The 110,128-nt window shown below is 40.6% G+C and overlaps 7 protein-coding genes, 1 non-coding gene and 1 pseudogene across 11 annotated transcripts in view; 3 read left to right on the top strand and 6 right to left on the bottom strand.

Annotated features, from left to right (window-relative positions):
* Nucleotides 1-3,080, top strand: part of LOC120575093 (cold shock domain-containing protein C2-like) — an 8,663-nt gene extending 5,583 nt beyond the window's left edge. For both annotated transcript variants that reach the window (XM_039825701.1, XM_039825700.1), the window contains exons 3-4: nucleotides 110-232; nucleotides 1,294-3,080. In XM_039825701.1, coding sequence (XP_039681635.1) covers nucleotides 110-232; nucleotides 1,294-1,456 — 286 coding nt within the window. In that variant the 3' untranslated portion in view covers nucleotides 1,457-3,080. The remainder of the gene's footprint in view (nucleotides 1-109; nucleotides 233-1,293) is intronic.
* Nucleotides 3,081-5,622: 2,542 nt separating this feature from the next.
* On the bottom strand, nucleotides 5,623-19,800 carry LOC120575092 (phosphomannomutase 1). Its single transcript, XM_039825699.1, has 8 exons — nucleotides 19,415-19,800; nucleotides 18,380-18,497; nucleotides 16,603-16,679; nucleotides 16,056-16,147; nucleotides 15,637-15,736; nucleotides 14,348-14,423; nucleotides 8,228-8,343; nucleotides 5,623-7,167 (listed from the first exon to the last, which is right to left on the bottom strand). The coding sequence occupies exons 1-8, from the start codon at nucleotides 19,496-19,498 to the stop codon at nucleotides 7,045-7,047; spliced, it is 786 nt and encodes a 261-aa protein (XP_039681633.1). The 5' UTR covers nucleotides 19,499-19,800; the 3' UTR covers nucleotides 5,623-7,044.
* A 6,778-nt stretch (nucleotides 19,801-26,578) lies between these two features.
* Nucleotides 26,579-43,649, top strand: gucy2ca (guanylate cyclase 2Ca). Its single transcript, XM_039825696.1, is given in 28 exon segments — nucleotides 26,579-27,162; nucleotides 29,742-29,854; nucleotides 30,472-30,539; nucleotides 30,624-30,845; nucleotides 30,942-31,063; nucleotides 31,736-31,835; nucleotides 32,065-32,176; nucleotides 32,263-32,407; nucleotides 33,767-33,852; nucleotides 33,936-34,050; nucleotides 34,180-34,261; nucleotides 34,505-34,598; nucleotides 35,106-35,168; nucleotides 35,284-35,355; nucleotides 35,523-35,627; nucleotides 36,684-36,770; nucleotides 37,100-37,232; nucleotides 37,392-37,529; nucleotides 37,721-37,786; nucleotides 37,789-37,808; nucleotides 37,942-38,033; nucleotides 38,430-38,588; nucleotides 39,981-40,173; nucleotides 41,260-41,434; nucleotides 41,693-41,791; nucleotides 42,027-42,121; nucleotides 42,242-42,318; nucleotides 42,402-43,649. Coding segments are annotated over 28 exon segments (3,246 nt in total). The 5' UTR covers nucleotides 26,579-26,957; the 3' UTR covers nucleotides 42,610-43,649.
* Nucleotides 43,650-43,656: 7 nt separating this feature from the next.
* On the bottom strand, nucleotides 43,657-49,389 carry LOC120575090. 2 transcript variants are annotated; one of them, XM_039825698.1, is made up of 4 exons: nucleotides 49,237-49,389; nucleotides 46,735-46,920; nucleotides 46,086-46,250; nucleotides 43,657-44,337 (listed from the first exon to the last, which is right to left on the bottom strand). In XM_039825698.1, the coding sequence occupies exons 2-4, from the start codon at nucleotides 46,853-46,855 to the stop codon at nucleotides 44,030-44,032; spliced, it is 594 nt and encodes a 197-aa protein (XP_039681632.1). In that variant the 5' UTR covers nucleotides 46,856-46,920; nucleotides 49,237-49,389; the 3' UTR covers nucleotides 43,657-44,029. The 2 variants fall into 2 exon arrangements, with proteins under 2 accessions (XP_039681632.1, XP_039681631.1); XM_039825697.1 differs by lacking the exon at nucleotides 49,237-49,389 and having other exon boundaries at nucleotides 46,735-47,392.
* Nucleotides 49,390-50,174: 785 nt separating this feature from the next.
* plbd1a (phospholipase B domain containing 1a) lies at nucleotides 50,175-63,131 on the bottom strand. Its single transcript, XM_039825695.1, has 11 exons — nucleotides 62,902-63,131; nucleotides 62,049-62,271; nucleotides 61,727-61,810; nucleotides 60,717-60,858; nucleotides 59,352-59,492; nucleotides 54,871-55,015; nucleotides 54,217-54,417; nucleotides 53,571-53,711; nucleotides 53,294-53,479; nucleotides 51,763-51,869; nucleotides 50,175-51,088 (listed from the first exon to the last, which is right to left on the bottom strand). Exons 1-11 carry the CDS (start codon nucleotides 62,969-62,971, stop codon nucleotides 50,912-50,914), a joined length of 1,617 nt encoding a protein of 538 aa, XP_039681629.1. The 5' UTR covers nucleotides 62,972-63,131; the 3' UTR covers nucleotides 50,175-50,911.
* A 124-nt stretch (nucleotides 63,132-63,255) lies between these two features.
* trnar-ccu lies at nucleotides 63,256-63,328 on the bottom strand. Its single transcript has one exon. It is a non-coding gene; the product is annotated as a tRNA-Arg (tRNA).
* A 169-nt stretch (nucleotides 63,329-63,497) lies between these two features.
* pick1 (protein interacting with prkca 1) lies at nucleotides 63,498-73,602 on the bottom strand. Its single transcript, XM_039825687.1, has 13 exons — nucleotides 73,438-73,602; nucleotides 72,210-72,275; nucleotides 71,808-71,919; nucleotides 71,563-71,691; nucleotides 70,161-70,227; nucleotides 69,422-69,511; nucleotides 69,275-69,328; nucleotides 69,027-69,089; nucleotides 68,793-68,926; nucleotides 67,542-67,634; nucleotides 67,370-67,420; nucleotides 67,088-67,232; nucleotides 63,498-65,394 (listed from the first exon to the last, which is right to left on the bottom strand). The coding sequence occupies exons 2-13, from the start codon at nucleotides 72,248-72,250 to the stop codon at nucleotides 65,126-65,128; spliced, it is 1,248 nt and encodes a 415-aa protein (XP_039681621.1). The 5' UTR covers nucleotides 72,251-72,275; nucleotides 73,438-73,602; the 3' UTR covers nucleotides 63,498-65,125.
* Nucleotides 71,608-77,042, top strand: LOC120575084 (galectin-2-like). 2 transcript variants are annotated; one of them, XM_039825689.1, is made up of 5 exons: nucleotides 71,608-71,721; nucleotides 74,142-74,216; nucleotides 74,379-74,458; nucleotides 75,370-75,541; nucleotides 76,607-77,029. In XM_039825689.1, the coding sequence occupies exons 2-5, from the start codon at nucleotides 74,214-74,216 to the stop codon at nucleotides 76,751-76,753; spliced, it is 402 nt and encodes a 133-aa protein (XP_039681623.1). In that variant the 5' UTR covers nucleotides 71,608-71,721; nucleotides 74,142-74,213; the 3' UTR covers nucleotides 76,754-77,029. The 2 variants fall into 2 exon arrangements, with proteins under 2 accessions (XP_039681623.1, XP_039681625.1); XM_039825691.1 differs by lacking the exon at nucleotides 71,608-71,721 and having other exon boundaries at nucleotides 73,968-74,216; nucleotides 76,607-77,042.
* A 99-nt stretch (nucleotides 77,043-77,141) lies between these two features.
* On the bottom strand, nucleotides 77,142-108,051 carry LOC120575077 (annotated as a pseudogene).
* Nucleotides 108,052-110,128: the final 2,077 nt, after the last annotated feature.

Below are 110,128 nucleotides of genomic sequence, written 5' to 3'. Positions count from 1 at the left end.
ATCGATTCCTTTAAACTGCTCCTTCTCGTCTTACTGAAACAATAACAAGTGGTACTGAGATGAGTCACTTTATTCTTAATGTAACAATGTTTTCTCTCTCTGGCTGCAGTACGGTACGGGCTCACTCAGGTCCGGTGTTTAAGGGCGTGTGTAAGAACTTCTCCAGGTCACAAGGCCACGGCTTCCTCCGACCCTCCCACGGTGGCGAAGACATCTTTGTTCACATCTCCGAGTGAGTGGCAGTAACACTGAACACACTCTTTGACAAAGGCCCAAAATCATACAGATTTCACAGCTGTCGCCTCTGAGGATCACAGGCACACAAACACGTTGTGCATTAGCTGAATTACAAATAGCAACACGAACTCTGCAGCGTCAACTCAGAGGACTGTAAGAACTCAGCAAACAATATTGTGTACACGTGTACTTTTCTTTTCAAAGGGAAAGCTGTTTTTTGGGACACTCCTAGGACTCTGTGACACCTGCAATAAGTGCACATGCACTGAGTAGCGCAATCTGTGCTGGGTTTTATTCTGCCTTTTTATTCAAGACAAGCAGTAGGCTGTGCCAGATGTTACTACATCCTCAGCATGAGCAAATTTGCTAAATTTTCCACAATAGATTCTGCAGGATGTTCCAGTTATCTCACAGCCAAACAGCGGCACCGCGTTTTAGACTGTCCAACGTTTATTTAGCCTCAAATTTCCTCCTTTTCAGAGCTCCAGCAGATGTCTGTATTTGCTTCTATAAAATGTGTACGACCACACTTTAAAAGAATAATTTGACATTTCGGGAAATACACACGTTGAACTTTGCTGGATGTTGAGAAATCCTACGAGTTGCAAAATAACTCTGCAGAGTCATAAGCAGCAGATTTATGGAACAGGATATTTGTTATTGTGCCTTTTTTGTGATTGTTCTCTCATTTCTGCTGTTACTATTGTGAAATAATGAATAGTATACATACTTTACTCCTCTCTTATTTGATTAAGCAACATGAAAAGGAAACCATGTTATTTTAGTTTTAATTCTTTGCCATTTTGCAAAGAGGAAGTTTAAATAGAAGTTGTGGAAGAAAAGGTTGACATCTCATCTCATGATTTCCAGTCACTACCAGTGCATTAACACATTTTTGAAGCATGAAAGTGCCGTTGCTGTTGTAACTCTTACGCAGGCTATTTATTGATTTGTGATGGCTCTTCCTGTGTTTACACTCTGACTGTAACCCGATGTATATCTATAGAACTCCACATTTTACTCCTACTCACCGGCCCTACTTGTCCTCTGTTTCAGCATCGACGGGGAGTACGTCCCAGTAGAGGGGGACGAGGTCACGTACAAAGTGAGCCGGGTCCCGCCCAAGAACCTCAAGGTGCAGGCCGTGGAGGTGAAGATCATTCATCTCAACCCGGGGACGAAACACGAGACCTGGTCCGGCCAGATCATCAGCTCGTAGGCCTGAACTCCCGGGCCTGGTGGGTGGGTCATGCTGGGCAGGGGCTGGGTGGGGGAGGGTGGACCCATTGTGGGACTGATGACTTACATTCTGAGCTCATAAACATGTTTCACCTACACAGCAAAGCGCCCAGAGATGATAATAATTCAGGTGGAGCCGTTGTCCACTCACAGAGCTGATTCGCTTTCTTCACAGCTGTCTACACTGGTGGATTTGCTGTGTATGTAAAACTGACCATTTATTCCCACACATGTTTAATTTATTTATATATTTTCTCATGACAGCAGTAATAAAAGTCAGATTTGAGATGGGAGGGTAAAGTAACAGGGTGGAGTATCAAAGTTGTAAATGGGAAAGAGCTTGTGGGGCCACATATTTCACGGAGATCAGTTGTGTGAATTAAGAAACGCTGGGAAAACATATGTAAACATAACTGTGGTGTAGATCTGCAAACTGAGGCATGACAGCTGAGTTTCACTTCCCTTCTCTCAGGCTGTTGTGCACTTGTTTACTTCGCCAGAGTTTTCAGGATCACATGTTGGATGCAAGTGTGGGTCAGATCACTTGTTTTCACAACCTACACAGTGCAGACGTTGGAAAGATGAGAAGAAACGAAATGGACGTAAAAGCAAGTAGTTTAGGGAATTTAAGTGAAGAGATTGGATAGTTGAGGGAGAGAAAGTAGAAATGGCAGGTTGACCATCCTTGACAGGATGTCTTATGATCTTATTATTTCAGGTCACCAGTTTCATGACCTTTTTACAGGACAAAAAAGTGGAAGATTCATTTTCAAATGGAGATAGGAATGTACTGAAGTGAGAGCAAGTTCAGAGTTAGGAATTCAGTTTGTCTCAGAGAGGAAAAGCATGACGAGAGACCAGGACTTAAGCAGGCAGATGACATTAAACCAAGCATGGATATTTCAAAAAATATTAAAGAATTACACATTTTACTGTTAAAAGGAAAGCGATTGCAAGTATATTGCTGAAAATTGCAGATTCTCAGTTGTATTGTCTTGTTTGTGGTTATTTATTTGAATTATTTATTTCCTGGTGTGTTCAGATGTGTGTGTCCTCAGATTGCAAGCTCTATACTTTGGGTAATACAGTCAAACGTTACACTTAAACAATTTTAACTTCCACTATGAAAACTGCCAGAAAATCGGCTCCAGATATCACTGTCAGCTTTTTCTCAATTTGTTGTTCTGTTTGAAAATGTCTGTTGCGAATGCGTCTGGAGCCACCAATTTCTCATGAACAAAACGATTTGTAAATCTGTTTTTTCAAAACATGTATCTGTGTGTGATTTATTAAGCGTAGTCAGTGTGATGGTGAACTACATGACTTCCTAGTTGGTGCCAAACGACATCACATAAACGTTTGTAGTTATTCAGGTTTTGCGCAGTACTGTACTGGATGTCATTTTCTATTCTATCTGTCCCAGAGAGTCTCTATGCATCTCGTCTATCTGTCAGTGTCACTGCCTGGGTTTGTTCAGCATTACATTTATTTCTGTCATATCAAAGGGCACTTTCTTTTGTGGACGAGCCACAGACTGTGGTGGTGATCCCCATGATTTCTTCTACTGAGCCTTGAAAGAACATTAAAGCATTTTATGAATTACACGTCCGACGGAAGCTGTGTTTCTTTAGTTGCACGTGAGACTCAGACTGTGAGAGGAGGAGGAAGAGGAAGAGAGTGGTTTGATCTAGTCAACGTGGTGATGAGAGAGACTGTCTATCATGAAGAGTTGGCCATAGAGCTGCAACGATTAATCGATTCATTGCCAACTCTTTTTAGTTAATCGCCCGTTTCTGGCGACTCCCTGAAAAAAAACAGAAGCTGTAGAATCTGCAGAATTTTGGATGAGACAGCTCTGAGTTTGAGATTTTGTGAGGGAGTGAATATGTAAAAGGAGCATCAGAGGTCAAAACCCAGTTTGTCCCAACAGGATAAATAACACACTGGAGAGCTGAGGTCAGTGACATGATATCAAAAAGGGTTTATTACAATGAATTGTATCCATATATGACTGAAAAAGAACAAGATGAATCTGACACATAGTTCATGTTTTCAGTATATTTGTCTCTTTCATGGAGTATATTGGACCTCAAAACTTAAGGAAACATCAGATTTGATCACGCAACCTTCTGTCTTACAGTCATTCTCTTAGCACTCTAAGCTATCTAGCCACACAGAAAATTTATGTTTTTGGCACATTTGTCTCTTTCGCTTAGTGTATCAGACCTCAAAACTTACTGAAAGATATTGGATTTGATCACTCAACCTTTTGTCTTCCAATCATACTCATATTAATCTAACATATCTGACCTGACACAGATGTTATGTTTTCAGCATATTTGTCTTTTTCATGTAGTATATTGGACCTCAAAACTTAATAAAACATATCCGATTCGAAGACTCAACCTTTTGTCTTCCAATCATTCTCTTATCACTCTAAGCTACCTGACCTGAAAAAAAAAGTTCATGTTTTTGGCACATTTGTCTCTTTCACTTAGTTTGTTGGATCTAAAAACTTACTGAAACGTAAGATTTGAACACTCAATCTTCTGGCTTTCTATCATACTCTCATCACCCTAAGCTACGTGACCTATACAAAGTTGTTTCCGTAAAACAGTAATAATATCGCATGTTGAAATAAGTCATAGTAAAGCATATCAAAAAAGGTGATAAAAAAGTCATAGTATAGTATGTCCAAAAAAGTGATAAATAGAATTAATGGATTATCTGCATGTTTAAGAGTTTTTAAGGGGCAACAAAAGGAAAAGACAAAGTTGATGAAGGTGAAGTTTCTTCTTTGTCTTCGGATCAAACACACCGCGGAGATGGTCACCGACCGACGACCAGGAGACGCGGGGTTCAAACCCCGCCTCAGGTATGCCACACAGGAGTGTTTGTGAAGAATGGATGCGGGTTCATTCGCATAAGCCGATTTCAACATGCAAATTTTCAACAAAGAGTTCAATTTCCGAATTTCCAACGATTTCAATTTGCAAAATTTAGGAATTTCCAACAATGAAATCAACTAGTATCAATAGTATAGTGATAAAAAAGTGATTGTTAGTATGTCGAAAAAAGTGATAAAAACGTCTTAGCATAGTATGTTGAAAAAAGGGGGAAAAGAGTCATAGTATAGTATGTCGAAAAACAGTCATACTGTAGTATGTCGAAAAAAGTTTAAAAAAGGCATAGTATAGCGTGTCAAAAAAAGTGATAGTCATAGTATAGTATGTCAAAAAAAGTGATAAGAAAGTCTTAGCATAGTATGTTGAAAAAAGGGGGGAAAGAGTCATAGTATAGTATGTCGAAAAACTTTATAAAAAAGTAATACTATAGTATGTTGAAAAAAGTTTATAAAAGTCATAGTATAGTATGTCAAAAAAAGTGATAAAGTCATAGCATACTATGTCGAAAAAAGTCATAGTATGTAAAAAAAGTGATTAAAAAGTCATAGTATAGTATGCCGAAATAAGTCATAGTATAGTATGTCGAAAAAAGTGATAAAAAGTCATAGTATATAGAATGTTGAAAAACTAATGTCATAGTATGTCGAGAAAAGTGATAAGAAAGTGATTGTTAGTATGTCGAAAAAAGTGAGAAAAACGTCTTAGCATAGTATGTTGAAAAAAGGGGGGAAAGAGTCATAGTATAGTATGTCAAAAAACTTTATAAAAAAGTAATACTATAGTATGTTGAAAAAAGTTTAAAAAAGTCATAGTATAGTATGTCAAAAAAAGTGATAAAGTCATAGTATAGTATGTCGAAAAAAGTGATAGTATGTAAAAAAAAAAGTGATTAAAAAGTCATAGTATAGTATGACTTTTTAATAAGTCATATGTCGAAATAAGTCGTATGTCGAGAAAAGTGATAAAATAGTCATTAAAAGCCATTGAAAAAAAGTGTAGTGTCGAAAAAAAACGTAAAGAAAGCGCCTTCGAAGGAAATATTTCAACGTTTCTGGCGACTCCCAGTGGTCAAACTGAAAAAGACACCGAGGCAGAAAACTGAAGCTGTAGAATCTGCAGCCTTTTGGATGAGACAGCTCTGAGTTTGAGATTTTGTGAGGGAGTGAATATGTAAAAGGAGCATCATAGGTCAAAACCCAGTTTGTCCCAACATGATAAAGAACGACACTGGAGAGCTGAGGTCAGTGACATGATATCAAAAAGGGTTTATTACAATGAATTGTATCCATAAATGACTGAAAAAGAACAAGATGAATCTCTTAACCGGTTAGCATCAGTGACACATTAAAAGCAAATTTTCTGCTGTGCATAGAAGTCTCGTCTACATGATCCTTTTAGTCTTTGAGGTTGATGGAGTGTTTACAGTCGGACACAGAACTGCAGCTGATGAATCCGATTCATCAAAAGCCTCATATTTACAATAATGATCCCAGCAGGAGGTATTATTTTTCTGAACCATAACAGGACAGAACATTAACCCGTCATGGGTTAATGGGTGTTATGGGCAAAATCAAAGTGTCAGTGTTTACATTTTAAAATGATATGTAACCCCTTAAGCAGCTGTTGAAAACGGCAAGAATCTAAAGAGAGATAGCAACAAGGAACCAATCAATAAGCTTCAATACATATAGTCACCCAGCGTGCAGGCCATGATCTAGCTCGTAAAAATATTTTACATAAAAAGCTTTCATATTGACTGACAAAACTTTGCAGAGTTGACTTTGTCACAGTAGCTTAATTCCGTGGTTAAGATGAATTCATTGAGTCAGTAATGCTCAGTTTTAAATCGAAACTGATAAATTCTTTTTACTTGAATGCATTTAAAGAACCTAGAGATGCTAAACAAGCAATGCAAGCGAGCGGCTTCCATTTCCACCAGCTTTGTGAGGTTAAAACACACATTTGATATTCAAGGGATCACACAATGACTAAACAACAAACCACATCCAGCTGCAGAGACAATAAAAAAACTGGAATGATTCATATCTCCTCAACTGTAGAGGATGAAAGACCCACATCTTCTTTACTGCTTCATTCATATCTCATTTTCAATATGGACTCACCAAAACAAAAATCAGCTCTTTTAAAACCACTCTCTCTCTCTTTTCTGTTCAACAATAATATACCAACAGTTGGTATGAAATTATGCCAACATTAGTGCAAAACATAATTCTGTACTGTAATAATCTGAAGTGATAACTTCCAACACTGATGTTTCAGAATCTCTCTAAGCTTTTTGGTTAATGTTACATGCTACACATCGCAGCGTTGAGACACTGCAGTCATGCACATTTGGCACAATACTTAGAACTTTCACATACTTCAACGTGTAACACTTCCTCAGTTTCTGTCCCTTTTAAAATAACAAATAAATAAATCCCAGCAGGATTTATTGTACACATTTAGTCAAATCACCCTGCTACTGTACTGTATTCAGGGTAATCATATTAATATTATGGAGAAAATCAGTAGTGGTATCTTTCAGCAGTTCGTAAATAGCCTGGGTTGGAGTTGCTTGTTATCGTACCAGCAGAGAGCCACAGGCGGGACGTCAGAGGCCTTTCTCTGTAAAGGGACCGGGGGGCGGGGGCGTTCCAGGACGTCAGGGCTCGTGTGGCGGAGCGTTGAAGAAAAGCTCCCGACAGAACCTGGCCGTGTCCTCTGGAGAGTAGACCGTGAAACCGATGGTCCGTGGGTCGTTGAAAATTTCATAGTCGTTTCCTCCCTAAGAAAGAGAATTATCAAAATTATAAAAACGCAGACGAATTTTTTCAGCCGAATCTCTCCTAATTTTCACACTCGAAGTTCACACATTTGAACTTTAACCTCTGAGCTTGGACACAGTTCTATCTGAAGTGAACACATTAAAGCTATCATGTGGTTTACTTTACACCACGTAGCACTTGTTGGGTTTTCTGGTGGGAATTGTAATAATCAGAAAACAATGGAATCTCGAAATTGCAAGATCCCTTAGTTAAAATGAAGAGAAATCTGAATGCTGCTGATATTGTAAACAGCAGTGTGCTTCCAACATTGTGGCAACATGTTGGTGTAATGCCTTTGTTTTTTGTGTCAACACGATGATGCCCACGTTTTTTGAGTTTGGTGTGGTAGAACTTGACCGTCCAGCACAGAGCCATGACTTAAAACTAGGATGAACTGGAATGCAGCAGGGCTGCTCCCTCTTAGTCGATTAGTCAACTAATCGGTCGTTTTGGTCTTAGTCAACTTAGATTTCTTTAGTCGATTAGTCATGTTTTATGCTTTTTTCATGCTGAATGACTTATTTCCATGAAACGTACGAGCACATCTCTGGTAAACACAAGAATTAAAGTGGTGCTTTTGCATGACTCTTTGCGGAGAAACTCAGATTTACAGATCTGTCGATTAAATCAACTAATCGATTAGTCGATACAATTGAATGAGTGTTAGTCGACTAAGAATTTCTTCAATCGAGCACAGCCCTAGAACGCAGACTGCGAGCCAGATCTTGTCACCCAACATGAGTGGCTGAGATAATGCTCTTGTGGCTAAGAGGGTGCAAATCCCTGCAGCCAGCAGCCAGCTTCCTAAATCTTTGAGGAAAGCGTTCCCAGAAGAGTGGAGGCTGTTATCGCAGCAGATTAATGGCCATAGGTTTGGAACGAGATATTCAACACTCACATATGCGTGTAATGTTTGGGTTTCCACAAACTTCCGGCCATGTAGTGTATAAAGAACACAACTATCTGTATCCACTTCACTGCATCCAGCCCTCCTGTAAACATTCCCCAAGATGAACTTACATCTGAGGTCTCGTTGCCAAAGAAGTAGATGGCGTCCAGGCCTTCACTGTCCAGCAGCTCTAAACACAGTCTCTTGTCCCAGCCCTCTGGAAAAACGTCAAAGCTGATGAGACCGCCTAAACAAAGATGATAAAAAACAGGACGTTGTTATCATCATGGGCTTAATCAATCATCATCATCAGAATACTTTATAATAATAAAGTAAATAATATGTTATTATACACATTAAACACAGGCCTGAATTACACACACATGCTCAGTACCTGTACATGCACTAATGGAGAGATGTCAGAGTGAGGGGACTGCAGCTGTGGATGGACAGGCGCCCCGAGCAGTTGGGGGTTTGGTGCCTTGCTCAAGAGCACACTGGCAGTGCCCAGGAGGTGAACTGGCACCTCTCCAGCTACCAGTCCACCACCATACTTTGGTCCTTATTGATCCCCTCAGGGAAATTAAATTCAATATATAAATTCAATATGCTAGTGAATACTTTCCTGTTTGTATTCTTCCACCTGTATTTACACTCACCACCTCCAGCTCTGCATACCAAGCGTTGTTTACACTCTGAGCAGAGGCTGTGACTTATGGAGGCTTTTGGAGCCCTTTATTCAGCAGGGACTGACTTGTTTTTTAGAGAACTTGTTGGCAGAGAGACACACTGCATTCAGGAACAAGGATGTTTCACACATGAACATGTCCAGCATTTTCTATACTCAAGGAATCCAGAGACAGCTGGGACGTGTCTTTACGCTGGCGTCTCACAGAAACGATCATGATTGTAATGTGGGTTTTAGAAAATGTTTTTCTCACTGTCCAACTTTAGTTTACTTTTCATCCCAGGCTGTTTTTATTTTTTTATTTTAAAAGGAACAGAAAACGCTTTATTGTTGCTCAGTTGTGTCAAATGATCTAAGTGACCTTCAAACTGTGACATTTAGCCAAAAAGTCTCCTCCAAAGTTCCCTGCAGCACTCTCCCCCATTCAATTCTTTTCACTGCCTTGTCACAGCTGAAGAGGTTAAAGAGTCAATAACAAAGGCAACAGCTAACGAGCATCCGACCAATCAGAGGGCTGTTTCACTCACACACCCTCCACATGCCTCCATCCCAAACACCTTCAACCCCCCCGGCTGTAAACACTTTAATGCTTCAACCAACTCTTTAACAGCCCATCCCCCAGCCTGCTTCTTCCATCCCTGAGCAAAGACAAAGCACGCTGCTAAGTTGCTGACAGTGCATAGATGTGCATGTAATCCTTTTCCACTCTTCTGCTAGACCCTGATCGCTGTAAATCAACCTAAATTAATTACACAAGCTGCCTTGATAAATAAGTTCTGCTCAGCATTTTGGTTAATCCTACACAAAAATGCACAAAAAGCTCCAGAGAATATATAGACAGGACTCTTATACAACTTTAATTACCACTATGTGGGAATGAGTAATTTAGAGAATATTAATATTCAACACTCCTGATACAGATACAGGAAAGGGCATGTAAATAAACACAGACGTCTCAAAGGGTTTGCTTCTCTTTAAATACACCTCCTCCTCTTTGATTGCTAACATACATGTGGCATGTGGACATGTGACAGATCAGATTGACCGATTGAAAGCACAGAGTGTCCTTTCGACTGAGTGTCCCTTCCATTCTGTACTCTCGGTGCAGATGGGATAGGATCAGGTTTATAGAACACCTATTGCAGAGCATCAGGCCAGTTGTGCAGAAGCACTGAGGAAGGCAAACAAATTAATCTCAAACTCTGAACATCCTCCGGACCCATCGGCCTGCTTCCTCAATGTCAGAGTCAACATCTGCAAATGGCACTGATGTCGCAAAAACACCTCAGCAAGCTGAGTGTGTGTGTGTGTGTGTGTGTACAATATCAGAAGTCTGTAAGAAAAATAACAGGTGCTGAAAAAAATATTTGACAACACTGTGGTAATAAACATTGGGTAACATAATAGACAAATGTTGAACTCAGACAGTAGGCACGATATAACATGTAAGGGATCTTAACCGGGAAAAGTACTGGAGGAAAAACAAGCCCGTCTGTCTCCTTTGTTTGTCTGAACTGTGAACAGCCCTCAAGGCGTCATCAGCAGAAGCTCACACGCCTCGCAGAGCACGTAGGCAAACATCAATTACCCAATTCACCTAACTGCTGCAGTGTTGCCTCAGAGAGAGAAGGAACCGTGTACCTGTGTGTAAATAGTTAACTAAGGGTTCCAATGTCCAGAACGAGGTCCTTCATGGTTTTTAAAAAAAAACATGGATAAGAGACAAAAGACAGACAGATATGTTGCAAAACTGGTTTGTCATTAAACTACACTGGTGTAATCAGAAGGATCCTAAAAGAACACGCTGCGAGAATACAAACAGACACGCTGTTGCTTATTCAGGAAGCATGAGTGTTAAAACCATACTAGATTTAATAATGTCCAAACAAAAGCCTGCAAGACCCATGATACTAAACAGATCTGAGCTTTGTTTTAAAATCCTCAGAACTGTATTTTAAGTTCTAGTGGCTGTCACAGTTTTCAAGGCTACTATGAATATATTATGATTGAAATGACTTACAAGACAAGTCAAATGCTCATGAAACACTGTCATCTGGTGTCCCTTTACTCAGGAGACATGTGAGGGTGATTTAAAAGGTTAAATACAATATGAGGTTTGCAGGGGTCTGGGTTTCTTGAGAGGCATTCAGACTTTTATGAGTGAAAGGGAGTGGGGCATACGACTTTTTCGAAATGCAGAGATGGACCTAAACGCCGAGAGAGGAAAAGACGGTACAGACCGTGCATTCTGTCTGTTATTATGGGGAACGTAAGATCTCTCCCCAATAAGATGGAAGAGCTAACGGCGCTAACCAGGCTGCAAAGGGAATACCGGGAGGCTAGCATCATTTGCTTCACTGAGACACGGCTGAATGAACTCAGTACTCGCTGGTTTCAACTTGTGAGAGCGGACAGGAGAGCAAAGGAGTGCGGTAAGAGGAAGGGTGGGGGAATAGCGATGTTTGTGAACAACAGATGGTGTAACCCCCGGCACATCAGTGTTAAGCTGCAGACACACCGACCAGACGGCCGACCCTCGGCAGAAAAGGCAGTCGGACTGATCAGTCTCCCCGAGTTGGTCAAAAAAGTGCCACAGAACACACCAAAGCGACGAGACGTAATACGTCTCCATAACAGCAGGCGGCGCTAATCTGTATTGGCAGCCAAAAATGAAAACCGGCAGCTGATTGGACGAACGCCTCACGTGGGTCTGGTTTCTCCGGAAATTCAAAGCCAGACTGTCATGGCGGCTCGTTCAGAATACGATCTCATATTGGACTAATATAGTTTACATATACATACATACATTTTAAGCGAGAAATAGGCCGTGCAGTTGCTGAATCTGTCTTAATTTCTGATCTAAAAGCTTGGTGTGTCAGCGCCTTTAAGGAGCAGTGCTGCACTAAAGACATTGAGTTGCTAGCGGTTAGCATTCGGCCATATTACAGGGAGCTTTCGCGCATCATTGCGATAACTGTCTACATCCCCCCTTCGGCCGATGCTTCAGCTGCATGTGAGCTCCTTCACACAGTTGTGTCACAGCTGCAGACATCACACCCACAGTCTTTCTTCCTCATCTCCGGAGACTTTAATCATGCTCCCCTGTCCTCAACGCTCCCCACCTTCACCCAGTTTGTTAAATGCCACACAAGGGAAAATAAAACACTGGATCTGCTGTATGAAAACATTAAAAATGCATACATCTCTTCATCCCTCCCCCCGCTGGGCCGCTCAGATCACAACCTGGTCCATCTCCTGCCTGCTTACACACCTCTGGTGAGTCAACAACCCCCCACCACAAGGTATGTGAGGAAATGGTCTGTGGAGGCCAGTGAAGCACTGAGAGATTGTTTTGAGACCACGGACTGGGAAATGCTCTGTAGGTCACATGGGGAGGACACTGACAGTCTCACTCATTGTGTTACGGATTATATTAATTTCTGTGTGGAGAACACCATGTTGTGTTTCTCCAACAACAAACCTTGGGTGACTCCTGAGCTCAAAGCCCTGCTGAATGACAAGAAAAGACTTTTTAAATCTGGGGACAAAGAAGAGCTGAGGAGGATTCAAAAACAGCTCAGATGGGAGATAAGGAAAGGAAAAGACAGCTACAGGAAGAAGTTGGAGCTTTGCCTTCAACAAAACAACACAAGAGAGGTCTGGAGGGGACTGAAAACCATCTCTGGTCAAAACAAAGACAGTGGTAGAGGCTTTGTTTCTGGTGACAAGGCAAATTAATTAAATCTTTTTTTCAATAGATTTGAATCTAATCCTTCTCCTCCCCCCTCCAACCAGACTTCAGACCTGTCAGTGACTCAATCTTTTCCTCTCTGGCCACTGTGGACCACCCCATCCCCCAAGGCTTCTGAGACATCAGCATTCCCCACTTCACACCTGTCCACTGCTTCGGATTCTTCATTCCCCCCCATCCTTCTCTCCAGGGAGCACCTACACCTCCCTCTAGCAGTCTCTCTCTGACAGTCAATCAGGTGAAGAAGGAGCTAAAAAAGATCAAGGCAAGGAAGGCCCCGGGCCCAGATGGAATCTGCTCCAGCCTGCTTAAAGAGTGTGCAGATCAGCTCAGTGAGATCATCCTGCACATCTTCAACCTGAGCCTGAGTCTGGAGCGAGTTCCAGTCCTGTGGAAGACTTTGTGTGGGGTCCCAGGTCCTAAAAATGCGCATCCCAGGGAGCCCAACCACTTCAGACCGGTGGACTTAACTTCTCACCTGATGAAGACCTTGGAGAAGATTGTATTGCAACACTTAGAACCCTGGTGAGCTCAGAACTGGACCCCATAGAGTTCGCTTACCAACCAGGCATAGGGGTGGAGGATGCCATTATCTATCTATCACACAGATCACTGTCACATCTGGAGAACACTGGGAGCACTGGGAGGGTCATGTTTTTTGATTTCTCCAGTGCTTTCAATACAATTCAATCATCACTGCTCTGGGGGAAGCTATTGGGAACTGGAGTTGACCCCCACCTGTCTGCATGGACCATCAGCTACCTCACTGACAGACCACAGTATGTGAGGCTTCAGGACTGTGTGTCTGACTTGGTGCTGAGCAGCACAGGAGCACCACAGGGTACAGTGCTCGCCCCGTTTCTCTTCACAGTGTATACAGCGGACTCCAGGCACAACACAAGCAGCTGTTACGTGCAGAAGTTCTCTGATGATACTGCCATTGTTGGGAGGGTATCAGAGGAGAATGATCAGGAATATCGATGTCAACTGGTGTGAGTCTAACCACCTTCAGATCAACGCCAGCAAGACAAAGGAGATGGTGGTTGACTTTCGCCGGAGGCCGCCGGGTACTACACCGGTGAACATCCAGGGTGTCGACATTGAGATGGTGAAGACATACAAATCTGGGTGTTCACCTCAACAATACACTGGACTGGTCCAAAAACACAGACAGTCCTGTACAAAAAGGGCCAAAGCAGTCTCCACCTGCTGAGGAGGCTGAGGTCCTTTGGTGTGAGCAGGACTCTGTTAAAAACCTGTTACGACTCTGTGGTAAATGAGAGTATATCAGGTTGTTCCCTGTCTCCATATGTTCAGCATTGTTTAATTGTGTGTAGGGGATGAGGACTTTTTTTTACCCGTAAGTTATTGTAAACAAACATTGTGATTGGGTCTATACAACCCTTTATCCCAAATTTTAAATCCATGTACCTCACTTGGGGGAACTCATTGGAGATTTTCCCAGGCTGTGTAACAATCGATTCAGCCCTGAACCAGTGACAGATTTAACTCTACTGAGAGAAAACAGACTCCTTTATTAATCTGCCAATAAAGTGTCACTGTCTATCACTCTCTTTCTAACAAACAAAAACACACTGCCTCTTCCCCCCCGTACATTCATGGCCCTACTGTGTAAATAGTACCTCATGCAGATTAGAAGAAGGCATGTTCAATTTCCTGAATATAATTTACACCTTGAGAGCAGTCAGATTTAACGGCAGTGGGTAAAATATTACACATTCTTTTGTGCACATGCTTGTACGCTTGAGCAAGTTTTTCTCCCAGTGGACTTTCAGCTTTTGACACTCTCACCTTTAGTGAACCTTAGTCCCTTTCCAGCAAACTTCTCCTTCAGGGCAGCAACAAATTTCTCCCTGATCTTCTCTCTCTGTGGAGAAAGTGACAAGGCAGTCAGACTTCGCCAACCTTGTTACTGCACACAAGACGCGTACATTCATTTAACACTCTGGTTACCCTCGGTATCTGTAACTATTATCTTCTCTGCTCCCCATGGAGTTAAATGTGTGCAATTTGTAACGTTCAGATCACGTTGTTTCATATAATCTTAGTATACAGTACAGGCCAAAAGTTTGGACACACCTTCTCATTCAATGCGTTTCCTTTTTATTTTCATGACTATTTACATTGTAGATTCTCACTGTAGGCATCAAAACTATGAATGAACACATACGGAATTATGTACTTAACAAAAAAGTGTGAAATAACTTAAAACATGTCTTATATTTTAGATTCTTCAAAGTAGCCACCCTTTGCTTTTTTATTAATAAGGGAAAAACTTCCACTAATTAACCCTGACAAAGCACACCTGTGAAGTGAAAACCATTTCAGGTGACTACCTCATGAAGCTCATTGAGAGAACACCAAGGGTTTGCAGAGTTATCAAAAAAAGCAAAGGGTGGCTACTCTGAGGAATCTAAAATATAAGACATGTTTTCAGTTATTTCACACTTTTTTGTTAAGTACATAATTCCATATGTGTTTATTCATAGTTTTGATGCCTTCAGTGAGAATCTACAATGTAAATAGTCATGAAAATAAAGAAACACATTGAATGAGAAGGTGTGTCCAAACTTTTGGCCTGTACTGTACATTATTTCATGTATGAATTTAGCAGAGGATCCAGCTGCATGAATATTAGCGGGTAGCTGAGGGGTCAAACCTCTCCTCCTCTGCTGCTATCTGCTTTCTCCATATGGCCCGGCTCTGTGAACCATCAATGGACGGCCTGTTAAGCTGTCCTGACAGCTCAACATTGTTTGGCCTCCCTCTGTCTGCTTAATTGAGCACATTTCATGAATCAGAGAGGCAGGCTGTGACTCTCAGTGTCTGTGTTACTATGTATAGTTTGTTTAGCTTAGTTGCTGAATTTGGCTACGTTGCATTTTAATAACGTTTTAGAAGGTTTTAATTTCATTGCAATTTGGGCCAAAAAAGGGTCAGTGCTACCATACAGACCGACAGGCTACATGTACAACAGCAGAATAAGCTTGAACGTTACATACAGCCAATGGTGAGTGAGTGCAATATTTTACCTATACACTTTGGTCACTTTTAATGTACTAACGACTAAAGTATTTTACCTTGTCGATTTCAGAGAATTCGATTCGCTCCTCCAGCGTGCAGCTCCGACCAACGGGGGAAATGTTGAGCATTCCATTCCTGAACTCAATGAATGTTCCCCTGAAGGCAGAAATGGACGCACCATTAACAGACATGTTACAGCAGTAGTAGTAGTAGTAGTAGTAGTAGTAGTAGTAGTAGTAGTAGTAGAATGTGAAGAAAAAGACAATGTTAACAATTGTGTTTTATCTTAATTCCTACACAGAGATCCCAATGGGATGTGTTTTCTGTTTCAACAGGTCAGTGCTGATGAATAAAGAGATACCAGGTATACCGGGAAGGCATGTCAGAGGTGTGTGTGTGTGTGTGTGTGTGTGTGTGTGTGTGTCCGTCCACTTGGGGGTTTAAATTAACTTGTGGCCTGACTGTCATGTCTCACCTTTTCTTTGGCAGCTTGATGAGCCCCATGTAGCTGAGGCAGAAGTTGATCAGGTCCTGCAGCAGCTCCTCCCCGATCTGGTTCTGAATGGCCTGACGGGATGAAAATGCACTTCATAAAAATAAAAACACATGACGGACTGTGCTTTGTCCCATTGTTGTGACTGAAACAAATTCAATTTATTAAATACATGATCCCCCTGTGCATCATTACAGTTTGTCAAGATAGAAGGAAAGAGGTTGGTATTTAACTACCTTTTCAAGATCTCCTTTAGACCTGATTTGTAGAGAAAGGTTTCCTTAATGTGGTCTAAAATAAAATGCTTTTTTTCACTTTTGACTCTCTCTCTTGGTCTACTAAATATAACCAATTTTGGGCTAATACATTATTTAATTAGTCTTATTTCTTTGGAGGTAAACACACTTTTCATCACATAAAATGTAAACGCATGAAGCATGTATTTAGTAATACTGTGTATTTTTGACAAAACGGATCATATGTTGCATATCATCCGACATGAAAAGTGGGACTCTGAATGTTCACTTACATGCTTTGAGAGGAGTTTCCCATCTTTATATTGCACTGTCCCGTTCTCAGCAAATACGTAGTCAAACTTGTTTATCACTGCAAGAGAGGAGACAGGAGGAATGTGGCTCAATGTGCAAAACCTACACACTCAACCAAATTGCTCTTCCATTACGGTCTGAATACAGAAGAATAGGACAGCCTGCTATATTTACCTTGTAGCAGATTACAGTGTATGTAACACTACCTAGAAAAGCCAAGTTTAATCTGTTTGACCTTTCCACTCACTTTGGCCTTTGGGTGCTCTACAAACAACACCGTGCAGGAACGGTCTGCAACTCTGCCTGATTAAAAACATTCTTTGATCACTTTACCTATAACATAGCAGTCACCTGCAAAATAATGTATGAAGGCTTGTAGAAGCTTATAATATAACTACTGATGGATTGTGTGTGACAAATAACAATACATGTTTTTCTAACTGGGTTAAACATGTAATAAAACATGTTATTGGAATTAACTGTTAAGTGATTAATGAGTTTAAACAGGGTGGAACATGTTTACGATCAATAACTTCAAAAACAACATGAACAGCTTATCATTATGGTTTCAACCCATTTGGAGTGTCATTATAGAGTACAGGTCACCACATTATCCAGCTACAACAACATCCAAATGTGTGCATCATAGAGTATGAAAAGATTCCACTTTAGCACACTTGGCAAGGTTCTGAAACCACATGGCTCGTAATATTTGATAGACAGGTTTTCATGCTGTCCATGCAGCTGTGTGTTAACTCATCTGCGAGGTTGTTGGCGCTGCAGTGTGAGGGCCAGTGTGCCAGTATCTTCAGACCAGATTAATTTATTAAAAGGTGCCCTGCCACACAAAACTGTTTTAACTTGCATTTTTTGAAATCTGTTAGGTCCATATGTGTTTGTGTTATGTGGTGAATGTGAAAATAAACTGCTACTTCCTCTGTCAGCTCTTCTGTTCCACTGAACAGAAATAAGAGGAGAAATCAGGCCAATTACAAAAGCTGGTCAGTCTGACGTGGTATTGCCTGAGCTCATTACTATTCATGAGCTCGCCCAGTTGCGCTGGGTAAAGGATGCTGATAGCCAGGCTCTCATTGGCTAGCTGTTAGCCAATCAGAGTCAAGCAACTTAGCTCGTTGAATATTAATGAGAACTGGCACAAATCGAGCTGAGTCTTCCTGCAGGCTTTCTATACCACGCTAGAATGGCTTGAAACAAGGTAACCAAGGCATTTTTTCCACAAAAAATGTTTTACAGAGTCCATGGTAGAACTTCAGACATTACCACAAAGTAATGAAATACGTGTTGCAGTGCACCTTTAAGTCAACTAAAACGAACCACTGGAGTTGCAGTTGCCTCAGATGTCAGAAATGGTGCAGACAACTAAGTTTAATATGCTAATTCCTTGAACTGTGGCTGCCAACGTGCTGTTGTGAAAACATATTACTGTAAGACAATCATGAGGAGTTGAAATGCAACAGTCCTCATGAAACAATTGTTAGCCTAGCCTCCTGGTTTGTGACACTAATAGTCTTGTCTCATCCTTTTACAGTGGGTCTCTCTATTTAGCTGCATATCGGCCTAAATCCCACATTATTCCCAAGGACCGCCCTCTCTGCTCTACTCTCCGTGGACTGGTTTCCAATTAGCAGAAGTTACAATAAAAAAGTTTAAGGTCATGCAGTGTCATCGAGCTGATGGAATGATACAGCAGACAGTGTATAAACCGTCTGTGGTTAAGACAGAAAGAGGTCTGCTCACCATCATCCCCCTCTCCGAGCTGCTCAGCAATCTTGGAGTAGTCTGACCCACCCACGATGCCGATCTTCACTTTCCTCCGCAGAGTCTGGAAAAACTCGTCCAAATGTGGGTCGATTTTCTGCAGATTACAGGAAAAAGTTACTGCTTTGGGTTTTTCTGATAAAACTCCCTTTCAAACACAAACACAAACACAAACACACATGCCTTAACAGGCACACGTAAATACCGTCGTTAACAGCTAAATATGTGTGTTACACTGTGTTATTAAAGCATAATTACATAGAGAGAACAGAGAACAATGGACATGACTGCATACTTTGCCTTTAATTTGGCACAGACTATTTCAACATATGGAAGAAAAGCTCTGAGCTGCACACAAGGACGCATTATGTAATAGCTCAGCGCTGACACACACACACACACACACACACACACACACACACACACACACACACACACACACACACACTTTACCCTATATGAACCCAAGCATTCAAACCCAATGACAAAAGGAAGAAAAAAGAAGCACACATCATTACAAAATAACTTGGACTGAATAATAAAAGAGATGACTTCTCCCCTAAACCTTACATAAATAACTCCTGTTTAAGAACACCATTTATTTAAATTTTCCTCCAGAGAATTTACATTATATTAATTAAAAAAACACTAATTAAAGGCCATGTGAGGTGACAGTATCAGAGCATTTCCCATGGGTATTTAGGCAGAACCTAAATAGGTCACACAGATATCACCAGACCTATACATTGACCACACAGTCCCTCCATATGTCACAGCAGCACTGTGTGGGGTTAATGGGTAACACTGGTGTTTGTGCAGGGTGAGAAAGGAAAGAGCTTAAAAATGTAAAAACAGTGTATGAAGGGGAAGGATATGGGGACAGAGTGTGCTCTCACATACTGTCTCCCACACTCAACATTATTCAGAGGCAAATTAGGCAGAGGAGAAGGAGAGAAGCGGTTATGAAAGCTTGTAATAACCTATAATATGGATTTTAGAAGAATGTGAGCTCACCTCTCGAGGTGGTGTCAAAGTACCGTCCACGTCAAACAGGCAGAGGATGTTTCGGTCCGGCGAGAAGCCGCTTGATTTCTCCATTTCCTTTTCTCTTAAGAGTTATTATTGTTTACAAATTGGACTTTTGATTGCAAGCGTCACAGGTCCACGCACGTGCAAACACGTAAGCTAAAAATACACATTCACGCCAGGCAGAAATGAATCAGGAGTGTTCAGCAGTCAGTTGAAATATCAAAATAAATAAAATAGACTTAGTTAGTTAGACGCTGACTTCTTCTATTTCTTCACCTTTCAGTCTACAATTCTGCTGTCTCGGCTCGGTTCAGCTCGGGTTCAGTGAAACCGTTCGGCTCGCACCAACAAACACGACGAGTTGTACGTGTGCTTTCGCAACACTGTAACTCACCCGGCAGCCAATCAAAGCCAGGCGGGCGTGACGTCAACAGGTGGGCGGGGCAGTTGTACATGCCAGTCAAGAGCCAGCTGACCTTTTACCTACAAGTACAAGTGATGGATGGAGCACAGAAACTGTTTCTATTAGAGTAGAGTTAGAGTAATACAATATGTATCAATGAGGAGAAACTATATTACAGCAGGGGACTGAATACTAATGAATAAGGTAAGGAAAGCTGGCTCTGTTGTTGGCATTGAGCTGGAGTCACTCACAACAACTGCAGAGAAACGGACCATGAGTAGGATGCTGGCGATCATGGACAATGACCCACTACACAGCACGTTCTTTAAACAGAGGAGCATGTGCAGTGGGAGACTTCTGTCACTGTCATGCTCAACAGACAGGTTGAGGAGGTCCTTTTGTCCCCAGGGACATCCAACTCTTAAATACCACACAAAGGGGGAGGGGAGAAATGGACTTTTCAGCATGAGCCTGTGTCTCTCAGCCCCTACCACCATTATATCTCTGTCTACTGTACACCTGACTGTCTTATAGGCCGTATTAGCCCTCCTACACAATCTGGACTCTGGTCATAACATACATCTTATAACTTATTCCGTTTTATATATTATAACTTAACGTACATTATTTCTTTTCTGTCAAGCAATTCTAATTCTATTAGGTTTAAATTCTTGTCTTTTCATAGTTAATATTTAATAATATGCTATATGCACTGATCAATCCCTACACTGTTCTCTTTTGCACTACCACCATTGCACACAGTCTACCTAAGCACCTTTAACTCTTTAAATTTCTGTGAGTGATTTTTATAACTCTTTAATTTTCCATTTTTATGTATGTGAGATATATGTGTGTATGTGTGTTTGTTGTGTTATGGTTGTCTAAGATACTGGATGCCTAAAATGTCCCTCTATCTATCTATCTATCTATCTATCTATCTATCTATCTATCTATCTATCTATCTATCTATCTATCTGTAATAAACATGCATCAACATCTTAATGGAAATAAAAAGTAAAAAGTACAAACATGAGTTCCAAAAGGGTTAGGGTTATATGACTTTATGAAAGACATTTAGCAAAATATGCTTTGAAATGGCATTTATTTGTAATAATTATTCATTTACAAACCCAATTAATTAAACCGGTCACAATATTTCTTGCGTTGCTCCATCCTTTTGTGTTTAGCCCCGTTCACACATGCAGTCTTTCGCTGAAATGTGCAGGGACATTTCCTGCATGGGGTCATGTGTGAAGTCTTGTAATCAGCTGAGACTTCTCTTCATTCCAGTGTCTATGAGAATTAAGATTAACGTAACAGTCGTTACATCACTTTACCTTGCAATTTTCGTCTCCATATGTTCTTGTATACATTTTTTTTTAAATTCTATTCCAATCTTAGTTTAGCTTTTTTATATACCTCTTATTATTTAATCTATTCTTATCTTATTTATATGTACTATTACTGTCTTTGTGCTGCTGTAACAACCAAAATTTCCCTCTTGGGATCAACAAACGTCTTATCTTACAGAGATTGTGTAATTTGTGAAATGTATTTTATATTGTTCTGTTGCTTCACTAAAGAGATCCTGTGCGGCAGGCAGTCTCACCTATGTTTGGACATTTTTGAAATTATGGGAAACATAAATGTTATCTATGATTTTATGACTGATTGTTCGAATTACTTACTATTACAGCATGTTGTTACTTTTCAAAGAAAATGCTGTGTTATGCAACAAATGGTAGTTACACATCATCAAAGCTCAAATGAGTTTTTATGGTTTTATTTTTCGAAATAGTATTTAACAGTCAAGTTAAGACCTCTTCAGGATCACATCACATGATCCCTCCTCTTGATTTGATTACTGTCTTCTACCCACGCTTACTTTGCTACGGTCACAGGCTTGCAGCTTACAGGCAGAACTCTTAAAGTTGTATTCCTGGTGTATGTAGGATAGCCTTCAACTGAGACAGTGCTTTTAGTGCTTTTCATTGGTTTGGTTTGGTTTGCCATTAATTACTTTAATCTGGAAAACCAAAACCAACCTTGTGATCTTATTCTTATTCATTCATTCATTCAACCGTTATTCATACTTGAGAGATCATCGAGGAGCAGCCCTCATTCACAATGACATCGAGTTACAAAGCCAAAAAAACAACACCACAGAGAGAATCAACACCATCATAAGAACATAGAAAGACACTAAAACTTTTCCGAAAGGAAAAACAATGTGATGAACAGATCAGGACAACCAGGATGCAAAATAAATACAACAATGTAAAGCAATTACAAGTAGAAGTCTGGAGATCCAAAATCAGATTTCTAAAATGTCCAAAAAGGCACAAGTGCGGCATCTCATCTCCACTGAGCCAACACATCCACAAGAGGGCAGAACTGGCGAAAGATAGGTATGGTACAGAAACCAGAACAACCACAACTCCCAGTTAAATACTGACATTTCTCAACAACTGTATACAAATGCACATGAAGTCCAGCGCCAGTTAAACTGTGTTGACCTAAGTGAAGAACTGGTCGTGTTTGCCAGAGGAGGGCAGGGCACTCTACAAGAAATAGACCCTGGGCCCTTTCCTTTATACGTCTATGACACACAAGAAAAAAGATTGTCTGAATGTTGAAGCAAAAAAAAAATAATGGAAAAACGCCTCAGAATAAGTTAGTAGAATTAGGTATAAAATCCTATCCATCCTTATTTTAGATTTATATGAAATGTAAATCAATACAGTATTCTGATTCTGAAATCACCATCGCTTTAAAAAGAATGTCAAATTATGGATTATAGAAAACATGGAACTGTAAGCTTACCATCCTAGGTACAATTTGTATTTAATATTCTTAGAATTTATTATTGGGAAGTTGATACTACTACTACTACTACTACTACTACTACTACTACTACTACTATTAATAATAATAATAATAACAATAATACATTTATATGTAGAGTACTTTTCATTGTTAAACTCAATCCCAAAGTACTACAGAGTAAAGTAAAGAGTTTGATTCGGATTAACAAAAGGTATTTATTATGTGTGTGTTTCCTTAAGTAACCAGTGTACTCTTTTTTTCATCATAATAATGTCTAAAATGATTGTGTTATCCACAACGTTTATGTAGTTGAATGTGATGTCCTCACTGGCATTGTATAAACAAAACTAAATCAATATGGTCAAATTTTATGGCAAAGGAGGAAGCAGAGGACAATTATTCACTAATCATAAACAGACTAATCATTAGCTTTGGAAATAATAAACAAGCCTCCTTATCTCATTTTGACCTAAATCCCCACGTTTCTTCCAATCCCATCAGATTGGGTATGACAGCTTTAACCTTTATTCATGTTGATAAGTCTGGCTGTTTAAAAAAAAAGTCTTAGTGTAAGCAAATCCCATCAAAAGACCAAAACCAACATGTGCTGATCTGTCTCTCAATTCTTTACTTTTCAAACCTGTCCCTTTGCCCCCGGCTCTTTTGTTCCTACTGAATATGTCAATCTCTAAAATACAGTTCATAAACATTTCATTTAATTCTTAGAAAAGGCTCATCAATATCCTGAAACAGCTGGGCACTGTAATAAAGAATAAATAATGTGCTTTCTGGGGACTATTTGTGGACGCAGATTACTGTAATACACATCAGTGTCCATTTTCATCAGTTTGCATCTTTCCCTGGGAATGAGCCTCTACATGTTTAAAATTCAAAATTGAACGACCAGTAAGACATTTTTGGAGAAATGTGTCCGCGTGGAACGTCCCACAGTCAAGATACCACAGTAGTTCAAACAACAAACCTGTTATTTCCTAATGTATTCATTGACTGTAAATGTAATCATCAACATACTGAAAGCCCATAAGTGTAGCAATTGGAAATTTCAGACTTAAAAAGAAAAAGTTAAGTGTATATGGCATGTATATTCTGTATCTGCTTGTTCCAGATGTATCAAATGTGCATTGAGTAATGCACTCAAATTAAAAAAGCCATTATGTCACATGCATCATTTTAGATATCTCTGTAATTCAGCCTGGTGGAATTTGAGTCTGTGGAAACTTGCTGATCTTTGATATAATACACTTATCTGAATTTGTATTGGGGTTGAGGAGGTGAGACACTCAGTAATCAAGTAATAAAAAAAAAACATCAGACCAGATGTCCTTTAATGGATAATTTAAGTGTTATTTCTTACCTCAATCCTCTTCTTTCTTATATGTTTAAGTGTGTACGTGTGTTTGTGTGTGTGGACTACATGCTTACCCGCCTGTTTAGTTGCTCTCTAGTTCAGTTAAGTTAAAGGCCTCCATTAAAACACCTCTCTTATCTACCTTCATGCAGAGAGGAAAGTGCTCAGTTGGATGCATTTCACAATAACAGACACTATTAACACCATTCAGTTGCTATTAAACAGCCACAATGAGACAATAAAACAAGGAGTCTTGTTCCTCTTTAACATGTTACCATTTTCTCTGCCTGATAAAATTCCAGGGTGTGTTTGGACAGAAAACCTCTTCACATGAAACCGTAATGGGACTTAATGGTTGTGTGCCCCAACTGTGCTATTATGACGTCATATATGTGTGTTTGTTTAGGACGTTTACGACCCTGTAAGGTAGTAGCCAGACAAGAAGCTTAGTAATGATGCACTGAACTGGAAAAACTGAAGTTTTGATTGGAAATGTTAAGCATGAGTCCAAATGTATATAAATGTTGTTTGTTTTGTGTGGTAGAATCACACTGCGTGATAATGTAGCAAGTTTGTGATCTTCCACGCGTGACATCCTCTAGAAAACTTGAATGAATTTAAATTCACTTTCACAAATATAGCTTTTATCTGAATGATAATTCTTGAAACTCTTCTTATCAGCAGAGAAGCAAAGAGCATAAACCAGTGTGAGAAAGACAATTCAATCATGTAATGATTAAAGAGGACACCAGCAAGATTTAGGACTGGCAATAGCACTACTGTGTGTTTGTAGAAGATTTGTTCAATTCATGGCAATCCATCCAATAGACATGTCGAGACACTTAAAACCACAAATGTCAACCTCTTGGTGTTGCCAGAGGAAAGGTCACGGGATCACCAAAGTTAGTAGGCTTCATCGCCTGACAACCATGAATGTCTGTACAAACTTGTGTGCCAACCCATTTTGTGGATGTTAAGATACTTCTTAGGATAAGTGAAAACTTGGACCTGCTAGTGGCAGCAGAGGTGACCAGTAGGATTCATCTTCTGGGAACCATAAATATTGGGAACCATAAATATTGTGCCAATCCATCAAGTAGGTTATGAGATATTTCTCAGGATAAGTGAAAACTGTGACGTGCTGGTAGTGCTACAGTTTAGGGCTTAGGGTCTTACCCTCTGGGGACCATTATGTCTGTGCATAATTTCATGGCAATCTATAGAGTAGTTGTTGAGATAACTCAGTCTGGACCAAAGTGGTGGACCGACTGACTGTATGTCCAACCGTTGTCATACCTTAACAACAGAATAGGTTGAGTGTCAAAACTCTAAATATGAAATATATGACCGTTATGCAAGCAGCTCATAACTACCCATAATTGCGTTTCTTGTTAGGTGGCGACCTCTCTCCCATCACTTTGTAAGGAACATCTCACCCAGAGCAATGGTGTGACTCACTTATTCGTTTTTAATAGTTCTTGGATGACAATAAGCTCTACGGCGCAGTGGAATACTCTATTTCAGGATACATTCATTATTGGTTTCGGTCTTTTCTGAAACCAATGTTGAATAAGAAAAACATAGAAGATCACCTTATCATTTAAGTCATCTGGTAATCAGAATCTTATCACTTTAGTTATGGCCTTAATGCTGCTATGATAAACTGGGTGTGATGATTGTGAAAATCGGAATGCCGACTTTATCAGGTTGTAATGACATTACTAGCATGTGTAGATACAGTAAACACAAGTGATGTGTTTAAGTCTTGGTTTTGGAGTACAGACTGTTTTAACTTTATTTATGTATTTTCACCAGCAGGTGAAATTGTGAAGATATCAGAAATATTTCGATGCATTTAACTGCAGCTTTAGTGTCTCTCTTGTATACAAACGAATGTAAATGAACAGTCTTGTTTTTACACTTAGCCTTTTATTTTTGGTTCAGTGTTGTATTGTAAGGATTAAAGTTGCTTTTTCAAAATGAGGTGACACTGGTTTATGAGCACTTTTATAGGCTTAATACACTCTGCTTTTATAGCAGACAATATTTATCAGCTCCACACAAGCCTTCACTTTTATGGCCTTCTGTGACCTTTGCCCCTCTCACTATGCAAGCTTTCCGCCGCCTCTGCTTTGAACAAAGAGTCTTCACAACGCACCAGATTGTGTCAAAATAGTAGTTGAACTGTTTCCACTCTCTAAATACATGTTTTTTTTGTTGCCAAGTTATGACTACAACCAAATGGCTCTTGTCAAATGAACAGCGGGCAAATATACTGGTGATTTGGTCCTATACTTACTTGAGGTTGTTAAGGACAGACTGATCACTGTTGAAATCGAGATTTATGAATAATCTTTGATGTTACAGTGACAGGAGATGTAATGTGGAGGCAAGCTTAAACTGTATGTTTACAAACAGGATGAATTATGATCTCAATAAGTTTCCAACTGAGTCTGTCTAAATGGAGTGTGAAAGTCTCACCTGCCCCACCCTCCTTCTGGCTGGTGCACCAACTGTCACTTGACTGTTGTTCATTAACGTATGGAGGATAGGTAGACCAGTCCGTATCAAGGTGGAGGATTATTGATCTCAGGCTTTAAACTGTGTTTCATCTCTTCAATCCACATTTTCTTTTTGTATTTACTGAAAGTGGTTGGGTGCCAGATTTCTAGATTATTTTCTTCTCTTATCTGGATGCTGGACAGCGTATCAAGAGACAGAGAGACTTCTGCTTAGTCACTGTAGCGCCCTGCTCACTTCTGTTTTTGGACTTATGCCGTCACGGAGAGGATCTGTTCAGGTGGAAGAATGTAAAAACCTGCCTTCAGGCCTTCTGTTTATCTGAACAGGGTTATATATTCTTTTGACATGTAGAAACGGTGGAAAAGACACAGAATTCTGAGGCAAACAGGAAAATCTCAAGGAACAAGATGTACAGCTCACACAGTTTACCTTACCTGGGAGTGTTGATAATGGCGGTGGTCGCCAACCAGATGCTGGAAGACTGTTTGAAACGTAACTACACCATGAATGTTGTGGTGCTGGAGGACAACAATTATGCGTGGAGTCGACCGTTTGTGCAGGCGGCTGTGGAAGAAGCCATAGAAGTGGACTGGCGGGAGAACATTAAGCATGGTATGAACTAAATAAGGCTGAATGGACATTACAGATAATAATAATAATAATAATAATAATAATAATAATAATGAAATACAATCTGCAAACAAACTGATTTAGAGTAGCCAATAAAAAAAACAAATGGTTTAACTTAAAAATAAGATAATTTAAAAGTAAAAACTAACAAACTAGAACTTAAGAATCAATCCTGGCTTTCAGAAGGAGGCGTTGTAAATTTTATGAGGCAAGTGATGGCAGGATATCAGTTTTAAATAGCTGGCAGTCAAGTAGTAGCGCCTAGGAAACCATAAAACAGAGAACTACAAAGTCAAGATGGCCGGGTATGACTGTCTGAACTAGTTTCTCTGCTGATGAGTAAGAAGAGGTTTTACCTCACCACTGTTGTGTATAAAATAAAAGAATGCACAGGGTGATAATTAATACTTAATTTAAAATTAAAATCAAGATTATTTATTATTTTACTTGTTCATATTGAGGATGCGATCTCTTTTGGATTCAGGGGATATTTTAGACTGCTGGATAAAGCTTTTTACTGATAAATAACTGATAAAGCTTTAATATTCAATTTCACAATTCATTTATTTTCATTTAATCAACACTTTAACGACATGCAGCCAGTGTACTGGGGAGTTTCTACAATATTTTGAATATGGGGGCTAGGCAGAGACATTGGGGTTGCAGGGTTCAACATACTTTTTTTGCACTGGTGTATTTAACTTTTAAATAACATTCACCAAAGGTTTTGTACCTGCACCAACATTTTTGTGTACTGCACTATCCTTTCTCGGCACCTCCAACATGGCTGCGGCTGGATTGGCAACTTTTCAGTTACTTTAAGTTTAGAGTGGGATGGTAAAATTACTTTACATTTGACACAGACAGAGTCAATGTCATTCTGAAGAGGACCCCATTGAAGAGTCCATAAAAGTTTTTTTTTTGACAGTTCAAATATGAGTGTTACTTATAATGTAAATTGAGCTAACTTTCCCTTTAATTTTCTCCAAAACAAAAAAATAACTTCAAATTGAACATGGTCATAGTCAGGATTACCCTGAAGAGGATTACATTGGAAATTTCAGCAAACCTCTAAAGGAAAACATTTATTTATTTAATTTGTGAGAGTTTAAAGGTAGGCTACTGTGTGGAATTTTCAGACAACGGTGACGTTAAAGTTTAAAACTTTTTCATATTAATGAACGTCTGTTACATTCAAGCCATTGCCAAATAAGTTGCTACAAAGCTAATTAAGACTATCAGCTCCACACAACTCTCTCTGTATTTCTCAGTATGGCTATGTTCAGAAGATTGTGGCTTGTATCATGTGGACACACCTACAGTTTTGTTGTCATTATTTAGAATTCCTCATGGGGGTGGCAGAAACTACGCACTATAGCTCTAAGTGAACTGCATTATTTTGGCCAATTAGCCAACTGTTAATGTAGCTAGCTATCTACTCAGATTGTATGTTGCTAGCGATATCGTTAGCGAAAAAAGAAGCTAAGGTTAGCGAGCCAGCTAGCTTATAAACAAAGATTCTCTATACCGTCTCAGCCATAACTTAGCTACGCTTCATAAATCTGGCGTTGTTTGCTTCACAGTGTTAGCTAGCAAGCTAGCCAATTTGCCAGCCAGAACAGCCCTATGTGAAGTTAAAATGTGAGATGTTATTGCTGAAACTTCCTTTTTGGCTGCTTAAAGTAACGTTACTGGTACCGCTACAGCACGAATAGATGTAAATCAAACACCAAGCGGCAGGAAATTTTTAACAGAGAAGTAATAAAGAATTTAAAAAAGACCTGACATTGAATGCCAGTCAGTACTTGACAGTTTTCAATACTATTTTGGGTTTAATACCCAATCCTACAGGTGCATAGAGGAGACAAAAACATGTTATATGATACACTTAAAAGAAGTCAATGCAGCCTCCCTGTTACATGTGCAGCTATAGAAATAAAACATATAGATGTAACAAAGTCCTTAACTGACCATTAACAGCTGGACATCCCAGAAGTCCTGTTCTACACACTCAAAAAGATAGAACATGGAAATATATTGTTGGCCTTTTCAACCTACATTCAGTGTTTGTGCTAAGCTAGGCTACAAACTATTGGCAGTACCAATGCTGCTTAAATGAGACCAAGGTATTGATCGGTTCAAATGTGGACTATTCATAAGTAACTGAAAGATAAACACAGCTAAATACAGCACTAAGCAGTGGTTCCAAAGCTCCTTATACCTACTCTATAAATCTCGAGAGGGCTTGAGGGATCCTGACCTTCAGTTGGGAAACACTAGCATGAACTCCTTTTCTCTCAAATGCATTTAATCCATTTTTGGAAATGAAAGTGTAACTTGTCAACCAAACATGCATTTGACGGGAATAAACAGCTAATATGAGTTATTATTTACGGTCATAACTCACGATGAGCTCTACTCTTACTGCCATCCTTTTGACAGAAGCTAGTTGTCTTACTACCAAATGAAACTCTGTAATATTCTGCATTTTTGTAATTCTTTAAATCAAATGCCAAAAATTAACACCAGTAATAACTCTTATTTTCTTTCCATGACCCAAGGTTTAGACTTTAAGTTGACGGCTAACTACAGCGGGTTTGACACCACCATATACAACCGACAGGGCTGTGGGAGCAGCACCTGTGAGGGAGTGGCAATACTCAAGATGCTGCACGTGAGTGTGGTCAAAAGATGTGAAGCCTAAAGAGTGTTCACATTTAAGTGTTTCTCTCTTATCTTTGCCGTCCTTTGTCATTTCTCAACAAACAAAACTGAGCTACTGCAAGATTCAAGGGATTGCACTTTTCTGTGTTGTGCCGATGTTTTATGCAGTAACAAACAACTTCCCATTTTGAGGTTTGTCATCCCTAGATCTTACGGCTCACTTAAATGTAAAATTATAAATGAGTAATTTTGTCAAGCTGTTCCAGGACAGTTACAAAGGCTTTCAGGTAGGAAAATGTCAATTATCAAAAACTTCAGCTGTAAAATTCAATTGTTTGCTGTCAGCGCCTCACAGTCAACGATCAACCGCTTCTCTGCAGACTCACCAGTTTGCATCCACAACCTCCCCATTACAGGGTTTGCCATTTTAGTAGTAGAGAGAAGAGATGCAAATATCTCCATCAATAGCACCCTAAATAGGGTCAGCCACAGGATGCTATGTTGAGCTTCTAGTTTTTTCTTTAGTTTCCTCTTTAAGTATAGTGTCTGACCCTTGGCAGTGGTGGTGACACACCTACAACACTTCTTTGATGACAGAATAACTGCATGTACTGTATCTTTCTGCAGGATAAAGGTGATGTTGGATGCGTTATGCTGGGGCCTTCCTGCACTTATGCCACCTTCCAGTTAATGGAGTGAGTATGACTCTGTTTCTCTTTAATTATACACGAGCAAACAGCTGACTGACTGTAAACTTTTCACCCCGTTATCTGCCTCAGTGAGGAAATTGGCCTAACCCTGAGCATTCCCATCATCTCTGCTGGGAGCTTCGGCCTCTCATGTGACTATAAGCCCAAACTGACCCGAATTCTGCCTCCGGCACGCAAGATCTCAGACTTATTAATCAACTTTATGAAGGAAATCTTGCCATTTAAGGAAGCTCTTTGGGAGCATGTCTATGTCTACAAGAAGACCATTAATGCAACTGAAGACTGTTTCTGGTGAGCCAACACAGGCTGCAATTCAGCTGATTGAGCTTCATTCAGCGCTACAGCATGTGTCACTTTGTTTGTTGTATCGCCTTGCTTTTGCCACAGGTACATTAACGCATTGGAAGCACCCTCTGCCAAGTTTGCCAAAGAGACGGAGAGAGAGATGCTGCGTGGGGAAGCTGAGCTAAAGAAGGAACTTACCTCTAAAAAAGAAAGAAGCAGCAACAGTGCGTATTTTGTTTGTTTGACTTACATAATGTCTTTATAAAGCACATTTAATAACAACCCACATTGACCAAAGTCCTGTACAGACAGAGGTAGCTAAAATCACAATAAAGAAAAAACTAAATAAACTACAATGCATGCAGCTTATAGGCACAAATAAACAGCTCATAGGCAAATGCATACCAAAACAGAAATCAGACACATCAGGAGGACAGAAACACTCGTGATTAAAAGTGTGTTTTCAGCTTGAACTTAAAAGAGTCAATAGAGGGGGCAGATCTGATTGGGACTGTTTCACAGTCTATGGGCCGCAACAGTAAAGGCATGGTCACCCCTTAATGCATTTCAATCCATTAACCAGTTCTTCCTGAGCTGTCATTCCTTCATCAAAGCTTAAAAACCAAATAACTATGTTGACTTATAAAAACATAATCTAATATATCTAATCAGAACAGTCACAACATTAGCATGCATGGAGTGGAAAGGGACCAATACCGGGTTGAAACCTAATGTACTGTGGCCAAATTGTTACAGGGATAGTCAGCTGTGTATTTCTAAGCCTAGATAGTAATATTGAAACACTGTAACCAGTGCTTAATAAGAGTTATGTTAAATATACATACAGCTCAAACATTTCCATTCCTGTTTAAGTGAAACTGATTTATTTATTTCAGTTTTCATTTTATGTGGGGGAATTGACGACATTGTTACAATAAAGAAGAAGGTGGGCCCGATTGATGAGGACATCATGTTCGTTCTCCTCGATCTTTACAAGTAAGTCTATGATTTCACCATTTTTCCCATACATTGTTTCGTGTTACACAGTTTCATTCCAACTTTTGACCTACTCGTCCCTCTCTTACGCACTTGTCTCATGTAATAGATGTGCTAAGTATTTTTCTGTTCAGAATCAGAATATTATACTCTAAAACCTCTAAATATGTTACATTTTGAATGTATAGAAGTAACACTGTTCACAGCAACACCCTTCACCTTCCTCTAGCCCTGAGTATTATGTCAACAAAACATCCAGTAAGGGTATGGAAGATGTACTGGTGATCACTCTGCCAAAGAGGAACTACAGCTTTGGAGCACAATCATCATTCAACAACACGGTGAGCAGCAACTTTAACAAGACTGTGAAGGGAAACAGGTTCTTGCATAAATCTTTGACTTTTCTTTGTCTATCTTTCTATTTAAGATAAATGACTACGTGGCTGGGTATCATGATGGGGCTCTGCTGTTGGGCAAAGTGCTCAGAGAGAAAATGCTCAGTCAACGAAATAACAAGGGATCCCCTAATGTGCCTCTGAGTGACAGCCCTTTTGGAAACGCCTCCTTTGACGGTGCGTATGATGAGTGACGACTCAAGGTTAGCAACACAATGGGAGGCAGAATTACAACACAAAATAAATTTAATAAACTGCTTTGTTTTATGGTTAGTTTTATTGTCACTAGTGCTGTCAGTTAAACGCGTTATTAACGGCAAACTTTGTAGTTTTTTTCACATGCTGTTGCAACAACTAGTAACGTTAGAAAAACTACAACACCACACCGGATCTAGCTAGACCGGAAACACAACAACAGGCACGCCGCACACACTGGTTTGGGCTCGCGAGCCGGCTGAAGAGTAGTAGGCTAACGGTACGTTTTGAGTGGCTGGCGAGCACGAGACGCCGAAATGGATGCCAATAAGAGTCTGAATGGAAAGTTAACTTTTAAAAAGTTGCCAAATGGTTCCATTGACAAGACCAAAGTGATCTGTGTGTTTTGTCGTTGTGAACGGAGCTATCATCGCAGCACGTCCAGTCTGAAATACCACTTGATGGCCAAACACACAGCTGATGGCCGAGCACACAGCTGATGGCCAAGCACACAGCTGATGGCCGAGCACACAGCTGATGGCCGAGCACACAGCTGATGGCCAAGCACACAGCTGATGACCAAGCACACAGCTGATGCGAATTCCCCGCCCCCTCGTCAAAGCCAGGCGACAAAAGCACAAAGCAAGCTGATCCACTTTTCCATGTTGATAAGAGCATTAAAATGAGAAAAAATAATGGGACAAAAAGAAATCAAGGGACATTTAGAATAGATAAAAATGTGCGATTAATTGCGAGTTAACTATGACATTAATGCGATTAATCACGATTAAATATTTTAATCCTTTTGACAGCACTAATTGTTAACTATTGCAGTCATGAGATTATTTGAAAAGTCTTCTTTAGCTAAGTACGAGGATGCCTCAACTCCTGACATTTGCCTTCATGAGAGTAACGGGACGCAGGTTTGGCAATGTGAGATTAGATGAAAAGCAAACTTAATAATGCTTTTCACAGTATCCTGAATCGCATATTGTTTGTTCTCCAGGGTTTGCTTTTTTTTGCAATACTATGAAACTTTTGTGATGCTTGTAGTTAAATGAGTTTGATGATTGATTGGATTGGCAACTGATAATTGAGTATGCAAAATTTGCCGGTCTATTTGTAATTTTGTGTTAAATTTTTCTGATTAAATAATGTTTATAAATTTGAGCTTTTTAATAATTTTCAAATCCAAAGCAAAGACATAAAAACTACTCATTATTTTTGCAGATTTTTGGATGCATTCTGCAATAAAACAAATTGTAGCTGAGAAATTAACAATGCTATCTATGTTGTTGTTGTATGTGTGCGTGTGTGTGTGTGTGTGTTTTCTTCAAGTAGGTATGGGGGGACACTATGTGATTGATGAGTATGGTGACAGAGATGTTAACTTCTCTTTTATTTACACATCAACTGTCACTGGCGAGGTGAGACAACTGTCAATTCAGCAGTTCACACAGTCAATGCATATGTTGTTGTTTTTTTACGTTGTCTCCTTTTCTCTCTCCAGTACAAAACCCTGTTAGTGTTTGACACATCACAAAATCAAACCATAATGACAGACACAAACCCTGCCCTGCGCTGGAATGGTCGTCTGCCTCCTGATGTGCCAAAAAATCCAGATGGTAATATTACGAATTATAGAAATATAATGTGATTTCATTGTCTTTATTCTCGCTACGGATGTAAAACCTTTTTTGTTAATGCCGCTGTTAATGCTTTGTGTGTGTGGGTGTGTGTTTATGTGCTTCCAGACTTAAATTTGCAGAATGTGATTGTGATCGTTCTGAGTGTCAGTGTTGTCGTGGTGACAGCCATTGCTCTCATCTTCTACAGGTAAACAGCATACACGTATCACAGATGTATCACACGTGCTACACGCAGAATTTCAGCATCAGCTACATTCGGAGAACAGGAAGTTACAACAGTTCTGACAAGAGTGTCCATGTTTAAATTAGGTCATAATGCTGTTGTATAAATGTATGGGATGCACTCTGAAAGCAAAAGAGTTACCCCACAAATATCTCGTGTTCTCATTATGCGTGTATTTACTCTGTGTGTGTGTGTGATTAATGTTAGGCAGAACAGGAAACAGCGTCATTTGCAGAAAAGGTGGTCTCACATCAACCCTCATCTGATTGGTCCGCTGGATGAGAAGGAGGTCTCTCTGAAGGTAAACAGCCTCATCAATCAGCTGTTTCCTGCATTTTAGATAGAGGGGTCGGCAACCTTTTCTATGATGAGCGATGATAATGTTTGATCCTGTTCATAATAATTATCCATATATATATAATTATATAATTCCAACGTTTAGGAATACACTAAGCTGCCGTCTGTAGTCTGATTTTTTGGAGGTACACAAACCAAGTGTTATGCTCCCCTGAAGGCAAATGAAATCTTGTAAAAACTACACACCATCTCGGGATGGGAACAAACCAGCCGCGATGCCAAATCGGGGCCAGGGGTGTAAAGTTGGGGGGGTCAATGCCCCCTTCCCTACTTACTATCCCCTACTTACAGCGCCATTGCTCGGACCACATCCATCTTTGATTTTGGCCTTCATTTTTATCTCAACTACACACCTGTGAAGTTTTGTGACTCCGTTTTCAGCAAGTAAGAATTAAGCATCATATTCAGTCAGACTAGTGTGTGTATAAATGTATGTGTGTGTATGTAACAGATTGATGAAGATAAGAGGAAGGACAGCACCTTCTTCAATCACCGAGGCCGCTATGACAAGAAGGTACCAATAGTCCAACTTCTAATTATCAATTTTGCAATATAGGTATGAAAAAAAGGAAAAACATGATCTTGTATTTTCACTCAGCAAGTGTGTCTTATTTCTTTGTATTCTTCAGCCTGTAATCTTGAAAGAGCTGAAGCACACGGACGGAGACTTCACCGAGGACCAGAGGATTGAGCTTAACACTGTAAGACACCACTTTCTTATGCCAATTCTTTGGCCCTACCTCTGCCTTTCTCTCCTCTCTCAGCTCCACATTAATGTCTGTATGAGGTTTGACCCTTTCTGTCCATCCTCCCTATCCCTCCCGACCCCTTCCTGTTGCTCCATCCTCGCCTCCTCTTCATGTTTCAGCTGCTGCGCATAGATTACTACAACCTGACCAAGTTCTACGGCACGGTGAAGTTTGAGTACGGAGTGTTTGGGGTGTTTGAGCTCTGTCAGAGGGGCTCCCTCAGGGTAAGAGCAGACCATCACTCACACTCTGTTTTGCATATCCCTGCATCCATAAGTCAGATCCTGCTGGAATAATGTGATTTCCTGCGGATCCACAAAATTGATCAACATCGTGAGATAGGACCTTTTAGAACTTTTGCTGTTTCATCAGAACTGCTAGGTTACTTGAATGAAATACTTGGAAAATGTATCTCAAGTCTTTTGCAATTTATTAATTTTATTTAAATAACAATGTTTAGTTAAGATATAAGGACTAAGTTAGTTATATATTTGTTTTGGTCTTGTATTTTACAACCTGGCTGACTGAAATGCATCTATAGAGACCTTGCTTTTTGTCATAGTAACGGTTATTTTGTCATTAGTCTTAATTTTTTCAATCTTCTTGCTCTTATCTTCATCTGTATTTTCTTTAACATATGCTTTTATTACCTTTTAAATTCATTTTCAAGCTCAGTGGCCTCCTTTTATAATATCCAATGATGTTTACTGCTCACATGTATATTTGTGCACGTAATCACACACACACACACACACACACACACACACACACACACACACACACACACACACACACACACACACACACACACACACACACACACACACACACACACACACACACATAGTGCGTCTCACTATCTTTGTGGGGACCCGTCATTGACATAATGCATTCCCTAGCCCCTTACCCTCACCTTAACCATCACAACTAAATGCCTAACCTTAACCCTTACCCTCACCCTAACCATAACCTAATTCTAACCCTAATCCTAAAACCAAGTCTTAACCCTCAAACAGCCCTTTAATGTTGTGGGGTCCAGCATTTTGGCCCCACAAAGCTGTCCGGACCCCACAAATACCTGCATGGTTTTTGGACCCCACGAATGTAGTTAAACGAGAACACACACACACACACACACACACACACACACACACACACACACACACACACACACACACACGCCCTTGCTTGTGAATTAATTAAGTGCTGCACAGTTGCATTATAACTGTACAGAGCAGAGTAGTGAAAGTGATAAATATGAACTTTTATTTTTCACCCAGTACATTCTGAACGACAGGATCTCCTACCCAGATGAAACCTTCATGGACATGGAGTTTAAGATATCAGTCATGTATGACATAGCAAAGGTATTGTTTGCTTTTGTTACCAAAGTTTTTGTGGGCATGTCACATATTACTATACTTAAACAAATAGGAAAGCAATACGAATTCCACAGAAGAAAAATAAATCATTGAGTGACAAAAAAGAAATTGTCATTCACTGATTTATTTTCCATATGCAAAATTAATTTAAATTTAGTCCTTATGGACATGGTCTTGATTTGTTTTAAAGGTAATAATCAGTTTTTTTGTTCAATGTATTTTTACCTCACTTGCACTGCATTTCAAGGAGAGTAGGGTGATACAACCAAAAACAACCAGGTCACTGCTGTCCTGCTGCTGTATATCTTCTACAGGGCATGTCATACCTCCACTCCAGTAACATCGAGGTCCACGGTCGCCTCAAGTCGACCAACTGTGTGGTCGACAACCGCATGGTGGTCAAGATAACTGACTTTGGCTGTCACACCATCCTGAACCCAGGCAGAGGTGAGAAGGAGTTTTTCACTGAGGTCCATTAAAAAAAAAATCTAAAATCTGAAAATAGACTCAGCTCCTCTCCTCTCCTCTCCTCTCCTCTCCTCTCCTCTCCTCCTCCTCCTCCTCTCCTCTCCTCTCCTCTCCTCTCCTCTCCTCTCCTCTCCTCAGACTTGTGGACGGCCCCAGAGCATCTTCGTGAAGGTGGGGTGTCTCAAAAAGGCGATGTCTACAGCTATGCCATCATTGCTCATGAGATCGTTATGAGGTGGACCCCATTCCACACACAGTGCTGCTCTGATCCTGCAGGTAGGCCTGGATAATTTGGTACACTATCACATAAATTGTGCCAGTTACTGTAAACAAGACAGGCTTGTTGAGATTGTTGGGATGTTGATGCAGAACATATTTGACCACACATCGACCACAGACTCAGTGATCGTCCTCAGCTCTAAGTCCTACTCGCATTGATTATATTATAATGTCATTTAATCCTTCAGAGAAGCTCTACAGAGTGCAGTATCCCAGTGGGATGAATTTTTTCAGACCTGACCTTAACTTTGACGGGCGTCAGAGAGGGAGGTCGAGGTAAGAGAGCTGTTAAACATTGTAGAGAATGACGGTTTACAAAGTAAAGTTAAAATCAAGTTAACACACATCAAGTTAAAAAAAGAAAATCTTTCTCTTTGCCCATGTGTATATATGTTTTTTGTGTATACAGCTGTTCATGCTGATAAAAAACTGCTGGGATGAAGACCCAGAGCGAAGGCCAGATTTTAAGAGAATAGAGTTATCTCTGGGTAAGATTTTCAGGTACGTCAACGCCACACAGTCACTTTCAATTCTTTCACTTCACACTTCATGGCCAAATATAAGTGGACACCAGAACAAATATGTGGACACCAGAACATTACACCTATACGTGTAATACAGGCCATTCGAGTTCTTCCACACCAAATTGGAAAAAAGCATAATATTTTGTGATTTCTGGCAATATAAATCAAATGCACTTGACTAAACAGACTATCCTTTCCATTAATTGGCCCTAATGCGTCAAAACTATGACTTACTTTAGGCTCTATAGTGTATGCAATCCTGTTTATTGCATGAGATCATTCCTGCTGCACTATTCTCGTACTTGATGATTCATTTATGATAGAGTGATAGAAACAGTGATTTTAATATTACATATTTTTCACTTTGACACAGTAACCTGCATAACCAAGCCAGTGAGACTTACATGGACAACCTGATCCGTCGCCTGCAGATGTACTCCAGGACTCTGGAGCGTCTGGTGGAGGAGAGAACCTCTTTGTACAAAGCTGAGAGGGACAGAGCGGATCGCCTCAACTTTATGCTACTTCCTGGGTAGGTTTATACCCAACAGTCAACATATTACGACTGAAAAGATGTTTAAAGCTGCACTGATATATTTTTGTATTAAATATAACTGAAAAGTTTTATATCCAAAAGGTTAAAGGTCAACTTCACAGTGACATCATAATGCTCTGCAAACACACGTTTCTGGCCGTTATTCAACGCCATAAAACTCGGAAACAGAAGGGGAGACATTTGGTACTGAATTGGAAACACTGATCTTAAAACTGTGGTGATTGCTTAGATCAGGAGTGTCAAACTCAATTTCATCAAGGGCCACACTGGAAAATGAGAATCCCATCAACGGCCAGATATGTATTGACGTGCTTTTATTTAATTGAAAAAGTCAAAAATCATCAAATTGTGCATGTATTATTGGGTGTTTGGTGTTTTAAGTCCCCCAAATCATCTTCCAGGCAGCGCTGAAGGCACTAGGATTAGGCAATGGTTATGGTCAGGGTTAGGGTTAAGGTTAGGGTTAGGTGCCTTGAAGTCGACAGTCGCAGCACTGCCTTGAAGTCAACGTTGGGGGCTTAAAACACCATTGAGCATATTATTGCATGCTTCATATAGTCTTCTCCCTTATAGTTTGGTCGACATAAAGCCCTGAAAAAGTCACCAAAAAGTTCCTCAGCCATCATAGAAAAAAGCGACAAAAACGTTGAAAAAAGCTACAAAAACACTGGAAAAAGCGACAAAAACTGTCAGTAAAAGCGGCAAAAACGTTGAAAGAATGACAAAAACTAGGTGGCCCAAAATTTATTTTGAACCTAAATGGTTATGTGGGCCGGATGAAAAGCTGCGAGGGTGGATTTGGCCCGCGGGGCCTTGAGTTTGACACATGTGGTTTAGATCATCTGTGTTGCCGGGTTAGAAATGTGTGTGAAGCATCCACGTTTTGCCCATAAATCAATTGACCTTTTATTAAATAGCTTTAAAGTCTTCACCACACATATGAATATGAGTCTGGACAGACATGGATGTAAACTGCACCTTGACTGGTTGGTGGAGGTTTTTATTTTCTCTATTGGCTCATGTGTATTTATCACATTTCATAAATCCTGGAAGCAGGAGGCTTTTTGAAAGGGTTTTAGAAATGTTTCCAGTTTTTAAGCAAAAATATACAGTAGGTATTTGAGTATTTATTTATTCTATGATTGAAAACAGTGACTTTCCTAATTTTCCTAATAGTCTTGGTCCTTCCCGGCATGTGGAGGCAACGAGTGCCTGACCTACAGCTCAAAGCAAAGCTGGATTTGCATTCGCTACATGTCCATGGATTTGCATGTACATGTAGCGAAAAACAAACTGACAGCAATTTTTAATTTGAGTAGAAGCCATCAATTAACTTGAGTATTTTCCACTCTTTCTGTATCTCCCCAGCCCGGTGGTGAAGTCACTGAAGGAGACGGGCAGAGTGGAACCAGAGCTGTTTGAGGAGGTGACCATCTATTTCAGCGACATAGTGGGATTCACCACCCTCTGCCACTACAGCACCCCCATGGAGGTGGTCGACATGCTCAACGACATCTACAAGAACTTTGACAGCATCCTTGACCACCATGATGTCTACAAGGTACTTCAGTATGACTCCTTTATATTCTACCGTTTAACATGTCAGTATGAATGTTCAGCTCAGAGGGTCTCAGACAGGATGGCACTGCTGTTTAGCTGCTTGGGTTTCTAACGCCTCGTCTTGTGAGATAGAACTTAGGTTTGGGCTTAAAGGTGCTGTAGGTAGGATTGCGAAGATCCAGGACTTAGCCAGAAAATTTGAACATCAACAACTTCTCAGTCCCTCCCCCCCTTTCTGCTAAAGCCCAAAACGGTCTCCTAAGCCCCTCCCCCCACAAGGGAGAATGAATGCGTGTGCATTAGCAGTGATTGACACTCAGCTGGATGTTTTTTTAATTACCTGCTTCATGTAGTTCTACTGGAACATAGGGTCAGTTTCAGAAAATATGACAAAAGTTAGTTTAATAAGGCTTACCGACTGCACCTTTAACAGGAAACAATCTAAAGCCTTTGAGCAGTTGAAGTTAGAGTTAGATTAGTATGTATGGCTCATTATTTTGTAATTTTTTCATGTTTACTGAATACAATAGCATTTTTTCATGCCTCCGGCTGGCATCATGTTTTCGGGTTGTCCGTCCGTACACATGTCTGTCCCATTCTCGTGAAGGTGATATCTCAGAAACGCCTGGAGGAAATCTCTTCAAACTTGGCACAAATGTCTTCACGATTTTGGTTGTCAAAGGTCAAAGGTCATTGTGACCTCACATGACCCATTTCTGGCCATAACTCAAGAGTTGCTGCGCTAATTGTGACATTTCACACAAATGTCTAATAGGATAAAATGATAAAGTGATGATATTTTATAAATAGGTCAAAAGTCAAATTCACTGTGACATCATAATGTTCTGCAAGGACACTTTTCTGACCATTATTCAAGGCCATAACTAAGAGGAGAGCTTTGGTTAAATACTGAACTGGTGATACTGATCTTGAAACTGGGGTGATTGTAGAGGTCTTCTGTGAAGCATCCCAAAAAAAACATAATACCTTTTATTAAATTCCTTAATGTCTTCACTACATATATTGTATAAGTCTGAACAGGCATGGATCTAAACTGCACGTGACTAATCTATTTTCTATCTCTCAGGTTGAGACAATAGGAGATGCGTACATGGTTGCATCAGGTTTGCCCAAACGTAACGGCGACAGGCATGCAGTGGACATCGCCCACATGGCCCTTGACATGCTGGCATTTGTCGGGACGTTTGAGTTGCTACACATGCCTGGCATTCCTCTGTGGATCCGTATCGGTGTGCATTCAGGTAACAGAAAGTCAAGATTTTGTCCTATTTAATGTAATCCTCTTTCTTTCCCCTACATTTTTTGAAAAAAAATACAGATACGGATAATTTAAAATACATAATCATATGTGTGAGAACTGAGAAAAATAAAAAAGTGAAGGAGCCACAGATACATATATGGGAGAGTTAAATGATTTCAATTCATTTTTTTTTTATCAACTAACTGGATGAAAAATAAAAATAAGATATTAATGCTTGTTTGTGTGTATTTGTGTGTAGGACCGTGTGCAGCAGGAGTGGTGGGGAACAAGATGCCTCGCTACTGTCTTTTCGGAGACACAGTCAACACTGCATCACGCATGGAGTCCACGGGCCTGCGTAAGAGACGAAAAACACACACACACACACACACACACACACACACACACACACACACACACACACACACACACACACACACACACACACACACACACACACACACACACACACACACACACACACACACACACACACACACACACACACACACACACACACACAGTCATAGCGGTTTAGGTGCTAAGAAAGCTGAGGGTTTGACTCATGATTCATTCTCATGTGGTCCTTCCAGCTCTGAGAATTCATGTCAGCCAGTCCACCATCAACACCCTGCAGAGGACAGACAGCAAGTTTCAGTATGAAAAAAGAGGAGAGACCTACCTGAAGGTTAGCTGGGTTTGGTTAGGCTTTTTTTCTAGTCATTGAGATCACATGTAAACCATACAGACAGTAGTAACTGCTCTGATTTCCTGTGTGTGTTTGTGTGTGTGTGTGTCTGACCAACAGGGTAAAGGCAAAGAGATGACATACTGGTTAACAGGAGTGACTGGGGGAAAGTACAACCTGCCAACACCACCAACAGCGTGAGTAAAACACAGCCTCAGATAGATTTACTTCCCACATTTGCATCCATAATCTAAAATAACCCCTCACGTTACTGTCTAAGGGAGAACTTCAAGCGGCTACAGCAGGACCTGGCGGAGATGATCGTGTCCAGTCTGAAGAACCGCGAAAATGGGAGCGACAGCTTCAAAAAGAGGAAGACCCTGTCCACCAAAGTCCGCCGGAGGGAGACCAGCAGCAGTCTAAAGGGGGACAGCCCGCCAGAGTACTTCCACCTGGCCGTCACTGACAACCCCGTCACCTACCTGTGATGAGAGAAACCTTCCATACAATACTGGCCATAAAGGTAGACGTCACAGCAGTGCGTCATAGTCTGTGTACCTGTCTGATCAGCACTGCTGGGCTCCAGTGACAGTGGGGCAGATGCAGTGGAACAAGCTATAATACACGTGCCTGCCACAGGGTTTCAGTTCTCTTTCCATCATAAGTCAAAATTTTTAAATTGTTAAAGGGAAAATCCACCCTCAGATACTTATTAATATGTTTGTTGAGTTTTGTTGTGATGGAAAGAATGCTATATATAAGCCCCCTCCTCTTGTATTGTGTGGGGCTTGCACCATTTTTATATAACATCACTGTAGCCGTGTTGTACTCTTTACATTTGCCCTGTTATTCATGGGAATAAGAGAGGAACCAATGGTAAAACTGGCCTGAAGAGTAGCAAACAGTGATGCTATCACTTGGGGGCGCCAAAGTCTTACATTTTTACACAAATATTAGCAATTATTTGTTCCTGGAACGGTTTTGGGTTGCTTTTTCTTATAAAATGTTTGCCTTTTGTAATTTGTAACATAAGGCAATGAAAACTCACACATTGTCACAACTACATGGATTTTAGTAAGAGTCCTGCTTTAAGATCCATTAAAGCAACACTATGTAACTTTTAGCCCTACAGGTTGTCTCATTGGAACTACAACTCGCAACGCTGCGAGTTGTAGTTGTAGTTCCAATGAGACAACAAAAGTTACATAGTGTTGCTTTTAAAAAACCACATGGTCAGTTCTCTCCAGAAGGAATCCAAAAAATAATACTGAATGAACACTCCTCTTATGTTTAGATGTTGCCTCCAGGAATCTCATTGATTGAGAAAGTTTGACCCAATATTTACCATGTAAATAGCCTTTTCTGCTGCAAAGACTGTGAAACTATATCCAACAGTACTTGTTAAAATATAGCGGGGATGTGAAAATATTTCTCCTTCACAGCACAATACTGCTACCTTGTTTTCTTAAGATAAGAACTATTGCAGTGATGATTTTGGTTTTGTGTTTTATTAAAATATGGCATAAGATTCAGAGCAGTTTTTTTTTTTTTAATCATGTACACAATATCATAAACAGTCTTACATGGTATTATTGGACACCAACTTACACCATGACACTTACAGTGAAATAAAACAGCAGTAAAAAAAAAAGAGTAGAAAAGAGTAGAAAAGCAATATATCCAAAAAATTGGATTTAACATTGGGGGAAAACTCACCACACAGTTCACAGAGTTCATGCAGTGAAGAAAGGACACACACACACACACACACACACACACACACACACACACACACACACACACACACACACACACACACACACACACACACACACACACACACACACACACACACACACACACACACACACACACACACACACACACACACACACACACACACACACACTACACAGTTTTAGTTGTAACCAACGCGGTGCCACCCAGCTCTGTGGCAGGAAGTGGGACCCTGTGTTCCCTCATTTGCCCTCTGCCCCATTCTGTCCCAACATGCTTTGCAAGGTCACTGCAAGCGGTGAAGCCCTCCTCCCACTTTGAGCCTGTCTGGGCCCCCAGGTGCTGGTGAGGACAGAGAGAAGGGGCCCATGCTGCTCCCTGCAACATCTCGGCCTGACCGTTTGTCTGTGGAGGCGGTGGGTGGATTTTGGCAGGTGGCTCTGCTTTCTGAAGAGGCCTCTGACACTGTTCTGCATCCTCTGCAACACAAACAACAAAAACATGAGCATGTCACTGAATATCCGGATTGATTTACATGTAAATATGTTGTGTATATTGTGTAATAGGATCTCCTTGAACACGTGTGGAAGTCTCGTCACAGCTCACTATTTTTAGTCAAGAAAATCATTCAATACACGGTGGACAAGAGAGAAAAGGAAGCATTATGGTCCCATAATACAGAAAATGACCATCAAATGCCATGCAACCACACACATCCAGTATACCAACATATCAACTCTCTACCGAATGATTGGGGTCTTCTGATATTGCCCATCCCACCCAAAAAACATGAACAGTGGAGAACATTTGACAATGGTGTCTTTGTTACACTCAAGCCAATTGAGCACATTGAAATAAATTGAATAAAAAAGGAAAAATCAAGCAACTAAGGTTTTAATTTTACAGCATCATAAACCACTGTGTACTACACAACGTTGCCTTGTGGTAACAAAATTACACCATCGATTAAGTCTTTAGATTTTCACGCACATGCTCCTATTTATTGTAATTTTCTTAATTTAAAGGCAGCTATAAATCGAGGAGAGTGTGAGGGTCAAAAAGACATCCTGTTGCCTCAGGACAGCTGTTATGCAGTTATTCATACATTTATAAAGCACTATATTCCCATATTTAGTCGACAAGGGTAAAAAAACAAACAATGAGGTTTCACAGTATGTGAGTGTACAAAGCTGAATAGCTCCACTCTGCTTCTCTAGTTTTTTTTTACATTCCTGGTTGTCCTGTGGATAAAGGTCTATTGACAGACAATTTCCTCACTGTGGACAAAGGCATGCTATTGATAAAGTGAATCTAGTTTTTGTTTTTCTATATAACTGGGTTAAGACTGCAGAGGAGCTGCATTCCAGATGATTAACATGATGGTCATGTTAGCGTAGCTATCGCATATGACTGTCAGGGTTATTTAAATTCCAGAGTTTTAATCAGCATGTTTCACAAAGTAACTACACACAGATATCAGCAGCTTTCAAAGATCTGGCTTTATGGATACAAGATGATGTCTCTCTGTCCACTAGGCCACATTCCTACACACTGTAAAGCCATTTTATAACAGCTATTCTGCTGTTAGTGCTTCCCTGCATGTCTTTTTGTCAGTTTACGTGTTTTCAAGGTTGTGTGAGACCTAATTTGTCCTGCCTAACCAAAGGATGTGTGTTGAAACCAGAATAGCTGGTAAGAGAGCGGGGCTGACCCATGGGACGCCCGAGAAGAAGAGAACAGAAACTGTTTCTACTGTGATGAACGTCACACTTCATCACCTGCCCGCCTGCAACCCCATTTTCCCCCCCGCGCTCTGCATGTCAGATCTCCGGCTTACAGTAAAAGAAATGGCCGCCACTATGAAGACCTGAAAAACGATAAGTTGCCCTGACGTTTAAATATACGTCACTCGAGGAAGATTTCATTCTAAGACATGAACGATCAATTATTATATCTGCAATTATTACCTTTGGGGCTTAAATGATACACTCCTTTACCTGATACATTATACTATCAGAAGCTACTTCTATTAGGGGAGTAAATTATTTTTTGGTGTTAAAATGTCGATGCTGACACTGATATTTTCAAAAGAAAGTCACAGATAGCAAATTCTTGGTGGCAATATTTTGAAATGTGTACTAATGCAGGGATATGTTGGCCTTTCTGTGAAGAATAATTCATAAAGAATGAATAAATCACATGAATCATCAATGCCAGATGTCCTTACCCGAGGTGTGGCTGTGCCTGGTGTGTCGTTTGTATATGAATAACCAGAGAGCCAGAGCCAAGACGGACCCCAGAAAGACCAGCCCCACACAGACCCACAGAGCCGGACTCAGCAGCATCAGTGAGCTGGCCTGGGCAGCGGGGGCCGTGGTTCTCAGCGGCGGCTCTGAGGACAACAGATTGATTAACGACCTCAACAGAAAAATAGTTTACATTCTCAACATCTGTAAAAACCCAAGTCATTATATCGGATGTGAGTACAAACTGGGATTTATTAGCATCGGTCAATTGTTTATTTCCTAAAGGAGCAGGGCTGCAGTCATGTCAATCAAAATGATACCTAAAATGTTTATTTAAGATCAACAGAGATATTTGTCTTAATGCGGGAGAAAAGTAACAGATGAGAAAATATGGACATGCAAGTCAGGTTGAAAACATCTCTGAAGGTTTTTGATGGCCAAAAGGAATGCAAGTCAACGTCACAAAGTGGCCAAGAGATGCCAAGTCAACTGGGTGCTAAACCAAGACTAGAACATAGAGGTTTTGAGACTAGACATTGACAGACCAACTCAGCTCAGGAGGTAGATATTTAAAAAAAAAAAAAAAAAAAGTATTCTTTAGACGTAAAATAAAGGTTCAGAGAAACTCACCCGTTGGTGGTTTAGGTTCAGATTCAGTTTTAGGTTCGGGTATGGTTACGGTATGGCTCTTATAACATATACCAACGAGGTTGTCCCACTTAGTGCCAGCAGGACAGTCCCCTCTGCCCATGGCTGCAGCAATGTGGAGACCTGCTGCTGTGATACCCTCTGCTAAACTTATGTTTATGACACAAACTGAAAAAAAACAATGCATCAGTGCGGCAGTGAGACACAGAGAGGAGGGTAGTGACGGCAGGATATATGAAATACATGCAGAGTGCCTAACAGACGTTTCAGTTCCTTTATTTCATAGGAAAGGGTGAATCACTACATGGGTCCCCGGGGGCAGAGCGCGCACACGAGAGAGAGAGAGAGAGAGAGAGAGAGAGAGAGAGAGAGAGAGAGAGAGAGAGAGAGCTGCATCTAAGTTTAAAAAACAAAGAGTTTCTGATCTTTCTGGCTCTATGACTGTTAATGTATGATCATTGGGTTAATTGGTGAGGATAATGACTGATTACAACGGTTTGTTATTTTATAGATTACCGTCATGACTGTTCATTCAGTTCGTTGACTGACGGCTCCACAACAGCTCATTATATTAGGGTGACCATATTTTGATTCCAAAAAAAGAGGACACTCGCTCGATCTCGAGACACAAATTCAGACAGGCTTAATTAAGGGTTAATGAACATGCCTCAATGGTGCAAAAATAACTTCTGTAATAAAATAAAATCTGTAACAACCTGTAACAAAATAATATCTCTTTTAAAATAAATAAATAATATGAAATAATGTTGTAAATATGACCTCTTCTGTGTTAGAAAATCCAGCTTCAACAAAATATCTCTTAATACCTTTTCAGTGTAATAAGATAAATAATAAAGACACTGAAACGCATGTGCCAGCTTTGCACACGGTGCACTCCGCCTGGACCGGACAAGTTATTTTATGGTTGTACGCCGGCTCCACGCAGAGCTTTCGCCGTAGCCTGATGTTAATACTTGTGCGCTGGTGTGTGTGTCGAGCCGGCAGTCTGTGTGTGTGGGGAGTGGGTGATAGAGCGAGGGAGAATTAAGTGAGAGAGTGGCGGCGAGCGAGTACGACTCTAGAGTCATAGTGAGAGAAACAAAGTGTCTCCTCTGTGTTTTCTGACCACGGTGGGAAATCTTTAGCAGACAACGCTTCGGCATCTTGTGTGCAATGCTGCTCCGCTGTCTGCTCTGGTCCCTGGGTATGTGCGCGTCGCAGAGCCGCCCACAAAGCAGCCTCTCGGGAATTACGTCACACAACAAAGTACCGTAGTATTGTGTGCAAAGCGCCAGTCAATTTAAAGTGATGGTTCGGAGTAGTTTCACCCTAGGGTCCTTTGCACCATGACCTCGAGCCAAACACCCCCCCAGAAGCTTTTTTCACCTGGGTCGAACATTGGGAGAGTTAGCGTAGAGTAGCGTTATCAGCTGAATAGCTTAGCGCAGAGGCTAATGGATCCGAAGTGTCTCTTAACATTACCCAACTAATAATGCCCGAAATGATACCAAACGTCTACACTAGTACAAATAGGTTATGCACTCATAAAACGATGGATTGTAAAGTTTGTAAGTACACCAGAAGTTTATGAACACTTGCCTGCTGGCTTCTGCTCTCTGCTCTCTGCTGCTGCTGCTGTTACTACCGGGCAGTAAGAGTGCTTAGGGACATCTATAAATTACTACACCGAAAAGAGATGCAACAAAAATATTTATTAATTTAATGATTAAATAAGGTAATGTCTCCAAACTTACCTCAATTATTACTTGTCTCCTGCTAGTTATACTACAGCACTTACTTTAAAAAATAAGTTAAACTAAAAAATATTTTTGTTGCATCTCTTTTCGGTGTAGTAATTTGTAGACGTCCCTAAGCACTCGTCTCACAGCAGCAACAACAACAGCAGAGAGCAGAAGCCAGCAGGCAAGTGTTATTTACATAAACTTCTGGTGTACTTACAAACTTTCCAATCCATCGTTTTATGAGTGCATAACCTATATATACTAGTGTAGACCTTTGGTATCATTTTGGGCATTATTAGTGGGGTAATGTTAAGAGACACTTCGGATCCATTAGCCTCTGCGCTAAGCTATTCAGCGGCTAACGCTACTCTACGCTAACGCTCCCAATGTTAGACCCAGGTGAAAAAAGCTTCTGGGGGGGTGTTTGGCTCGAGGTCATGGTGCAAAGGACCCTAGGGTGAAATTACTCCGAACCATCACTTTAAGTACACGCTTATTGGTCCCATGAAAAACAGTGAAAACCGGACATTTTCATGAATTTATAAAACCCCCCCGGACGCCCCAGACAGTACGTAAAAAGTGGACATGTCCGGGCAAAAGAGGACGTTTGGTCACCCTACATTATATAAAACATGTTCTGAGAAGAACTTCTCCCTAACTTCTTGTTATTGACAGGAGTGAGCTTTCAACAGAACTCTTCAGTAAGGGTTGACGTTTTTAAAGTTGGAATAATATGGTTCACCTTGCACGGTAATCCCGAGAATCACAGGATAACATATCACACGGAAATCCGGTTTTCTTCTACCATCCGGTCAGCGTAGAGGTAGAGACTCACCGTGCGTTCATGGACATCGGAAAAACGTTTTTCCGAGTGAAAACGTCACCATTCACGTAACGTCCTGTGGGAATCAGAGGTGGGAAACCTTATATATATATATATATATATATATATATATATATATATATATATATATATATATATATATATATATATATATATATATATATATATATATATATATATATATGTGTGTGTCAATGTGGGAAACTCGGGCTGGATTTTGATACCCGAGTTCCCCAGTTGGTGACGCGCTGTTGACAACTGACGTTTGATGGAGGCGACTTTGGTTCACTGAACATATTTCAATGATAATAAGCTGTTTATTGTGGACAAATGCCTCTGCCAAGAAACATACACAGACATAATATGTTTCAAATTATTCATAAATAGGCCCATGTATAAAAAAAAAACATTATCCGTGTCCTTTCCCGTTGGTTGTCCTGCAGGTAACACAAACAAACACCTGGCTATGTGCTGTTTGGATGCTCGCATAAGAAAACAGCAGAAAATCTTTTGTTATTGTGGCCTCCATGTTTTCACACACCTGATGCTCTAGCTACGGCCAACCGTTGGTGGCAGTCATGCAAAAGGTTGTTATGCCAAACGCCAATATAACAGAAGAAGAAGAACACGCATCCCGACCATCTGAACCATGATCTGAACGCTGCCAGTCGGAAAAACAACGTAACCAGGGGGGCGGTGCCTGTTATTCCGAGGTGGCATGAACGCAGGGTTAGAATCTCTCCCCAACCCAGAACTGGACACACAGCAGAGCTAGTACCGGTGACATTTGTAAGCCAAGAGTCACTCTTTAACAGGGACGAGATTCAAGACAGAACTGTGCTGGTCCAACTGTAGAACTTTAATTTCAAATGTTGGCATGATGCAGATGTGCACATCATATTACAAAAGAAACACAAGCTTAGATAAAAAATACAAACCTGAGATTTGGATTCACATAAATCACAGCACTAGAAAAGCAGCCCTGAGTATAACATTGCACTGATTGTTTCATTTACCACTGAAGTGATAGTGTTCGCATGCATGAAGAAATTCAATCATTTAAAAAAAATAAAAATAAAGATTCAAGACGGCATGACCACTGATTTAGTGCATTGATTCTACATTTTATGAAATCATTAGGTTACTCTCAGTGTTCAAGGCACAAATGGCTGCAGGTATAAAAAGAGACAACTGTTTCTTACTGTATTCCGAAGTAAAATAAATCGACATGAGACATATACACATTCAAATATGGATTCAAAATCTGATTGGCAGTTTGACATGTTGCATTTTATCAGGTGGAAGGAGGTACTTTTACACTTATTCAGAATGTAAACTCTTAAAAAAGAAAGCATTTGTTGATTGGACGCAATTCTTAACTTAAAGGACAGCAATGAATACAATTAAAATCATCAGTGTGTAAATAGATGTGTGAACCACAATCTGAAAGCATCAGAAAGACAGACACACACACACACACACACACACACACACACACACACACACACACACACACACACACACACACACACACACACACACACACACACACACACACACACACACACCTCTCTCATGGCTTAAAGAGAAGAGGCTGCACCCTGACGAAGGTGAAGTTGTAGTTCTGTGGCAGACCCTTGTGGCTGATGCTGCTGAATTTGTCCCAGGTGAAGGGCGGGAGTCCGTCCTGCGTCGTTGGCCCGTTCACCGCCTCCGCGCCGAAGTCCCCAGCCATGTGGAAATCTGTCACCTGGACGAAGAACAACACAGGAACCAGAGAAAATCAGCTAAAAAGGCATCAGATTTTACAAAACCTACATGACCATTATCACGGTAGTTTCGCTTTGCCAGACCTTCTTCCACAGCGCTGTGGAGGAGGGTCTGGCTAGTCCGCACAGCATTACAGAATGGGAGAAAAAGGTGCTCTGGTTGTGGCCGCTTAGCTCAGTTGGTAGAGCGGGCGCACATATGCAAAGGTTTATTCCTCGGGTTCCAATCCGACCTGTGATGGTTTTCCTGCATGTCTTCCCCCCCTCTCTCTCCCCCCTTTCATATCTCAGCTTTCTTATCCAATAAAGGCAGAAATGCCCCAAAATAGTCTCGGGAAGGAACTTGTTTTGGTGAAACGTGGACGTTCAAAGGTTGTTTTAGTTGTGCAACAGAAAACTCAGATTGGACAGATAGTCTAGCTAGCGGTCTGGATTTACCCTGCAGAGATCTGAGGAGCAGTTAACCATAGTCCTCACAAATCCACCGGAGGTTAGAATTCCAACACAGAGAAAGCCCAAGGTAACGGACATCTGGCCGAAAATAGTGAAATCCGGCATATTTTCCGGCGGCAACTGAACAATCCCGGAAGTGGAACGTCGTGGATATAGACTACTATTACGGTAATGCAAGATCACCGTGGTAACAGGGCACTACCTTAGTGTCATAGCAACCTCCCGGTGTAGGCTTCACTGCCCTCAGGTCGCCACGGCAGCAGATGGTCTTGCAGGGGTCACCCTTGGAGTATGGATCCTTCTTGTAGTCTGAAAAGAAACAAACAACAACGGTAACATTAAACATGTGGCCGCTGGCAGATTCACAAGTCCTCTTCTGGGCTAATAAGGAGATATTTATTAAAAATGTGGGATAACATTACTCAACGTGCCTACCGGGCACAGGCTCAGGGGCCCAAAGTGTTAGGTTAGGGGCCCCCTGGCCTTCACCTATGAAAATGTCCCCCAAGAGACCATGAAGAGATGCAAAATGACCACAAAGAAACATGAAAGGACTACAAAGAGACACAAGCAACTACAAAAATGACTACAATGAAATGCCCATATTATTATGACTATTATTTCAGATCTACTGCTTAGTCATATGCGAAGCAAAGATTCATGATAACCTGGCAAAGCTCAGACATTTACCAGACATGTCACTGTGTTTTTCAACGCAGACAATGACCCTGATGAAGATGTGAGTCGAAACGCGTTGGTCATTTGAAATATATTGCCAGGCTTTTTTTTTTTCTTTCTTTTTTTTCACAAAACCTACAGAGTCCCTGGGATTGTTTTTGAAGGAGACATGCATTTTTTTTTAAACACATTTTGAAATTGAGATCCATTTCCGCTCATGCAATGAGCCCTTCACATGAGAGATAAACACAGTGCACCCGCAATATCCAAAGAGCACCTGTGGCTGAACACAAGAAAGACCCAGCAGCACTTCCACTTCTTCGTCTGCACGTCACTGTATGTTCATTTGTTCATTGTGACACAAAATGCAAATCAGTGCTACTTTCATTGTGGGGAGATAGAACTGGAAAAACAAACGTATGAAACCATAAGAAATGCAAGTTCCATTGGTTCCATATGGAGAACCAGCTGAATGTGAATCATATTCAGTGGTGTGCATAAGTTTACACACCCATGCTTAAGTTGACTAAAAATGGGAATAACAAAATCATCTTTTGGAAATCTTACGATTGGCATGGGGTACTTTCCATAAGATCATCTCTCACTGCAAATCAAACCAGCTATTAGGCTAACTGAAATCAAACCATGCCAATCTCTGGGTATGGTGAAGGGTATGTGATGATGTGGGGGGGGGGGCTATTTTAATTCCAAAGGCCAAGGGAACTTTATCAGGATGCATAGTATTCTGGATCCATGAAATAACTGGCCTTTAAAAATAAATATCTGCCTGCCTGTATGGGAATTTAACATAGGCGTGTACTGACATATGCCCCCTGTATTTTAAGGAAGAACATTTATTTATTTACGATACATTATTGAATCACAAAAGAAAATTGGTGTCCTTAAAGGTTGGATTTTTCCAAATTTTTTTAATTAAGGCATTAAGATCAATTTCCAAAAGATGATTTTTAGTCCTCTTTTTAGTCAACTGTAGCATTGGTTCATAAACGTATGCACACCACTGTAAACTGACTAAATGAGACAGAGCCACACACCATTAAATCTCATGATGTACTTCAAGGAGTCTAGGTCCTTGACATCAGCCTGGTCACGGCGGAAGATCTTGGCTCTGGGACAGAGATCGTAGGAGAAGTCCTCTCCATACTCCTTCCACATGTCTCCGTAACCGCTCAGCGCGTAGATCTTCTGGTGGAAGGGAATGTTGTAGGACGGCCAGTAACCTGTGGACATCGGAGGCAGCGGGAATAAATAAACTCTACAAACGTCCAAATGAAACGAATACTGTAGAAACCAGACAAAAAGAGTTGTTACCTCTGCGCAGAGCCTGTGTCTGGTCAGAGTACTCCACCAGCCCGGGGATCTGCTCCACCACAGTCAGAGCGCCGTCATCAACGCTGTGGCCCAGATTCACTTTGCTCCTGTCCAACACCATGTACTGGTTGTTGTAGGTACCTACACAAGCAGAGCCAGACATATCGCCCTTTTTTTTTTATTCTACGCATGCTAACAGCAGCTAATGTTGCTGGCTGCACAGGTGTGGTGAGCTGGTGAGTCTGATGCTGACTCATGTGACATCACATGAGGCAATATATCAGATTTCACACAGCTCGCTCTGAAGACACAAAAGGATTTACACAACTTTTTTTTAACCCTGATACTTGTAAACAGACTTTGATGTGTAAAATCTCTAAGTATCGGGTCTATGCAAGTTGATCTTACTGTAATTGTGTGCTAAAATAAATGTATTTTAATGGCTGCCTGGCAGGTAAAAGCAATGCAATAAAGATCAAAAGCAAAAAGTTGGCAGTAGTGTACGTACACATTCATTTCATTAAGCTTTATTGATTTTATTCTAAATAAAATGGTCTTTAATTAACTATTATTGATTTGTGTTACTGCTCTCTTTTAAAATAGTTTGTTACAGTGCTTAGAGCTATACAAATATAGAATGGCTCACCAGAGTTGTGCATGGAGAAGGTTTTAGCCCACTCTTCTCCGGTATGTGCCAAACTGTGAGCCAGCCTGACCCTCTGCCACGACAGCAGGCTGTTGGGAGTGATTTTGTCAAAAAGGGAGGAGTTGAAGACATTGTTGGTGGTCTGGGTCATCATCAGACCACTGCCCAAGAGGTAGAAGTCATCCAGGGACACCAGGAAACCTGACGAGAGAGATAAACAGAGACCATTTCTGACAATCTTCGCAAACAAGCCACATTCCAAACGTCGATTAATTGATAACATATCAGAAAGAAGCGTGTGTGTGTGTGTGTGTGTGTGTGTGTGTGTGTGTAGGAGATTAGTAGAGATAAACGAAGATTCTTAAACCTGCAAGTGTCAAACCTTTGCACAGACGAGCAGAAAATCATGTGAAATATGACTATATGTGAACAGGAAAGAAGCAGTGTTTAATCAAAAGCACGGAGGGAAGGGGGCAATAATTATGATAGAAAGTGTATAACATGTGGTGTCCTGTTGGACATCATGGGCTCTTGCCATTTTGAAAAATCCTGACTGTGGTAAATCTTTGTTTTTGTGGAATACAATTTTACTGCGTGCCGTCCTTGTTATCCTTGAAGGATTCTTGCTATGGAGAATATCCGGGGCCTACACACCAGGGTAGCTGCTGAAGGACAGTTTCCCAGTGGCCGCGTGGGGCTCGGTGATGTGGAAATCCCAGTGTTTGTAGATCCGCATTGTGGCAGCGTACGTGTACCAGCTGGAGTGGGCAAACAGGAGGTTCTCGAAGCCGGGCAGCATCTGACGGGGAGGACAGAAAACAGAGAAATGGGGTTAGACTCAACAGTCAATACGGTGTTCCTGAGCAGCAGAAATGACTGGAGTTACTGTCAGGGTGAATCACAGTTTGACACAGCACTTCAGCACCACACTTCACGCAAAGACCTGATTTCAGGTCAGAGGTAAAGGGGCAGGGCGTCATCCTTAAAGGTCCCATATTAGATTAGATTAGATTAGATGTTTGCAGCCAATAATGGAGCCATAGTTGCTGATCAGTTTGTTCAGTCTATTTGTATCGCTGGTTCCGATGCTGCTGCCCCAGCAGACGACAGAGGAGAACAGAGCGCTGGCCGCAACAGACTGAGAGAAAATCTCCAACATTTTGCTGCACTCGTTGAAGGATCTCAGCTTCCTCAGGAACTAGAGCCTCATCCCCTTCTTGTTAACAGCAGTGCTGTTTATTTTCCAGTCAATGTTATAACCCAGGTATCTGTACTCCTCAACCATGTCCACATCTCCACCCATAATGCAAAGGGGCAGACGTTTTCTCTCTGGTCTTGTCCATATTCAGCAGCAGGTTCTTAACAGCCCACTCCACAAAGGTTGTCCACCAGTGCCCTGTACTCCCCCTCCTGTCCGTCCCTTATTTACCCACAACTGCAGAGTCATCAGAAAACTTCGGTAAGTGACATGACTCTGAGTTATACTGGGAGTCTGTGGTGTATGAGGTGAACAGAAAAGGAGACAGCACAGTCCCCAGAGGCAGATATGTAATATATTTACTGTATTTAATCCAATAATTACCACAATATGTCATCAAATATTGAGGAAACATTCTAAGTTGAAATACTATCTTCCCTGACAACAATGCTAAAGCCAGTATTTTTCTCCTTTGAAATTTCCATTATGGGACAGAATGTCCTTTATGTGTTTTGGCCTGTTTGTTGTTGTCACCTGCCCATTTTGACACCGGGGTTGCCAGACATGAAACGCAAACAGGCATAGGACAATTAGGGCTGCAGAGAGGATCACTGGAGCTGACCTTCCCTCCATCCAGGACCTGTACCGCTCCAGGGTCCGGAAAAGGGCAGTACAAAATCTCTGCAGACCCCTCACATCCTGGTCACAATCTGTTCACCCTCCTTCCCTCTGGTAGGAGATACAGAGCACTGTTCACCGAAACCAGCTGACACAAAGACAGCTTCTTTCCCCAAGCAGTCGCTCTGTTGAACGCCCAGAAATAGCCCCCACCCTTACATTATGCTCAGAAATAGCCCCCACCCTTACATTATGCTCAGAAATAGCCCCCACCCTTACATTATGCCCAGAAATAGCCCCCACCCTTACATTATGCTCAGAAATAGCCCCCACCCTTACATTATACTCAGAAATAGCCCCCACCCTCACACTGAACAAAGTCAATCAACACTGTTCTGCTCATCTACCTCAATTATATTTCAATCTTACAATTACAATATTGTTATTAATATATTACCATTGCACTGAACTGCCTTACACTATATTTATATTACATCTTTTATACTGATATTGCACTGATTATTCCTTCCCTCTCTTCAATTTAGTTATTGTATATTTTTTGTAAATTCTATTGTTATATTGTATACCTAACAGTATTTCTTTATATTTCTTACTGTCCTTTATGTTTGTATTCTTTATATGTTAAGTGAGTGTTGTACTTTGAGAGCAAAGTTTAACCGGAGTCAAATTCCAAACTGCCTCCAAACTGGATTAAGGCTATAGCGTGTAGTTTCTGTCGCTCCCATGAGGAATTCTAAGTAATCATGACAAACTTGTCAGCGCGTCCACATGATACAAGCCTTACGTGACCGCGCACGTGATTACAGCTGATGTTGATGCTTTAGGCCGCATTCACACAGCCTGCCTCGGCCGCCACAAGGTCTGGCAAAAACGCAGGTCTTTCTATTCATTTTGAATGGGGGTAGTGTGTTTAGGCTGCACACAAAATGTGATAAAATCTGGTTTATAATTAATTTAGGGGCAAGTATATGATGTGTGCCTTTGAGGTATAGACCCAGGGTCTTGTGCCTTGCAAGCTACAGAGTCAGAGACTGGCACCAAGCCAACTGGCTGAGGGTTTGGCCTGGGAGATGCAAAGTCAGCTAAAAAAAAGATCAGCGTCAGCAAGACTCAAAAGTATTCAATTGGATTCTTAAGCAGCATGTCCTGAAAATTGTTATTAGGGGATTTCTTATGGCAGATATAAGGCAACACTAGACAAAGAAATCTTCAGTAAGCTGTCTGGAACTTACTCGGGTTTGGAGTGTGTTGAACTCTTTTGGAGCACATTAAAACTCTCTTTTTTACATCTGATTCTGACTCCTGTGGATTTTTCTAAGACTTTTTGGGATTCTGTCATACTTTGAAGAGAAACCTGAAAAGTATCTGAAAAAGGGCAGTTGGCACGTGGGTCTGAGCCATAACAACAACAACAACTTGTGATATTGTTGCCATTTATTGTTTTAGTGTTAGGAAAATCTGTTGAGCACTTTTTTTTTTTTTTACTCTTGTGGTAGGAATGTCTCGTCTTATGTGTTGTGCATTTTTCTTCTTCACCGTGGGATGGTGAGAAACGAACTTTCCATTCCTCTGCATCTCTAGTATATGTGAAGAAATTGACAATAAAGCTGACTTGACTTAATCTGGCCTTGGAGTCGGATCTATAATTTACAACAACAGGAGACACTCAAAAAAACGCAGAGGGCCTGCAGCAGAACACCGACTCAACTTTTGGAGAAAGGCAACACAACGTCACGCTGCCGTGGCCAATCACGTAACCGGGGATCAGACCTGGCGGTGTGTTCGGAGTTATGGTGTGAGGCGGTGTGAGGATCCCGTTCAGTAAACAGGAAACATCACTGCCTCCATCGCTGCCACAAGAAAGTTTGATGAGGTTAAAAAAAGGAACAGAAGCAGCGAACTGCCCGGGAGTCAAGCTGAATGTTTCCTGCAACAACAAAGCACTCGCTCTGTCTCGCTCCTCTCTTTTCTTTCTCTCTCTCTCTCCTGTGAAATAAAGCTGCCTTCAAGTGCGGTCGGAAACATCGAGATCTATAAAGAATCTAACGGAAAACAGTCATTGTGAAATATAAAGTCTAATTGGGCTACATTGGGGGGTTAAGCTGCAGACACACCGACCAGATGGCCGACCGTTGGCAGAAAAGACAGTTGGACTGGTCAGTCTCCCCGAGTTGGTCAAAAAAGCGCCCAAAAATGAAAACCGGCAGTTGATTGGACGAACGCGTCACGTGGGTCTGGTTTCTCCGGAAATTCAAAGACTGTCATGGCGGCTCATTCAGAATACGATCTCATATCGTACTAAAATAGTTCACCGAAACGTGTTTCTGAAAACATTTTAAGCGAGAAATAGGCCGTGCAGTAGCTGAATCGGTCTTCATTTCAGATCAACAAAGGTCAGTTTCAAACATTTTCGTCAGATTTTGAGAGACTCTAGTCACGCTCATCCTGCTCCCCGTTTCCGGGTTAGCTCTCTACCAATCAGATGGGTCGTTTGATACCCCATTTACACGTCCATGGTTATTTTGAAAAACTGAGACATTTTCCTTTGTTTACACGCAAACGGGGAATTCGCCTCTAAAACAGAGTCTTTCTAAAAACTCCGGCCAGAGTGGACATTTTGGAAAACTTTGTTTGCACGTATGCATGTAAACTGAGACAAACGGAGGTTTAGGCAGCCGAGGAAGTGAGGAAGAGAAGAGAGAGGAAGTGATTCGTTGCTTTTCTGGGGATTCTGATTGGCTAACGTGGGCTTGAGCTTCTCGTTACACCGCCACCTACAGGTCTGGCGTTCTCCTGACTGCATTGACGGCATTTATACACGGGTACGTGTAAACGAATACTTTTCTGAAAACTGACAGCTGTGCATGATGTTATTTTTGAAAACGGAGAGGTTGAAATGTTCGTTTATGAAAATAGCCGGCCACGTGTAAACGTAGCATGAGTCCGACTGCCGGCAGTGCCCGCCCCGCCGATTATACACGTCAAATCGGCCAAAATGAAGGCCGACGGCCCCTCGGCACGGAACACACCGGACAGACTCGAGTCACTGAAAACGGCCGATTATCAGCTTGGTGTGTTTTAAAGAACACAACAGGACGTCACACACTTTCAGACACTCCCCCCCCACCCCACCGCACAACCCTGGGGAAAATCACCGGATCTTTTTTTTTGGTGTGATACACACTTAGTGATTTTGTACACGGGAGCATTGAGGAACACCCCTCATGTAACATGGTCTCTTGTGTTGCTGTGTGCGTTCCTTATGTAGAGTATGTAATAAGCGTTACTGGCCTCTGACCTTGATGAGAGCAGAGCAGTGACCCATCCCGGGGAGTTTGTAGTTTCTGAGCGGAGGGTTGGAGGTGGGGACCAAGGCTGGGATCAGATCCAGCAGGTCTCCCACTGCGTTCAGGAACTGGACGGCAAACAGGGACAGCGGCTGTGGGAAGGACACCAGATAAACAGCTGTTGGTCAGCAAATAAAAATAAAAATGAATGGTGAATAGTAGTGTTGGCTTTAATAGGAAGACAGACATTAAATCCAAAAATAAATCTCTATTACAAAATCACTGAAATCATGAGCTATTAGGAGACTTTTTAGATAATCTTCACTATCCAAGCTATCATAGATGCAATTTAGAAATTGTAAACAATTTAGGAGTCTGTAATAATGGAAGTTTCATTGATAATAATAAACTGTAGTCATATTGGCACCATAAGTGTTGTCTTGTGGATCATAAACTAACTTTTGGAAGAAATGGATCTGCTTCAGATCTACAAGCCATAAATGAGGCATACAATGTCAGAGTGACTAAATGTGATCTATGATCACAAGTTTGGTTTGAATCGGAGGTTCCTCATTTTAAATAAGAACTGGGCAGAGCAGTATTTAAAGCCACGTACCACACTGATAGTTTCGTTTGTAAAGATAAGATTCAAATGTGTACATTTCATAAGGATTTTCTTAATTAGGCCTCATCTATGTTTTATCTTACATAAATGTATTGTGCAAGAAAAAGTTCTCTTCGATCCAATTCTGTGGCTGGTTCAGATGAGTTTTATTCACTGGAGACAGAAGTTCACGAAAAGATGTAAATTCTCTCTGAGCAAAATGAGTTTCTGGCCAGGAGCCAACAGAAGAAACAAAAGCTGAGAAGACATTCATCTCAAGTCTGTCGGAGTAGATTTAAACTGACTCGATAACGTCTCCTCCAACTAATCAAAAAGTGCTTTAATAAGTTAATCTCTGTCTGAACAAAAGGTCTCACTCAGTGACCAATGTGAAATGCTTCCCCTTAACACTAAGCTAGAGATAAGGGCGACATACTGTACTTAACTAAATCAGGATACGCTAAAAGTTGGGTGATTAGGTAAAACGGTTTCTGCACAGTCCCAATGTCATACAGAGCAGCAGGACTTTATCAGACAACTGGAAAGAGAATATTAGGATAATATGTGACTAAAACTATTAGGTAGTTCATTTTATTCTACAGTGTACACTTCAAACCTGAATGTGAACAGCTGCATTTTATTCTGTCTTATTATTTGTATTGTAGAGAAAAGACATCCCACGTGGCTTCTATGAATGAAAAAGAGCCTGTTTAAACAAGAGTTAATATACAATGATAAGATCATGTTCATGTTATACATGTGGCCTTTATACCTTTTTCCCTTGTTTCTTGGCCCAGTGTGCGACTCCGGCTTGCAGTCCGTCCATCTGAGCCACGATAAAGCCTGCATGTTTCCACAGAGGATCAGAGCTCTTGTTCAGCTTCACCTGCTCTCTGGTCCATTCATCCTGCTTCCTACAAGCCCAAGAGGGACATGATCAGGGCTTTAAATTGACACCTGCCAACCCAACATTGTAAAGTTACAAGCCAATTTGGCCGGTGATGAATGAAGCAAAGTCTCGGGGTGGTGATGGTGCAGCGGATATGAGACATGCCTTTGGTGTGGGAGATCTGGGTTCAATTCCCACTACGATACATCAACCAATGTGTCCCTGAGCAAGACGCTTAACCCAGAGGCGTGCATCCTCTGACATGTGTAGCAACTGCAAGTCGCTTTGGATAAAAGCATCAGCCGAAATTACATGTAATGTAATGCCTCAGTTTAATTCGGCCGGCTGCAAAAACCATCTTACAAGTCAGCGTTAACAGATCGGTCTGTTTGACGACTAGACGTTTGTGTGAATGGAATAAAGCGAAACAAACCAGAGGAGCAGAAATAAAGTAATACAGTTAGTTAGGAAAAAAAAACAAAAAAAAAAAAAACATGGAGATATTTTTCAAGAGTAAATGTTAATGTTTATATCTGACAGCCATCAACCCAAACACATATTTTTAAAGAAACATGGATGCTTAAATGTATTCAGCGGCACTTATAGTCTGTTTTTATTTTCTCTGGAAAAAAAGGATTGGCTGGTAACTTTAAAAAATGTACTAGCCATATTGGCTGGTGATTAAAAAAGTGATGATAGATAGAATAGATAGAATGCTTTTACAGTATGTCTGGCCACATCATTGTCTCTGAGCTGGGTGTGAGCTAAACTGATCAACTCTGAGAAGAGGATATGAGAGATCATAACAGGTGACTTAGATTGTTTACTGTCAGGGACTGAGGTGCTGCTGCTGTGGTTTTAATTCTTTTAAAAGGAAAAGGGAACAGACTCACGTCATGAAATTTTGAACGGGGCTGAGAATCTTTGGGTCGTTGATCAGCTGTGGATACATGTTGGCGTAGTGGTCCATCATCTGCCTGGGGAGGAAGAGTACTAAATGAATGGAATCAGAATAACAAAAAAAATACAGTATGATCTTAAAACAAAGTGTTTGATCATGTTTGGTATGCTGGTGGGTGCTGTCAAACATTTCTTGATTATTACCAGCTATCTGTTTCTCATCTTCATAGAGTTTCTCATCAGACTCACACTGATCAACATACTGGAACAGCTCTATAGGAACAGCGAGCGTAGCAGCACATTCAGGACACTTACTGGGCGGTGAGGAAGCCCTCGAGGTAGCCGGCCAGGAAGAAGGTCACCTCATCAGTTTCGGGGGTCTTTCCGTACCCGGCACGTATCTCTAGGATGCTCCAGCCTGTGCTGGACAGGGTATCATTCAGATACCCGTATGCATCCCCATCCGTCTCCAGCACCCCCTCCTTCAGCAGGACAATCTTGTGTTGGGGGTCCCAGTACACCGTGGCTGCTGTCATTTCTGAGAAATCCATGGTAGTTAGAGGACATAAACAAAACTAAATGGAGGTTTGCTACACAGCAGTTATGGAGACTGAGGCTGTGAAACACAATACAGCTGGGGAGAGTTGACTCCTAGAATATAAGTGCAGTCCCATGTGCAGTAAATCTAACAATGAATCAACTAATATTGATGTTTCTTTTATAAGCTTATGCTGGTCTATACTGATTGCATGGTAGGCCTAGTACAGCCTATTGTTGCACCCTTTAATGTGCATTTGCATTTTTGTTTGTGTGTTTTTTTTTAGCTTGAGTGACAGATGACATCTACTAAGAGATCAAGGACTATGTCCCATTCACTAAAAATATCCCACCACTGCATGTCTGAATTTCTTTCTTGTATCTATTGAGGCGTATGTTATTTTGATTTATGGATAAAAACGAAAATAAAAGTGAAAAGTAAATCATTTCAGTGAATCTTATATCAGCACAGAAAACAGAATCCACTCAAGCGGTCATCTTCGACACACTTTTTAAATCGCAACAGTTAATACAGAGTTTGAGTAAAAAGAATACAAAATGCATGTGCACGCTTACAGCCAACCCATTAGATCTATAAACCCGTGATTCCCCATAAACTCGGCTCACTTACTGTCAGCAGAGGCGAAGGTCGTAGCCGCGACAAATAAAAGAAAGACATACAGCCTCTTTACTAAAAGCATGGCTGTGTAAAAAACAGCGAAAGCCAAACGAACTGCAAAAAAGAGACGTGAATCGTTCAACAGAGATTCAGGCGAAGAGGAAATCAGTTGGTGGCGAAGGGAAAGTCCGAGCCAACCTGAGTTCCAGGGAGCGGAACGTTTCCGGATTGGCTGCAGGACGAAAAGGGAGGAACAAGAGACTGCATGTTTCCTTTCAGTGGTAACAGAGCTGCGCTCCTAAATGTCATAGACGTCTTCCTAATTTTTTTTTCGGTTTCAGACTCACAATGGGGAGCAAAACGATTCACCCCAGATGGGACTCGAACCCACAATCCCTGGCTTAGGAGGCCAGTGCCTTATCCATTAGGCCACTGGGGCTATGCAGCTTACAGGTATCACAACGTATCATTTTATAGAGGATTAAGCAAAAATACTATAACAAAAATAACTTTCATTTTAAATTACACAACCATAAAACGTTAATCCGTTTTACTTTTAAAGTTTCACGGAGACTGCGTCAGCGCAAAAATTAAAACAATGCTGAGGCTTAACTTACATTTTTCATTTAATCCATCGTTAACTGAAAAACAAAACAAAAAAAACAATATCCCTTTAAAGTAGGCCAAACACTACATCATTATTAGACTCATAACCCGATCTGTGCAAGACAAAATAACATGCAGCTGGTCCTTCTGACTGATTACATTCAAGGAGAACAATACACGAACAAAATGTTTTTTTAATTTCACACATGAACTAATAATGCACTTATTGTTGCGATGCTGCCTCCAAGTATTCCCAACAGTAAATCATGAAAATGCACAAAAATCATCTTATCCGCTCTGAAGGCAAAACGAATGTGACAAAAAACAAAGAGCAACAGAAAGTGGATAATATTCAATATAGAGTCAATTTGTCTCATTAAAACTTTTAAATATACTTTGAAAAACAAATAAATAAGGTGGGAATGACAAGAAAAGTTAAAACATCAGAGTTTTTACACCCACTCCCTTTGTACATACTTATACATACAGCATTTTTCAATCCGTTTCCACACAGTGGTAAAGCTATTTGAAGCTGTGTGTGTCCATTACCCTTCTCTTCTACCAAACACTACCAGAGTCTGGGGCACTGCTGCTATGGAAAAAAGCATGCTGTTGAAGGAAAGTGAGAAATGCAGGTGTGTAAACTTGAACTTAAAGCATGTGGTACAAGTAGGTGAAACAGATTCACTTAAAAAAAAAAGACTTTGGTTGTGAAGCTCCCATGACTGAAACTATTTTTTTTTTTTTAAGTGTTAAGAACAAGAAAAAAGCAGAAGACAAAGGAATGTAACAGCTGCATGTAACAAACTATATGTAGTCATCTTCAACAACTCCTTCACGTTTCTATATTCATCCAGTCGTGTCATTTGCCATTTGTTTGTTAAGCTGTGGACAAAATGTCATAACATTGACCACAAAATATAATTTTAGCTAAATAAATCCCAAGTCCAAAAGGTTTGTAGCAAAGAAAATAACAAAATAAAAATGTAAATATCAAGGTATCACTTTAACAATCCACAATATGCACATTGACAGGCGGCCCAGACCCATTCCGCACAATAGAGAGCTAAGAAGGCACACCTCATAGGCATATAAATCCTACTCTGCACATTAAAATCCCCTCCATAGCATTCAGAATAAAACTAAATTGCCTTCTGTGAGTGGTGTCTCTCTCACAGTCATTAAGCAATGACCTTACAAGTGGCAGACACATCAAAAGCACGTAGTCTTTTAAAGAAAGTGTTGACAGTCAAAAGTTACAGTGGTAAAATAATCACAAAGCTGTTGATTTGAGAGTTTTTGGGGAAGAAAACACCACGATACACCCACATACAGCGTTATAGCAGCAGTTTTCAGTAGTATTCACCTATATGGCGATAGTGTTATCCATTTCACAACTGCTACAGTATAATCCACTACTTGGGGAGTGCAGTGACATGAAATGCAAGTGAAGAACAGTTATGTTAGAGGGGTGGACTTCATCTCCACACACACACACACACACACACACACACACACACACACACACACACACACACACACACACACACACACACACACACACACACACACACACACACACACACACACACACACACACACACACACACACACACACACACACACACACTCATTCGTCATCGATCAGTTTCTCAGCGCCGTTCTCTGCTTGTCTCCCTGTGCTGCTCCCTCCTTCCTCTCCGCCCCCGCTCTCCTCTTCCTCCTCCTCCTCCTCGTCTCCAGCGTAGGAGAGCGACTGGCTGCCGTAGTTGATCGTGGTGCGAGAGAGGTCCACTTCGATGGGGAAGACGTCTGCCTCCTTCAGGACGGCGTAGCACTCGTCATAGTAATGGGACATGCCTGAGACGAAGCGCTGCAGCTGGAACACGATGTCCTGGACTGGAGGGGAAGAGGGGAGGGGAAAGAGTCGGGTCTCTGGGTTAATAAACTCAGTGATGGATAAGATAAGTTGCACACAAAAAAAATAAAAAAATTTAATGTGAAGAGAATGAGAACAAAAAAGAGAAACAGATGAGGTCACAGGTTACTGCATGGTTTTCTGGTCTGGTACTGAGGGCCAGATTATAGGAGATCAAACTGCTGAATGTGAATGCTACGGCTCTCCATAGGTAGAATTTATTTTAGTATTGCTTTGTTGGTTTTTCTGCTTCCAAATATTTACATTTCTCTGAATTTTTTGCAGTGCTTGTTTGGGCATTTTTGCAGAGTGAATCCTGATAGTGATTTAATAATGGCTATTTAATTTCCATCACAATGTCCAAGATCATCTATGCCAAAATGAGGTTATTATAGGATATTATCTTGATAATCACAAGTATAAAGTGTAAATCTAACACTGTCAAAATAAACATTATACATTATAGTTTTGAAACATTTACAATTTAAACAGTGGACAATAACATGAACAATAAATACACAACTTGGTAACCTCTCTCTCTCTCGCTTGCGTTTCCTGTGTGGCATAGAGTTTAGATTCTCTGCCCGAGCCTGAACTTGCCCCGCGGGCCGGGTCGGGCTGATATTTCCCGCCACTATCCTCAGGCAGGGCCGGGCCTTTGATCAAGCATTTGTGTTTTTTTAATCTTTACTTTATTAGCCTAATTGGGTGGGGAGAAAGCTATGCCTCTCCAGCTTCTCCCGTAGCTCTGGGTATATGTCCTGTCCTGACTTGAGTGTGAGGTAAACTGTGCTAAATCGTGTCTCCCCCATCTGTAGAACTGTCTTCGATAATTGCGCAACGAGGCCAGATTGTTTCAGATAGCTCACGAGTCCTTCAGCAGCAGATATGGTCTCTCCTATACCCGGTGCGTTGTCAGCCAGTGCGTCGGCATGCAGACCGTGGCGAAGGACGGTATTAATTAGGTGATCGAGACAAGAAAGTCTCCTATATGGTTCCAGGGCTTTGATTATGTTGCTGCCTGATCTGTTAGCCACAAACATCGGCTGAGGGAGTGAGGGTCGAGTTTTTTTACGTTTCTTCATTCGGATCCATTTGCGATCCATTCCAGTCTGAAAAAACAAACAACGCAGTTTACATGCTTCGTCCTTGTTGTATTATTCATTAAGATAATTCTAAACAGATTTCTGTAGTTCAAACAACTTGTAATTGTAATTGAGAACGTCAATTATAACAGCCCACGTATTTAAAAAGTGTCGGGTTTAAATCGTGCTCAGGCTCATAATTACAGTTCATGTGTCGGGCCGGGCTCGGACACAACGTGCACGGGCTCGGGTAGGGTCGGGCTTGATTTTTTAGGCCCGATCTAAACTTTCGTGTGGCATGTATACTGTCTCACCCCTTCATCCTCTCACATCCTGTTTTAAACATCAGACGGCAACGTGTGTGTTTAGAGCTGTGACCTCATACATCCTGGCATGGCTGTGTGGTTGATTAAACAACATGTGGGCAGCAAGTGACGGACTTTGTTCCATTTGTGATAGATAGAGAGAAAGTGATCAGACAGATGTGATGACAGAGTATCAACCAGCGTCAGTTTACACCTGATGAGAGTGAGTAACTGGAAATAATAGCTGAAAAATAACCCCAACAACAACAACAACAACAACAGACCATGTTTCTGATCCAGCAGCTCTATCTTCTCCAGAACGTCCTTCCTCATTTTGGCGAAGCGAGCGCGAGCCTCCTGCCGACACCGCAGCACCAAACGGTACTCGTAGTTACCGGTGCTGACGCGGTACAGGGGCTCTCCCATGGCCTGGAGCAAAAAAGCACATTAATCACTGCTTCAGATAATATTTTGAGCGCAAGAATCCTCGGACCGAAGTAAAACTCAGCCCATTTTTCAGTTGGAAACCTGTAGATCTCGTGTACATCATGAAAATGAGAACTCACAATACTGCTGTATTCTTCATCGTCCATTTCCTTCACCTTCAGGCAGTACGACTGAAAGACACACAGGATTTCTTGCCGTTTCTGTGTTGACTGATGGTGAACTTGTTGAACAGATTATAAGTGATGGCACTGTGCTGCATGTCACATTAAAACAAAAGTGCTGCTGTCTTACCAGATATTCAAACTTCACATCCAGGTACTTGCGGATGGTGAGCTTGGTGTCTGGTATGGCCTTGTGAAGGTACGTGTTCAGATCGTGGAGCATCTGCGACAAGATATGATTGGTTAATGGTTTGGTATAAAATCAGACAGCCCATACAGTCACGTAATGAGATCCACACATGACGGAAAACAGAACTCCAGACATCTTCAAAAACAAGTGTTTTTATTAACTTTATATTCATGATTTCCAGGGTAAAGAAAAATGTTTTTTATAAAAATAAAAAACATTTTTCTTTACCCTGGAAATCCAGAGTTCTCGCGAGAGCACAATTTGAATTTGCTCAGCGAGTCACTCTGGCATTCAGTAATGATGCTCGTTAACTATGACGTTGTAGCCGAGCTGCACCAATCACATCGCTGTATCTGATATAGGCGGGCCAGAGGCCAGCTAAACACATGACGACAGCACTGCGACATCAAAGTCATTATTAGAGCCGAAAGATAAAGGATTTTTAAGGCAGATACCGATACAAATATTTGGTGATTTAAAAATCCGATATTCCGATATATCGGCTGATATATATTTAAAAAAAAAATAATCCAGAAACGCATAACAAAACAAACACATTTCCCTAACATTAGTTATTTGTAGTTATTTATGAGTCTTCACTAAAATAATATGACAATGCAGTTTAAAAATAAACTTGTTTGTTTTATTAAACATATAATGATGAATGATAAATAAAATGTATAAAAATACAAACTTAAGATATGAAACTTAAAGTCCTTGAACAAAAACACAATAACAAAAAAATTAAAAATCAAAGAGTGTTGCCAACAGGGAGGTTGTAGCGCGCCCTCTGGTGGACAGACTATACAACGCCAACACTCACAACATAGTTGAAGGGGGTTTCCTCTGTTTTATATTTAATTTTTTTAGGGTTTCTAGGGTTGACAATTAGTGCTCTAACAAAATATCTTCACACTTAGATTTTAGATAAATAATCATCAGTAATGTGGACATAATGTCTAAGTGAGGAAAAAGCAAATAATAGAACAGTTAGAACAGTCTGGCAAGTTCAGAAAATTAAATAACTTTACTGTAATGCAGCCTTTAAAACCAGGAAAAGACACTTATGTCATATCATGTAATGACAATATCCAAAATCTAAGACGATATCTAGTCTCATATCATGATATCGATATAATATCGATATATTGCTCAGCACTACTTCAAAGCCAAACTTGAATCTGTACTCACAGGTTTGATGGTCTTCAGCAGCTTAATACCGTATTTCTCAATGTTTCGGTGAGCATCGGCAAACTTCACAAAAGCCTCGCTGGCGGCAGCCTGGGGCTCTCGTACGCCGATGACTGAAAACACATCTCCAAACGCTGGAGGGGTAGATTATCAAATCCCAATCAGATACGTTAAACACTAAACAATGTAGTAACACTTTGTTTATAATTCCTGATTTTGATCCCAGTAACTCACCTCTGTGAGTTTGAGAAAGCTCAAAGAAAGCTCTGAGCAGTCTCTTGGTGTGCTCCATCAGCCCTACAAGCAAACACAATAGTGAGACGTTGGTTTGAACAAACAGCAACATGTACATATTTAAGGTATGGTACCTTAGCACAGTGTATCTGAGGAAAACATCAGATTAACAGGGACCTCGTTTATCACACTAAACAGCAACACTTTAGTTTACTGAAGGCCAGTTTTGTAATGTGACTATTATTTACCTTTGTAGAGCTCTGCTGTTTTCTCCAGCTCTTCCAGTCGTTTGACCAGTCCATCTGGAAAGTCCAAAGAATCCACGTGAGTTACGCTTCATATCTACCTTTATAAATTCACTAATAAAATCACAATGTTCATAATAATCATCTCACCGTTGCATAGAATAGCTCTACTGAGTCCAAGAGCATCTGCTGTGCCTGAGCTCATATTCTCGACCAGGCGGTGTTTGACTTTCTTCAGCACTGAAACACACACACACACATGTTAAATGTGCGCGCACACACACACACACACGCACACGCGCGCGCACACACACACACACACACACACACACACACACACACACACACACACACACACACACACACACACACACACACACCACACACACACACACACCAAGTCGCTGTGCACTATCTGTGTGGGGACCTGTCATTGACATAATGCATTCCCTAGCCCTTTACCCTAACCTTAACCATCACAACTAAATGCCTAACCTTAACCCTTACCCTCACCCTAACCATAACCTAATTCTATCCCTAATCCTAAAACCAAGTCTAAACCCTCAAACAGCCCTTTAAACTTGTGGGGTCCAGCATTTTGGCCCCACAAAGCTGTCAGGACCCCACAAGTATATTGGACTCCTGGTTTTTGGACCCCACGAATATAGTTAAACAAGAACACAAACACACGCACACACACACACACACACACACACACACACACACACACACACACACACACACACACACACACACACACACACACACACACACACACACACACACACACACACTACAATAAATAATCCACATAGAGAAATATAAACAAACAATGGTCAAGACTAATAGTGAGTATGTGTGTGTGGTGTGTCTCTAGTGGGGGAGATACCTATATCCAGAGACTTCCCCTGTTTGGGGTCAGCCTGCAGTTTGTTGTAGTGGATTACTGCGTCTCCCTGTGAAAACACAATCAAGAGATACACACAGATGACTCAACAACAAAAATAAACTGTGTATGTTTAAAAGAAGACCATCTATAGAAAACAAACTATATCTTCCATTACTTTAATTTCAATAAAAATCCAAAATGAACAATTAAAAATACAATGTGTTACCCTTTTAAATGTGGTAAAATTGATAATGTGAAAACATTCACGGTGTCAAGGGTGAAATTCACATTCATTTGCACTGAATGGCTAACAACAACACAATCTAATCCTTTAAATCCAACGTTGGACCCCAGCTTTAATCCGTCACACAGGAAGTCATGGAATTTTCTGGGTGCGAACAATGGATGCCAAAAACAACACAGCCACTGTGCACTGGTGACGTTATGCTGAAAGCTATAGGCTATTGTCCCGACCTCTTTAGCACAGCTCGGCAAGCCGGTAAAGTCCCTCTACTCCACAGACCTACGGTGGGTTTACACCCGTAAATAGTAAACTGTCTGACTATTTACTGATAAATCTGCAGCCTCGGCGGGACACAGAAATGTGAGTAATGTTTTATTCCTTTTGCCTCTTTCTATTAATTCCCATATGTGCTTGGTTTCTTTTTTTTAATGCATTAAAAGACACTGGTGGTGTGGAGTTTAGTTTGTTCAACTTTCAATTGTCAGACCAATAGGACATACTGGGAAGTTTTCTGAATATAAGAGATTTCCTGCCCAAATGCATAATGAGGCAAAAACAGCCCTAAAACAAAATGACCTGCATCTGGCAGGTGGCTGGTTTTAATTGTCTATCTAAGTCATCAATACTTGAATCTCTAACAGAGAAGACCACATGGAATTGGTCAAAATCTAGACTGTGTATTCACAGAATTGTAGAAAAGGTAAATAATAAGCCATTTGAACATATCCTTGTGTTGTTCAGGACTGTAATGACTCTGGACTGTGATTCCATTAGGGCTGGCGATATATAGAGAAAATCAAATATCACGATATTGTTGACCAAATCCCTTGATGTCGATATTGCGATGATATTGTATGGTTGACTATTAGTGCTTTAACAAAAGGTTATTTACACAATGAGATTTTTTATAAATAATCTCCAGAAATTAATTAATGACTTAGTGGGTAAAGGCAAATAATAGAACAGTTACAACAGTCTGGTAAGTTCAGAAAATGACATCACTTTAACGTAATGCAGCCTTTGGAACCAGGAAAACATTTACCATATTACCATATTACGATATCCAAAATCTAAGACGATATCTATTCTCATATCGCGATATCGATATAACATTGATATATTGTCCAGCCTTGGATTCCATTCCCAGTATTTGTGTACCTGTACAGCTTGAATCATCTTGGCGACCTCCACTTTGGTCTTTCCCTTCACTGGTTTCCCATTCACGCCCGTGAGCTCATCACCTGCTGCCAGTGTCCCATCCAGAGCGGCCGGGGTATTATCAAAGACCTGTTAGACGACAGAAACCACATTTAAAAGGTAAAGATGACACACGTATATTACTTCACAGAAATGTTCTGTAATACATTCATAAACATGGTTATAATCAATTGTTCTGTACATACCTGAACAATGTAGAGACAAGGACAATACTGTGCCCCACCACCAATGCTGATCCCAATAAGGTTATTAGCATCTTTCTTCAGACACACAGTACCAGGTACTGTTGGTATACCGCTGTGGAGAAAAAAACATGATATTTTGAGATTTAGAGAATTCTTAATTATAGTATAAAGCTCTTCAAGTTCTTAAAATCAGTTGAATAATTAGAGCAAAGTTTATATCAGGACGCCAGCCCTGATATAAGCTATTGTTTTAATCATTAAGTCATATCTCATGGTTTGATTTGTCAGTGTATATGTGGTCCCATTTATAAACTGAAGTGTGTGTAACATACTGTTACACACACTGAAACACAAAATTGAATGACGCAGACAATAAAAAGGAAAAACATAATTGTGACTTACAGTTTATCCTCCTCTAACTCATAGTCCATGTCTGTGAACATTGCAGGACGGTGTCACTCCTGATCCCTGTAAAGCATTAGAGTGATTATGACAAAACTCAGTAACTGTACGTTACATATCGTGTGACTGTACCTGAAGATTGATATGATGAAGACAAGTAACACCAAGACCGTTTTCTGACTATTTTGAACAGCTCTCTCGGCAATGAATGAAATAAAAAGTGATTTAAAGTGAGCTCATTCTGGTGGGAAATACTGCAACTATCAAATGAAATTGGGGGACATTCTAAAATGCTTAACGTGGCTTGAGGTCGGAAAACAACGATCAGTGATCACTAGGGCTGTGCTCGATTGAAGAACTTCTTAGTCGACTAACACTCATTCAATTGTATCGACTAATCGATTAGTTGATTTAATCGACCACTTTTAATTCTTGTGTTTACCAGAGATGTGCTCGTACGTTTCTTGGAAATAAGTAATTCAGCATGAAAAAAGCATAAAACATGACTAATCGACTAAAGAAATCTAAGTTGACTAACATCAAAACGACCGATTAGTCGACTAATCGACTAAGAGGGAGTAGCCCTAGTGATCCCCAAATTTCTCTCTCATATTCCTCCTCATAACCGCTGAAAACTGTCAAAAAAAATCGATCCCAAAGTCCAATTATTATGGACGTTATCTGACATTAAGCGTTTCTGCTTCATTAGAGCCTAAGGAAAACGCTTAACGTGGTTTAATGTAATACTATAATAACGTATACTAACATCCATAATAATTGGACTTTAGGTTCGATTTTTTGATAGTTTTCAGTGGTTATGAGGAGCAATATAACAGAGAAATTTGGTGATCAATGATCATTGTTTAGGTACATTAAACCACGTTAAACTTTTTCACGTTAAGCGTTTTAGGATGCCCCCTGTTAAGTCAGTGAGAAGAAGAAGCTGCAGCAGCAGATGGGCAAACAGCTGGTAACTTTCAATGCATGCTAACTGCCCGATGTTGGCCAGTTACATTTCTCTAAATGCGTGTAACAGTTAAACTCAATACAACGACCTATGTGGTTAAAAACAACGACTGTAATATGTGTAGTCACGGAAGCAAGCAGCAAGAAATGTGCTTGCTAACACTGGCTTATTAGCTGCTAACGTTAGCAACGGTATGCTATTGGCAGGTGGAAGAGCAAATTTCGCACGTCCAGAAACGTTAACGGGCTGTAAACTATTTACCTTTATTAGACTCTGCACCCGTTTCCCATACAAAAGTCTCCGAGTGTATATAAAAATCTTTTTGGAATCGCTCCGTTTACTCGCTATTAAATCTTAATTTCTGAATCCACTGACAGCTCCCGTGTTTACTTTCTTTTGTCACTTCCGGCGACATAGCGGAAGTTGTTGTAGGGAAAAAGTGGTCACATTTAGAAACTCCAACTCCACATTATTTAGTGGAAATACAACATATATTTATACTGACTGTATCGATGTATAATTTGTTATCAACGAAAATAAAAACCTGTAAAGCTCTACAAGAATATATAATTATGAGGTGTTACCGGTTATACTCTCAAATGGTTTCACTGCCCTCCTGTGGTCACAGTCAGGAACTGCAACATTTAAATGTCTAACTAGCGTCAGTGATACCTTCTTATATACTGTCTATGGTGATACCATACTGCCACTCCCGGTAAGTGATTAGTGCAGCTGTTACAGTCTGTTCTGTGATCAAAGAGGCAATTCATCTCATTATGCAAACTGAGTTGATCAGTAATGATTAAAAAGAGCCGTGCCTCTGCATTGAAAGGGGCTTCTTGATTGTCATGATGATTACTGGCCGACATTGTAACTGTTAAAAGTCCTTTCACTGAATCTGTTGTGCTTCCCGTTATAAATTAGGTGACATTTCACAGTCACAGTACTTACTTTTTGTCTTCCAGGGCAGAAGATCTTCCTACATCTTCCTTCAACTCCAGGACTGTTGTTCACCAACACCAGCAACCAAAATAAACATGGTAAGTTAATGATTTTATTTCACTCCATATAATATACAGATTTTGGATTAGCACCTTGTAATTTGTTGACTAAAAATATCAACACGTTTGTGAATACCATTAATCTCTTATTTTCTAATTCACTCGTTCAAAACCCCTAAACTGCACATGTGTGTTTCTCAGCAACTTGAAATGAAGAACGTACATCTGAGAGTTGGAGATCGGCTGAAAGTGAAGGGGGAAATCATGCATGATGCTGAGAGGTAAGTGAACCAAAGTCATACATTTATTTTAAGTTAGATTCTTTCCTTTATAAAATAATATGGTGATATTTATACAGATGCATTGCAGGAAAAAATTGACTTTTTTTCTTTTTAGTAGTATAGCCAGGGCCCAGCTTTTCTAAAAAATTTAATCTGGATCAAATTGATACGGATTTGGAAATCCCATGTCTTGCTATCCAGGATCACCTGATCCATCTTACTTTTATGCCAGTTTTATAAAAGAACATTGCATTGGATCACTATGATCCAAATACCAAATTTCTGTTTACCAGAGCCTTAAATGGAACCAACAGTGTAGCCTACTGGCTTAGCAAAGAACAACAGGTAGGCAAAATACCAGTGACCCCAAATAGCCATTGTTTGTTTTAATTTTAAGAAACAGAAACACCGTAATAAACAGAAACATTTTACATTCCTTATTTTGTTATTGTTTTGTTCACCATATCTCATTAGATGTGACATGCTTCACATATGCTTCAAATATGAAGAAATGTATATATCATCAGTAAACATTGTGTGATCATTCACTTAAAATCAAAACACTGATTTTATTTGGTTCGAAAAATCAATCGAATCCACCCTTCTGATGGGATCAGGATAATCCTGTTTTTTTGTTTTTTTGGATCAAATAGATCCCAAACCAAGTTTAAAGTTTTGAAAAACCCCAAAGGCAGGTTTGATCCAGATCAAATGTAAGATTGGATTACATGGTCTTATCTTAGTTCGGAATCCCTCTTTTGCTTTTGAAAACCCATTTCCAAGATTTGATCCAAAATCCCACTGGATTACTTTTGAAAAACTGGGCCCAGGTGATTATATGCTGAATATTGATTCTGTGTGGCATTTTAAACTCTGCAAACACCTCGATGTATGACCTCTGATCCCCTCAGATTCCAGATCGACCTCGGCAGTGGTGCAGACGACCTGGCGCTGCACTTTAACCCTCGTTTCCACGACGACGACGATGGAGCTGTTCTCGTTTGCAACTCAAAGATTGACGGTTGTTGGGGCGATGAGAAACGTGAAATACACAACCCCCTACAGAGGGGCACAGATGTCAAGGTGAGGGAATCTGACTGAAGGAAGGGGAGGTGTGTGTATTTGGGGTTGTCACACAGACTAGTTTGGGTTTTATTTGGAGAAGTTTTGAGATGTTCTACTAAAAACAATTAGATTGCCGTCTAATCTAAGGATAACACTTTAATTATATTTGGTGCCAAAATGAATGATCACATGTCAGTGCTCATCTTGAAGCCCTGATGTTTAAGACTTTAAGCCATTTTCAGGAATCTTGGTTTAGTTCTGGACTCAAAACCCACATCAACAGAATTACAAAATCAGCCTACTACCATCTTAAAAATATAGATAGACTAAAAGGACTTAGACAACAAGGCTTAGAGAAATGTATTCATGCCTTTGTTTTCAACAGTGTCTTGACAGGTCTCTGGAAAAAATCAGACAACTGCAGTGTATTCAAAACACTGCTGCCTGAGTCCTCACTAAAACCAAGAAAGAGCTTTGCACTGGCTTCCTATGAATCAAAGAAATTATTTCCAAAATATTGTTCTTGACTTACACAGCACTGAATGGTTTGGGGCTAATATACATGTCTGATATGCTGCTCTGCTACGAGCCATCCAGAGCTCTAATCAGATCATAAGACCACTCACCGTCCCCAGGGTCAGAACCACCGTCCCCAGGGTCAGAACCACCGTCCCCAGGGTCAGAACCACCGTCCCCAGGGTCAGAACCACCGTCCCCAGGGTCAGAACCACCGTCCCCAGGGTCAGAACCACCGTCCCCAGGATCAGAACCAAACACGCGGGACTTGCTTTCAGTTTCTGTACACCGTAGATCTGGAATAAATCTTCAGATCTCTTGAGATCTGCCCCAAACCCTTTGTTCTTTTAAATTAAGGCTTAAAACTTTTCTTTTTGCCACTGTTTTCCCTTAGGTCATTAGTTGGTCAATCCTACACTTCTATGCTTTTGAATTCTTTTAAATCTACAGTTTTATGCTGTTTTATTTGCTTTGTATGCTTATGTAAAGCACTTTGAATTGCCTTTGTGTCTGAATTGTGCTATATAAATAAACTGCCTTACCTGAGTATCTCTTTTTCTATTCCAGCTTGTGTTGAAGCTGGTTGGAGACATGTTTGAAGTGGAGCTTCCTAATGGACAGGAAGTCCAGTTCCCTAACCGTCACAACATGGACGTCATCAGCTACATTAAAATCGTTGGGGACTTCAACCTGACTTCCTTCAAGATATGCTAAGAGACAAAACTGCTGTAACACATGAATACTGCGTGTATCAGTTTGGTTAAAGTCGAGACTTTGAGACTTTGTCGGTTATTGTTAGACATATAAATCAATGTAGATCTTCAGTGAATTGGAAATGTATCTTTATTTAAAAATGCTGTGTTGTGCACTAGAATATAAAATGTTTAAATCCAAATGATCATGTTTTGTTTTATTTGAAGGGTTGTAACACTAACATTATCAGCCTAGTAATGAGAGAGCAGCAAATCCAATTAAAGTTTTTACACACATTTTTCCCCCGTAATGACTTTGTGTCCCTGATACTATAAAAAAAACCTTGACTATGAAAATAAATTCACTAAGGTCATTTTAGAAAAACTAAGAAATCTGGTCTTTCAGTAGATATGAAGTAATTACTTTTATTATAACATAACAGCTAAAAAATATTCTTCTCAATGACTTACATTCTTACATTGTTTACATCACATTTGGATTCAGAATAGTAATGACTGAAAGATTCTAAATAAAAAACAATGTGTGGATACAACATTTAATTAAATGAGTTAAACGTATGGACAAAATAACAGATTGGTTGAAATGAGTTAAACATAATACATATTAACACTTCAAATACTTAAGAAACAAAGCATTCTTCATCAGTTCTGTTCGAAATGTTCAACATAATTAATTGTGAAATGCAGAGACTGTTGTGGTAAACAGAGAACCTGTTGCATCTAGTTAGGGTGAGACGAAGAGCAAACGAGCCTCCATGTACACCCGGGGAGGAAGCATGAAACTGAAGAAGTAGTTACATTGCAAATTAGACTTGAATATCATTATTGTTACAAACATGCTTATCAACAGATGCCTAATACTTATCCAGGCCTTTATCCTTACTTGATATGATTACGGTTTAGCAGTCTCAGGTTATACTTCATTATGTTTTCGCATTTCGCAGCTTCAAGCACATAAACATTTAAACACAGCGATTTTCATAACAAGATGTACAACATGCAAACATACAAACCGACAAGACAATACTTGTTTAAAATGATTTTCAGATGTAATTATTTTGAAATTATTAAGGTTAACAAAGAAATATGTTTTCCATTACTTTTTTGCATTAGTAATTGCAGTTGATAATTCTTGACAATATATGCTTCTCACATCTATTTGCCTGTTCATTGAACTTCAAAACATACATTTTAATGTATTTAATAAGAAATGCAATAACAACTTATATTTACAGTCAGTGTTATTGTCATATGTCAAAAACAGCCACCGTGCGACAGGAAATAGAAGAGTCGTATATATGTTGTTCTGAGAGTCTTTGGAAAACTTAATTTACTTATTTTGTCGTTTAGGTATGAGGATGTGTTGGAAAACAAGTATCATTATGACTTTCAGCAGTGTTGTTGTTGTGTTGGCTCACTCACAGGTTGTACATGTCATCCAGACTTTTAATAGCTTCTTCCTTAGAGTGTGTTTTCCACTCACTGGGAATTTCACCACGGCCCTGGAATTTTAATTGATAGTGATCTTCCAGTTCCTTCTGAAATCGACACACAAACCATGTCCAATATTTCATCTTAGACTCATCAGGGGTGATTCTCCAGTTAGCAAACCGTGGGCCAGCAGTTCGGTACTGTTTAAAGGGAATGTGCTTTTCTGGATCTTCATCAGGGTAAAAACGTCCATCACTCGCAACATCTGTTGTGCAGAAATTAACATCCAGTATCTCTGTGTTTCTGTAGTGAAACCATTGACTGCAGCAGATCGATGAAAGGGCACGCTGTGGTCATCAGGACTGTGATCTTCCAATGTGTTGGTACAAACAGCTGCACAGAATGGACACGTTACCCAGCAACAGTTACACAGCTGATCGATGAGGATTTGATCAGGCTTCATCCTGAATTCCTTCATCTTATCCAGTGAGAGGCTGCTCACTTCCTCTATGACAGATACAAGGCCTTTCTCTGTCTCTTCTTTAAGAAAGTCAAACTTCTTTATGTCACTGAAGTTTTGACAACAGATGGTTTCAAATGTTAGCTCCTTTTTTAGTAAACTTGAAAATTCCTTCACCCACATGTCTGGGTCTCCTCTCTGCGTTTTGACTTTCTCTGTAGCATCAAATAAAGCTTGACTCACAAGTGTTTTAATGTCTTCAACATTTTTCTTGAGTATATTTCGTGCTTTATCTTTATTGTCTCTGAAGATGTATTTCTTTATTTCCTCTTTTATAAAGGTTTTTTTTTTTTTTGGGGGTGTGGGGGTGGGGGGTAAAACCCCCCCCCCATTTTTTTTTTTCCCACCCTTTTACTTTTATAAATTTTATCACAAACCTTTTCCCCCACAATTCTCTAAAAATACACCCCATTTTTTCAGCAAGATCCATGGCAGTCTTGTTACAGACAGCCTCAACAATGGAAACCTTCAGTTTTTCACACATCAGTTCTCCAAGCACAACAGCAGATGAGTTTCCTTTGCAGAAGCTTCTGAAAATGTTGTAATATTGCATTTTCTGGCTTTCTACGTAACTGAGTGCATCATTGTTTCCTTTGAATTTCTTGTGGGACTCTGAAAGCCAACTCTCTGCTCTGTGAAACACATACAGTATGAGATCAACTGTAAACTCCTTCTTTAGAGCATAGTTCCTCTTTGATTCAAATTCTGTCACCTTTTTATTCACACTGTTGGCCACTTCTTGCAAGTAAATTGGACTGTAGCCTCTGGTAGCGACAGGTTTGCTCTTAATTGCATCAAGCGACTGTTTTTCAACATCGTCAATGAGGGATCTGATCAATTGCTGTACACACTGACCGGTCCACTTAAAGTAATATTTTTCTATTTTGTTTGAATGTGATACATAATTACTGTAATCACCAACTTCTGATATGTTTTTGTATTTTTCACTGCTTTCAGATTCAGCTATAAGACGCCATTCAAAACCGAGCTCCTGAAGAATAGTTGACTGATCTTTTTCATAGTTGATGTCCTCAATAGGTTTTATATCTGCAGTTAGTTCCCTAACCAAGCCACTCCAGACAGAGTTGAAGTGCTTCTTGAGTTCCTCTTCATCTTTTGCCTTGTCCTTTAACTGATGAGCGAGCTCTTTGCTCTTTTGTAGCAGCTTGTTCTCAAACTCTGTCTTCTTATCATCCAGCTTTCTACGAGCATTCTTCTGCTGGATGACTTCATTTAGTTTTCTTTTAACTCCTCTCACTTGTTCATCATGAAACTCCTTGATTTTGGTTTCAAATTGTCCTCGCCACTGAACCAACATTTCTTTGTCTTTGTCATCATCAAAGTATGTTGTCATTGCTTTTTTGATTTCTTCATAGGTTTTGTTCATTTCTTTATTAAGATATTTGAGCTGGTCCTCAAGTTTTCTGTACACTGCAATTTCAAGTGGGTTTTTGAAACTGAAAACAAAGTTTTCGTTCATCAGGGCGTTCCACAGGTCATGAATTTTGCTTTTGAATTGTGAGAGAGTAATCCCAGCAGACTGTGAAGCTTTAGAGAGGATGAAGGTCTTCAGCTCTTGGATGCTCTCACTGTAACCTGGATTTGGAGGAGCCATAGGTGGACTTCCCTCCCATAGTTGGGCAAAGTATTTCACATCTTTCTGCACATCAAAAGCAATGACGTCACTGAAACACTCAGCATCACAGACTTCTTCTTTGGCTGCTAGTTTGGCCATCTGGTCCAGTTTTTCTTGCAGCCGTCTCTTTCCATCCAAGTTTTTCTCTGCAGCTGCAATATCTGTAACATTCTGGTGAACAAACACACAACTTGGAGAAAGTTTAACTTTCTTCATCCTCATGAACACCTGAACAACAATCTGCAGAACATCTTGCATCTCAGCTGGATTCTCTCCAAAGATGTTGATCAGTGTCATGTTTCCCAGACCAACAACAAATGTTGCCAGTTCATTGTCGTGGTGAAGAGTGGCGTTACCTTCCAACTCAAGAGCACGCAGTCCTTCAGTGTCCACCACCAGAACATAGTCAAACTGAAAGTCTTTCTTGATCTCCTCTGACACTTTGACCAGCTGCATGAAGGCACCCTTGGTGCACCTGCCAGCACTCACTGCAAACTGTAACCCAAACATGGCATTCAGCATTGTTGATTTTCCACTGCTTTGTACGCCTAAAACAGACAAAACAAAAACTCTCTTGTCGCCCAGTTTCTTGATGACTTCATCTAAAAGACTAGAGATCCAAGTCAAAGGCACATGACCTGCATCACCATCCATCAGCTCCATTGGGTGTCCTGATATCATCAGCTCTGCAGCCAGCTCAGGGTATTTAGACCAGTCAGGCTGTCCCCTCTTTGTTTGTTCCTGCAGAGATGCATGTGCATCATAGATCTGTCCCATTTCTCTAAAGATGTGCTCCAAGCCAAAAGTTGCTGACTGTAGTTTTGTTGATATTTGATCAAGCTCAGTTTGCTTTCTTTTCAACAGATCAGATTTGTCATGCTTCTTCTTCAAAGCCAAGACCTCAGACCACTTTTCATCATAGCTTTGGAGAATTGAAGTAAGATCATCTGTGGAGAGGGCATCTATTAAGATCTGAGTCCACTTCAGGAAATACTCCTTGTCTGTTGATGGCAAGGATGAGAGGCTTTCAATGAACAACTTCATCGGTTCACTACAAGAAGCAGTGCATTGATCTCGTCGTATTTGCTCCAGTTCCTGTTGCTTTTGACATTTCTCCTTCTCAATGTGTCCTTTGAGGTGATACAGTTCTTTGTTTATTCTGCACCACTTATGCCACAGTTGGCCTTGACAAGGGAGAAATTCATCTTTGATCTTTGAAACTTCCATCCCCTGAAGCAAGTTCACAATTTTCATTGCATCAGATTTCCCTTTTTGGCAGACTTTGTCATCTTCATCCACTCTGATTCCAGAGACCTCAGCCATGGTTTCAAGCTGGAAGGATGCATGGGGTCCAGACAAAATGTCTCCTATTATTTTTTTTAGCTCTTTAGAAACATCTGACTGGCTTCTGTCCTTTAGACCAATTTTGTATTTTCCCATTTTTGTCTCAACAGCACCACAATCATCATCAACCATTAGACAAATGAGAGGCTTCTGAGACCTGTAAAGGGCTGAGATAACTGCAGAAGCTTTGTCACCTTTTTCCAGAGTTGGTACAAAAACTACATTGATTGAAGATTTTTCCATCAGTATGTCACGCTGTTTTTCAATCGACAGAGCATCACCATGAAGATTACAGAAGGCAATGCAGTCAGTGAAGGCATCATTGGGTTTTCCAGAAGGGCAGTACCAGGCAATCTCTGCCACACCATCCATCAGATGACGAGACTTGGTGCTACCTGGACAGTTTCTGTGGAAGAAGGTGTTGTGACGGTCGTTGATCAAAGTGTTCATCAGCTGAGATTTAGACAGAGATAGTGAACCCAGGCGGAGAAATGACACCATGGGTGTCTCAGCTTTGCAGATGGGCAAACTCTTCATGGTGACAATGTTTGAATTATCTTTGATTTTGGTTATCTTCCAGCTTTTTCTTATTTGTCTGAATGTCCACAGAGGACAGTCAATATCCATTGTGACTGGGTCAGGAACAAGCAACGGTAAGGCGTACTGACATTGTGATAGCTTTGTAATCATGTTCTGCTTAAAAAAGCTGTCTGAGCAGTGAAATACTGCCATTTGAACATCCATTGGATGCACATGAGTCTGATTTGATTGATCACAGTCTGCAGAGGTGCTTAAAAGATCATCTAAATCTAAGTCATTGTCTGTCTCAACAGTGTCAGACACTGGATCAGACTTTAAATGTCTCACCTCAGGACTGTCTTGTCTTACAGGAATATATCTGGCTCTGTAGTCTAACATCATTAACTTCTGAAGAAAAGTATGAGCTAGATCTTTCTCAGATGTGTCATGGTCCTGTTTCACAGTTGGACCTATTTTAAGAAAATCTGCTGGTGTCAACTTCTGTTGATATTTGTCTTGAAGGTGAAGTCTGGCAAACAGTGTTTCTCTTTGATATTGTTTTTTCTTGTTGATCTCTTCAGACATCTCCACTGACTGCTGCAAATAAGTAAATAAACATGTACTCTATGATAAATATGAACATACAATACAACGGGATATACAGTGAATAGTCTTAAGATTTAGTAAATGAAGTACTCTTACCTCCTTGTTTCCACTTATATCTATATCTGAGCGACCTGCAGCAAAATCATGAACAGCATTAGAAAAGGGTCAGAGCAATTTCTAATAGTAATTTTCACTGCCTACTTGTCCTGCAGACAAATGCCCCCTGTGATTGATATAGTATTATAAATGTCACTATTATATTGTTAATACTGATACATCAATATAGAAGAGACATTTTCTTGTTGAAGCTGCTTGAGGTGGAGCTAGTTTTCATTACTTTATACACAGTTAGAATCCAGTGGTTTCCAACCTAAAGTTAACCTCCTCTAAAGGATGAACAAATAAAGCATAAAATACATAATTTGGTCAGTGCACTATTCCAGGTTTAGCATATTATAGTTGAGATTTATTTTGCCATAATGAATTGTGTATTGAAAAAGTTAACTGTTCAGCAAGATGCATCTCCTCTTCATCAATTACAGATAGTTGGCCCTTAACAATGTAAGTGCACGTGGGTGAAGCACATGGCGCAGGTGCATTTAGGGCGTGTCCAAATCCACTTTTGCTAGTTTAACAGCGGAAAAAGGGTCTGTGTGCCGGGCGCATGGTTCAAAAGGGTTGTACTTAGTGTCTTCATTAATTCATAGGTGTGTTTTGGGCGTAACATGCAATAAACCAGAGTGTCATCTCCCATTCCCTTTAAAAGCCATGCACATTTGTACCTTGGCGCATTGCTATTATGATGGTGGATTGGCACCGTAATCTTTTTATTTGTAATCTTTTTATTTGTAATCTTTTTACTTGTAATCTTTTGCATTTTACTAATTCTCTGTTAAAATAACAATGAAATGCTGCGCTATTGACTTTAGACGAGGTTTTTGTTGGTGTAATGGCAAAATTAAATTTAAGCACAATTCCTTATATTTTTATGTTTAATTCGTACTTTAATTCTCTCACAAATGCTGACAGAGTTTATCTCATTTCCCACATGCAGATTTATATTTTAACTTTGTGAGACATGCAGTCTGGAACATTGTGTGAGCACTGTTAGCCTGAACAGATAAAGGGACAAGGTCACCCTAAAACTCTCATTGTGTTTTCCCATGCCAGTTAAGATGTAACTGGGGGGTGAACGTCGTACAGGGAGGAGGAGGCGAAATGACTCCAAGATGTCTCTTGTATTCCTCTGATTGTCTTCATGTGTATCAGATTGCCTGTCAAAATTGTAGCGTCATAATCCAAGTGCGTATGTGCAGTCACCCTGAAGATGCATATAAGCCTGGTGTTCTTGTTCACTCATTTGAGACACTGACTACACACTGGGCTGCGGCCTTTTGTGAAATCATGTTGCTCCTATTTGCAAATATATATATATATATATATATATATATATATATATATATATATATATATATATATGTTTTTTTAATAAAATACAAAAACCCAATTTGGTCTTAGTTTCAGTCTGTCTTATTTGTTTCAATTTACTAAACTCTGAAAACTCTTTCCCCTGTTTCAGAGGAAACTTCCACGACATTGGTCAATGGCGCAATCACTTCCCGCTGCCTCAAGACAGCAATACGCTGAGAATTCACCTGAACACACCTCCCTGTAAGACCAGCACGCCAATGGGCGCACAGATGGGCAAAGGTGCATTTGCTTTTTAAACAACATGGGCGCATGAAACTGACAACTACGTTTGTCTTAAACTAGCAAAGACACTTGCCGCGCTGCACCGGGTGCAAGATAGGGCGTTAGTGTGTTTATTTTTTACTTTAGTTTTGCAGATTTGGCAGAAATCCATGGCAACAATAAAAGACAAGGTAATGCTGTTGAAACAGTCTGAGAGGTTGGACTTGTGTTCTTCACTGCGTCACTCTTCTCCATCGACCCCTCAGTCATCTTACTGCTGCTTTCATTGCTGACATTTTTAACTTCATTTCACACCCCCGCCTACCGTGACTTCTGCACGGTGACAGTCTGGTGTGTGTGTGAATGTGTCTTGGATTATTTCTTCATTTTGTTGTGCCTGCCGTGTGTTTTTTGTGTTTTAGTTTTTATTCTGTCTGTCTGTGTTTCTGTTTCCACCTGCATGTTCCATAGTGTGTGGACACACCCCCCAGCTGACTCTACCCACACCTGGCACCAGAGATGGGAAGTAATGAAGTACAAATACTTCGTTACTGTAGCCTACTTAAAAGGGAAATTTCACAGCTGGAAAGCTGAATATATCTTTAAATGGGGTCACTTATGTAGTAGAAATGTGAAAAGAAAATTGAAATCGGTGCCTTCTAGGCCAAGATAAGACAGAAAATGTGTTTTTGGCTCATATGGATGAAAGACACCAAATCCCAGAATGCACTTGCTTTGCTGCTGTATGAGGCCACTCCCAAGCCACGCCTGCCCTTTACAGACAGACAGTGAGACGATCAACTCAACAAGTTTGTTTTATCGTCATTTCAACCATATACACAAAAAAACGTTTCACCGTGGCTCAAGTGTTGTTACACATTTAAAACATGCTTTTTTGGCCACAGCTGATACATTATCCTCACTTCTTTCAGCGGATTGATTGATAGCTCCAGAGTAAACAGAACTGTGTCCATGGCAACGCTCTGCTATGCATGGCAACGAACCCGGTCTCACGCCAAGTCGTGTAATAGTCACGTTATTTTGATTCATAAATTTGTGTACAGGTCACGCTTTTCGAACCTGCTCTGGGGGACACAACATGGGGGAAATGTATCACTCGCGGTCCGGCACTCGCGGGCCGCCACTCGCAGGACACGATCCCCGGCCGCAGGGGCACACAACAACGGGGAAATGAAACGCCACAATAACGAGACGGATGGGGTTGAATGAACATAATTGTTGTTTCCAAGACTGTATGGCTGCAGCCATGCGTCCCATATCATGCCGTCCCGTCTACTTTTCAAAATAAAGCTTGCGTCCCAAAATTTCCATCGGGATGAACAGTTTCTGAGAAGCTAAGCGAGGATTCAAGATGGCTGAAACTCGTTTTTTCCTCAGCAATCTCCGGAAAAAGCCGACGGTCCAACCCCCTTTGGGCTATGCGGAAGTGGCTCCTAATACACAATGAATACAGGCTGTAGTCTTTTGCCTCTGGGCAAAAAAGCCTCAGATGACGCAAAAATCGTCATTTTGCGTCATCTGAGGCTTTTTTCCAGACCCTCACTACAGACATCTCCCCTCTCAGGGGGACATGAGGGAGGAAAGCATGGTCATTCAAAAATACTACCGGGGTTCTACTGATACAAAGCTTAATGCTAATCGGTGAAGTTTCCCTTTAAGTAGATTTTTCAGATATTTCTACTTTACTTTACTATTTCTTTTTGTGGCGATTTTTACTTTTACTCCTTACATTTTAACATGAATATCGGTACTTTCTACTCCTTACATTTAAAAAATTGGCTCGTTACTTTAGTTTTGTACAAGAGGTCGTAATGTCGGAGAATAGCGCGGACACGCGCCTCACACCGCGAGCGGGCGCGTGCGCCGCACAGAAAACAGTGAGAGAAAAGAAAAAGAGACTGCTGTCCAGAGGATAATCAGATAGATCGTGTGTGTGCGTCCTTGAGAACTGTAAGTCTTATAACTTATGTTGTCAGTTCCTGTTGTATTATTAGCCTATAGTTCTTGCACATTTAAAGTAAGTTAGCTAGTGAATTTGTTGTTTGTGTTCTTCACCTGTTAGCTAAGTTTCACGTTGCTTGATTGTAATGAAGCATCAAAAGAGTTGTCTCCGTCCGTGTTTTAACAGACCCACCTGGGGGGGGCGAAGTTGGAAACCAGCATCAGATTACAGTCCTAATCTAGTCCTCACTAACAAGTTTCAAATAATTTCACTGGAGTTACGGTTATTATTTTTCGCATCATCAATACCGAATTCAATCTAATTGGATGGGAAACTGTACGTTGCATGCATTGACATATATATTAATGGACCAATATACCCCGTTGCTCTGGACGGAGACCAGTGAAGACTATTAGAAGCACTTTTCCGGTGATCTCTTCCTTTACTGCGCAGCCTCCAACTGACAGAGACAACGTAAATGTGACGTGAGCAACGTGTCTGAAAGTTGTAAGTGTTCTGGTAGCTGTGCCGAGAGAAATCTCAATCATTCCCAATCTTACAGAGACGGAGAGCGTAGGTATATGTAAGGAGATAACATAAGCACAGGCTAATTATTGCTAACTAACATGCTAGTTAACATTTGTAATTAAACCTAAACAGCTAATGTAAGTCGAAACTGCCTGTGAGCTTCTCCTGTACTATACGGTAATTCCTCTACTGTGCGACAGTAAGTCACTTAGTTATGACACAATCGTTAGCGTATTTTTACAAAAGCGTCTGCTACGGAGCCATAACGTGAGGTACAAGGTAATGGAGCCTTTTATACATTGTCGTGTTTCTTTAGAATTAAACAACGGACAAATAGAGTCTTTAAACGCTTCAGATGTAAAGTTATTCGCAGTCAAGTGACGTAAAAACAAAATGGCGGTCAGTGGAATGCTAACAAGAGGTGATCCCTTTGTAGCAACAAAATGGCGCCATCGGAGGTTCGCGTTCTGAAGCGAAGCTTACCCCCTTGGTTGCATGTAACCAAAGTCCTTTTAGGCAAGTCATGCCACTCGGCCGCCATCTTGGCAACGCCTCCGGGCAGCTATTTCGGACTAACAAGACCAGGCTCCTATCTAAATGAATGGGCAGAGAGTCAGAACTGCACTTTCACTGGTCATCGGGTGTATGTGTATAGAAACAGCAGTAGAATATGATAAAAATCGCTGAAAAAGTTTGATGACTTAGCCTCAAAATAAGGTTTAAAACGCCTTTTTCCCCACAGGTTATACTGTTACTACGCATGCGCAAGGGTTCACGACACCAACTTCATTTACGTCTCTATCCAGAATGCCGGTGTTGTCATTGTGTCCGCCTGGCTCTTGCAGTTGGTGAAAAGCAACTGCGCTACCTGCGTCTCAGAACCGTGTTGTGCTCCGGTGCCTTGGCGTTGTTATCATCCGTAATGTGGATTCCATCTGATCTTGCACACACCCGTCTGACGCCGCCTTCACACTGGCAGTTGAGTAGTAGCGGACGTCGTACTACACCGTTGAAAAGCTTTGGAAGCGATTTACAAAAATGGCAGAACAACTAGAAGGACTGATAAGTGCCTGAATGTCCGATTCTCTCTGACCTCTCTTATACAGCTATAAATAGAAAGGCTGCTGCGTGGAGTAAAGTTGCCCAGGACGTTGACATGTCAGGTCGGTTAAATGTGATATAGCGGTATAATGTCAATAGTTAGACGTCTGTTGCTAGCTAACCAATTAGCATTAGCAGGTTTGTCTATCAGTACCATGGCAACGCTAACTTCCGTCGGATAGGAACCGTCCGTAGCTTTTTGCAAGAGTTCAATTTTTTTTAACTCATCCGGAAGACCAACTGACACGGTTTTTTTTTCGCACCGCACTCGTTCGGACCCATTTGCATGCGGTCTGCGAATCTCCAGAGGAAATTAATGACTTCCGGCCGTTTCGAAGCCGTATCGGAGCTGATTTCAACTGCCAGTGTGAAGGCTGCGTGAGACGCCACAACCATAGACAGTATATAATGGACCAATATATAATATAATGGATCCCGTTGCTCTGGACGGAGACCAGTGAAGGCTATTAGAAGCTCTTTTCCGGTGATCTCTTCCTTTACTGCGCAGCCTCCAACTGACAGAGACAACGTAAATGTGACGTGAGCAACGTGTCTGAAAGTTGTAAGTGTTCTGGTAGCTGTGCCAAGAGAAATCTCAATCATTCCCAATCTTACAGAGACGGAGAGCGTAGGTATATGTAAGGAGATAACATAAGCACAGGCTAATTACTGATCACTAACATGCTAGTTAACATTCGTAATTAAACCTAAACAGCTAATGTAAGTCGAAACTGCCTGCGAGCTTCTCCTGTACTGTACAGTAATTCCTCTACTGTGTGACAGTAAGTCTCGTGGTTATGACACAATCGTTAGCGTATTTTTCCAAAAGCGTCTGCTACGGAGCCATAACGTGAGGTACAAGGTAATGGAGCCTTTTATACATTGTCGTGTTTCTTTAGAATTAAACAACGGACAAATAGTCTTTAAACGCTTCAGATGTAAAGTTATTCACAGTCAAGTGACGTAAAAACAAAATGGCGGTCAGTGGAATGCTAACAAGAGGTGATACCTTTGTAGCAACAAAATGGCGCCATCGGAGGTTCGCGTTCTGAAGCGAAGCTTACCCCCTTGGCCACAACTCGCTGTCGCAAAACCTTAACTGTCGCATGCGTCAGTGGAACCAGAGGATAGGCTTAAATGTTTCCCGGCTTGACTGTTAAAAAGCAGATGATTGGCTTTCCAGCGGGAGGAGCGGGACATGTGCATACAACCGCCATCTTTGCCGTTACGGATTTTCCTTAGATAGTTGTATTGAGGATTGAGGAAGTGGCATGTCTCTTCTAAATAGTCTCTGATGTAACGCACCACTAGCCTACAAGACGACTCGACAGACTCGCGGCATTCTGCATTCATTTGCGATTTGAAAATGAAGAAAACAGAGATTAGGCAGACAAGCAGCAAGACATTCCCAATCATCCCATCTGGCCTTATCTGAGAGAGATGTTTGAGATAGGCTAGGAGGCATCAAGTATGACTCCTGGCCAATGTGCTGTAACTCTAAAAGTATGGGGAACTTCTTAATTAATCTATGCTTAGTAATTCATATTGTATCCTTTATTTTCTTTCTATATCTGTGCACACACACATACATGTAGATTCCTTCGAATGTTAAGGGGAAGATTAAAAAGAGAAACTGGATCTGTGAATTATCACAGAATCACAACTGAATTCATATCTTGCTACTCAGTCAGAATCTTATTAAGCTGGAGTCCCAGTCTCTGTCACAATAATCACATATGTGATGTTTTAAGCCTATTGGCAGACATCCATTTAAAATGTAGACAATGGCATATAAAGAGCCTGGTTTTTATGTCCACTGAAGTTTCTCATCTTGCACTCTAGTAACGTGTGTGGTCCAGGTAGCTTTGCATAAAAAGTGGTTGTCATTCGCAAGGCTACTTTTACTTTTATACTTTAAGTACATTTCAAAGCCTGTACTTTGTTACTTTTACTTAAGTAAATAAGTTAAATCAGTACTTCTACTTTTACCAGAGTATTTTTTAACACAAGTATCTGTACTTCTACTTGAGTACGGGAAGTGAGTACTTTTGCCATCTCTGCCTGGCACCAATCCCAATCAGCACACCTGCAACTCATCCTGCTCATCATCAGCCTTCAAATACCAGTCTGACTTTCCTCTCCCTGCTGGATTGTTGCTTACCACTAGCATGCTTATTCATCAGCCTTCAAGATTTATATCAAGTCTAATTTCTCGTTAACTGTCTGCTTCGTTCCTTGATGTTACTAACTGGAAGATCTCTGTTCTCAGAAATAACCCACCTTCAGAATCCTCTGCTGCCAATAGCCACGCCGCGCACTGGAACATCAAGTCTGCAGCCGCACTGAGGAACGCAGCCAAGCACCACATCAGCCAGCCCAGCCATCTTCGGATCCAGCCCCCCTTCTGCCAGCCCGCACTCACAGCTTCGATAAAATAAGATATTTTACCACCTACTCCAGTCTGCGCCTGAGTTCTGTTCCCCGAACCTGACACTTCGTCAGCCTCTCCTGTTGAAGGGTCAAAGCCAGAAAATATCAGATTAGCTTAATTAGTTAGTTCCCTATTTTATTGACTTGTACAATTATATTTTTTTATAAACCATTACCTTTCTCATTGTTTGCAGATGGTACAGATGTGATTTCCGACTCTCCTCCTGTGTTGTCATCATTCTTCTCCGAGTGTTCACCTTCACCAGGTTCATTCACTGGATCACACTAAGAAAACAGATCATTTCATTTAACCTTTAGTTCACCTGGTTAGAGCATCTGAGATTAAGAATGTCTTCATTAGTAAGTGAGACAAGAAAACAGCAACAAGATAAATGTACAACACTCAAATCAATATCACACAGTGATGCACCAATTCAGTAAAAGACTACAAAAAATAAAAACAAGGTCAAATTATTTGCACAGTTTCAATCTTTGTCTGTGAAGAAGTGTTAATTCAGGTGTAAGACTTCAAATCTGATCTGACTAAGCTCAGAAAATAGAGTTAGTTTTAGAAAACAGATGCTGCTCTATAATGATGATCACTAATGAAGGTGAAACAATCTCATCTTTACCTTGATTTCAGCTGAATTCTCCTCCAACTCCTCTACTGCAGAGTTACATGAGAAAAACATATTGCACAACATCAAAATAAAAAACAAGATTGGATTAGCTAACATCCTGTGTTCTTTATATTTTATACATTTCAGTGTTGGATTAAAAAAGAATTATGGAGGGAATTTTTCCAGGGTTAGAAGGGACACAATATCACCACAATATAACATTTAGGCCAGAATGAAACATTGAAGTTTTATAGTTCTGTTTTTTCTTTACTTTTTTTTTTTATTTCTTAAAACACTGTGTACACTCAAAGCTATAGGTGTTTTTCACACAAAAAGTTAATGCATTTCTTGTTGCTTTTGAACAAAAGTACAATTGTATCCTCGAATGATCCAGTGATGCTCTGCGTTAGCCTCTGGGATCAATGTGGACTATGTACAAATATACTGTAAGTGATAGACTTGGTCAGACTGAGAGGTGGACACAAATAAACAGACAAAGTGAGGACAGATACATTATAATGACAGAGACATGTAGGTGAGGGCTGTAACATGCAAGAAGATGTCGTTATGTATTGTAAAGGCAAATATTTGATGGTGTGACCAGATTTAAAAATAAAAAACTTTTCAGAGCGAGTCACACTCTTCTGACGGCTCTGCATACAGTGGCTTTACTAATATGATCCGCATCACCAATGTTGTAAGAAAATTTCCGTTTGCAAAAAAACATAATGCCACACAAACAAATAATGTGCTGGGATGTAGAGCATGTCCACGATGGGTGAGGTTAGTGATACGAGGACAGTGTTGCCCTTCGGGTCACCGGGACCCGTTCCAGAAAGCAGGTTTAGTGAAAACTCTGAGTTGGTTAACCCTGAGATGAGGGAAACTCTGGGTTTTCTGTTTCAGAAAGAGAGGTAACTTCACCTCAGAGTCCGTTACTACGGTAACTGAGCCTGTGAACCTAACCTGGTCGGGAGCAGGTTTTCTTCAAGAAACTCATTTCCTCATTCATTCATTCAGTCTGTATCAGGCACATTTTAATGCAGTTTGGTATCTGCATGAATAATAAAACGTATTGGTTTATATTAGGCAGACTATAAAATGTTTTTTTCTCAAAGATGTCATGTCCTTTTGTCGACGATCCCATTGATGAAAAAGCTGTATTAATTCACAGAGAGTTTACGTCGTTATTGAGTCCCGACTATAGATGTATTTTCATTTCCACAAAACCGATTTGAGAGTTTTCTTTTATCACAGTCCATCAGATATGTAGATACCTTATCCGTCCTCATATCACTAACATCAGCCATCGTGGACAGGCTTTAACATCCCAGCAGATTCTTTGTGTCGCATTACGTTTTTTGTAAACGGCAGTTTTCTTTATTAGTGTGTATGGATCATACTGTAGCCTAATAGTAAAGCCACTGTATGCAGAGCCGTCAGAAAAGTGTGACTCGCTCTGAAACGTTTTTTAAACGTGTTCCCTGGACACCAACCAGTGAGAGCCATTAAAAAGAAATAAATGATTATACATTATAGTTCTGTTAATGATCATGGTGCTGCAGCCTCAGAATGGGAATAGTATAGTTTACTTTTTCGCACACAGGATTGCACCTAAATGAAATTATAGGTGTAATACAATTCCAGTTTTCACCAGTAGCCTAATATTATAAGTTAACTGTGATTAAATATGAAATTAATACACTATTAATGCGTACGCATTGACTCGAGCAGCAATTTTCTCCCACACGAATTCTCTCTCTTTTGCAGCAGCAGCCGCTGTCTTGCTTTTTTAACAAAATGCATGTTCAAACTCACTGTTTGTGCGCATGAGTATTTCAGCCGACCAGTTTGTTTGTGGTTGTTACCATGGTGAATCGTAGAATCATGGCTCCATTCATACTGCCTTTTTATAGTGGTTGTGCATGCGCGTAACCTTGAGTGAACCTACTCCGAGTTGACTGAACCAACTCAAATCAGCTGTTCTGGAACTGAAAACTCAGAGTTTCCCATCTCAGGGTAAATCAACTCAGACATCAGGGTTAGACTCAGAGTTTGTTAAACCTCCTTCCTGGAACGGACCCCAGGCCAATACAAAACGGGGACCTGAAGGACAAGGGATAAGGTTATGTAGGCTACATAACTGATAGACTCGCACTGCTTGCTCTTGGGGGAATTACTAGAATTGTTGGGGCTTTGTAAATTATAGAGTGTGGTCTAGACCTACTCTATCTGTAAAGTGTCTCGAGGTAACTCGTGTTATGAATAACATTGAATGGAATTTAATTGAATGTCACAGCCCCGCCTGCTGTGACTTCCGCACAGTGACAGTCTGGTATGTGTGTGAATGTGTTTTGGTTTGAGTTTTTATTTGATTAGGACAATGCACATTAATCAACATTTCTGTAAATGCGCCAGTGTTAGCCAGTTGGCTAATTTTCAACTGTAGTCCTAATTACCTAGCATGCATGTCTTTCTTCATTTTGTTATGCCTGCCGTGTGTTTTGTGTGTATTGGTTTTTAGTCTGTCTGTCTCTGTTTCTGTTTCCGCCTGTATGTTCCACAGTGTGTGTGGAACATGCAACTGGAAGATTTCTTTTCTAAGAAATAACCCACCTTCAGAATCCTCTGCTGCCAATAGCCACACCACGCACTGGAACATCAAGTCTGCAGCCGCACTGAGGAACGCAGCCAAGCACCACATCAGCCAGCCCAGCCAGCCCAGCCATCTTCGGATCCAGCCCCCCTTCTGCCACCCAGCACCAACCGCTTCAATAACATAAGATATTTGTCCACCTACTCCAGTCTGCGCCTGAGTTCTGTTCCCCGAACCTGACACTTCATCATCCTCTCCTGTTGAAGGGTCAAAGCCAGAAAATACCAGATTAGCTTAATTAGTTAGTTCTCTATTTTATTGACTTGGAATTGAAATATGTTACTGTTAAAATCAATGTAACTGTACAATGATATTTTTCATTAAACTATTACCTTTCTCATTGTTTGCAGATGATAAAGATGTGATTTCAGACTCTCCTCCTGTGTTGTCATCATTCTTCTCTGAGTGTTCACCTTCACCAGGTTCATTCACTGGATCACACTAAGAAAACAGATCATTTCATTTAACCTTTAGTTCACCTGGTTAGAGCATCTGAGATTAAGAATGTCTTCATTAGTAAGTGAGCCAAGAAAACAGCAACAAGATGAATGTACAACACTCAAATCAATATCACACAGTGATGCACCAATTCAGTAAAAGACTACAAAACATAAAAACAAGGTCAAATTAGTCTGTGAAGAAGTGTTTATTCAGGTGTAAGACTTCAAATCTGATCTGACTAACCTCAGAAACTAGAGTTAGTTTTAGAAAACAGATGCTGCTCTATAATGATGATCACTAATGAAGGTGAAACAATCTCATCTTTACCTTGATTTCAGCTGAATTCTCCTCCAACTTCTCTACTGCAGAGTTACATGAGAAACAGATAGAACAGGATTATGATTAGTTTTTAAATATCACTGGATCTGCTAACCATCACTATATTTGCAACTTCTGTGTTAAATTCTTTTTTTTCTTTTTGTCTGCAGGTGATTTTATCAGGGTTGAAATGGCTAGAAAAATTACTGAAGTCTTACAGTTTTTCTCAGTTGCTTTTGCAAATCTTGATTCTCAAATGTAGTTTGGGGGTGCAACTTCTCAGCCGTTAAAACACATTTCCTCCACAGGGTTCAAGTTTATGTTTTGCTGTACCTTTGATGTATGTTTTTGTTCTTTTGATGCATTATGATTATGGATGCACGTATTCCAGGTTATGTAATGTTCTTATGAAATAATAGAGCACAGGAAGAATATCTTCTGTTTAAGACAGACAGAAGTTAATTGGGATCTTAATAAACAAACAAACAGGGGGCGATACTGAGCTTTATGTAGGTACCACAGTCACTGGACATGGACCAGGCAGTTGTTAGAGACTATAACATCCAGAGAGAAATATCTGACTCTATAGCTGCTAAATACTCCACTATGTTGACCAGCTAGTCTCTAACTGTGTCTGCTGTTTAGTGCTGAGCAGGTACTGTACAGGGGCTCTTAGAACTTGTTATCAGAAAACAGTTGCCTAAACAGTTAAACTAGACTAAAACCAGAAACACTGAGGAATCCATTGTTTCTTCTTTGTGGTCCAGCTGCCCTTTATTTTTTTCTGCTCTTCTTTTTTAATCACACATCACTCCACTGTAGCAGTGGTGACCATTTTCAGAAACCATGATGTCTATTTTTTGTTTTGTAGACCAAGCATGTTAATGAAAGAGATGTGCAGACCACACCAGCCTGGTCTCACTGAATTCCGTGAAACTGCCACGGATTTTGAGTTAAGGGTCCGTGCCCATTTTACGGAATTCTGTGAGATCAGGTTGACCACACATATACAGTTTGGTTGAAAACTGTTCCACATTAGATTGTCCGTTATGGTGAAGTAAGAAGTTATTTGATCCTATCTCAATGGAATTTGTATCACCAATTAACAAAAGTGTGAGTTTAGGTATCACTAAAACAAAACAAACCGAATAAGATCACTATGTTACACTGCAGTAATCACTGAAACAGCATTGCAAAAGTTATAGTTTGCAGAAATGGAATGACGAAGTAAAAGGTTAAACTTATTCTCACATTCACATGATTAGTTAAATGATTATTAAAATGATTCAATTCCTCACAGTATTTAAAACTCAACTGGAATATAACTTATACAATCAATGTGATTATTAATCAACTGTACAATCAGTTGTTTTAAATATACCTTTCTCATTGGCTGCAGATGGTACAGATTTGGTTTCAGACTCTCCTCCTCCTCCAGCTGCTGTGTTGTCATCGTTGTCTTCCTCCATCTTATCTCTTCATCTTTACAAAGTCATACTGTATGATAAAGCCATTGATACAATACAACAATAAAATATCACAGCAAATGCACATTCTTGATCAGCAAGGCCTAAGGTGGCATTACAAATGCGTGCATGATTTTCTTTGTATTTTGTCCTAAATAATTGTCAGGGATGCAGGCTTGGACCCAAATGCAGGAAGACGAGGAGAGTGCAGCAGTAAGAAATAATAGTATTTTAATGTAAACTCAAAGAGACTTACAAAGGAAAGCAGAGCAGGTGAGCAAAACCATAAACGAGAAATCCAGGAACACGGAGAAACAGCTAAATCACAGGAATAGAACTACAAGGACAAATGACAACAATACACCAGCAACAGACACAGAAAACACAGGGACTAAATACACAGGGTAATGATTAAACGAGAGACAGCTGACACAAGGAGAGGGAAACCGGTGAAACACATTGGGCAATCACAAGGGTGGGAAAACTGAAAACAGGATGTAAACTAGACAAGGGAGACAAGACAGACTTCAAAATAAAACAGGAAATGGGATAACCAACAGAAACATAAAACCAACAACAAAGAAACGTGACACAAGGACAGGCGAACAGGCAAAAGACATCAGACCATAACAAAGGCGGGAAAACCAAAAGACAGGATGTAACCAAACAAGAAACACCAAGGAGAACAGAAAACCCCGAAATGAAACAGGAACACACAAAAAACTACATAAGAGCAGGGCAGGCGTGACAATAATAACCATTAAACATATTGTGAGGACATTTTGGCCGGTCCTCACTACTTCAAAGAAATACTTATAAGGTTATGACTTGCCTTAAAGTTACTGTTAGAATTAGGTTTAGGATATGGTTATGTTAAAGGTTGGGGTTAGACATTTAGCTGGGATGGTTAAACCTACATTGAGTTGTTTCTTAGAAAAAAACACTTTGTTCTTTAACAAATAATGTATGTGCTCATTCATGTGTAATTACTTCCACCAACTAATCAAAGTATTCTCGTAGAATCTGCCATTCAGAATCATTCAGAATACATAGGAGCCACTCACTCGAATGACAGCAGCCATGTTGTGCCTCCAACTTTAAAATACATTAACCAAAGAGGGACATACCTCAATCTTTAAAATACATTAACCAAAGAGGGACATACCTCCATCTTTAAAATACATTAACCAAAGAGGGACATACCTCAATCTTTAAAATACATTAACCAAAGAGGGACATACCTCAATCTTTAAAATACATTAACCAAAGAGGGACATACCTCAATCTTTAAAATACATTAACCAAAGAGGGACATACCTCCATCTTTAAAATACATTAACCAAAGAGGGACATACCTCCATCTTTAAAATACATTAGCCAAAGAGGGACATACCTCCATCTTTAAAATACATTAGCCAAAGAGGGACATGCCTCCATCTTTAAAATACATTAGCCAAAGAGGGACATACCTCCATCTTTAAAATACATTAGCCAAAGAGGGACATACCTCCACATTTTGCCCTCTTAGATCTACTGGCACCGTGACAAATGCCAGAGAAATTCTTACACATTGTAGCTTTAGCTTAGGAAGAGAAGCTACAGAATCATATTTTCACTGAGGGTCCTCACAATTATACAAAGACAACCGTTTGTGTAGGTGTGTGTTTCTGTGTGTGTGAGTGTATGTATATATATCTTGAACTAAATCCTATGCCTTTGGGTTGCAGGCCAGCTGGGATTAGGTTATTGTTAGTGCCATGTCACTAGGACCTGGAGGCTGGAACCTGGTGGGCCACTAATGCACTTCTCTACCCTCTGTTCTATACCAACCGCCCAAGTTGCCCACCTAGTTTTTCTACCAGCCCACCCTAATATAGCAGGCTAGAACCGGCCCTGTTTACTCTTATCTCTGTCTCGTAGTAGAACATTACAGTGAGTGAACATGTGTTTTACAGAACTGTGAATGAATCCAAAGTTATCCAGCACACTGGACAGATTTATTATATTTATTTTTAGCCAAAAATGTGTTTGAAACAGGTTCAGCCATTCGCCCTCCGTGGCTTATTTAGATATATTAAGTCACTACAGATATGACTACATTATTTTTTACCATGTGTGCAAATATAAATACTGTGGGGGATGAGGATGCGTGCGTGTGTGTTTATGTGTGTAGTTTGCTGTGTGTGGTGTATTTGGAAAGCTGCAGTGGAATTTTAAAAGCTGCAGTAATGATTTTGTAAACCCCGGCTTGTTGGTTGATATTTGAAATGTGATCGGTAGGCTAATCAGAGTTTTATGGTGCTGTTGTGTATCGACAACTTTAGTGCATAAAAACACCAATCTCTCTCCCTTTTGTTCGCTTGCTTAGTAAACCGCTGCAGACGTGGGTGTGTATTTGCACGTGTGTGTAGGATGTGTGTAAAGGGAAACTTTCAATTTCAGAGCACCCTCACTGTAATGTCAAGCAACCCCTAACACCTGCAAAAGAAAATTGTTGTGTTACAGTAACCCATAGTAACCGCAGACAGGCTTGCGCGCGCCAATGTGACGTCAAAATGACAGATCTGGCTGGCGCGCCAGGATTTTGACTCCGCGAGCAGAGGGCGTGCACCACTCTATTTATTTCAGCGGCACGCAACAAAGCAGAAACAGGAGGCCTGAACGTGTTCGCCGACAACTGGATGCTAGGACTCTCAGAGTGACTGCAAGTCTCTCTTGTAAACTTACTGGGTTAAGATGAGTTCTTTTATGGTGAATGAAAGGCTTGATCCGACAAAGTAGGTCATCGAATCAAATCAAAGCATTGACGGCAATGCTGCTGCCAGTTTGGCCGTTTACCTTTTACTTCTTCTTCTAGTCCGCAGAAATAGCAAAGTCGGTAACCTTTCCTCATTAGCGCCACCGCTGTTCAGGAGAAGATTGCAACTAGTGTTGCGACCACCACGTGCGAGTAGCTTAAGGTGATTGTCAGTACCCGATCCGTTCCACCGGCACGATCTGTTCTGCGCATGTGCAAGATGACACGTATGCCATGACGTAGGCACAGATGACAATGCTGCGTTCATGCCACCACCACTTCGGAATAACGGCACCGCTTCCATCTGCACAAGCCGTTCTGCGCATGCTCAAGATGTTAGTTTAGCTAACGGTTAATTTGGCTAACCGCTAGCTGATTGTAGCGGTCTGCCGTTAGCCTCCACAGTTAAGCTAACGTTAAGCTAACGTTAGCTAACAGCTAATTCGGCTAACCGCTAGCTGAGACAGCATGTAAACTTTAAAAGACCCTCAAAATAAAACTTGAAAATAAACGTAAACATATATAACAGCAGTTAGGTCAGTTCTACTTTACTTGTGCTCATTTAAAATACAATCACTCAATACTTGTCTTTATTGTTAAGTTCTTTGTTATTACTGTAAAGTCTTAATTTAGCTGTGGTGCCTGTTATTCCCATAGACAGTATATAAGGTTATTCCGAGGTGGAATGAACGCAGTATTATCATCTGCGCCTACGTCATGGCATACGTGTCATCTTGCACATGCGCAGAACGGATCGTGCCGGTGGAACGGATCGGGTACTGACAGTGATTATATAGTGGACGCAGCCGAGCTGGCGCGTACAAATGTGACGTCATGAAATCGCCGTGACTACCTTCGCGTGGTGCTCGCGTAGTTGCAGTCTTCTCCTGAACAGCGGTGGCGCTAATGAGCAAAGGCTACCGACGTTGCTCTTTCTACAGAATAGAAGAAGAAGAAAAAGGTAAATAATGGCAGAACTGGCAGCAGCATAGAGAGCCGAAGTCCCGCCCCTTCCGGTGGACCTCATGGGACCTTAAGTCAGAAAAAATATGAACGGTAGTGAACGGGGAGAGGCAAATCATTTTTTGATCCCGTTTGAATTGAGCCATGGATTACAAATATGATGTTCGTCAATTTAAAAGATAATTTTTCAACCGAAGAAAGTCTCAGTTAGCCGTAGGTTTGTCGTAGTACCACTTAGTTTAGTCTGAAACCGCTCAGTGGACTACATCTCCCGTTTCACACAATCTACGTCACCTAGCTTGATGCTTGGCTTACTCGCTAGCTAGCTAGCTTAGCTCCGTTCCACAACACATGTAACGTTATTTTAACTGCTGGGTTTTATCCAGTCATGTGTTCTCAGCAGAGAAGCAAAAGAACGAGCAAGATCCTCTGCTCATTAGAGTAACGTTACATCCGCGGTACGATACACACAGACATCGTAGCTTCAGAGAGACGTCATCCATGAAGTTTGTAGTCTTTCTAATTACATATTTTCACAGTCTTATACTTCAACAGTTTAACAATAAATAGAGACTTTCTTCGGTTGAAAAATAATGTTTTAAATTGACGAACATCATATTTGTAATCCATGGCTCAATTCAAACTGGATCAAAAAATAATTATTATCTCTCCATTGACCCTCGTTCATATTTTTTCGAAAGATAGGTCCCATGGACCGGAAGTAGAAGGGCGGGACTTCGGCTCTCTATTGCCGTCAATGCTTCGATTTGATTCAGTGAGGTACTTCGTCGGATCAAGCCTTTCATTCACCATAAAAGAACTTATCTTAACCCAGTAAGTTTACCAGAGATACTTGCAGTCACTCTGAGAGTCCTGACATCCAGTTGTCGGCGAAGTCATTCAGACCTCCTGTTTCCGCTTTGTTGCGCGCCGCTGAAAAAAAAAAGATGTGCACGACGTCGGCTCGCGCGCCATAAATCGGATGCGCGGCCGGATATTACATAATTTTGACGTCACATTGTCGCGCGCCACGTTGGATGAGACAACTGTAAAAACACCTTTACGGCGATCCCATGACATCACATTTGCGCACGCCAGGTTGGGAACGGCCAGTGTACTGAACGTTTAAAGTTCCTGTGTCTCGCTTCTCAACAACGCAACAAAACAAAAAAGTGACGTGGCAGCAGAGAGTGAGCAGTGGTCAGCTGGAAAAACTGACACAGAGAGAGGCCACAAGAAGATGGGGAAGCCCGTCTACAAACCAATCAGTTACAACTGTCAGGAGACGCAGCTCACCTATGTGATGACAACAGCAGGGGCGGTGTTCATTAGGGCGATATGGGCGACGCACTGCCAAACGGGAAAAGGAAGGGATTTTTTTTCTAATCAATTATATCACGGCAACAGTCGTTATCAGTGTTCTAATCTAGACGTCTGATCTGCCACTAAATGTCCAATCAGGCTAAAGTCGTGCTTCAAATGGCCCCGCCCCTTTTGGGGCGATTTCAGTCAGGTTGAAAAATCGCCCCAGAAGTCTCTCATAGACTCTAATGTAAAATCTTTTTTTTTCAAATATCAGAGCTTTCAATACAATGAATGGACAAAATGTCTATGGATTCCGGGAGGGCTTGCACTTACGCGCTTTTGTCATACATAACATAACCATGAACGTAACTAAGAAAAGAGCTGGTGGCAGCGTCAATCAATTCACGTACTATTGTCAAGATGGCTAGCGTTCAGTGCAACTCGATTGTCTCTTTGAAAGAAGTTCCTTTTTCTCGGCGAACAAATCAAGATAAATTGGCAACAAAACAATTAGGACCTCCAAAACCAAATTTAATAATTCAACAGGTTTCTACTAAAGGGGGAAAGTCCTACACTTGAGGATTTTCCAAAAATTGGTACGAACGAAAAAACTGGCTAGCAGGCTGCGATGTAGCTAATGCAGTCTTCTGCTACCCCTGCTTACTCTTTCACCCTGAAGGCTGCACGGCAGACAGCACCGCTTGGACTGCGACTGGTGTAACGGACATGCACCATCTTTCAGAAAAGATTAAGAAACATGAGTTGTCAAAGACCCATATGGATAGCTGTTTGAGGTTGTCTGCTTTGGGGAGAGTGAACATTGCCACTCAACTGGATGAGGGATACAGGCTAGCTGTCCGCCGCCACAACGATGAGGTTAGCAAGAACCGCCACATCCTCAGCCGGCTAATCCAGTGTATGAAGTTTTGCCGAGTGTTTGAGTTAGCTTTGCGAGGCAAAGATGAAACTGAGGGCTCCACCAACCGTGGTATTTTTCTTGGACTTGTCAACTTTGTGGCACAGTTAGATGAGGTGTTTGATGAAATGCTAAAGTTTTCAAGGGCACATCAAAGACCATTCAAAACGAGCTACTGGAGTGTATGCTAGCGGTCATGAGGGAACATATTGGCCCAATCCCAAAGTGAGCCCTGAGGACTAAGGACTAAGGACTCACAGACTTAAGTGATCTCAGGTACTAAGTGAGTGAGTGTGTGAGGCCACATGGGCTCAGATAGGTATAAATGGGATTGGGACGGCGCTTCACGAGATCACATGTTACCTTGGCGACGTTTAATAACAAAGATGTTGCTAACACTTGCCGGTTTGGGAATTGTCCTTTTAAGTTTGTTGCTTTTCACACGGCCGAGGCCCAGGAGACGGCTGCCTGAATCCAAACTCTTGGTTTACGAGCAGGACAACAGGTTGGTCCGTTCCGTGGTCGCGTGTCGTGCTGTTGTTTACCTTCGTAATTCCTATTTCCTATCGTCTCCGCGGTAAACGTCACAACGCTTTGAACTGTGGGTAATTCCCTTTGGTGAAGTCTGCATCGATGCAGACTTACGGAAAGGGCTCGGTAAGTGTGTACTCAAACCCTCACGCCCTTTGAAATTCCACATTGGGACAACCCTAAGCTCTGACGAATTTTGCGAGAACGCGCACCAAAGTCCGTGAGTCTGTGAGTCCGGACATTGGGATTGGGCTATTGTGGAGGAGGTGAAGTTGGCAAACTTTGTAGCTATCCAAGCTGAGGAGACCACGGACGTTTCTACACAGACACAGCAGGTGCTTGTGCTGAGGTACATAGATAGCAACCACAAAGTGTAGGAGCGCTTTTTTGAGTTCCTTCCCATCTCGGAATCAACCTCAGTCTCAATTGCCAGTAGGGCTGCAACGATTTCTCGAATAACTCGAATAATTCGATTACAATAAATGCTCGAAGCAAATTCTTTGCCTCGAAGCTTCGTAAAATCAATGTAATTAAGGTTGTACGGCTCACTGTGTTTCCGCACGGAGGATTATTACTAGCGCACAAGAGGTGTGTGCGCTTCTGCGGACACAACACAAGCACGGACAGTATATAAACACAAGACGGCCCCGATTACAAATGAAAGAAGACGAAAATAGCGAGGGTCTAAGAGGAGAGACAGGCGAGAGAAAATCACAGAAAGTTTGGGATCATTTTAAGCTGCAAACACGCTGCTACATCACCTCTGTAACAAACCTCCAGTGTACTCATCCGTTCCACGGAGCCAACCCGACACAAGGTAGCTAACGTCTGCTGCTCTCGTCCACCGTTCTGTTTACACAACTAGCCTACAGCATGCTACTTTGCTAACAGCCATGTTTTACCAACAAGCTAAAATGAAAGCTGTCGGTTTGTAGTCTAACTGTTTATTAGTTTGCTTCTAAATGTTTGGAAATTTAGCCGCTGCCAGAGACAAACCGGCTCCTCCCCCCAGCATGGCTACTTAATATGCACGTGAATGACGTTATCATGCATTCTTTATTCTTTCTCCTCACCGTAGAGATATATCTACGCTCCTCACCGTGTATTAGGCTTCTGAAAATGTGTCCCCCAGAACAGTGTAGTTGAGTAGCCCTGCTGTAAATCCTCTGGTCAGTGAACAGCTCTTTTGCATATCCAGTGCAAAGAGCAAGAGGCAAGAAGGGGAATGGGGTGAAAAATATTAACATTTGGGCCACCAAAAATGTACTATTGTAATGTTTTTGTTTTTTTAAGGGTCTTGGAATTTGGCAATCATTTTTTTTGTGCTTTTTCTAAAAAAGGAAACCTGTCTTTTGTATATATACACAAGCTACAGGTTTCCTTTTTTTAGTAAACGGCAATAATAAATATTTACTATTGCTGCTTACTAAGTATTTCTTACTAAGTGTTTCTTATCCGATTACTCGATTAATCGATGGAATAATCGGTAGAATATTCGATTACTAAAATAATCGATAGCTGCAGCCCTAATTGCCAGTGTGCTTTTGGAGAGACTGAACTGTCTTTTTGCCGACGACGAGAAAGTCAAACTCATTGCGCAAGATTACGATGGAGCCAGTGTGATGAGGGGAGAGAAGGCTGGTGTGCAGCAAAAGGTGCGTGAGCATTTCAATAATGCCCATTACGTGCATTGCTATGCGCATCAGCTGAAATTGATCATGAAGCATGCTACTTCGCGCATCAAAAAAGTGAACATTTTCTTTTCCGATCTGAGCGGGATTGCAACTTTTTTTTCCCGGTCACCCAAACGCACCAGCATTCTTTACCAGACTGTTGCACGAAGACTGCCCAGAGCTTCATCCACACGGTGGAACTTCAACAGCAGAGTTCTAAACACTGTCTACGAGAATCGAGACAACCTCATAGAATGTTTTGATGCCATCAGGACGGGTTCATTGGGTTCATTTGACAGCCCACCGTGAGAGAGGCATCTGGCTTTTTCACAAAATAATGCCCCACGTCGACATTCTGTACCAGAAGCTCCAGAAGAACGACATCCAAGCTGTCTTCATCAAACGTGCCCTCAACAGCTTCACAATTTGAAAACGTATGCATGAAAGGAGACTGCATTTGTGTTTGAAATTACATTATTATCATTATATATGGCCATTGGTGTAATCTAGCTTACTTACTACAGTGGTGCTCATAAGCTGGCCATTCCCCACTGGTGACGGTCCGTCTGCGGCTGCAGGACCTGGAGCTCACCGCTAGTGTTTCAGTTTGACTGTTAAAAAGTGTTAAGATAATTAAAAGGTATTTATTTAGAAGCAGGCTGGTTGGTTAGTTAGCTAACGCTAGCTTGCTATTCCACCAGGCTTCCATGCTACATAAATAAGCCGGACAGAGTTGTCCCTCATCTGGTGATAGAAACCCTGCTTTCCCCGTCCTGTTGGCTCAGAGCTCCACAGCCACAGTCCACAGGTACAAATTAGTTTTGCACCAAATGTATCGCAACAAGTGTTGCAAAAGTCGAGGCGCAGATTTGCCACTTTGTGATGCGAGAGAGCAACATATGTGAAGTTGCAGTGACAGATTTGAGAGGTTGTAATCACTGAGTTGTGGTTGTGATGGAAAATGAACTTTAGTAAAAAAAAAAGTACACGAGTAAATGTTGCATTACACGTTTGCAGCTGTCATTGTGTTCATGCAAATATCAATCTACACATTTGTGAATATTTTTTCTGCGACTTCACATTCAGAATACAGGTGTGTGAATATTTTCTACAAGTGCAAATTTCAATTTACAAGTTCAGATTTTTTTTACAAACTCTCGTGTTTTTTTTCTTTTTGTGACTTCAAATTCAGATCACATGTGTGTGAATATTTTTTACAAGTGCAAATTTTAGTTTTACAAGTGCACATTTTAATTTTACAAGTGCAAATTTTAACATAAAAGTTCAGATTTTTTGTTCTGCAAGTTCTCACATTGTATTCTACAAGCTCTCACGTTTTGCACCATATTTACCTTCATAAACGACCGCTACTGTTGCGACTGCGCCTTCACTGACCAGCCGTGATACAAACAATATGTGTGTGCACGTTCATAGCGGAACATGATTTGTCATTAAGGTGACCACTGTGTAAAAGCTATCTGAAGCCCAAACTGCCTTGACAAAGCGGTCTGTTTGGAATAAGCATGGCAGGTATTTATGTCTCAGAGTTTAGAAGTCTAGCTATATGAAAAGATAAACATGCAACGTTTTTAATAAATGTAAATAAAGCAGCTAATATCAACATGGACAAAATCATGAATGTACTAATTCGCTTTTTTGATGATGACCTGGCCAAGGTAGTAAAGTTTAGTTTTCACAATGATTCATTGTAGGATTATGATATTATTGCAATATGTAAATCCACATTGGCTCTTTATTTAACATATGGTTGGAAGAAGTAAAATTGATCCAAAACCTTTTAGTTTTTAAAAATTATGACTTTTATTATTGTGTAATGTCAGAAGGACTTTAACTGTTTTGCCAGTCAAATTAACTTTAATGAGTGCATATTGAAATATTATACTGTTGGTTGGCAAAAAATGCATCAGATTGATGCTTTAAAATATGGAATATTTAAAATTTTCTTCCAGGGGAGCATGCCCCCGGACCCCCCTAGAGGGGTAATATCCTTCTCACCTTTTTCACCCTTGACCCATTTTCATGCCTGATGTTTAAATTCTAGAAGAATTGATTTGATATTTATCAGTTCATTACTGCCATTCAATATGTGTTTTCCTTTATCTTTACAAATGTATCTTTTTAGTAGAATAGAGTATGTTGGTGAATGTTTTGCAGTGCAGTTAATATTGACATATTTTTGATCAAACCATTTGTCAGTTTTCCAATATGTCTCCCCCCCAATGTTAAACTCATTCCTACGCCCCTGCCCCTCACAATATCCAACAGCCTAGTGTCAAAGGGGGACTCATTCAAGTTTCTGGGCTCCATCATTTCCCAGGACCTGAAGTAGGAGTCCAACATCCTTAAAAAGGCTCAGCAAAGGATGTACTTCCTACGGCAACTGTGGAAGCATGGCCTAACACAAGAGCTATATTCTACACTTCTGCCATCCTCCCCTCTGGCAGATGCTACAGATCCCTGCACACAAAAACAACCAGACACAAGAACAGCTTCTTTCCCTCTGCCATCACTCTCCTGAACTGCTGATAAGTGGGGTCATCCCCACTTTGGCCATTCACCTACACATTACATACTTTATCATTCCAATATGCAACTTGCACACTACATTTGCACTATTAGTTTGCACTCTACATTTATACAATAAATTGTGTTAATGTGCCTATATGTATGTTGTCTCTAACGTTAGGGGAACGTACGTTCTCTAAAGGTTTCAATGGTAGGGAGAACGTTTGATATAACTAAAAACTAACATTCCCTAAACGTCAGGAAAACTTTCCATGGAAACCAAAAACTAACAGGTACAGCTGAACCCTGCAAACCGAGATCCCGTTTGAAGGTGACGTGCTTGATTTTGACTGAACGTCCCAATTTGAGTAACTTCTGATTGGGTCAGTCAGCCCATCACGGGACCAGGCCGGCCGTTGCCGTCAGGCATATTTATTTATTTATTTATTATTATTATTATTATTATTATTATTATTATTATTATAATAACCATAGAGAGAGTGCAAGCAATAAAAAACCGTCCTATGCGCTGTCCGACTGTAAAGACAATTTATTTGTAGCCTCAAAAAAAAAAAATCTGACCAAATTTAAAAAAAAATTGTCCTGCAATTCTGGCAAACGTGCGGTGCTATCTTCATGCTGGTCTTTGGTGTTTTTTGCCCCCAACGTCTCCTCCCAGGCAGCACGGCAATGGTTATCATGCTTCTTCTCTATATTTACATTCTTTCTCTCTCTCTCTCTCTCTCTCTCTCTTCCTTTTCCAATTCAATCGGTTGACTGAGGCCGTTCACTCTTTCACTTAAACCAATCATATTTTGCCACAACTTCTGTGAGCCAATCATCTTGTTGCTGTCAAACTGTCTTTCTCATCCCCCGTCCACCTCTAGTATTCATCACAACCAGAACCCATGAGGTGCTCTTAACCGCTTCATTAACACCACCATTGTCCAGACTCCATCTTGAGATATTAATGTACAACTCAGGATATCCCCTTAAATCAATGATGTAACAATGGGATCTAATCACAAAGACTCCTCTCATATTGTTTCACCTTTCCTGTTGTGCAATATCAAACTAATTCATTTAATTCCTTTTTAAACTGTTTTATGTTAAGTCTCTCCTGATCCAACTGAAGTTGCTTGAAAAGGTTGATGCCTGTTATAAAAACTGTACATGCTCAGATTTAAGTCTACACACAAAATCAATAATTGTTTAAACTCACCTTTTATTATGTCTCATTAGCTCTGCCTGGTCTGTGTAGATGTGGCTGCCTAGTCAGAAAGCCTTCCTGACCCCACACGTTACATATACAGAGAGAGAGAGATCAGAGACTTGTTTATATTCTCGGTCTGCCCCTCACAAACCCCTCCCAAAGGCAAATGTCCAAACTGAAAGTAGGACCACTCTAACTCATGATTTACCAGAAACCATGTGACTTCAAGGAAAACGGGGTATAGGTTTTTTGGGCTGAGGGTGTTTCTGAAATTAAACCAAATCAGTAACAAAAAAAGTAAAAGAGAAAGGAAGAGAGCTCTTTTCCCCAAAAACCTTGTGGTTTAAAGGAAAACAATGAGTTTACATTGACATGAATAACGCCTTTATGAGGCTTACACCGATTATGATCATATTGGGGGTATGTTAATATCTTAATCTTCTATAGAGCAACAATAGAGTCAACTCTTCGGTATGGTATTACCAGCTGGTTTGGAAATTTGACAGTCAAAACCAAAACTCAGATTTTCAATCTGGTCAAGATGGCAGGCAAAATTATGGGAACACCTGCACCCCTCACCCCGCAGGAGCTTTTTGATCAGGCAACAATCAGGAAGGCTAAGATCATTCTATCGGATAACTCTCACGTGTTGTTTTCAGAGCTATTGAACTCAGGAAAGAGGTACAGGGTTCCTCTGTGCAAATATAACAGGTATAAGCACTCATTTGTTCCTCTCTCAGTTAAGCTCATTAATGAGCAGTGATGAACGTATGACCATGAATTTATTAATGTACAGTACAGGCCAAAAGTTTGGACACACCTTCTCATTCAATGTGTTTCTTTATTTTCATGACTATTTACATTGTAGATTCTCACTGAAGGCATCAAAACTATGAATGAACACATATGGAATTATGTACTTAACAAAAAAGTGTGAAATAACTGAAAACATGTCTTATATTTTAGATTCTTCTAAGTAGCCACCCTTTGCTTTTTTTATTAATAAGGGAAAAACTTCCACTAATTAACCCTGACAAGGCACACCTGTGAAGGTAAAACCATTTCAGGTGACTACCTCATGAAGCTCATTGAGAGAACACCAAGGGTTTGCAGAGTTATCAAAAAAAGCAAAGGGTGGCTACTTTGAATAATCTAAAATATAATTTCAGTTATTTCACACTTTTTTGTTAAGTAAATAATTCCATATGTGTTCATTCATAGTTTTGATGCCTTCAGTGAGAATCTACAATGTAAATAGTCATGAAAATAAAGAAACACATTGAATGAGAAGGTGTGTCCAAACTTTTGGCCTGTACTGTATATCTGTGACTGAATGTACAGTATGTATGTATGTATGTATGGATATGAATGAAGGAATGAATGTATATTTACAATGGATTGTAAGGATATTTATGAATGGATAAATTAATGTTTTATTTTTAGGACTGAATGCATGGATGCACAGAATGGTATGGTATGGTAGAACGGTAGAATGTAGGAAGGATGGCTTTTTTTGCACAAGTAGCCTATAGAAAATGGTAATTTGCTATTTGCACAGGTCTTTGAGTAGCCTAGATGTTCAATGTACATTTGTCTTCTAACTGTTTTAACCCTGTGCTTGTTGTGTGCCTCTGTTGTAACCTTTGCACTTATTTCTCTCACTGTCCAAAACGAATTTCTCCATGGGGAGACTAATAAAGATACTTTGACTTTGATGTTGGTCCTCCTGCGGAATTGTGCTACTTTTGAAGTGTTGCCGCGGGTTGAGATTTTGGTCCACTGTTTGGGTGGACCAGACCTATTTTGGATGCAAATTACTTAAATAATATCTATCAATAAAAATCCACATTTTAATGTTAAAGGTATAGTGGAGGATTTTCTTTTTCCGGGTGGATCTTCAAGACTATTGGTCCTCCTAGTTGTCAATCATTCTGGTGATATGTTTACGTAAGGCCGTCGTACGTGCATGTCCCTAGCTTTCAGGTGTATATGTGTGGTGAGCTTGAGCTACGGTTTCAGCCATTAATTGAAGCATTGAAGCTTTTGGGAGAATATTTCACACGCTGGCGTGCGTTAAAAGCACAGGTTGGGCTTCCCACTGATGCCTCAGTCGTGAAGTTTCTACTCCACAGGTAAAGTTTGTCATGCTATTTGGAGAAATCCATTTAAAATCACTGCTAG

Source organism: Perca fluviatilis, chromosome 15 (assembly GCF_010015445.1).
Source record: "Perca fluviatilis chromosome 15, GENO_Pfluv_1.0, whole genome shotgun sequence".
In the NCBI taxonomy this organism is placed as follows: Eukaryota; Metazoa; Chordata; class Actinopteri; order Perciformes; family Percidae; genus Perca; species Perca fluviatilis.
Note: the sequence above shows the minus strand (reverse complement) of the source record. Positions and strands in the feature narration are given on the sequence as shown.

Excerpts from the sequence above, each read along its gene's own strand:
- LOC120575092 (XM_039825699.1), bottom strand. The coding sequence starts at position 19,498 with ATGGAGAAATCAAGCGGCTTCTCGCCGGACCGAAACATCCTCTGCCTG. Across the intron at positions 18,498-19,414 it reads CTTTGACACCACCTCGAGAG|AAAATCGACCCACATTTGGA; the intron begins GTGAGCTCACAT and ends TGTAATCTGCAG. Across the intron at positions 16,680-18,379 it reads GCTCGGAGAGGGGGATGATG|TGATAAACAAGTTTGACTAC; the intron begins GTGAGCAGACCT and ends CCTCTCTTGCAG.
- plbd1a (XM_039825695.1), bottom strand. The coding sequence starts at position 62,971 with ATGCTTTTAGTAAAGAGGCTGTATGTCTTTCTTTTATTTGTCGCGGCT. Across the intron at positions 61,811-62,048 it reads GAGGGCTTCCTCACCGCCCA|GCAGATGATGGACCACTACG; the intron begins GTAAGTGTCCTG and ends CTTCCTCCCCAG. Across the intron at positions 55,016-59,351 it reads ACTGCTCTGCTCTCATCAAG|ATGCTGCCCGGCTTCGAGAA; the intron begins GTCAGAGGCCAG and ends CCTCCCCGTCAG.
- LOC120575084 (XM_039825691.1), top strand. Across the intron at positions 74,459-75,369 it reads ATCATGCATGATGCTGAGAG|ATTCCAGATCGACCTCGGCA; the intron begins GTAAGTGAACCA and ends TGATCCCCTCAG. Across the intron at positions 75,542-76,606 it reads AGAGGGGCACAGATGTCAAG|CTTGTGTTGAAGCTGGTTGG; the intron begins GTGAGGGAATCT and ends TTTCTATTCCAG.
- LOC120575090 (XM_039825697.1), bottom strand. The coding sequence starts at position 46,939 with ATGCATTGTTTTTTTTCAGTTTGTGTCATAAACATAAGTTTAGCAGAG. Across the intron at positions 46,251-46,734 it reads TGAACCTAAACCACCAACGG|AGCCGCCGCTGAGAACCACG; the intron begins GTGAGTTTCTCT and ends TGTTGTCCTCAG. Across the intron at positions 44,338-46,085 it reads CAGGCACAGCCACACCTCGG|AGGATGCAGAACAGTGTCAG; the intron begins GTAAGGACATCT and ends TTTGTGTTGCAG.
- pick1 (XM_039825687.1), bottom strand. The coding sequence starts at position 72,250 with ATGTTCACAGACATGGACTATGAGTTAGAGGAGGATAAACT. Across the intron at positions 70,228-71,562 it reads AGATGATTCAAGCTGTACAG|GGAGACGCAGTAATCCACTA; the intron begins GTACACAAATAC and ends GTGTTTTCACAG. Across the intron at positions 67,635-68,792 it reads TGCTGAAGACCATCAAACCT|ATGCTCCACGATCTGAACAC; the intron begins GTGAGTACAGAT and ends ATCTTGTCGCAG.